The 112,041-nt window shown below is 39.0% G+C and overlaps 6 protein-coding genes, 1 long non-coding RNA gene, 5 other non-coding genes and 1 pseudogene across 15 annotated transcripts in view; 12 read left to right on the forward strand and 1 right to left on the reverse strand.

The window, feature by feature from the left end:
* The window catches only part of LOC103701744 (ethylene-responsive transcription factor RAP2-4 pseudogene), a 1,891-nt pseudogene extending 98 nt beyond the window's left edge, over positions 1-1,793 (forward strand). The window contains exon 1 of the transcript XR_015972130.1: positions 1-1,793. This exon is cut by the window's left edge and continues 98 nt beyond it. The product of XR_015972130.1 is annotated as an ethylene-responsive transcription factor RAP2-4 pseudogene (transcript).
* Positions 1,794-24,675: 22,882 nt separating this feature from the next.
* LOC103701745 (putative trehalose-phosphate phosphatase 6) lies at positions 24,676-27,784 on the forward strand. 2 transcript variants are annotated; one of them, XM_088708892.1, is made up of 12 exons: positions 24,679-24,806; positions 24,918-25,242; positions 25,403-25,543; positions 25,716-25,787; positions 25,898-25,996; positions 26,114-26,167; positions 26,450-26,551; positions 26,663-26,740; positions 26,868-26,937; positions 27,074-27,144; positions 27,256-27,348; positions 27,442-27,784. In XM_088708892.1, the coding sequence occupies exons 2-12, from the start codon at positions 24,943-24,945 to the stop codon at positions 27,511-27,513; spliced, it is 1,152 nt and encodes a 383-aa protein (XP_088565018.1). In that variant the 5' UTR covers positions 24,679-24,806; positions 24,918-24,942; the 3' UTR covers positions 27,514-27,784. The 2 variants fall into 2 exon arrangements, with proteins under 2 accessions (XP_008782128.2, XP_088565018.1); XM_008783906.4 differs by having other exon boundaries at positions 24,676-25,242.
* Positions 27,785-38,393: 10,609 nt separating this feature from the next.
* Positions 38,394-39,833, forward strand: LOC120111156 (uncharacterized). Its single transcript, XM_088708846.2, has one exon. The coding sequence runs from the start codon at positions 38,394-38,396 to the stop codon at positions 39,831-39,833; it is 1,440 nt and encodes a 479-aa protein (XP_088564972.1).
* Positions 39,834-51,076: 11,243 nt separating this feature from the next.
* Positions 51,077-51,907, reverse strand: LOC103701746 (NDR1/HIN1-like protein 13). The gene has a single exon (XM_008783907.4). It carries the CDS (start codon positions 51,905-51,907, stop codon positions 51,077-51,079), a length of 831 nt encoding a protein of 276 aa, XP_008782129.3.
* A 1,446-nt stretch (positions 51,908-53,353) lies between these two features.
* LOC103701747 (uncharacterized) lies at positions 53,354-65,464 on the forward strand. The gene is made up of 4 exons (XR_603213.6): positions 53,354-54,001; positions 60,239-60,331; positions 60,427-60,703; positions 61,460-65,464. It is a non-coding gene; the product is annotated as an uncharacterized LOC103701747 (long non-coding RNA).
* A 3,385-nt stretch (positions 65,465-68,849) lies between these two features.
* LOC103701748 (uncharacterized) lies at positions 68,850-71,207 on the forward strand. Its single transcript, XM_088708893.1, has 2 exons — positions 68,850-70,769; positions 70,881-71,207. The coding sequence occupies exon 1, from the start codon at positions 69,394-69,396 to the stop codon at positions 70,639-70,641; it is 1,248 nt and encodes a 415-aa protein (XP_088565019.1). The 5' UTR covers positions 68,850-69,393; the 3' UTR covers positions 70,642-70,769; positions 70,881-71,207.
* A 10,063-nt stretch (positions 71,208-81,270) lies between these two features.
* Positions 81,271-92,789, forward strand: LOC103701749 (eukaryotic translation initiation factor 3 subunit I-like). 2 transcript variants are annotated; one of them, XM_008783909.5, is made up of 9 exons: positions 81,272-81,544; positions 82,644-82,859; positions 83,254-83,381; positions 84,082-84,201; positions 84,311-84,400; positions 85,702-85,788; positions 85,885-85,964; positions 92,180-92,278; positions 92,383-92,789. In XM_008783909.5, the coding sequence occupies exons 1-8, from the start codon at positions 81,361-81,363 to the stop codon at positions 92,253-92,255; spliced, it is 981 nt and encodes a 326-aa protein (XP_008782131.1). In that variant the 5' UTR covers positions 81,272-81,360; the 3' UTR covers positions 92,256-92,278; positions 92,383-92,789. The 2 variants fall into 2 exon arrangements, with proteins under 2 accessions (XP_088565020.1, XP_008782131.1); XM_088708894.1 differs by lacking the exon at positions 84,311-84,400 and having other exon boundaries at positions 81,271-81,544.
* LOC113462389 (small nucleolar RNA U54) lies at positions 87,807-87,896 on the forward strand. The gene has a single exon (XR_003384650.1). It is a non-coding gene; the product is annotated as a small nucleolar RNA U54 (small nucleolar RNA).
* On the forward strand, positions 90,267-90,360 carry LOC113462392 (small nucleolar RNA U54). The gene has a single exon (XR_003384653.3). It is a non-coding gene; the product is annotated as a small nucleolar RNA U54 (small nucleolar RNA).
* LOC113462390 (small nucleolar RNA U54) lies at positions 90,940-91,025 on the forward strand. Its single transcript, XR_003384651.3, has one exon. It is a non-coding gene; the product is annotated as a small nucleolar RNA U54 (small nucleolar RNA).
* On the forward strand, positions 91,147-91,230 carry LOC113462391 (small nucleolar RNA U54). The gene has a single exon (XR_003384652.2). It is a non-coding gene; the product is annotated as a small nucleolar RNA U54 (small nucleolar RNA).
* LOC113462393 (small nucleolar RNA U54) lies at positions 91,407-91,484 on the forward strand. The gene has a single exon (XR_003384654.3). It is a non-coding gene; the product is annotated as a small nucleolar RNA U54 (small nucleolar RNA).
* Positions 92,790-97,291: 4,502 nt separating the features above from the next.
* On the forward strand, positions 97,292-103,021 carry LOC103701750 (uncharacterized). Its single transcript, XM_039130028.2, has 5 exons — positions 97,292-97,494; positions 97,591-97,664; positions 99,878-100,013; positions 100,756-101,061; positions 102,513-103,021. Exons 1-5 carry the CDS (start codon positions 97,375-97,377, stop codon positions 102,783-102,785), a joined length of 909 nt encoding a protein of 302 aa, XP_038985956.2. The 5' UTR covers positions 97,292-97,374; the 3' UTR covers positions 102,786-103,021.
* Positions 103,022-112,041: the final 9,020 nt, after the last annotated feature.

Consider the following 112,041-nt stretch of genomic DNA (forward strand, 5'->3'; position numbering starts at 1 on the left):
GTTTCTTTTTCTTCCTTTTCTTCTTCTTTGTAAAATCTTTCTCAGGATCCCTTTCTGTGATCTTCTGCCTTCTTTGGAAGGAAAAAAAAACAGAAAAAAGACTGCTTTTTGAGCCTTTTCTTTGATTTCTGAGGCCCAGAAAAGGTGTTCTGCTTTTTGTCTAGAGAAGCAGAGGTTTCAGAACAGAGATCCAGACCCCCTCTTTTACGCCTGGGCTTATGATCTCATTTTTTTTTTTTAATTCTTTGGCTTTTCTCTTCTTAGATTTGCCTAGACCAGGAGGGTTTGTTTTTCTATACCCTCAGATTGGTTTTCTGTTCTCTTTTTCTTTTTCTTTTTGATCTCAGTATGTTTGATTCAAAGAGGCCATCTTTTCAGCACAAGCTCCTTCTTTAGGTCCTTCTCTGAAGACCCTCTTGCCTGTTCTTTGGTTTTGTTGGAGAACCAGAAGGGTTTTCCCCTCCTCTCCTTGTTCTACTTTAGTTAAAGCTCTGGTTTTGCTTCGAAGGCAAGGCATGGCTACAGCTATAGATATATTTAATAGTTCATCGGACCCTCTAAGGGAGGAGCTCTTGCAGGCACTTGAGCCTTTTATTAGAGGTGCTTCCGTTCCCTTCTCTTCTTATATTGCCTCCTCAAATACCACCACCCCGGAGCCCCTTTCGCCCTCTTCTTTCCCTTCCCCTCCTCCTTTGCCTTGGTCCTACTCGCCCCTGTTCTCATCCTCTTCTTGGACCTCGACATTGAGCTCCGACATGATCCCCCAAGGCTATTCCCAGAACTTCATCCGGCTGAGCCACCTCAGCCCTGCCCAAATCCAGCAGATCCAAGCCAAACTGCTGCTCCAGCAGCAGCAGCAGCAGGCCACGGCAGCGTCGACGCAGCAGCAAAGCAGCCTCCTTGGCATGAGGCCCCAGCTGATGAAGCGCAGCGGCTCGCCGCGCCCTCCGCCGAAGCCCAGCAAGCTCTACCGCGGGGTTCGGCAGCGCCACTGGGGGAAGTGGGTCGCCGAGATCCGGCTACCCAGGAACCGGAGCCGCCTCTGGCTTGGGACCTTCGACACCGCGGAGGAGGCCGCGCTGGCCTACGACCGCGCCGCCTACAAGCTCCGGGGCGATGCAGCCAAGCTCAATTTCCCTCAACTCCGGCACAGCGGGGCTCATTCGAGTCTTTCCCTCGACTCCTCCATTGATGCCAAGCTCCAAGCCATCAGCCCGAGCTTGGTCACTTCAAAGAGACAGGGGAGTGACTCACCCGATTCGGTGATCCCGGAGGGGGCTGGCACAAAGGGTGAATTGGGTTGCTCAGGCTCGGAGGACAACAAGTCGGAGAGCTCTTCATCTGTGGAAGGGGACGAATCCTCGTCGGCGGTCTCCGAGATGCAGTCCTTGGACTTCACGGAGGCGCCATGGGATGAATCGGAGAGCTTTATGCTGCGCAAGTATCCTTCTTGGGAGATCGATTGGGACTCGATTCTCTCCTCGGGTCAATAGTCTGTAATCCTTAGTTTCTGGTTTGGTGATTGGTGGCTCCAGGGGCTGTCGCAAGTGAGATTTTAGACATTTGCACTTCTCCTGTTGAGGCTTCTGGTTTTTTGGTTGGGGATTATTATTGGGTTGGTTGGTAGGGAAGTCAGTGGATGTGTATTTGCTTGGTCCAGTATTCCTGGTTTGCTGGGTTTTTTTTTCTTCTAGCCATTACCAGGGAGGCAGGGACGATGTTGATGTTGTGAATCTACTTCTGAATGTTTTGTTAGCTTTGTAATTATTAATATATCTTGGTATTTTGGTGTACATTTTCAGATGTGATGATGAATTATCAAGGTCAAGAATTTCTGAAAAGCTTCAGTAGTTCTAATGATTTATCCTTTTTTTTCATTTTTCTGGTGTGTGATCTAATGATTTATCTCGATGGGAGAAACTATCAAATCAGTATCTTGTGACAAATTATGATGGAAAATCGTAGCCATTAAGATCCTTGGGGGGCATGCGCATATTATTCTGGTCATCATCTGAACTCATCTTAAATCATAGCCATAAGGATTCCGAGGTCTAATATGTGAAAACAAGGATTAGCAATATAGCGGGGATTAAGCTAAAGTTTCATGGTTCCTCAAAAAATTTTGAGTTACATAACTTCTGTTAGAGAAGCCTAAACAGAAATTTAAACTTATCGCAATAACAAAATCATCTCTTGCTTCCAAAATAGTATCATAGTCCATCACATGGCCTGTAGGTATAGCATTAATCGTGCTATTTAGAGTTGCATGTATGAGAAGTAATTTGACATGGGTTCACAATGTTCTCTTTCAGATAAACGAACTTCAAAGGTGTCAAAACCTATATTTATATGAAGAGAGTAGAAAAACTGCATGCCTTGGCTGCTAATGTTAAGAGGGGGAGGCTTAGGTAAATGGCAGAGAAAGAATCAGAAAGGAGAAGTATGAAACAGTTCTCCTCTAGGTCTCTCTCTTGCTGTCTTGATCTCCATGTAGGTCGCCAGCGAACATTAGCAAGGTCTCAAAACCTCCATGCGATGCCTACCTGAAACAAAGTACTTTGAACAGACTTCTCAAGTCTGTCAGGGTAAACTTATCAGTATCTGATGGCTGTGTTTGTTGGTGGGCAGAAGCTGACCAACCAGTGGAGGTAATCTATAATAACCATAGGTGGCATAGGATACTGTACTAGTTCGAATCGGACGATATAAAATATACCATACCGTATTAGTTTGGTATCAGTATCCAGTATGAAGGCATACCAACACTCAGTATGCCAGAGAAAATCCATACCGTACCATACCAATACTGTGCTAGCGTGGTACTGGGATGGGATCCAGTACCGAAATGGCGAGGTGGAGTATGAGCTTTATGTGGTACTCTTCAACACTATACGTCAATGCTACATTCGGCATATACTTTTGATACTGAGGGAAGCAAGCATCTGGATCCCTCTTTTCTTATGCCAGGAAAAGGATCTCATTGTCATGTGGAACAAGCTGGACCTCATGTTATCCCACTTTGCAGTGGTTTTATTTTTATTCCAGTCACCAAAGCTTAGGGAACTATGGTTTGGAGCCCAATCCAAAACTACCAACCAGCCAACCCCATTCCATCTCTTTGTTCTTAGTCTTCCTCAAAAACTTCTTTAGAATCCTTATTGCTTAATGAGTTGCCTGGGCCATGAGGAATTACAAGAAGGGGATAAAAAAAAATCTCATCACCAGTGTTTTCTGAAATCATCCAATCATAATCCCATAGGAAATTAGTGGTATGCTTCCTTGACAAGCTCAAAGGTAAATGGTGGGAAAATAAGTCAGCAGAATATATTCATTTCTTACATGAAGTGGGCTTTGAATGACCTGACCTTTCATGAGACTCAGTGCATGCACACAGGGCAAGGGACTCCTCTAAATTAAGGCCTATTAGCCAATACTCTGCCAAGTCAAACTCAGTGCAAGGGCCCTTGAATGCAATGCACAGGATGCCCATTATGGTGCCACATGGATATATGTTAAAGCAGACATAATCTAATCTACGATAAGGGTTGACCTTCTGTTTAGATGATAGTGCCTGGAAAATAGTCATAATCTAATCTTCGATAAGGGTTGACTTTCTGCTTAAATGATAGTGCTTGGATAAGAAAGAGCATTAAGATTGCAAAATTATTATTTAGGGCACAGAGACTAACAATGCCAAGTATGTGCAAGTGAAAGGAGGCCAATACAATGTAAAATATGAGAGGCCAATTGATTGGAGGAGCACTCTGATAATGATTTACAAGAACAAGTCAACTTTAGAAAAATTTGCATCACCTAATTTGTGGCTTATATAGTCCTTTGAATATACATGGATAAATTGTTTCTTTTTTGGAGCACCAATCATAGAGGCTGTTTTTTTGACTTGGCAGCTAATGAAAAGAATGTGGGAAATAAAAATATCTTCACACACTTGTTATCGACTTAAAGAAAATACTGTAGAGAACCATAGGAAGTAAATTCATTGGCAGTGAGAAAGAAAGAGTCAAAGGCACAAAGAGATCATTATAGACAGATTAACTAATAGAGGTGGATACTAGAACATAGATATTATCTTTGCTAGTTATGTTCCAACTGGGGATGTCAATCGGGTTGGGTCAGGCCAGACAAAGATTGGGTCAAATGTCTATCAACGCGAACCTAATTTATCTATTAAAGCACTCAAAAATTCCAATCCAAACTTGGCTTTTTTATGAACAGGTAACCCAACCTATTTTATAACCTATTCATTAATAGGTTGAATCAAGTTAAACATGTTAAATAGGTTTTAAATGTGCCATAAATGAGTTAAAAAGGTCTTAAATGGGTTCTGTCATGAATCAACCTAACTATTAAATAGGTTAAAATAGGTTAAATAGGTAAGGATTCTAAACCTGGACTCTACCATTTCAATAAATAGGTTAGTTCAAGTCAACCTATATACGGCCCAAGCCCATTTATAGCAAACCCAAACCCACTTAAACAGGGTCAGCTTTGAGTCAAGTTGGCGGATGGATCATAAATTGCCACCCCTAGCTCCGATCAACAATAAAGTCATAGAAGTAGGACATACAAAATATATGTATGTATATATGCATAATATGCATGTGTAGGACATGCATCAGAAATTTGATGAGCCAAAATTAGCCCTTGATCGCTAATTTGGAATCGTAAAGTAACTAAAAGAGGATGCCTCTACATACGGTTACTAAAACATAAATGCTATCCTTGCTCGTTATGTTCCTATCAACAATGAATCCTGGAAGTATGATTATCTTGCTATTTTGCTATTACGTGCATGCATATGTATGTATAATATGTGCGTGTATCTGGAGGAAAGGAAGAATCAGAAATGAACTCTGATGCGGCAGGGAGGAGCTTTTGTGGAATTAAAGGTCAGCATAAGGAGTAGGTTATTTTGAAGGCTATGTATGCTTTCTGATTTGGAATACAGTTGCTTCTGGGGTAAATCTTGGGACGCTTTGTCTTGTCATTGATGTTTGCAACCTTAGTTGGGTCATTCCTTCCCCTTTCATTAGTGTAGAATTTAGATTTACTTCTGGATTGTTAGTGACCAGTAAAATAACAAGAATTACGAAATAAATTTTGTCCAAGTAAATAAGCAATTTTAGACTTGAGAATGCTTAGTTAAATGCATAGGAGAAGTTTTTTTTTTTTGGTAAACCGGCTTTTCACTACATACGACGATGAGAGAGCCCAGAACTGTCACAAAGCAAAACACGATCAAATGCCTGCGGCACATGGTCGGAGGAACCCCAAAAAACAAACCAGAATGGTGGGCTGCATAGGAGGCGACCCAGTCTGCAGCCCTGTTCGCCTTCCAAAACACATGTGAAATCCGGAGTAAGTCTAGCTCCTCCCCCATGCTCCGGATGTCCCGGAGTAATGGGTGCAAGTCGGACCTGGCATGTCGGCAGCGAATCCAGTCCACTACTGTGGTCGAGTCACCCTCTAGAAGAATCCGTCGGGCACCCAGGTGTACTCTAGCATATACAAGACCCTCCCATGCCGCGTGCAACTCCGTCACATGGACGGATCCCTCAAAAGTGCGCCGGCCTCCGGCCACAATCAGTCTGGAGTCATGGTCTCTGATAACAAAGCCCACTCCACATCTGCTCCCGCCCTCCGCTATGCTGCCATCGAAATTTACCTTGAGAGAACCAGGGGGTGGGGGCGCCCAGGATACCAGTGGTATCATCGCATATCTATGCGGGGAAGAAAAGGCGCCCCAGGTATCCCTATCCTCTCCAGATGAAGAGTCAGCTGCAGCGCTCACCAACTCAGCTGCATGTGCGAAAGCTCTAGTAACCACCGATCGCGGATAGAAACCTCTACCCTCAAATATCCTCGCATTCCTATCCAGCCAGATGTGATATGCCACATGAGCCCATACTACTCCCCTGTCTGCCATGCCGACTCTCCGAGCTGAGTCCCTCACCTGACTCAAAAAGGCCTCAGTAGAGATGAAGGACTGGCGACGAGTCGCTACGAGGCCCCACACCTGACGCGCCTGCGGGCATGTAAACAGAACATGACCGATGGTCTCCTCCTCCCCCGGGCATCCCTCACAATCAGCTGGTATCGGCACCCCCCTCCCCGCCAAGGTCCCTCGGGTAGGTAGAATGCCCCATGCCACCCTCCACAGAAATAGGGCAACCCGTGGGTGCACACGTAATCGCCAAATCCAGCGACCCTCCAGCCGGCGTACAGAACCTATGTCCACTGTCGCCTGGAGATCACTAACTGTAGCTCTCGCCCTCCCAGTCGAGCTCCATACCCTCCTATCTGTCATCCCCTCAAGGGGTATAGGTGTGGCCAGTACCCTCTCGACTAGGTCGTCTCCGAAGAGGAGATGGATCCGATCAACATCCCATTTGGGCTCCCCGGACACTAGAAGATCGCTCACTCTGCTCCCGGCTATAGCTCCCGGATCGAACATAGTGGGCCATCTGGATAGCGATAATCCGGCCAACCATCTATCCTCGACCACATCAATACTGCGGCACTACAGACTTCTTGATGTGTTGTCAAAGGTCTTGATCAAGTTTAGTTATGACATGCTGAATATATTGAAGTTTACAGCAGTCAATACGTAGAAAGGATAATCTCAAACTGTTGACAGGACTTCCATTGATCTATGCATAGTTATTAGTGGTTTTTCTCATGAACTCCAGTTAGTATATTTCCAAAGCAGTTAGCCGGTTGATAAGCTTAACCTCTTGGAATCAGCAAAGATTCTTGTTACATGATAAAGAGTTTATGCCCAAGAAATGTCTCTTTTTTTATTCCCTTTCCAGTCCGATGAAGTATGCCTGAACTCTTAATGTTTTTTTTCATTTAATAAATGTCCTGCATCTTACACTTCAATCAGAACTCTCTTTATTTTTTCCTATTTCTTTTAACATGTAGCAATCAATTACAGGAATGCACCAATTCTCTTCGCATGGTACATATTACCATTAAATTGTAGACTGCCCTTAATATCAGAAATCCAAATTCCCTGTATTAGTCATTCATCGCTGAATGTACTAGATGCAGTTCTTCAGCTTCCGATAATGCATTCTCCAATTCCTCCTCGAATGAATTGATTAGTGTAAGCCTTTCCATCAAAAAGAATTACCAGATATCCAATTTCTCTTTGACTCTCTGCCAAAGAATTCAGCTAGAGAACTTTTAAAAGTTTTCACCCATCACCACATTTCTTGAAGCAATACAAATATAGATTTGCAGTGTTAGCACAATTTTAGAGATCATATAACAACTTGTATCAGTCCATAATATTTTTTTTGTTAGCGTGATTCTGTATCGATCAATATTATTTTTTTTGTTAGCATTATCTTGTTAGGATGATTTTAGAAATCGCATAACTTATATCAACGAATAATATTTTTCTTTATTAGTATGATCCTATATTGGCCTATATTATTTTTCTTGTATGGAGTGTATATGAATATATATATAAACCATGAGATGTACTGAATGTGATGAAATAAAAGATAAAATCACTTTTCTCTTTCTCTTTTTCTCTTGTTTTTTTCTTCTTCTGTAAATATTTTAACAACAGAAAAATTAATGTGCTCGAATCAATATCATCCTGTGCACATGCCTTCAGTGTTCCAAAAAACTTTTAAATATGAGAGCCTTCTATGAACTAACAATGCAAAGGAATCTATATTGTTTCTGGATGTGTACTCAGGGTCTGCTGATGCTAATTTTGTGTCATTTTGTTGATTATATTTTTTTCGAAACAGCATGCGACGGCATTTTTTTTTTCCGCTTTTGACTTAAAAATCCTACATAGACGATGAGACTAAAGTTCCTATTCGAGAATTTATAGCTTCTATATGACAAAACAATAATCCAATCATAGTAGTCCGGATGCTAAGAAATCACTTTCGCCGGGGTATTGCAGTGTTCTTCTAATGTTAACCCCACCAAGCGTCCACATGAGACATTATAATGTAAGTACTAAAGCTGCCATTGGCAAGAACAGGGCAAGATGGATGAATCTTTGATCCTCGTCAACTAACATTCAACTACAGATGCAAAGCCTTGGTTCACTGACCACCATATATGTGTCACAGAACTGGGGGGCATTTGCGCAGAAACCAGTAGTTCTATCAATGTAATGGAAGCCAACTCGATCGAATGACAATAACTACGTCGAGAGCAAACTCTGGCCATCCAGGTGAAATCATGATACCTAATATCCATTGTGTTTATTTTGCCTACAAAGCATGAGTATCCTTTGCATGCCAGAAATCCGTGTGATTATTTAATCAGCGTGCTGATTTGATTAAAACAAAGTAGGCCAGGATTCCTTCTCCTCCAACTCTCATTTTTTATTCAGTCATTGCCAGGAAGAATACGTTGTCAACTGTGAAGCACACACTGAAACAATCAAAAGAACAAAAGCAAAATGAAGACTCCAAGATACATATATATGGAGGAAACCATGCAAGGGGATGAAGCGTGACTTGCTGGGTTCAGAGATGAAGGGAAAGGACGCTACGATGGAGGAAAAGCTGGTAATGTAGCGGTCAAGATAGCATCTGGACGAAGAAATCCTCGTTTTTCTTCAGAAGGAAAGAGGAGGAGGAGAGAGGTAGAGGACATATGGGGATAATATTGGATCGCTGATAGAAGAACAGATCAGAGCTTTGCGTTTATGGTGTCTGAATGATCCTTGGCGGCCTTCGCCCTCCTTCCTCCTTGTCTTCCTCGATGTTCCTCAGGTTCGATTTCCTTTATCCGCGGTCGTTCCTAACTCTCAAATTTGGCGATTTTGCTAAAACTTTAATTGATTTTATTATTATCAGGTTATGGACTTTTTCCGACTTTTAAAGCTTCACTTATATTGAAGATCTATTATAATTTCTAAATTTTAAAATACAAATTATAGATATGAATCGGACTACATATTTTATATTAAGTCCTTTTTAACAATCCAAGTCAATAATAAGTTATCCAAATTCAAAATCTAAACCATTGAATATATGATACACAATAAAAAAATAGTTGCCAACCAAAATTTATATGTTTTAATAATTTCTAACCTAATTATCGAGTAGATGTCCAAATAGATAGTTTTAGTGACATAAATGATATTTTGATATGAATTAATAATCAAAACTAGTAAATTTAAATGTTATGTAGATCAAGATTTATAAAATACATTTTTAATGTATATACTCCATTATATATTTTATTGTACTAGTGTAATTGATATCATCTTCTTTTTTTTTTGTACCAACTTGATATATATATATATTAGGGACGACCAAAATAGGTGATAAATTATGATTTGTAGGCAATTTTATAGTGTGTAAATCATATTTAATGATATGGATTTACAATTTGCATGGTCTCTCGTTTATTTGAAATTATTGATTTTTAAGTTGGGTCGCAGTTTTAAAAATGAGTTTATTTGAAATTATCGGCTCCATTGCTTGCTCTGCATGCAACATCAGGTGGTGATTTCAATTCGACACAGCCATGGCTACTGCAATAACATGTAAGTATAAGGAAAAGGGGAAAGAAATTAACCTATCTTTTACTTATTTCTTTTCAAGAGAAGAATGGTGTCTGATTCCACCCACTTCATCAAGAAGAGTCAATAGAAGGCCTGTGTGAGGATCTCAGACAAGAACAAAATGGAAAGGTACAAGGGCTATTTTTGCGTCCTCCGTGGAACACTTGATTTTAGTGCTACCAAACTGATGAGAGCAATACTTCATTTATAAATTGCAGCGGAAACATCCCTGTTGTTTGAGTTTGGACAACAAAGTTTGGGCTAATTATGATGGCAACATGAGATCCCTCCTACTCTTAAGCCTCTTTAAGCTATCTAATCTCAAGGCACATTTGGTTGAAAGGACTTGGACAATAGAACAGAGAACTCATATTCTAACTATTTGGTTAGGAGGAGTTTCATTTTCATTTTAATTTCAGAGAAGAATAGGAATGCTCCAATCTCCTAAAACTCAATCTCTAGTCTTTCTTAGTATTCATTTTTTTTTTTTCGATTCCGAGCACGAACCAAACATATCAAAGGATACGACAATTCCAATTTTTATTCTAATTCCGATTCTAGTTGCGAACCAAATGCGCGAAGGTGAGCTAGGTGCCAGACTAGGTCACCTCCCTCCTCGAGGAGCTTCCAAGTGAAAACTTTGGTACTTGGGAATTGGGGCAGTCCTGCACGACATTTTGAGCGACATCACTTTCGGTCTGCCCCTTTTCGTATCTCTAATGGCAGGTGTTTCTCAAGTTCTTTGGATCTGGACCAAATCTACACGACTATAGATGGGCTGCATTTAAAAATTCTGGCACAATCAAGCTCGATCCATATTTGAATTGTTTGATACCCAATCATCTGGTCTTCCACTCAAGCCATCTACTGTTCCATATTTATATTGGGCTTTTGGAGCCGCCACTAAAGCAGAAATAGACCATAAGGAAGGTGTACCAACAATATGTTACACAAAAAATGCAACGATTTTAGTAATACATCGGCTTCATCAAGAACACATCCCGCATAAGATAAATTAAGATCCATATGTATCGTCACAATTAATAATGCAAATAAATAGTTGCCTGAGCAAACATGATCACAATAATTTTCAAAAATATGAACTAGGTCAGGAAAACCATATGGTATTAGTTTTGGTTCATTCTAAAAATTTGGAATAGTCTTATATATTGACCAATCTATAAATGAAATGACTCGTATTTTTCCAAACAAGCGTGGCCCAAGTGCTGTCACTTCAAATTTTTGTGGTTGGGTCCAAAATTAAAACAGCTGTAGGCCTAAGGGTTTCAATTTCTTTTCGAGAGACGGGAAGAGCAACCCGGAGGTCTAAGTTTTTAACTGGTGGCCCAAACTTGCCTCTTTGCAGCCCTTCACTAAGGCATGCGAAAAGTACCACTTTTGGAGACGCAAAGGCGGTGGCCCATGTGATAAATTTTATATATATATATATATATTTTATCATAACGATATTTCATTTTATATACTTCTAACATGAATATAGTCCGACATATCAAAAGAAAGTAAACAAAATAAAGAGTATGGAATTCAATCTAGGCTAGATAAATTATATCTTTTACTACATGCATCACATGACCATGCATACCACCAAGCCTCATTCATCAAGCACAGTGCACCATTACAGAAACTAGTAGTTGTGATTGGTGGCATGCACGGCCACATAATGCATACAGTATAGGGTATAAATTCTCCATGCATGCACTGTGAGGACTCGTGTGGACGTGTGTTTAGTTCCACATTGGTTATTCGCTGGGTAGATCTTGGGTACTTATATAGGATCAAAGAACCCAAATAATACCTTCTGGCTAGCCATTTTGGGTGAGGTCCTGGGTTGTTACAAATGGTATCAGAGCGGACCTGGCCCATAACTTATGCGGACTAGGATTGACCATGGACCGATCGTGGTGCTTGTGATTAGATTTGAATGGATTTGAACCCTTAGCTTGACGAGGACGTCAGGGCTTGAACCGGAGGAGCATGTGAGAACCGTGCAGGCGTGTGTTTAGTCCCACATCGGTTATTCGCTGGGTAGATTTTGGGTACTTATACATGATCAAGGAACCCAAACAATAACTTCCGGCTAGTCATTTTGGGTGAGGTCCTGGGTTGTTACTAATGATATCAGAGCGGATTCGGTCCATAACCTATATGGACTAGAGAACACTGCAACATGGATCCATTGGGGCTGACCACGGGCCAATCGTGGTGTTTATGATTATATTTGAATCCTTAGCCGGACGAGAACGTCAGGGCTTGAACGGGGGAAGTATGTGAGGATCCGTGCAGGCGTGTGTTTAGTCCCACATCGGTTATTCGCTGGGTAGATCTTGGGTACTTATATAGGATCAAGGAACCCAAATAATAACTTCCGGCAAGCTATTTTGGGTGAGGTTCTGGGTTGTTACATGCACACGTCTCGGCTGAAATGTAGGCGGTTAAAGAGTCAATATAAGTTTTTCTATAGTAAGCCTAGAGGAAGTCAATATAAGTTTTTCTGGATGTAAGCCTAGAGGAAGTCAATGGTCAATATAAGTTTTTCTAGATGTCAAGCTACCACAACACCTACTTTTTAGGGAAGTTGCTCGGCGACAGTGGACACCATGCTAGATTCTAAACTTAAGCACCAAGCAGCCGAAAGGCTAGCCTCCTTTTCCAATCTCCCTGCAAGTCAATGTGCCATGACATCAAAATTTAGTTGTGACACGAGGTACACATGCCAAGGATCTCCCTTCAAACCTTTCCATGTCTTAGCTGTTCTTGATATGAAACGAACCTTATATATTTTTTCCAACTCAAAATTAAGTTCCATACGCCACAAAGAAATTTCCCATCGTCAAAGATGGCTTCTCTTTCGAACTTGGAATAGGAATAAAGTACGGCCAAACCTCGTGTGATTCCATGTTAGTTCTTGGCGTTCAAATCATCAGCAGGAGCCTAACTTAGATGCAAATAAAAAAGAAGGGTAGAGGAAGCAAAGAGCATAAAGAAATAGAACCAGATTTGATGTTTGAATAGACTTCCAAAGTATGGCAACGAGGAACTTGCATTTATGTGGCCTGTGGCGTTTGAATTCAAGGTTGGAAAAATTTTTTTGGGGGAAACCTAACTTCGCACTAGTTGCGTGATTCCATTAATGCTGTCAAACAAAAGTAGGAAGGTTGTGAGGTGGAGGATCCTCCATGAGCCAAGGTTGGAGTGGAATTTGAATGCACTTTCTTAAGGAACCAATGACTCTTTCTAGGCCGTTGCTTTGTCAGTTCTTGGACCTAGGAGATACTGAAATAAGGGGCGAAGAATGCTTATGCCGATGCTCTCATAATCTTACCATTGATTAATTTAGGTGATATTTTGGGGAGCCTTAACATATATTACTCAAATGCATATTGAAAAATATTTGGGAAATGTAGCTAAAAATGAATTGGAATACGTATTCCATTATGGAGAACCTTGGACTTGTTTTAATGAAATTCAAAGGTAAAGTAGGGCCTATATTTTTTTTAAGATAGGTGGTGGTAAGTTACTTCCGCTTGAACAGTCAATTTATACTGCCTTAGAGAGACTAAGTTAAACAATTTGTTCATATGACTGCCTTCTAGAGAGAATAGTACAGGGGAAAATGTGGATGCAGAATAGACTCTTACTAGAATTGAATGGCAGCCAAAGTTAATTGCTTTGATGTCATGCCATGCGTAACTGCTTACAAAAATAAGTTTGGGCATGTATTTCAACAATCATAGCAAATATGACCGTGTGACCATGAAATATATTCTTTTTGCTTATAGGCAAAGGCTTGGACTGAAAAGCACAATGGTGTGGTTCATCTTGGAGCACCCACTTTATATAAAAAAGAAAAAAAAACAAAAATTAGTTCAGTCTCCAATTTATCACTACCGAGATTACAGCTAGATAATATCTTTTTCATATTTTTTGCATTAAAAATATTGTTCTTGAAAGTAAATTGCATCGAATATGTAGTAACGTTGGCAAAAATATTATGCAATGGTTGTTATAATATTTAAAAACAGCAGATTAGTTATATGTAAATATAATTCATGCTGGGGACTAATCTGTAAAAAATTATTAATTTAAAAGGAAAGTTTAGGCTCACCAGCCCCTTTGCTTTCACCTCCGCTTTATGTTCAAGGTCTGTTGACTTTGAATCTTAAACGGGCGTGCTTGTCTGATTTTCTTCAACCTACTACACCAGCGACATTTCCAAATTATTGATCATCGGTCAATGACTTTTCTAGATATTAATAATTAGTAATTGGAACTGTTATATTTTGTGATTTATTCATTAACCCATGTCTTATTTAAGATTCTCTCCATCATGAATCAATGATACTTTATGGTGTTGGTGATACATGTTGGTGGTACAAGTTAGTCTCGTTGCTACTTTTTTATGAGCATTTTCTCTCCCATGTTTACTTTCCAACTAATAATAAATGAAGTTTTCTTTTCTATTTGATGTATGATTCAAGGAACTGGCCTATATAGTTCAATTTATCATGATCATGTGATTGATCTCCTTCCACTTTAATAAACCCATCCTATAAGAATTGTAAGGTGAGTTTCGACGGCAGCGTCAGGAAGGGCGGTTACGCTGGTGCGGGATTTGTTATCAGAGATCAGGAGGCTCGATTTGTGGCGGGTGGGGGTCGACGGATCTTCGATCAGAGTATGGTCGGCGTTAAGATCAGAGCTGTGTAGGAGGGCATCTCCTATGCAAGGCATGTGCTGGGCACAGACTTATTGTCTTGGAGGGAGACTCGGCCTCGGTGATTGAGTAGATCCAGGACTCAAGTCATGCGGATAGTGGGTTGCAACTAATACATGACATTCGCAGCCTCTTGGGGAAGTGCGCCTCCCATCGAATTACTCATATCTACCGAGAGGCAAATAGCGCGACGGACTGGGTGGCTTCCTTTGCGCCTCATAATTTTGGAGATTTTATTTAGGACAATCATGTCTCGATCCTGTCTTCCTTGTATTCTCTTCTTCTTTCTGACTTTATGAACTGCACTCACACTCATTGCGTGTGACGAGCCGATGTACCAAAAAAAAAAAAACTGTCAATAGACTTTGCTGATTAGATGAGATTCTCTGCTAGTTGCTGCTAATGATAGCAATTAGGAATAGAACTTTGCTTATTGGCTGAGATGCTTTGCTAATTGCCAGGTATTCCGGAGGATAGCAAATGGGGATAGAATAGTGACACGAGATTCCTACTTTATTTGTTCTCTCTTTTGCGGAGGACGAAAATATTAGAACCTTACGATGCAGGCCCCTTGAGTTATTCCTTCCATACCACTTTCACGTGCACCATCCAGAAATTCTTGCTCCATCTTCCTCCGGGCTGCCAATTAAACTTATTCTCCGATAACTTATTCCGATCATCGTTACTTAAACCTTCATGTTATCCCAGCATGTTAGTCCGTTCCCCGAGCCATCTTCGAGGGAAGTAAACAAAACTTGGGGAATCCAAAGACTCCTTACGTACGCGCTGACATCCATCCCTTTGGATTTGTTTACTTTGTTTTATTTGTCTTTAGAGAGAGGGAGAGGTAGGAATGGATTTTATTCCACCAGATTTTGTTCCCGAGTTGGCTCTTCGCACTGAAGTGAATCTAATCAATTGCCGACCGCATGGAATTGCACGTGAAATGATATCTTGCTTAATATAATCCTTAGGAAGAATCGAAGAAAACCCGAGATGAAGAACCTTTGAGAGCATTTGTTCCATGAAATCAAAAATTGTACCAACTCAATACCTTACTCAAAATGACTAGCCAAAAGGTATTATTTAAATTCTTTTATCTTATATAAGTACCTAAAATTTATCCAGTAAATAACCGACGTAGGACTAAATACACACTACACAAGTCCTTACAGAAATATGGACCGTGTAAAGATTTTTAAGAGCTCCTCCAAGTAGTAGTTATATTCGAGGAAATGGATGGTGTATAACATATTTTAGTAGGTCAAATTAAAATAAGGTGATGACATTAGTCTTGTTCATTTAAAATCATCCACTCCTAGCTATATCAAATGAAAACCATAAAGTTATGATCTAAAGACCTCCATTAAGCATTGTTGTGGGATGGGGTTCCCAGTTTAGTCCCACATCGGCTAATCAGCGGAAAGGTCTGTGCCTTATAATGAGGAGGCCTAAAACCTTTCCTCACGAGGCGCCTTTTATAGGACAAAACCGTGAGGGTAGGGGGCAACCTCCGCGGACCCCCGCGCCGTCAGGGCTCGGGACTGTCATTGGGACTGTCATTGGGCTCCGGCCCTGGGCGACCTCCCGCAGACCCGAAGCGGCAATCCCAGAGCGGACAATACCTCGGGAGGGACGCAGATGCTTTCCCTGCTCGGCCGGTGTGTGGGCTGGTGTCGGGGTTCCGACCCCACATCAAGCATTCTGCATGCACATAAGAAAATCATTGGAGACATATATTTGATTTAATCGTTATCCATGTCTTGCCATTAAGCACGGACAGATGTGGTTGCATGGGCCCCCTTTTTTTTTTTTCAGTTTTTGTCCCCACTCATCATGTTTCCTCTTGAGATTTTGTCCTTTCCACCCTTCCCTACTCTTTTACTTTTCTGTGACGTTGGATTTATGTGTCGATGCAAACTTTCCATTAACATATTCTCATGAGGCAGTTGAATGCCACAAAAGAGATCGAGAATCCACATGGGAGCTGAGTGCGTGCTGCTATGTAGTTTCTTGGTAGTTTCTTCATAGGATTTTAAAGTTCCAACAATGAGGATTGCGTAAAATAATGGATTTTGGAGGCTGCCCCTATAGCATACCACCTCCATTAGTAAACACCCATAGCTTATGAACAAGGTTTTCTTCCCAAGTATTAATAGGGAGCAAAATTTTATAAAAAATATATAATGTACATTACTATCCATAAACTTATTTAGTCATTTCCCAAAGGACAATTACATTGGTTTTTGAAAGGAATTATGCAAACAAATCAAGAGAACAGAGAAACAAGGCTGAAACAAATAATATTATTTCATGAACAAATGACAACTGTAAAGGCTAATATCACAATGTACAAAAATCTAGTTGCATTTTATAGTTGTTTAGATCTGTACGGTTGCTATGAGCCTGACTTATTCCAAGTCATTAAGCTGTGGGCGAAACAAATATAAAATACGAGGATTAGAGAAAACAGAGAGCATTGGTACTACTATTGAAGGGGAGAGAATATATTAATTGCCACCCTGAGCCTAAGTGCATGAATCTGACCTGATGAATAGGAAAAGAGAAGGTACGACACAAAAAGCATGATATCTGATAAGATGCAGAGGATATATGATTCATTTGATAAGACTCATAATGTGGAGAGAAGGATTTGGTGCAGCTCCTTTTGATCATATCATATGTGAAATAAGAGAGGAACCTCAGGGATTTGGCTTCAAAGCCGTTTGTTCCGGATTGGGTGGGTCATGACTTGGAAGTACTTCCTGAGATTAGGTAGGTCCACTGAGCTCCAGCAAAAAATAATTAATGCACTCCCAACGTAATCTCGCCCACGCCCGTGGTTTCGAGAAATTATACTCCAAATTACATAATGGTACACCACACCAATTGTCTTACCTTATTTTTATAAGCTCTATTCATTATGTGCTCATCTTAAATTACTGCCTCTCCTCATTTTGTCTCGAATTGTGCTTGCGGTATACTATTGATATGGTGCACATAGTATAAGATATAATCTTTTGGTATTGTTCGACCTTCGGTGTCAAAACTGTGTGCGTAGGCTGGAACTACTAATAGGTCACATAGGATGCTACATCATAGTCAAATCAATTTAGGTGTAATTCAAAGACAAAGCTTTTAAAATTACAGCCAGAGCGTCTTTTTTATTTTGTTGTTATTTTTTATATTTTTATTTCTCTACAAATTAGTAGAGAATATCACATAGAGATTAATTTTAAAAGTAATAAATATTTGCTACTAAAAAATCTAAAGATTTTACAAAAAAAAGCCGAATGAGAATATAGAGGCATCAATGATCTCATGATATATTTATAAACAAAAGGATTTCCATGCATGTTCGGTCTAGGGCAATTTCTTATTGAATTTTCTTCTCAACTATAGGTTCTTTAAAACTATATGGGTCATATTAAGAAAAAAAAATAATTTAATAAACTTGTGTTGCAGCTTAGGTAGGATTGTTCCCCTGAGAGCTACGTCAGGTACATGTCGTCAACTTTTTCTTTAAGTTTTTCTAATGTAATGGCTAGTTGGTACGATGACAAATCTGAACCTGTCAGATCCCGTGAGTTCAAGTTTTCCAAGTTAATTATTTTAACTTATTTTCCAATAATGTAAAAACTTGACTTATGGTACTTCACCATATCTTGATGCAAAATTACACCTAAGTGATCATGAATTCAACTTCTAAAACCAAAGTCAATTATGGGATCTCTGTCGTGTTGAGTTTAGATTCTACCAGATACACCCGTGTTACTTGCGTTAATGCCATGCACCAACATGGACTTAGCCAGCAAAACAAACAAACTGGTCATTGGCATTCAAGGTGGCTACATCCCAATGTCTAAAGTTACAAGGACAACTAATATTAATGTCCTTATTAGTTTTGGACACCCATCACTTGTTGAAGGTGACATTACCCTACTTTTCCACTCTATCAACCACCTAACTTGTAAAGAAACTTCCATGAATCTCACCTAACCTTAAGATAACAAAAAGAAATTTTAACAAAGATAAAAAAAGGATAAAAAAGTTTACCAAATTTTAACCTGTTATGCTTAACACGTATCAGGAAAGATGGATCCAGCCCATGATGGCCTGGATGATTGCTACCTTTATTTAAATCACATCATTTGCCATGGCAGTTAACGTCGGTTGAGGCACCCAAGAAATCTGCGTGCAGCTTCTCCGGCCACTCTGTGGGCTCCTGAAAGCTGTTTAATTTGTTTTTTGGTTTTATTGGATGCACCTATATTCATTCAGATATGATCCACAGATATGATCCACTGACCTCAGCAGCAGCAGCAGAAAAAAAAAAAAAAAAAAAAAGATGGGCCCACTCCCTACTAGTCATTCTTTTCATAAGACTTTTTGCAAATTATTTTTTTTCTAAAATATGATAATGAGCATTGTTGAGCAACTAAGCCAATTTCTGTAAACTTAAAATGGAAAAAAATTACTAATGATAGCTGATTCATCGAATCTTTGTTCTAACTATTTAAATATATATTTGATTTTTCAATAATTTTTTGCTTTTATTTTGTGTTAGACTTTTCTTACAAAATATATATTGAGAATTTTTTTTTGATTTATATGAAAAATAGCCAGCATCGTGCAATGCTCTCAATAAAAATAATGCATCTTGATACCAAAAAAAGAAAAGAATGCATGCACCTTATCAAAATCAATCAATATGAGTTGCTATCTCGCGTCATTTTTTTCCAGCTCAATGTACTATTTCTCTATAATAATCAAGATTGATGTAATAGATGCGATTAATCAGGGTGCTGCATACCAAACATCCAATTCAAATAGAATATATTACATAGTAAATCATTTTTGAGACTATAGACAAGCAAGCTATCACAACTCAAAATAAAGACTCTTGTAGCAAACATATGGGGTTCATTTGGTTCGCGGAAAAAAAAGAAGAAAAAGTGTGGTTAACGGGAAACTAATAAGATGCCTCTTGTTTGGTTGAAGTTTTCAAAAAAGAAAGTTGGAAAAGCTGTATTTCCATTGGAATATGATTTCCATGTTTCATGGAAAAGACTTTTCCATGAAAAACATGGGCAAATTACTTTTCCGTGAGCTGAAAATTACTCAATGTTTATTTTTTCTCAAAAAAGCCCTTCAGCATTAAAGATGCATTAAAGACCTAATTTTTATTAAGTGTATAATAGAAATTACACATAACTTTTTCAGAAAAGTGCATGATCAACCAAATATAAGAAATCTGTCACTTTTCTATTGTTAACCAAACATGCCAAAAATACTTTTTCAGGCATCCTCTTCCTAGGAATTTACTTTGTAGGAATCATAATTCTACGAGGAAAAATACTTTCTGCGAACCAAACGAGCTCATGGTTTCTCCCTCTTTTTTTTTTCTTTGAAAACTAGAATATATGGAAGCCTGCTCAAAGATTAAAGAATCCTAATCTATTGCATCAAAGCCAGAGTTCGCTGGCTTAACCAGTTATCATTTTTTTAAATACATCCCTGGAAAACTTTTGTTAAACCCTGGACTGACGTTAGAATTCAACACGCGTTAGCGGTGGCTGTGGGCCGACAGCGGGGCCCGCGACGCACACCGCCATCGAGGACCACATATTTGGGTTCACACGCTCGGGCCCCACAGGATCCGTCGAGTCTTCATCACGTGGCCTTCGCCATCTCAACCTTAGGGTTTGTTTCTGGGTGAGATTCTCGTGTCGATAGCGTTGGCTCCTTTCTCAGTTCCCCTTCTAGCTGCTTGTTGGGAAACTGCCAGCATGCTGCCTTGTCGCGGTGCACTGGTCCTGCGGAACCAAATTAAATCAAGCATGGAAATCCACGGAACCAGTAAGAGACCGAAACGTGTTCCCAAGGTTTCGTTTCCAAGTGGATCCGGAGGAACACTATAAATTATAAAATTATATAGTTTAGAAAGAAGCAAGCATGCTCATTCCGCAACCTCACTTTCAGCTTGATTAAAGCGTTATATGCGAATCATTGATTTCGACTCCATCGTTTAAAGAATTGATTAAAATAATAATGAGGTGGTTGATTAGTTAAAATAAGATGGACATACCAATGCAAGTGAATAACTACGAAGGTGATGAGGGGGCATTGGTGTAACATTCATATCTTTCTCAAGATTGCTCATGGAAAGCAAAAAAAAGAGAAATGTCAAAAAAGAGAAATAAAAAATAAATTTTACATATTTTATATAAAAAAATCTATATGAGATATGGAAAGCAACTTTTCGAAGGTTGAAAATTGTAGCAATTATTTTACTAAAAATACCCTTAAGCCATCATGATTTTTTTTTAATAACTATTTTTAATAGTTAATCTTGAATTACTAAAATATACTATCAAAAATTACTATAATATAAAAAAGTTATCTTACTATTAAACATCGTTAGAACTCTAAAAACTCAAGCTACTAAATATTTTAATACCTATTTTTTATTTTTTATTTTTAAAAAATATTTTTTGATTTAAAAATATTTAAAATAGCTATTAAAATTTATGCATGTGATGTTCCATAGGTGGCACGAATTTTGCACAATTTTTTGAGGAAAGTAAATGGTTAGCTAAATATAAGTTAAGTGTATTTTTTATGTCACTTTTCTATAGTTAACCAAATATGAAAAAATTACTTTCGTAGGTATCAATAGCTAGGTATGAGCTTTCCAAAAAAAAATATTTCAGAAAGGTAAAAATTTTCTGCGAACCAAATGCATCCTTAAAGTTAGTATTTTCTAAGGAGACAAAGCTATTAAACTAGCAAGTAGTTTATCTTCTGGCCACAATGAAGAAGAGAGTTTTTTTTAAAAAAAAGCAAAATTAAAAATTTACGTAGTCAAAAGGTTTATTTTGGTAAAATGGTTCATTTCCTTCTTAGGGGCATAATTTAGGTCTGCGTCGTATGTATAAATTTTATTTGATAGGAGACGTAGCCCCCATAATTTAATTTGATTATACATGGTATTGATTATTTGTTATACAATAGATGGTTGAATGAATATCAATAAGAACCTGTGTCTCTTGTGAGTTACACTCTGCTGTCAAATTTCTTAGCAAGATGTGTAATTCATCGGAGATTAGTTTTCAATCGTGATGAAGTAGAGCTCATTGGTAATACATTGTGGTTTGCAATATATTGCAACTTAAGGGAGTACAATTTTTAATATTTTTTTAACATTTTTTTCGGGTCGTATTAGAGGATTGCATGATTTAAGGAGCATGTACTAGCAAATGTGGTATTTTAGTTGTATGGAGTGTACCTATACATATTATACAAGTACGAGAACCAGGCTATTTCATTATGGATATTTTGATGATGCCATTTATTTGAGCAATTCTCTTTTGCCAATTAGGCTCTAAATAAATTACCGATATTTAATCTAAATTTCAGTAGTCAACTTGATAATATTCAGGTGTGACTTACTTAAGTTATGAATTTATCATAAACTTATTATTACCCCCTACTGCCTCCATAATCCATACAGGAAACAATTTCTTTTAGATTGGTGCTAGCTACTTTGTGCATGGAAGGGTCTTTTTAATTTTGGCCTATGCCTCAACTTCAATCAGAGTTTTTTTTTTTCTTCCCAATGAGTTTGCTGTAAAATGAATCCAAGATTGTGTTAGTTGCATTTTAAGTATTTTTTGTCTTCTAGTAGCCTAAGAGCACTTATGTTTGCTAACTTTTAATTACATATAGTTCAAGTAGTGACATTTTGCCACAAAAATGAATGTGCTAGAAGTGCTGCATTATTTCACAAGACCATGATGCATTTCATCATGCATGCTAAAAGGTTAAGACTCTCTGTTGCATCTTGCGTCGTGAGCATAGATACAAGACCAAAATATAACTAAAAGGAAAATGATAGAAGATAATTTAACTATTTGATGCCTGGTACCAGGATAGCCATTATCTTTTTAACAGCTAACTTAGTTCACAGGTGTCATTAATGGTTTTCACAGCTGGTAAATCATGTCACCTTGCGTGCTGCCATGCACAATTATTGCTACGAATATAATGATATTCTTTAGAAAATGTATCTAACTTCTACCCAAAAAAAAGGAAAAAAAAGGTAATGTATCTAATTTTTTGAAGTTTTCAAGAGATCCGCACAAACATCCATGAAGATGGATGCCTTTGAAACTTTCCTGTACGAGCTTGGAGAGGATGAAAGTATTATTTAACAAAACATCGAGAAAGATAAGTTTTAGAATCATTATCAACGAAACATAAATCACAATCGCTTGTTCTTAGACACCATTCATCTTAGTACATCTTGGTACATCATTACAGGAACGAATAATTATGATTAATGGCATGCATGGCCATTTAGTGGATGTAGTGCTGGAAATAATTTCTTGGGGCATGCCAGGACCATGGAAGTCACAAAGCACGACAACGAGGCAAAAGACCAAGACCACTCACAACACAGTGACATGAAGATACGCATCTTCAGAGAGTCATGAGACGGAGAAATATGTCCTAGGCTTGACAAAGGCGATAGAGATTGCGTAACAACTCAGGACTTTCACCCCAAAACTCTAGATAGAAATTCATATTTCAGAGCCCGTGCAGGTGAATAAGTTTAGTACGATATCGCTGAAAAGTATCTTGAATAAGGTTCTAGAGTGTTACAGTTCGGCAGGCCAATGAGGCTCCACGATAGCAAACTTAGGAGCGTCAAAAGGCATGTGCCAAAGATAGACAGAGAACCTTTCTTTTCTTTACTTTTCTTTGTCTTGGTTCATGCACAGCCCAAAGACTTTTGACACACAGGAAAGCACAGTCTGTCATTATGAAAGGAAGGATCTGAGAAGAGGTGGAGTGGTCGGTTCCCCATTTGCTTCTTGCAAGTGTCTTCATGTTGGACTCGTAATTGCCATAAAAACTACTTTTTAATACTAACAAGGATCTATTGTTTCAAGGATGTACTTTTGCCCCCCAAAAAAAAAACTTTTTAGATGGATCTTAATTTGTTTACAACATACATATTTCGCATTGTGCTTTGAGTCTTTGACACATCCAAACGAGCATGGAATTGTGACAATTTTCATGCGGAAATTTCAGCAGCTCGTGCATGCCGGAAGTATTCATATGACGACTTATAATCTCGAGGGCCTGAATTCATTGAGGATATGTATCCAAGGTGGATTGCTTTGGATGTAGTGTTTATTTAAACGAGAGATCTGAAACACAGGATCTAATAATATAGTTTATGACATATTCAAACTATAGGAAATTCCTACATTTATGTTTCATAGGATCTAACGTACAAAAGAAAGTTAGAAACTCGGATTTATGTCTGAATGTCATCATCTCTGCCAAGATTTTTTAACACCTATTTGCTTTGAATCCATCAGCATATATATATGATGCTAAGAAAAAGCTTGTGCAGCAGACAAACTACAACCACCAATGCAGAAACCAGGCAACAGCGTTGGAAGTAGGAATGAGAAGTTTTACAAACCATCAAACAACTAAAAATCGACAACCAATACTTCTCCTATTTTGCGTCATGTTGCTCGCAACATCTTGATTCCCCTTGGAATTCTATGGGCCTTTCCCATGTCTTTCGCTCTATAGGACCAACCAGAGCTACCAAATCCCACCCCTCATCGATCGGCTACTTTTACCAACGAGTTAAGAAATAGTAATCACCAGCCTCATCGCATGAAGAGAACTGGTTAACTTCCAAGAAATATTTATGGTATATTGAAGAACCCTTCCATATCGGGCAGCCGGTTTTTGGGTGGCCGGGCAGCCCACAGGTGCAGTTTCCTGGGGGCCTCACTTTAGTTTCAGAAACTTTTTGAGAAGACGACACCCCAAAAAATATAAAAAAACTTATGGCAAATAAAGCTGGTGGTAGAGGCGGAGAAAGTGGAGTCACGGACGTGACCGCTCCTTGCAATTAGCTGGTTTGGAGAAAATAGCCCACGAATCCGTGGGTGCTTGACGCGGCAAAACGGACGGGGGGGTTGTATTCTTTCGCGCGAAAAAAGGATTCACCTTCCTTCCCGCGAATCCACCATTGGATCGCGCAACGGCCACTCGCTTCAGTTCTTTGCGATCTGTGCGTGGAGCGATCCAATGGTTGATGCTTTGAAAGAATATCAATCATTCTTTAACGGGAAAGATGAAACCCGAATCCCGCGGCAAACACGTGTGCGTCGAGTGCCGGGCCACCTGGCGCCTCATCATGCCCGCGCTCCCACGCTAAAAGACGGCGGGAAAGTTTGGTGCCTGCGTCGGGCCCACAGGGCCCGGTGACTCGGTCGCACCGTTTTGTCCGTCTCGGGGCTGCCCGCCTCTTATAAATCCCGGGCAACTCCGCCTCTCCCTCCACAGCTCTCAACTAAACAAAATCGAGCTAGTCTTCCTCGCTTCCTTCCATTGCTCTCCTTCTTTCTTTGCTACAAGAAGAGGAGCAGAGAAAAGGATTCTTTTTTTTCTTCTTCTTCTTTTTCTTTGAGGGTAAGGGAGGCAGAAGCCATCCAAATCAAAAAAGACTTATCATATTGCAATTTCAATCTTTATATTGGAAGTTTTGTCGTACCGAAAATTGTTTAAAAGTGTTATAAGCAGAGGAGAACAAATCTTGGTGTCGAAGATGACGAAGCAGAATGTGATGATGCCGGAGGAGATGGCCATCACGGCGGCGACGGCCGCAGGGAAGGTGGCGAACTCGTCCACACACTTGTTGTTCCCGCCGCCGCGTGGGAATAGCGGCAACGTCAATTATGCGAGTTATAAGAGGCTGCTAAGCCAGCTTGAGCTTAACGGTGGCAGTGGGAGGCTCAATGCGTGGGTAGACTCGATGAGGGCGTCATCTCCCACACATATCAAGTCGGATTCTCCGCTCGCATCCCCGGTCGTAGCCTCTGATGATGAAGAGTATGAGAATTGGAAGGTAAGTGCTTTTTTTTTTTTTTTGTATCTCCCTCTTGTTGGAGTTTTTAGCTGAAACATTTCGATACTGGAGTTTACTTGTTTCCACCATTTTGCTTAAAAAAATAATATTAGAATTTGCTTTTGGATTGGTTATTGAAGAATGTTGCTACTGTGGTTAGAAACAACATCCATCGGCGTTAGACATGTTCGACGAGATCACGGCTGCGTCGAAGGGGAAGCAGATCGTGATGTTCCTCGACTACGACGGGACCCTATCTCCGATCGTCGATGACCCTGATCGTGCGTTTATGTCTGATAACGTTAGTTCGATCACCATTGAATATTTTCTTTAGCATGATAGTCTCCTCTCCTCTCCTCTCCTCTATATGCTCTGTTTCTCCTCTGCTTTTCTGCATCTTCCCAGAATTGCAGGTAGTATCATATGGTACAGTAAAGGTGAGATTTTGACATTTGGTTTCTTCTTGGTATCAGATGAGGTCAGCTGTTAGGGAAGTGGCAAGAAGTTTCCCAACTGCTATTGTAAGCGGAAGATGCAGAGACAAGGTGTGTATATATATATATATATATTCCCATTTCTTCCCACCATTTGAGGAGAGATGGAACTCCTTCTACCCTTTCTAACTCATTTCCTGCTCTTCTTTGCTTATGGACAGGTGTATAGCTTTGTACAATTAAGGGAGTTGTACTACGCCGGTAGCCATGGCATGGACATCAAAGGACCTGCCAAACAGCCCAAACACACGAAAGCTAAGGTGGCCTTCCCCATTCCTTCTCTTCTGATAAAAGACGATGACTTTTTCCACATGTTCTTCCATTCTTTTAGCTTATTATTTACTCATCTGTTATTTTATTCTATACGGTTGGTTTAGGCAAACGCACTTCTCTTTCAACCGGCAAGTGAGTTCCTGCCCATGATAGATGCGGTGAGGTTTGCTTCCCTGAAACTTCCTGCGTAGATTCAGTCAAAAAAGAGAAACTTCCAATGTAGTTTTTGTTTCTTTATTTATTTACTTTTTATTTATAAAGCTATATTTCCAGTACTCTACCCCCAGTAGAACGCCGTATCAATTCATTGCTCTTTCCTAATCTAATTAAAATATGAATAGAGTGCTTGGATTTAGTCAGTCATCGCACTCATGCTCTATCCTCCAGAGACCACTCCATATGTCTAGTTTTAACTAATATATCATTTTTTTTGTTTGAAGGTTTACGAGGCATTGGTCGAGAAAACTGAATCCACTCCGGGGGCCAAGGTGGAGAATAATAAGTTCTGTGTATCAGTCCACTTCCGCTGTGTGGATGAGAAGGTTAAGAGAGCTCGTTTTATATATTGGAAGTGCTAGCTGCAGCCTTATTTTTCACCATAGATGGAATGGTGTCATTTATTTAAAGACCATTTTCTGCCAACTTTTAAACAGAAATGGAGTGCATTAGCCGAGCAGGTTAGATTAGTGCTCAAGGACTACCCCAGACTCCGGCTCACCCAAGGAAGAAAGGTGCGGACATAGCTCAAAACCATGGCCATAGTTTTGAAGCTCTGCTTGTATAGAAGTATACCATTTCAGCTTTGTATCTACTTGCATGAATGTGACTCGATCGGGTTGTTTGCTTCTTGACCTCTAGGTGTTGGAGATTCGTCCTACTATCAAATGGGACAAGGGGAAGGCCCTCGAGTTTCTATTAGAGTCTCTTGGTAAGCCTTCACACGCATTACATCACATCCTTTTTTATCACTTTCAGAATATTAGTTTGCATGTTGCTCTTCTAGTTGCGTCGGTCATCAACCTTCAACCACGACCGGCCACTTTTAATACTCTTTTGCTCTCTAGGATTTGCCGACTGCAACGACGTGTTCCCGATATATATCGGAGATGATCGCACCGATGAAGATGCTTTCAAGGTACTCAATCATTGGTATCTTCTGAGTTAGATGAACATCAACTATATGAACTCCATGGTGAACAGAAGAAGTTTTAAGACTCTGTATTTGTTAAATGGATATATGTTTTAGGTATTGCGTGATAGAGGACAGGGCATAGGCATTCTTGTTTCCAAATTTCCAAAGGAGACCAGTGCCTCCTATTCTCTCCGAGAGCCTGCCGAGGTGATACTAGCTAATTGCCAATTTCATGCCAAACTTTTGATAAAAATATTGAGATATCATGCTGATATCATTATTTTTTAAATGTTTGCATAGGTTATGGACTTCTTACATCGCCTGGTGAACTGGAAGCGTCTCTCCCTCAAGGAACGTGAGAAAGTACTGTAAATAACATAGGATGCAACCCATCATCCCCAGGAAAAGTCCTGGGTTGGGACTAGATGGGAAGAGTTGTTTTCTTGCTCGAGGAAAAGTAGTCGTTATAAATAGTACTGCCGTTTCTCTTTTATTCTAGTTGCCTTTTTCTTTTCTTCTAGTAGGCCTTTTCTCGCCTCCTCCTATTGGGCCAGCTAGAAAGCATATCAAATTGTCTTCCTGGCCAGTCTTGTAATGATAAATTTTATGTACAATGAAAGAAAAAATAGCAATTGTTTTTGCCCATACAAGAAATATCCTATTATTCGATCTCATGTCATCACATGATTTCGGATATATAGGGTTTAAGAATGTATTTGTAAGCGAGCTGATCAAGCCCAATGACTCTAAGGTGATCTAAGATCCTAAAAGATATGTTTCTTAGGAAGAATATATATATGTGTGATTTTGATCACAAGAGTATTAATCTTGCAGTTTACTGCATATAAACAAATGGACAACTGCGATATGGGTGGATGGATCTTTTCATTTCACATTTGCATCCTAAAAGATCCCAAGGAAATGGATGTTCTCATCAACATTATGGAAAGTTTCTTACTATGGGATGCAAACTACTTAAAAAACTAACTGCTGATATATATGTCACCTCAAAGAGCCTATTAACATCAATGAAGAGTGTCACAAATTGGAATTCCTCTTGGACCTAACAAAAAAAGGAGGAAACAATAATAACTCAAAGTGACATTGAGAGCGAAATATTTACTTTAGAGCACCTGCACTAGTTGAGTCAGATTCAGCAGAAAAAAGGTTAAAAGACAAAACCTGAAAGCTAGACACGTGCCACATTAAACACGTGTAAGGATCAGTACATTAAATCATTGTCCTCTCTTAATCATATGAAGCTGTGCTTGGCTTTGACATAGGCTGCATGCTCTTGAAGCAACATGGTGTATTAAATTTTTTCACTCTCCTGCTTGTTTTGGCTCAAAAAGTTTGCTGCTTCAATAGGAAATATTCACTTCGGTTACCGTATCGTCTGAATTTTAACAGCGCAGCGCAGGCATAACTTCAATAGTGCACTTTATAAAAAGAAAATGGAAACCATTTAGGAGAAAATTTCTACTAGCTGAACTAGTTTTGTTGGAGTTTTAACTAAAAAAAAATATTTAAATTTTTTTATCTCCTAAACTTTAGCTTCTTTAAACGCTTTAAAATACTTTTTTGTGAGACGGCCCTTTCAGAAAAGTTATAACTCTTGTAAAGATAATATTGGTTTATGAAAAGATATATATCTTCGGAACCATTGTGTCACTTCGATTTTCTGAATAGAGTATATAAATTGCCTCTTCTATGATTGATTCTAATCAAATCCAATCTCTCTCTTTCTCACGGGTATTCTGTTTTCCAAAAATTTCTTCCACAGATAGTTAATTCTTTCACTCTTCAACCTTTTTTTTTATCTTTTTTTCTTTTCTGGATATTTGAAGGAGTCGGTCGGATCAAGCCTCTCCAGTAATCATGCTCGTTAGAGGAGAATCAAGCTGAGCCGAGTTTTATACCTTAGGGACGAGATTACTGCAAACCCGCATATATGGGACGAATCACGTTCTTAGGTAGTGTATATCACACACCTCGTTCCAGATAAGCTATTTTCAATCTTCTGATTTTATTCTAGTAAATTATTTTTTTATAATACTTCTATAAAATAAAGATACAGCAGTTTCTAGGCAAAATATATTTGCAACAAGTTTTGCAGTAGAAATAGCTGGTTTGACCCATAAGTTGAGGTATATATCACCATTTTGGGATGCTGTTCATCTGCTTTGGCTTATATTTAATACCAAAGATTGTCGAAGTTAAAGTGTTTGGAACTACTCAAGTTGGTCATCCTTTAATCTCCATATCTCATAGGAATCATTTGCAGATGAAAAAGGTTGTAGTTGCTTCAAAGAATCTCACAAGAGTCTGGTTCCAATCATATTAACGTGCTGCTTTAAAATTTCGCTTCTGGCACGCACTGAGGGAGGTTAGAAAGGGGGAAAAAAAATCAGAACCATACTTTTCAGGCTAGTCCAGAATTTGTGAGTTGTACTTTAATCTCCATTTGTCGTAGGTATCATTTTCAGACGCAAAAGTGCTCGTTTCTCCAAAAAGAGTTTGGTAACAATCACACTAGTGCGCTTTTCTGTTAATGAAAGATATTTGTTTGCAGATAGTTCCAGAATGAAACCATATCAGATGATCAGAAAGATACCTCACGGACTCCCCTATTTTCAGTTTTATATCATCACTTCCTGGTATCACAAAGCCTCTCGTTTTGCAGTGAGTTTACAGAATTTCGAAAGAAGAAGAGGAAAATAAATTCTAGCTCTTTTTTAATTTTAATTGAATCAACTTATCTAATTTCAGAACTTTGTTATAAAAAAGAAGAAGAAGAAGAAGACATGTAAGCTACTAGTTGATATTTTCAATATTAGAAACGACCCTTCATTTTAGACACACAACCCAAGTTAAAATGTTGTGATAAAAGTATAGGTTGGGCCCCATTCAAATGAAATGGCTTGGAGTTGACAAGCTCTATGCTCCTAATTTTTGTAAATACAAGCCTAGGTTTATTATAAGCAACTTAATTGTTTGGCCACATTGGTCTAATTTCATTTCAAAAGGACTAAGAAACCATAAATGCATTTTGATATTTTTAATATCAAAATCAGCTATAAGAAAATTCAAGATTATCTAAGAGGAGAAGTGCTTGAACTTTACAGATTTGGCGTTTTCTTTTGTTCCAATTTCTGTGTCATTTAAATTGGCAGGTTTGCTTTTAGTATATTCTTTTGGGAAGCAAATGCTTCAAGTAAAATATGAAAGCTGTATTCCTTCACTGAGGTCAAGGATAATACCACAATTTTGTAGTGAAATCTAAGTGATGGTGGTAGACTTATTCCTTTTAGAAGCTCAGTTTTTCTTCGTTATTCCTCTCTCTCCCCTTCTCTCTGGGATCTCAGGCTGCAAGAAGAAAAAGAAAGCTAGTGTCAACTAGAGAAATGAGAAAGCTAATAAATTCAAAATCTGACCTCTTTCTTTTTCATTTTAAGAACACCCATCTGATAGTTCACTGCATTAATTCCATGGTGCTATATGCCACATATCCATGCTTCGCACTCTTAAAACATGCGTGATGCTGTCGTTACCACAAATGCAACACTCTATTATCAGAAAAATACATGTATGATCTCTGCTCCCTTCTTCCTTATAAAACCCCTTCACCCTCTTTCTAGATCCAAAATATAATATCATAATCAGAATGCAGCTCTTTATGCTTCTTTGCAGTATCAAAAAATGGTCCTAGAGATCCCCAACTCAATATGCTGGAAAAGTTCCTTCAGAACTAGATTATGCGATGCAACCACTATAGGATGCATGAGCTGACATAGATGTATATGAAACACTGATTCCTGTTGGTTGTCTAAAGAACCTGAATAAAGTTTCTGATTAAATCAAACTTGAGTTGCTACAACAGAGCTCATAAATCAGATGTGCAGAGAGTAACAGACGCAACATACTGAAGGAATTTTTCTTATGTCTTTAAGACTACCTTCTAAGACAGCAGGGCTTACAAATTTTCTTAAAACACATTGGACAGTTCTGGAACATTAAAGAGAGCAGACATGATCATAGAGAAATGAAGAGACACATTGACCATATAACTTGGACTGCATAGAAAAGACGACAGTAATCAAAACAGGTTCTAAGTGCATTAACTTCCAACAATTTCTAGCTCACTATCTTACACCAAAATATGAGGTAGCCCATTCTTCCAACTAAACTAAAGACAGAGACAAAACTCCTTGGGCACAAATCCCACATGAGAATCTAGAGTTTCAATTACTTTCTCTAGAAAACTGGGCACCCACCATGCCTCCAAAACATAGCATCATGCACCCCCAGCATTGGCCGCCTTTGATCTCAAACAGCCCCACATGAAAACAAGTGGAGTCTCCCCATTATTTAGAAGCTTTTTTAATGTATAAGGGAGTTGGGAGATCCTTTTAACTAGTTAGGCCACGAAAGGGACTCAGAGCTTGCACGCTCAGCGGCGTAAAGGAACATGGTTGAGGGAGGATCGAGTTGGATTCCACTTAGAGCTCCTTTTCCTGAGCAGCACCTGAACCTCTAGTGGGGACACTGCCATGCCTCGAAACCTCTTTGACAGACGCTTCATGCGTGGAAAGATGATGTCCACTGAACTCGGGCCATTATAATTGATGGCTAGGCTGAAATAATCCAAGTGATGGAAGCTCAGATTACTGGTGGCAGCGGCCCTCTCAGGACAGCGACCCATCTTCAATTAATGACACACCGAGCATGAATCTTTTAGGATACGTTTGGTTCGCCAAAATTTTTGCCTAAAATATTTTTTTAAAAAAATAATATATAAAAAAAATAATTTTTGTATATTTAGTTGGAGGCACATTCTGCTTATATTTAGCTGAATATTTACTTTCCTAAAAAAGTTGTTTAAAATGCCTAATATACTCTTAGTAAAAGAAAGGGTTATTACCTCATCCTATCTAAAAATTATTTCAATTAGGTGGGAATTAGACTTTCCTACGTCCATTATAATATTTTTTTAGGAAGTTAATACTTCAGTATATAATGTCTGAAGAAGTAGTTTTTGCATATTTAGTTGACCATGGAAAAGTGCACATTCTATATATAGTTGCCTATGTTTGATCTAGCATATTTAGAAAAAAAATTACCTCAATTTCAAAATCATAAAATATGAAAATCTTATTTCTATGTGAAAGTTATTATTTTTATCTCCCTACTTTGAAGATTTCAACCAAGCAAGCGGTCTTTCTCTATTTTTTCCGTCGATCATACTTTTTTCCTTGTCCTTATGCGAACTACATGAGTCCAAAATATATGGTTCTTATTCTCCTAGAAAAACTATTTTTCTATTTCTCTTTTTTAAAAACTCCAACAAAATATGTGGCTTTTTTTTGTTTTTTTGTTGGCCACATTTTCCTAGCTCCTCTTCCCATGAGCAAAATGAGCCCTGAAAACCAAAAAACATTGCTTGAAGAAAAGAAACATTGGATTTAATATAATGATCAAAGCGATTGGGATATGGTTTAGATGAATCTTGCTATAGAGAACATGCTCGTCTTTGGGATTGAAACATGTCATCCATGAAGTCTAGACTAGCTCGCATGCCAGTTCTATGTCGCTGATAGGATGGGAGAGAAGATTGCCGAGTAACAACGACAGGTACATGATTGAAGGAGTTGGCTAGAGAAGAGCCTTGCAGCTTACGTGTCCGTGGAGCGGTTCTGGGCTACGTGCGTTGCAGGGAGAGGATGAGGACTACTTTGGTTCAAAAATAAAATAAAATAAAATAAAATATTTTTTGAAAAAATAATTTTTAAAAATATAATATCTGAAAAAATATTTTTAGCATATTTGATTGATTATAAAAAAGTGATGTATTTTAGAATGGCTTATGTTTGGTTAAGCCTATCCTTTTCTAAAAAAATTATATAAAATACTATTCTATTTTTAATAAAGAAAGAGATCTTTTTCATGAATTTTGATGACTTAAGAATACTTTTGAGAAAAAAATCATAATTTTCAAAATAGAAAAGTAGTTTTTTTTTCATTTCTATCATGAGTTTTTTTTATAAAATATAGAAATATTATTCTTATAGAAATACTATTTTTTCACTTTTTTTTAAAAAAAATCTAACTAAACTTTTTTTTTTGTGAACTAGAGTCCTGACGAAATGATTAGTCCAGTGGTGTGTGGATGATTGATTGAGATGTGCATGCATTTGCATCAATTTGGTAAATTAGGCTGTTTATGACATCGAGTGATGCCCCCCTCCTCACGAAATCGAACGATTGATGCTTGCAGTTGAGTCATCATCTCTCAAAATGATTGAGTACTAGACGTGGTATGCAAATTGGTAGTGAAAAATCTTTGGCCATTTTAGATTCTGGTGTTTTTTGTTAAAATCTTTGTAAAATTGCTTGGAATATTCAGCAACAAATGCTTCTGCTTATTAGTCTGGATGAGGTTCTTTTCTCTACTGATCATCAGATACTTAGTTTGGAACCATTTAGCCTCTTTTTCTTTTATTTGTTCATCTTCTCTCTTGACAATGTAACTCATCTATGTTGTAAATATGATTAATCTTCAATAAAAGTCGGATAGCTTCTTTCTGCCTTCCCTTTACATCAAAAAAAAAGGATCGTCCTTACTCTGCAGCAGGCATAGAAAGGATGAAGTGTATTATGACTATTTTGTCATTTAATACATGCAAAAATAATAAGAAATATATAAAAATAAGTTGAGGTGCATTTATCCATGATATGAGTAAAAACTTACAAACAAATGCAAAAGGGTTCTGGTTATGGTAAGCAACACTATAACATAGTAGTTGCATCAAAGGGTGGGCAAAAAATTAGTCAAACCATAAATTTGATCTGAACATGTCTCTTCGGTTTGGTTTATATTATTTTTTTTTAAATTCAGTTTGGTGTTGATTTGAGAAAGTATTGAATAAAAAAATTGATTCAATTTTGATTTGAATTTTCAAAAAACTAATTAACCGACCCGACCTAACCCGACCCATGTGCATAAATATACATATATTTCACTTTTATTTTTTATTATATTTTATCTTATATATAAAATGAATTTTTTATGTTTAGATTTAGTGCAGCCTATTGAGTCCAATCTATTAAACATCAACCCCATATAAAATAAAATATTTATATTTAGACGTAGCCTAATCTATTTAACCCAATTCAGCGAACATCAACCTGATAAATCGAATTCCAACGATTTTTGTAGATGTTGTTTTAGTTTCAATTTTGGTTTTAGAGAATAGGTTTAATCAGTTCGGTTTTGGGTATATCTCCAAACCGGCTCGACTCAACTTGTGCGTACACCTAGTTCCACCCCTCATCAACTCATTAGGAGAAGATGTATTTTGAGTCAACCCGACCCACTTAGACCTAAACCGACTTGTGCTAAAGAACTCATAGGGCCGGGTCGGGTTCTAATATTGGACCTATTTTATTTTTTGAACCGGATTTGAATTTATTAAATACTGATCCGATCTGACTGATCTGATTCATTTGATTTTTAGAGCAATTTTGGATTTCCAATCCTACAATTTAATTCGAACCCGTAAGTGAGAGGAGGCAAAAGAGGCGAAGAGGGCACTGGCCGAAGCTTTCAAGATGGCAAGGCGGGTGGAGTTGCACGATGTTCACTTGAAGCAGTTGTAGAGCAAGTCTCAAGTCGATGGCTTGGGTTGGGTAGTTGTTGATGCTGCCAAGTTCAAACTGGCAATTGAGAAGACTACTGACAGAAAATATGTGGCTGAATGCTCTTTGGATTTGAGAGATACTGAAGACAACCAAACTTGGCCACTGTGATGTAGCTCTTTGCAAGAAAGAGATGGAGTAAACTGAGATTCCAGTCTCTTATGATGGGATAGGGTGCCACATATGTACCTGCAACAAATGCTGTACTAAGTGCCTATAGAATTGTTTTAGACAGGTTTATTTACTTCTATTAGAGAAAAACCCACGAATGTGCTTTTGAATTAGGCTTTGTTTTCTTCTATTTATAGGTTTGCTTCAGTCTCATCATAATGCTCATTAAGAATATTTGCAGTGACAACTTAAGTTGTATCCTTGTCTAATATTTTTGTTCTTTACAAAATTACTTTGCATGTTGAGAATCTAATTCTTTATTAACTAATACAGTTTTGCTAGTGTAAAACCCCCAAAATTAAAAAAAAAAAAAAAAAAAAGGAAAGGGGCGGATGGGCCGGCCCGAAAAGACCGGGCCCATCCCCCTTATTACGATCGTGCCTAGGGCACGATCGTGGAAGAAGAGGGAGAGTGCGAAGGGGAGGTGGCGGCGGCGCTGGGTTGATCGCCGGAGGGAAGATCGAACGCCGAGATCCGGCCGGCCGTGACGGAAGGCCACTCTCCTTCGGTGAAGATCCCCACGGGCGAAGAGAACTCGGGCCGTGCGCGTAGATCCGGGTTGCTCACGGATTTTCTCCTCCGATTTCTCGCCGGAAAGATCGCCGGAACACCCCGTCGGACCGAGGTAAGTGTGGCTCCTCTCCTTGCATGTCATTTGCTAGATTTAGGGCTGATGTGGTTAGGGATTTGGCCGGTGAATCGTCGGAGAAGAGCCCGAAACAGGGTACCCCTGTTTCGGCCTCTTCTTTCCGATTTTTGGCCGCCGCCGGCCGCCGGGATTGGTCGGGATCCATGGTTTTGGGCGTCGATCGGGTTTTATGGAGATGGGTGAGGGATTTCTAGGGTTTTATTGGGGATGGGGATGGTGGACCGAGGGCATACCGCACGGTTCCACCTCCTTCTTCTCTCCCTCTCGCGTCGGCTGGCCACCGGCGGCGACAGTGGCGGCGGTCGGGGGCCACTGGGGCTGCCGTCGGGTGGGGGGAGCCGAGCCACTCTCAGGGTGGTCTTCCATGAATGAAGGGGGAGGAGGAAGGGAGGAAAGCATGCAGGTTCTTGGGGGAAGAAGAAGAAGAAGAAGAAATCTCTTCTTCCCTCCTCTTGGCCGACGATGATATGGCTAGTGGTGGATGTGGTGTTGTCGGGTTAGGGAAGGAAAAGGGCACAGCCACTATGGCTATTACCCTTGGACCCAAGTAAATAGAAGGAGGGAGGTGTACTCCCAACCATGAAGGACTTTCTTCCTTTCTTTTGATCTTTTCACCGAGACCGGCCATCGTCGCCGGCATGGCAGCGGCCCCGGCTGGCGACGACACAGGCCGGTGGTACGGAGTGGGAGTCGGGCCACCCCGATTGCCCTAGATCTGGAGGGATTGAGATGTTTGGGGACCTGGTGATGGACCCCATAGCAGATGTGAATTATAGTTTTGAATATTTAAATATTAAATGATTTAGTTGTGAATTATAATTGATGATTGTAGAGGAAGAGTCGGCGGTGCCAGGAGACTCTGATCAGGGGACTCAGCACCCCAGCGCGTAGGTTGTGATTCGGACCATGTTTGAGTCAGTCTACAATCTCTGTAAGAATCCCTACATCTGAGCACTTCTATGCATATATTGATTTATCGTTGGATTTATTTACGGTTTTGATGTTATTGCTTGTGAGTTGATATGATACATATGAGACGAATTTTTATCAACATATTTTCATTATTATGTTGTTATTGTTTATGAGTTGATGCAGCACCTATGAGGCGTGCATGTTGTTTATAATGAAAATATTGAGATAAATTCATTTGGGAAGAAATAACATATTTTTGAAAATTTATGAAAATATGTGATGTGATGGGAATGTGATTGAACATGTAAAACTAGACATGTAATATGGGTTGGACTAACCTTGTCATAAGATAGCGGCCACGAGCTGATGCGTGGGATAGCCTCCACGGGCTTACGCGTGGGATAGCCTCCACGGGCTTACGGATAGCGGCCACGAGCTGATGCGTGGGATAGCCTCCACGGGCTTACGGATAGCGGCCACGAGCTGATGCGTGGGATAGCCTCTACGGGCTTACGCGTGGGATAGCCTCCACGGGCTTACGGATAGCGGCCACGAGCTAATGCGTGGGATAGCCTCCACGGGCTTACGCGTGGGATAGCCTCCACGGGCTTACGGATAGCGGCCACGAGCTGATGCGTGGGATAGCCTCCACGGGCTTACGCGTGGGATAGCCTCTACGAGCTTATGCGTAGGATAGCGGCCACGAGCTGATGCGTGGGATTTGTGCAGTCTTGGACTGGGACATGATCTTGGTTAGTCCAACGCCAGAAATGAAAAGTTTGAAAACTTTGGAATTTGAGTAATATGGGAATGGATCACATAATGTGAAAACAACAAAGGATTTGTGTATATGTACTGATTACATATATTTGTTGTTTGTTGAGCTTTTGAAATGATGAAATGCTATATATATTTTGATACTTGATTATTTTATGATTTTGTTGTGTGTGGCTGTTGGAATTCTTACTGGGCTGGAAAAGCTCATACTACACTTCCATTTTTTTTCAGAGGCACTGGATTCGTAGAATCTGTCGGATGGGACAAGAAGTGAGCTCGATCTGGAGTCAGACTGCTAGATAGTTAGAAGTCAATTTATCTTTTATTTATGGACATTTGAAATTATGTAATAAATCAGTACATTGTAGCTGGATTTGATTGAATTACATCAATCTTTGGTTTTGGCATATATGTGAATGTTGTACCTTTTAGGCCTTGCATGATCTTTAGGGCACCGCTCTAGGGCTCATGCGGCCGGTCGCGTGCCGGACCTGGGTGATGGGTTCGGGGCGTGACAGAGTGGTATCAGAGCTTAAGGTTAAGGTATCCTAAGGTTTAGGAATCATAGGGTTTAGGCTCGAGTAAGCCTGAGTGGGGAAAATCACTAAATACGTAAGATATTAAATGGTGTGATTAGCATATGAAGGATGCGAAATTTTCTTAATCTGATGATCTTGATGCTGGAAAAATTGTGTAGGTTGATATGGCGCGAGGGCGTGGTCGGGGGCGTGCCAGGAGGCCGACCCGATTTGCAGATGGCTCCACGGCTTGGGCACCCTCTGGACAGCAGGAAGATACCTCATCCACGCCGACTCGGAGTGTGCCACAGCAGGAGCACACTATGGATCCTACTGGTAGTACTCCAGAGATGGGAGCTCCGGAGATTGGGACATCCGAAGGACCAAGTATTCAGCTTGAGGAGACGATAAGTGCTTCACAGTTGATGCAAATGATGGTGCAACAGCAAGCTGCTGCCAGGGAAGATATGATGAGGATGGTAGAGGTGCAGCAACAGTTCTTGCAGCAATAGTTGCAGCAGCAGCAAGCTATGTATCAACAACAGCAGCAACAACAGTTCCAAGGCACTACAGCTCAGCCGGAGCACCGAGTCAGTCTGTTGGATTTTCAGAGGTATGCACCCCCAGCATTTAAAGGTACAGCTGACCCGATGGAGGCTGTGAGCTGGCTGAAACAGATGGAGAAAGTCTTTCAAGCTCTGAGGTGCCCTGATGAGGAGAAAGTTCTTTTTGCCACATTTATGTTACAGGGTGAGGCAGCTGACTGGTGGGAGATGGAGAAAGGGAAGCTTGGTCCGGATGATGCCCCCTTCATTTGGGAAGAATTTAAAAAGGTTTTTCATGAGAAGTATTTTTCCCAGGGTATCCGATTCCAAAAATATAGGGAGTTTGACCGACTGGAGCAGGGTGATATGACAGTTGCTCAGTATGCAGCAAAGTTTGAAGAGATGTCCCGATATGCTCCGACTTTGATATCAGAGGAAAGTGATCGAGCAAGGAAATTTGAAAATGGGCTCAGGGGAAGGATTCAACAACAAGTCGCTGCTTTTGAACTATCTAGTTACAAAGATGTGGTTAACAAAGCCCTAGTGATAGAAAAAGGGCTTGACAACGCCCAGGCTGCTAGAGAAAAGAATATGAAGAAAAGGTTTCGATCTACTGATTCTCCGAGCCAAAATAGTAGACCTTTCAAGTCGAAGGATCAGAGACCGAACCAAGTTGTCACCAGAGATAAAGGACAAGCTCGAAGTGCTATTAGATGCTACCGCTGTGGAGGACCTCATCTTAAGCGAGACTGCACCTGGATTGGAGGGCCATGTTTTTCTTGTGGTCAAGAAGGGCATAAGGCTGTTGTTTGTCCTAGTGGGAAGGAACAGCAGAGGCGACAGGCACCTCAGTCTTCTCAGAGAGCCCCTGGAAATCGAGCACCTCAGGAGGGACAACAACAAGAAGGAGGGCAGGAGAGGCCTAGGACCCAGGGTCGGATTTATGCACTCACAGAGCAAGATGCCAAGGCTTCTAATTCAGTGGTGACAGGCATGATTAGGTTAATGTCATATGATGCAAATGTTTTATTTGACTCTGGTGCTACCCACTCATTCATATCGGCCAATTTTGTTAGAAAGAATACTGAAATATCACCAGTGCCATTAGAATTTGATCTTTGTGTCTCAACGCCAAGTGGAGATGTTATATTAGTTAATTCAGTTTGCAAGAACTGTATATTGGGCGTTGAGGACAGGGAAATGAATGCAGACTTGTTGGTCTTAGAGATGAATGACTTTGATTTGATTCTTGGAATGGACTGGTTGGCAGCATACCATGCTACTGTTGATTGTTTTGAGAAAACGATCAAGTTTCAGATCCCTGGTCAGCCAGTGTTTGGGTTGGTGGGTAGCAAGTCACCTCATCAAATGAAATTAATCTCAGCTCTACAGGCTAAGAAGCTTCTCGCAAAAGGTTGTGAATGATTCTTAGCTGCTGTGTTAGATACCCAGAAAGAGGAGCCCAAGTTAGAGAATATCCCTGTGGTGGCAGAATTTCCAGATGTGTTTCCAGATGAATTGCCAGAATTACCCCCTGATAGAGAGATTGAATTCTCCATCGACTTGATTCCTGGCACTGGTCCAATTTCAAAGGCTCCATATCGAATGGCTCCAGCTGAATTGAAAGAGCTGAAGGAACAACTACAGGAGTTACTGGATAAGGGTTTTATCAGGCCTAGTGTATCCCCTTGGGGCGCTCCTGTATTATTTGTGAAAAAGAAAGACGGTAGCCTCCGACTCTGTATAGACTACCGGGAACTAAACAGGGTGACAGTACGGAATAAATACCCACTACCAAGAATTGATGACTTGTTTGATCAGTTGCAAGGGGCTCAGATTTTCTCAAAGATTGATCTTCGTTCTGGCTATCACCAATTGAAAATAAAGGCAGAGGATGTACCTAAGACAGCTTTCAGGACCAGATACGGGCATTATGAATTTTTGGTCATGCCTTTTGGTTTGACAAATGCACCGGCTGCCTTCATGGATCTTATGAATCGGATATTTAAACCTTATTTGGATCAGTTTGTAGTGGTGTTCATTGATGATATTTTGGTGTATTCAAAGAGCTCACAGGAACATGAAGAACATCTAAGGGTAGTATTGCAAATTCTTAAAGAAAAGAAGTTGTATGCAAAGCTATCAAAGTGTGAGTTTTGGTTGGATAGTATTTCTTTTCTTGGGCATGTGATCTCCAAAGAAGGTGTCTCTGTTGATCCAATGAAAGTGGAGGCAGTGGTTGGGTGGTGTAGACCTACCAATGTAACTGAAGTGCGCAGCTTCTTGGGATTGGCTGGATATTACAGAAGATTTGTTGAGGGGTTCTCCCGTATTGCCATGCCTCTAAGTCGCTTGACTCAGAAGCGAGTAAAGTTTGAATGGACAGATGACTGTGAACAGAGTTTTCAAGAGCTGAAAAAGCGTCTGGTGACAGCCCCAGTACTAGCTATTCCATCTGGAACAGAAAGCTTCACCATCTACAGTGATGCATCTCGTAAAGGACTTGGGTGTGTACTGATGCAGAATGGGAAGGTGATAGCTTATGCCTCTAGACAGTTAAAGTCATATGAACAGAATTACCCTACACATGATTTGGAGTTGGCAGCGGTAGTTTTTGCTCTGAAGATATGGAGGCATTATTTGTATGGGGAACACTGTGAGGTTTTCACAGACCATAAGAGTTTGAAGTATATCTTCACACAGAAGGAGCTAAATTTGAGGCAAAGAAGATGGCTAGAACTACTGAAGGATTATGACTTGACTATTAGTTACCATCCGGGAAAAGCAAATGTAGTGGCTGATGCTTTGAGCAGAAAATCCTCAAGTGGGCTGGCAGCATTAATCACTACACAGAAGCATATTTTATTAGATTTGGAGAGATCAGGGATTGAGATACGGCTACATGATCCTAAGGTACATTTGGCTACCCTCGCAGTGCAGCCTACTCTGATTGAAAAGATCAAGATGTCTCAAAGAGAGGATCCAGAGTTACAGAAGATCAGAGAAACAGTAGAGTCAGGTGTGCAGTCAGAATTCCGAGTGCATGAAGATGGCTCTTTAAGATTCGGGAACAGGGTATGTGTGCCAAAAGTACCAGAAATGAAGAAAGAGATTCTTGATGAGGCCCATAACTCAGCTTATACAGTGCACCCAAGAGGTACTAAAATGTACCGGGACTTGAAGGAAAATTTTTGGTGGAGTGGCATGAAGCGAGATATAGCTCAATATGTTGCACAGTGCTTAGTGTGTCAGCAAGTGAAAGCTGAGCATCAGAGGCCTGCTGGACCACTACAGTCTCTTCTCATTCCTCAGTGGAAGTGGGAACATATCACCATGGATTTTGTGACTGCTTTGCCTAAGACTCCTCGGGGTAATGATGCAGTGTGGGTGATTGTTGACCGACTGACCAAGTCAGCACATTTCTTGCCTTTTAGAGTTGGTTTTTCTTTGGAAAAATTGGCAAGTATGTACATAGAGCAAATTGTAAGGCTGCACGGGATTCCAGTTTCAATTGTATCTGACAGAGATACTAGATATGTGTCACAATTTTGGAAGAGCCTTCATAAAGCACTTGGTACAAGACTGGACTTCAGTACAGCTTTTCATCCACAAACTGATGGACAGTCGGAGCGCACTATCCAGATCTTGGAGGATATGTTGAGGGCTTGTGTCATGGATTTGGGTGGAGCATGGGATAGTCATTTATCGCTGGTCGAGTTTGCCTACAACAATAGTTATCAGGCCAGTATTCAGATGGCTCCTTTTGAGGCACTGTATGGCAGGAAATGCCGATCTCCAATTTGTTGGGATGATGTGGGAGAAAGAAAAGTATTGGGTCCAGAGATAGTACAACAAACAGTGGATAAGATACAGGTGATTAGAGAACGGCTCCTTATAGCTCAGAGTAGACAAAAGAGTTATGCTGACAATAGGAGAAGAGAACTGGAGTTTCAGGTTGGCGATCATGTTTTCTTGAGAGTATCTCCTACTAAAGGTGTGATGAGGTTCGGGGTTCGTGGCAAATTGAGCCCTAGGTATGTTGGTCCGTTCGAGATCTTGGACAGGGTTGGAGAAGTGGCATATCGTTTGGCTTTACCACCAGCTTTATCAAGTGTGCATAATGTATTTCATGTTTCAATGCTAAGGAAATATATTCCGGACCCGAACCATGTGGTAGATTTTGAGCCTATAAGTCTGCATGAGGATCTGACTTATGATGAGTACCCGGTACGGATTGTGGATAGAAAGGATCAAGTGTTGCGACGTCGGACCATTCCTTATGTGAAGGTGCAATGGAGCAATCACCCAGAAAGAGAGGCCACTTGGGAGCTCGAGGAAGAAATAAAAGCCAAACACCCTCAACTCTTTGGTAATCCAGGTACGTTAATTTCGCGGACGAAATTTTTTTTTTAGGAGGGGAGAATGTAAAACCCCCAAAATTAAAAAAAAAAAAAGGAAAGGGGCGGATGGGCCGGCCCGAAAAGACCGGGCCCATCCCCCTTATTACGATCGTGCCTAGGGCACGATCGTGGAAGAAGAGGGAGAGTGCGAAGGGGAGGCGGCGGCGGCGCTGGGTTGATCGCCGGAGGGAAGATCGAACGCCGAGATCCGGCCGGCCGTGACAGAAGGCCACTCTCCTTCGGTGAAGATCCTCACGGGCGAAGAGAACTCGGGCCGTGCGCGTAGATCCGGGTTGCTCACGGATTTTCTCCTCCGATTTCTCGCCGGAAAGATCGCCGGAACACCCCGTCGGACCGAGGTAAGTGTGGCTCCTCTCCTTGCATGTCATTTGCTAGATTTAGGGCTGATGTGGTTAGGGATTTGGCCGGTGAATCGTCGGAGAAGAGCCCGAAACAGGGTACCCCTGTTTCGGCCTCTTCTTTCCGATTTTTGGCCGCCGCCGGCCGCCGGGATTGGTCGGGATCCATGGTTTTGGGCGTCGATCGGGTTTTATGGAGATGGGTGAGGGATTTCTAGGGTTTTATTGGGGATGGGGATGGTGGACCGAGGGCATACCGCACGGTTCCACCTCCTTCTTCTCTCCCTCTCGCGTCGGCTGGCCACCGGCGGCGACAGTGGCGGCGGTCGGGGGCCACTGGGGCTGCCGTCGGGTGGGGGGAGCCGAGCCACTCTCAGGGTGGTCTTCCATGAATGAAGGGGGAGGAGGAAGGGAGGAAAGCATGCAGGTTCTTGGGGGAAGAAGAAGAAGAAGAAGAAATCTCTTCTTCCCTCCTCTTGGCCGGCGATGATATGGCTAGTGGTGGATGTGGTTAGGTGGATGTGGTTAGCCCGGGCCCAAATTCTAAGCGGGCCGTGCCTGGCACGGCCCGTGAGGCACGGAAGGCCAGCCCGGCCCGGCCCCCGGCCCCTCTATTGGTGGGCCGGGCTGGGCACGGCACGGCACGGGCCGTGCCAGGCACGGCCCGCAACGTCTCTAAACGGGTCGTGCCTGGCACGGCCACACCAAACCTCTCATTCTCTCCTTCTCTACTGCTATTATTTCTCTCTTCAAAGTGCTCTTCTAGCAATTTAATTTTTAGTTTGTTCAAGTGCTACACAAGAGGAGGTTCCTGTTGAGAAGAGAAGGTCGCTTCTGTTGAGAGCACAAGAGGAAGCTCGGAATCTCGGCTCTGCCTCTGCCCTCCGACCCTCTACTCAATTCCTCCTTGCGGTTAGTTTTTATTTTTTGAATTAATCATAGATATGTCATCTTTTGAGGAAAGTCAGTTTGGCATTCCTGTTTCTGAGGGAGAAGAAACTAATCCCCAACCCCCTGTTCCTAGTTCCTCTAGAACTGGTGAACCGAGTGAAGGTCAAACCTCTTCTCGTATGAGGACTAGTACTGTATGGAATGAATTTGATAGAGTTATGGTTGAGGGAGTCTGGAAAGCTAAATGTAAAAAATGTGCCAAACTTTATAGTTGTAGTAGTAGTGGGGGAATAGGGCATTTAAAAAGACATCAAGAGAGTCATAGGATGCATGATTCTCATGCTCAAACTCAAAGTAGCCTTAATATACAAGGGGGATTACTTGTAGGTAATTTTGCATATAATCATGAAAATCAAAAAAAGCACTTGTAAAATGGATAGTTATGGATGAATTACCTTTTAGTTTATGTGAATCTTTTAATTTTGAAGAATATGTTCAATTAAACCTACAACCTGCTTACAAAAGAACTAGTAGGCGTACATTTAGAAGAGTAGCTATGACCAATTTTTTAGCAATGAAACAAAATTTAATTGAAACACTTTCTACTTTAAATGTAAAAATTTCATTAACTTCTGATATTTGGTCAGCATCTGTAGGTAGTAATTGTTTTATTGCCATTACTGCTCATTATATTGATAATGATTGGCAATTAAATAAACGTATTCTTGCTTTTCGTGCTTTTGATTTTCCACATTCTGGGCAACAAATTTCAAATATAATTTATCAAACTGCATGTTCATATAATATTAATGATAAAATTATGTCTATTACTTTTGATAATGCATCTAATAATAATTCTGCTGTTGTATTATTAAAAGACTCATTGCATCCCATATTAGATGGAAATTTACTGCATATTAGATGTGCATGTCATATCTTAAATCTTTCTGTTCAAGCTGGCATGGGCATGATTCAAGATGTGATTTCAAAAATTAGAAATGCAGTTTCTTTTATTCATGCTTCTAGATCAAGACTTCAAGAATTTAAGGAATTATGCATAAATCATGGTAAACGTTTTAAAAAATTTAAACTTGATGTAATTACTCGTTGGAACTCCACATATAGCATGATACATGATGCATACCCATATAAAAATTTATTAAGTGCATATATTAATGATCGTGGATTAGGATTTACATTGACTGAAACTGATTGGAATAAAGGAAAAATTTTGGAAGATTTTTTGCTTAGTTTTTATAATGCTACCAATGTTCTTTCTGGTATTTATTACCCTACTTCATGTTCATTTTTACAACAAGCATATATAATTAGTCAAAAATTTGCAGAACATAGATATGATGATGTTTTAATGCCTATTATTCACCTAATGGAATCTAAATGGAATGAGTATTGGGACAGGATATGTCCTATGCATAACTTAGCTGCTGTATTTGATCCTAGAGTTAAATTAAATGGCGTGCTAATTTTACTTGATGCATACGCTGAAAATATGAATCAAGATGCTGAATCGGCTAAAGATGAGGTAAGACAACTTCTTTATGATATTTATGCTATATATGATGAAAAAATTCGTGGATCTAGAACACAAATACAAACCTCTATTCCTCCTTCTAGTAGTTCTCGTTCGTCATCTATTTTTTCATTCATTGCACAGAGAAGACACACACATGCTTCAAGTTCCTCTTCATCTTCTTCATCTTTAAGTAGTGAACTAGAATTTTATTTACGAAATGATCTTCAGTCTGCATATGATGAAAATCAAATAGAGAATCTAGATGTATTATCTTGGTGGAAGAGTGTTAGAAATCAATATCCTGTTATGTCTGCAATTGCACGCGATATTTTAGCTGTGCCGATGTCCACGGTAGCATCGGAATCCGCTTTTAGTGCAGGTCGGCGTGTTCTTGACGAAAAGAGAAGTAGGATGACGGGCGAAACGGTGGAGATGCTTCTCTGCTTCAAGGATTGGCTGGATGCTGAGGCAAGACTTCAAGATAAAGGTGGACATAATACAACATCCTCTGATGATGATGATACAAACACTACTGAAGACTGAAGACTGAAGACTGAATACTGATTCACTGAATCACTGATGATTAGTAAGATTTCTTAATTTTTTATAATTGTACATTTTTATTGTATTCTGGAGGTCAGACCAAGGTCCAAACCTCGGCCCTTTCTTAGTTTCTTATTGTATTCTAGAATCTAGAGGTCAGACCAAGGTCCAAACCTCCCTTCATGTACCATTTTGATTTAAATTAATAAACTGGTAGGGGTCTATGCCAAACCCCCCACCATTAAGGTGGCTTTATATTCATAAATCAAGATTTCTTAGTGTTCAATATTTATTAATTTATTAAAAAAAATTTATCGGGCCGAGCCGGGCCCAGGCCCGGACCGTGCCAGGCTCGCGTGCCAGCCCGGCCCAGGCCCTTATGGGTCGTGCCGTGCTGGCCCGCGGGCCGTGCCGTGCTTGGCCCGCGGGCCTAGACCGGGCCGTGCCGGCCCAGGCCCGAAGCGGGCCGTGCCTGGCACGGCCCGCTGGCCAGGAACCTCTAGCCCAGCACGACCCTATCAAAGGGGCCGTGCCAGGCACGGCCCGGCACTGTAGCTGGCGGGCCGTGCCAGGCACGGCCCGCTTCGTGCCGTGTCGTGCCGGGCCGTGGGCGGCCCGGCCCAGTGCCCATCTCTAGATGTGGTGTTGTCGGGTTAGGGAAGGAAAAGGGCACAGCCACCATGGCTATTACCCTTGGACCCAAGTAAATAGAAGGAGGGAGGTGTACTCCCAACCATGAAGGACTTTCTTCCTTTCTTTTGATCTTTTCACCGAGACCGGCCATCGTCGCCGGCATGGCAGCGGCCCCGGCTGGCGACGACACAGGCCGGTGGTACGGAGTGGGAGTCGGGCCACCCCGATTGCCCTAGATCTGGAGGGATTGAGATGTTTGGGGACCTGGTGATGGACCCCATAGCAGATGTGAATTATAGTTTTGAATATTTAAATATTAAATGATTTAGTTGTGAATTATAATTGATGATTGTAGAGGAAGAGTCGGCGGTGCCAGGAGACTCTGATCAGGGGACTCAGCACCCCAGCGCGTAGGTTGTGATTCGGACCGTGTTTGAGTCAGTCTACAATCTCTGTAAGAATCCCTACATCTGAGCACTTCTATGCATATATTGATTTATCGTTGGATTTATTTACGGTTTTGATGTTATTGCTTGTGAGTTGATATGATACATATGAGACGAATTTTTATCAACATATTTTCATTATTATGTTGTTATTGTTTATGAGTTGATGCGGCACCTATGAGGCGTGCATGTTGTTTATAATGAAAATATTGAGATAAATTCATTTGGGAAGAAATAACATATTTTTGAAAATTTATGAAAATATGTGATGTGATGGGAATGTGATTGAACATGTAAAACTAGACATGTAATATGAGTTGGACTAACCTTGTCATAAGATAGCGGCCACGAGCTGATGCGTGGGATAGCCTCCACGGGCTTACGCGTGGGATAGCCTCCACGGGCTTACGGATAGCGGCCACGAGCTGATGCGTGGGATAGCCTCCACGGGCTTACGCGTGGGATAGCCTCCACGAGCTTACGGATAGCGGCCACGAGCTGATGCGTGGGATAGCCTCCACGGGCTTACGCGTGGGATAGCCTCCACGGGCTTACGGATAGCGGCCACGAGCTGATGCGTGGGATAGCCTCCACGGGCTTACGCGTGGGATAGCCTCTACGAGCTTATGCGTAGGATAGCGGCCACGAGCTGATGCGTGGGATTTGTGCAGTCTTGGACTGGGACATGATCTTGGTTAGTCCAACGCCAGAAATGAAAAGTTTGAAAACTTTGGAATTTGAGTAATATGGGAATGGATCACATAATGTGAAAACAACAAAGGATTTGTGTATATGTACTGATTACATATATTTGTTGTTTGTTGAGCTTTTGAAATGATGAAATGCTATATATATTTTGATACTTGATTATTTTATGATTTTATTGTGTGTGGCTGTTGGGATTCTTACTGGGCTGGAAAAGCTCATACTACACTTCCATTTTTTTTCAGAGGCACTGGATTCGTAGAATCTGTCGGATGGGACAAGAAGTGAGCTCGATCTGGAGTCAGACTGCTAGATAGTTAGAAGTCAATTTATCTTTTATTTATGGACATTTGAAATTATGTAATAAATCAGTACATTGTAGCTGGATTTGATTGAATTACATCAATCTTTGGTTTTGGCATATATGTGAATGTTGTACCTTTTAGGCCTTGCATGATCTTTAGGGCACCGCTCTAGGGCTCATGCGGCCGGTCGCGTGCCGGACCTGGGTGATGGGTTCGGGGCGTGACAGCTAGCATGAAAAAGACTACTCCAGTTTCTTTGAAATTCTAAGATTGGTATTTACTTTTTGATCTAGCATTGCATTGTGTTCCAATATGCGAGTTTCCAAGAATGGGGCATAAATGCAAATGCCTGAAGATGCGAAACCTGTCCATAGCTAAGCTGATCCTTACCATGAAAAGCCGTCTGAATGGATCAGATTTTGAAAACTAAAATGTATGAAATAAATAAAACAATGCAATGAATCTTGACCACCAAACTCTTTTAATGTAGTGTGGTGACTAAAAGATCATCTCAATGGAGAGCCATTATATGTGATTATATACGACCTATACACAATTTTAATTCTGAGCCGGACCTGAACCCAACCCAACCCAGACCTGAATTTTTGGGGTTAGGACTGGGTTATACATGGATCTGACCCAACCTAAATGATCTGTTGAGTTAGAAATTTTAGCCGTGTATCTGATTTGACCCGATCCGATCTTCCATTGGGTTAGGTCTGGTTCCAACATTAGAACCCAAACAAGGAATCAGGTTGGGCCGAGATCACTCATGATCCGGCCTGGCTGACCCATTTGCACTCCTATCATAACATAATTTAGAGAATCATCAAACTCGCTATGGACCATATTGGCCACTTCAGGAAGATTTGGACAAAATCCTGAGCATGATCCACCACATCCAAGGGCTATTCAATCATTAAAGCATCTAGAGGCCATAAATTTCCCGTCAAACATCATCCGAAGGGGTTCCCACTAATATGAGGCTTTAAAAATATTTAGTTCAAGAGACGGGCTGATCAAAGTAGAAGTTTTATTTTTTAAATAAGATTTTTAGTAAGTATATATTTCAATCTAAGAGAGATTAGATGATATAATAAAAAATAAAAGTTGATGTAGAATGTAAGATCTATGTTTAATAAAATTTTAGAATTTTTCGTCATTATATTTATTGGTTACTTATAATCTCTTTTAACTAGAAAAAAAAAAATTTGTCCCAGATTTTGAAACGGCGAATCTCTCTAGTATAAATAGATAAATGTGTAGTAGTTTTAATCATCTTTAATAAAAGTAAAGGACTGAGAACCTGCTCTTAAAATTTTTAATATTTTTTATTATTTTGCTCTAAGAGATGGTAGTTGAGTTGATCAAAGAAATTAATCCTTTCTTTTTCTCGGACAAATTACAAGGTGTTTTCCCAAATATATGTTCCATCATGACCACAAAATGTTTGGTGACACTTCCACCATTTTTCTCAAAGAAAACCGAAGGGAGAGAGATAGAGAGCTTGGTAAGCCATCAAATGTGGCTTTGCCCATAAGGAGCTAGATTTGCTCCTTCCAAGAAAAATAACAATCAAATTTTTATGCAAACATACTTATTAAGACTTTTCTGGCTCAACTGCATCCAAATCATAACTGAGATTAGACATAGGTGTAAAGTCCGTTAGACCTAACTTATCAAATTTTGAGATACACCTGAATATGCCTTAGCAATTAGGTCAAGCGACCAAGGATTTGGGTTGACAAATAACACGGGTAAACCTAATGGGCTTTCAAGTGGCCTTGGCCTATGCTCTGGAGTACTATAAATGTTGGCTTAAACTATATTAAATGTTGGCTCTGGATGAGAAAGACTACTAAATAGATCATGATGGAACTAGAGAACATGAGGATTAAGCTCGTACCTGAAAATTTGGCCCATTCCAATCCCCAGCAGGCATAGCCTGATATCAGATGGTCAACTTCACCATCATCTTTGTCATCCAGGCCTTTTGATTTCCAACAAATAGAATGTCAATTTTAATGAAGCAAATGTATCAAGTTTACAGCTGCAAAAGAATAAATCAAGTATAGGTGCACTTTTGTTATTATTTTAGGGGAAAAAGTTGTTATTTTAAAATTGTTAGAACTACCTGCATTCTATCCTTGAAAAGTGGATGAATCAATATACTGAGCATTGTGGAACGTTCAAACAAGCATGAATTAAGCATCCATTATGATTGATTTTGGCTTATATTTTTACCAAATAGTAATTAGTCAGTCAGGATGACAAAGATCTACGACAATTAGTTGTGCGAGATTAGCTAACAACGAACTCTGAAGAGAAGATTTGCCAATTCTAATTAAGAAAAAGGAAAACTAGAGAAAGAACAGGCTGCAGAACAACCACTAATGAGTTATTCTAACCCTACGACCCTATGCAACAAAATTTAACAAAGCATCAAGGTTTGGAGGATCAACATGTGACTAAAGTCTACAACAATATATTGCACGAATTTGCCATCGATCGCTTTAAGGATCTCTATACAAAAGCTTCCTATAAAGAAGCCATATTACCTTAGAGAGAGAAGAAAGCTATGCAGCTTTCTCAGAATAGTTTGAAGAGTTTATTATTTCAATAGTAGATATCGTTGACGGAGAGTAACCCACTTATTCAATTATCTCTATCCCGTGTACATTGTTATCAAACTCATAATTCTTTGAATTGGTACAGCCCTAAAAGATTTATGAGGAGGAGGAAGAACAAGCAGCAGCAGCGGCAGCGGCACTTAAAAGAACGAATTAGACAAAAGACATAAGGAGATCGAGAAGATCTTCTTCCACTGTTCGAGCTTTCCACTACCACCCTCGTCAGGTGAACTTGGTCTCGCACTCCTGCGACACGACACGGGCCTCCTTCGCCAGTCCACTGACCTCAATGTCACACGCTACATCCATGCTTTTGCTTCCCATAACCATCCCGCCAATCGTCTTCCCCACCGAGAATTCAATCATCAAGGACATGGGGATGACGTCCTTCGACCCTTGTAGACTACTTTGGATCTGTTTTGGTAGCACAATGTGCGATCCCTGGAGGACAAGATGGAAGGTGGTTGTGTTCTCGTACCCTTGATCTAAGGCCTGCGTCTTTCCCACTGCGATGTTTGCACCCTGGTGGGCAAGGATGGCCTTCCCGCCAGCCCCGTAGGAGTACCCCATGCGCAAGCTCGGGTTCTCGACCCTCATCGTGAGATCGTACTCGGGCTTCGGGATGAGGGAGCCGGCTCGAGGATTTGGATTCTTCAGCACCAGTCGGATGACGGAGAAGGAGGGGTCCGCAGGTCGCACGACCAAGAGGTAGATAATGGCGATGATGGCGGCGAGGATGCCAAGGACGAGGGCGATGCCGATGGCCCACTTAAGACACGGGACGATGGGCCGCCGCTGGCGGCGGTCGATGTGGTTGTTGCGGTACTGCTCGACGATCTTGGCATTCTCCGGAGGCGGCACGCGGTAGATTTGCTCCTTGGGGACTTGGACGACGTAGGTCTCGGTGGGGCGGGGCGGGGGATTCGGGTTGGCCGGGGCAGCCGGTGGGAGGCAGGGCCTGCCGTCGGTGGTGTCGGTGGGGGTGGTGGTGGTGGTCGGCTCGGGCCCAGGTGGAGGTGGTCGCGGCGGCGTGGCGGCGACCCGCTCCGCCATGGCGGGACGGCGGGGAGGGGGGGTTGAGGGGGAGGGCAAGAGGGGTAATGGCGAGGGGGAGAGAGAAAAGGGGAGGGGTTTGCATGGCGGGCGAGTGGAGGGAGTTGGAGAGCAGAGGGGGAGAAACAAGCGGACGCATGCAAGGCCGCATGGTTACCGCGTTGCCCATCATTGGAGAATAAGCAATGCTTGACTCGGTCAACGAGGTATCATAGACCGAATGTTTTCGGGGGTATCCGAACCCACTGCAAACTAGCCTGGACCGGCCTAACCGTTTTGGACCGGCACTTGGGTTTGCTATATCATACTATTTTACCCAACTGACCCCTCTCGCTAATCACTATAGTACTTCTTCCTTTCCAACTTTTAATTTATTGCAGCGGATGGGACTCAACCTTTTGGTCCATATATGCTGCACTCTTCCTAAACGTTACTCATATTCTATTTGAAGGCAATTCAGTTACAGTGGTGGGTTGAATAATGAAGGGTGTAATTGATTGATGTCAAATAAAAGGGTGTAGACCCAGGTCCCAGCGGGCCGCCCAACCAAGCTCGAGGTTAGCCATGCCCGTTGAAGCTCATGCATGGTGTTTTATGTGGCTAACTGCTCTGAAAAAATCTTGTGGCTAGGGGAGAGGAGATTATTCAGTGCATAACGAAACTTTTTTTTTTTTTTTTTTGACTGTTTTAGATGTATTCGTACTTAATATATATGATATATCCATTTTGGCAGCAGAAAAAAAAAAAAAAAGAAAAGAAGAAGAAGAAGCAGCTCACGCATCATGGTGAGGTTGAAGGTGCTGATGCCAATGATGAAAATATTTTATGGGTCATTTGCCCGCCGAGATAGGTTTCTTGGTTTGAAGGTAGCCAGGGGCACAGATCATCATTTGCCATCTATAATTATTTTAACCCGGGTCCATTGTTAATTGAAGAGACGGGTTTGTTTGCAAATTAAATTAACATCATCTGCGTCAATTTATAAATAGAAAAAACAAGAGGTGCTATATACAATTTCAATAAAGTCTTGGACGCGATATACAAAAACTAGAGGAGGAGTTGCGTTCGGTCTGAGCTAGTTCCGGCTTTCGGTTGCCGAGACTGGTTCAGACTAATTGACTAAACACAAGCACTTTTACGTATCACCCCTTATATTACATAAGTATAAAAATTCCATAACACTGAAAGGGGAGTCTCCACTCCTACATGGGTTCGGTTCTATTAAAAATAAGGTGACACCCATATATACCTATCAGAGCACGCATCTCTACGCCTCCGGACGGAGAGTCACGCTTCGCCACATGATCACACATGAGAGTTTCCGAAGATCGGTCACAACTCTTGGACCTTTGCTCTGATACCACTGAAAGTGGAGAGTCTCCACTCCTACATGGGTTCGGTTCTATTAAAACTTACAGATTTACCTTTTCGCGGATTCGGATCCCCAATAGTAGTTGACCCGTTACCACGCTTCCTCAAGTTGCAGCAGATGAGGAAAGGCGGTTTCCCGGGCGGCGCCCTTTCCACCTTCGTCGCGCAAGGGTTTATCGGCGGTTATCCCGCACCCTACTCCCGGCCGTGAAACCCTTATAAAACCCTCACCCACCCTTCTCTTCCTCCAATCAGACCCTCCCAAAACCCTCTCCGCCCCTTGAATCGATTCACTCCCGGATCCGGCCGCCATGCCGAAGGTCTACGGCACCGGGACCTACGACTTCTTCCGTCGAGCCCGGCCAGTGGCCGGCGGCGGAGACGCTTCCGGAGAACCCGCCGGAGCAGCGGCCGGGAGGGAACCTCTCGAACACCATCACCCTGCTTGAGATCCAGCGGGACCGGCTCACCAAGATCGCGGCGGCCAACTGGCTGAAGACCGCCGGGGCGGATGCCTCGGCCCGGAAGTTCGATCCAGAGATGGTGAGGGAGATCTACGAGACGGAGCTTTTGGTCTCCGGGGGCCGGAAGATGGTCCCCCTCCAGAGGGTCATGATTCTGGAGGTGAGCCAGTAATTGGAGAACTATCTGTGGCCTAATTTCGATCCGGAGACTGCTACATTTTAGCATGTCATGTCGATGATCCTCATGGTTAATGAGAAGGTATAGGCTGTTTATTTAGAAGTTACGAGCCTTAAAAGAAGAAAATATTGGCACAATTAGGTTTTCTATTAACTCTATTGATTTTCAAGTTCCGGGAGAATGTACGGTATACACAACATTTCAGTTTTTTTGTTTTTTTTAAATCTCTTTCTTGTAAAACCTATATGTTTATGATACACTCTACTCAAATTAGTACAATTAGCAAGGTTTAAGGCATTTTGACATACCAGTCCATATCGTACCATTTCAAGACAGACATGGTACATTGGCCTGTGCTCTTGTATCATTTATGTTGGTTCATGCTAACCAACACAACTGATATTAACACTATTTGCGGAAATGGGTTTTTGACACGTGAGTGGCATGGCTTAATCGAGGAAGCGGAAGGGGGAGGAAGCGGAAAGGAGAAGAACTCAAGCTCAAATATGGAGAAAAGAAATTCAATTACTCCAAAGGTCTGAAAAGTTCTGCTTTTGCAAGTGCGAGGGCATCTCCTCTTATAGAACGGATTACAAAGGTGGATTCCAATTCATTTTGGAGTCCGAAAGTTAGTTTATCGCTTATGGCCGACAGATAAAGCAATGACTCGACTTAAAGAAAGAAAATGAAGGACCGAAAAGACTCAAAGCAAAATAAAGTAAGGCATCTTGCTTTTTACAAAGTAGCCTTTCGAAAAGCATCTTCCTCTTTCTCTGGTCAGGAGCGATTCCTTCCGCCTGAAGAAAAGGTGAGGTTGACTTGATATGACTAAAGCTTCTTTTACAAAAGTAGCTTTTTCAAAAAGTAGATTCTTTTTGCTTGCTGGAGAAGATATTGCTTCATCCGCATTGATGTACTGCATGATGTGCTGGCAAAGCTGATTTGGCATTAAGCAGCTTTAATAAAGACGATTCTCTTTGTTGAATGGAGGAGATATCTTCTGCAGAAAGCTATGTGCTGATGTAGACTTCATGGACATTGTCCTATTTGGCTCTGCTTCAAATGTGGAGTAGAATTGCTGTTTCATGTGGTCCAAACATTTGGCCATGCTTGTGTCTACATCAGCACATAGCTTTCGGCGGAAGATATCTCCTCCAGCCAACAAAGAGAATCATCTTTATTAAAGCTGCTTAATGCCAAATCAGCTTTGCTAGCACATCAATGCGGATGAAGCAATATCTTCTCCAGCAAGCAAAAAGAATTTACTTTTTGAAAAAGCTACTTTTGTAAAAGAAGCTTTAGTCATATCAAGTCAACCTCACATTTTCTTTAGGCGGAAGGAATCGCTCCCAACCAGAGAAAGAGGAAGATGCTTTTCGAAAAGCTACTTTGTAAAAAGCAAGATGCCTTGCTTTATTTTACTTTAAGTCTTTTCGGTCCTTTCTTTTCTTTCTTTAAGTCGAATCATTGATTTATCAATCGGCCATAAGCGACAGACTAACTTTCGGACTCCAAAATGAATTGGAATCCACTTTTGTAACCCGGTCTATAAGAGGAGATGCCCTCGCACTTGTTAAGACAGAATCTTTCAGACCTTTGGAGTAATTGAATTTCTTTTCTCCACATCTGAGCTTGCGTTCTTCCCTACTATCCTCCCCACTATTTACAATCATGACGCTTGTTGTGCCAGTCCTTGAGCAGCACAAGGTGGCATATGATACTTAAACCCTATGAATCAAGGTGAGAGTTGATTAATTCAAAAGTTTTAAAAGATGGCATCCTTGGCTTCCTAAACAAGTGGGGGTTGCCCAGATGTCCACCTTAACATTTTTTTTATCATGTTCAAGGCTTCGAGCATGGAAAGTAGGGTTGAATTTCAAATTACTATTGGGTGTTGGCAAGTTTGTAGTTTTCATTGACCTATTACATCTTATCTGATAAGTTATGTTTTATCTATTAGATTGTAATTATATTTTTAGTTTTCTCTGTATATTTTTTGTTTGTTTTTAGTTTATTATTTTTGGGAAGCTTGATCTTTGGACGCTTACCTAGGTACCCACGTAACACCTAGTCATTAGGCAGCCCTGTGGTCTCCCGTCGTTCACCACTATCTTTAAGACATTGATCCATTCCAAGTCCAAGTAGAATAACCTAAACCTGTGTAGATCATTGACTTTAATTATTTGATGTTGCATTGTTTAATGCTGCAACTCGTGCCACTATATGGCTACCTATTGAGATTCAAGACCATAGAGTATTAAAGTGTGAGACTGACAATAAACCTCATCATCCTTTAAGGGGCATATATTTAAGGTCCATGTGCAACTTGCCTGCAGACCCTTAAATGGATAAAGATAATGAAAAGGAAATGAGAAAACAAAGAGATGGGGAGATCATTACAAGAAAGTGAAGGGGAGAAAGAGAGAGAGTATGGGAGAGAATAGACTGCAGAAACTAGTTCTTGCTAAAAGATAAGGTGGTCAATTTGAGGGAAAGCATAACTAAGATGTGCCTCTCAGCTCCCAATGCTCTCTTTCCTGCCCGGTGCTGGAAGGTCGGAAGGAGAAGTGTAATAATGCTTTAGAGATATTATTGCAACAGTGCTTCCATTTAGCATTTTGTGCTTCTCAATGGCCTTTGTGGATAAGTTAGCAGCCTGACGATCTATCCTGATAAATGGAATACTATTACTTGTTTACTTTTCACTTTCCCTCAATAAAAATGATAGTCTACTTTAATGTGATTTTCTCCCTTGTGGCATATGTAATCATAAGTTGTGAATAACAGAATAGCTATGAGCCTATGACGATGTACCTTTTGCTAAAGTTTTTATTATATTCATCTCAACACAAAGTGCTCATAACCATATATTCTATGTCATGAGTTTAACATCCTAATATTCTTGACTACGATTGGTGGTTGATGCCTTATCAGCGAACATGTCATGTCTGCATCTTGTGTGCCTTGAGCTTGTAAATGATGATCAATACGAGATAAATCTCGATGGATGCATATTAGAACATCGAGGGTGACATTCTACAGCTTAGCAAGAATAAGCTAATGGTCTGCATCATATGAAAAGTTAGAATGTATAATTCTTAGATACATTGTCTCCTCTTTCACCACATTGGCTCATCCATTAGGTCTCCCTGCCCTGGTCTAATTATGAAACTGTGATCAATCAAAGGAAGAAGGTGATCCCATATTATTTAGGATAGGAACCTATTCTTCATATGATGATTGACTAAAAGCAATTACTTTTGCAGTCATGAGGTTTCTATATGCTTCTAAACTTATACATCATTGGTGAAGGGTTGACGAGCACTCAAATCCTTGTACTAACTTGTGAGTGCAATGCAATAAGAGAGTTGTTTCTCCCTTTTTGAATGAAAAGTATACTAGACCTTGATGCAGACAGTCTGGTCGTACATTAGGCGACACTTTCCCAATGATGTCTGTTTCTTCTATGATGCCTTAAGGAGACATTAAAGCTGTGTTTTTAGCTATAAATTGTCCCATAACAAAGTTAAAGTTGGTCATCTTCATGGTTCCATTCTGCTAACTGGATATCATCCCCAATATGAGAAGCAACATGCGTCTCCTTGCTTTTTGTTTATAGATTGAACATTTATTTTTCTATATCAATGTAGGTGTTCTTTTTCTATCATCAAATTTATCAAAGATAAATGGCACTTGTACACAGTTAACTGTCATTTTAAAACCATTTTAAAGGGTAATGATCTAATGTAGTGATGACGATCCACACATGCATAACAATCAGCTCTCTATTGGGTGGCACTCATTGAATTTGTTGCATAAGGTGAACACTATAATGTCTTCAAAAACTTTCACTTGAAAGGGGAAGCTTTTTGCAATATCTGTGATTACTTGCTCTACACTCATTATGGCTCCAAATGAAACATGTTTGTTGGCCCTAAGAGACAACATGGTACAATATTGAATTCATGTGATTGTACAACAGATGGGCAAAAAAGGGAAACGTAGGGATATGCCCTTAAATCGTATCTGTACTTGTTTTATGAAGAAAAAAGGAACTAACACAAAAATAGTGAAATAGGAAGGTGGAATTGAGATCAATCTTAGGCTTTTCTTGTACCATTGTAGAACTCAGAAGTGCTAGAATATCGTATCAAGATCAAATTGTAGCAAATACATAGAGGGACATGTGATAAAGGTGATAGGATAGGACTAAAGTTTTGAAGTGATGCATAATATTGCAGGGAAAAGTTTTTCTAGCCATGCATAAGTTTAATGCCCATAGCTGTGCGACCAACCATCTCTATCATTCAAGTGCTCTAGGTAAACATGCATAGAACACTTTACCTTTGATCAAGGTTTGAAAACTTGGTTTTGGTTTTGGTTTTAGCCAAGTTTTTGGAGTTTCGGTTTTGGCAATTCCAACAGTATTTGAAGTTCCGCTCAAAGTTTTGGAGTTATGGTAAAAAAGAATAAAAAAGTTGAAGAATAAAAAGAAAGTAAAAGGAATAAAGGATGCCAATAAAAGGTATTGTACATCTTAGAGTATTTTGTGCTATATAGTTTCTTTATATGTGTAATTTTGACAATTTAGTCTGAAGTAACTGTTTCATATCAGTTAAATTTGGTATAATGATAATTATTCTTCTGAACATATTGAATTTTAGTTTTTCAAAAAAAAAAAAGATACTATAGAGTTATCTTATTATCTATCTCCTTTTTTAACCAAAGAAAAAAAACAAAAACATTGAAAGTTGATATTGTAGAGCCTATTATTTAAATAATTAAAGTTATTATCCTATACAATTATAAACACCAAAAAATACTCAATTTTTTATGACTAATTTCAATCAATTTTGATCGGCACCACCAAAACCGACCTAAATTGCAGAAACTACCCAAAACTGGAAATTTGGCCAATTAGCTTTGGTACAGTCTTGGATGAAATTGTTCTGTTCTGCTCAAAAGTTGAAGCCTCGCCTTTGATCATCCATTTAATCATTTACAATTTGTTCAAAGCATTTTAAGTTAGTTTTTGCTCAATATTGGGATCCCACAAAGATGAGGTTTGAGTTATATACATGAAATGTATATGTAGATAGCTTCAATAAAGAGTTAGGGAAATAAGAACAAGAAGATTCTAATTATTTAAGAGGAGGAAGGAAAAAAAAAGTCTTCTCTAGATATACCTCAAAAGTGAAGACATGAATAAGATGAGAAAAAAAGAGGTAAAGGAAATTTACTTTCCAAACATTTAGACAAGTGCTCCAGCTGTTTGAAATCCATTTAAATGCCATAGATGGTTTACTTCTATAGCTGTTTGGCGGCCTTGGAAATTGGCAACCCTGTTGTTGAGTGATTGCTTTTTGATTTTTTTTTCTACTAGTGCTGTTGCTAATTGTCAAGAGGCCATAGCTTGCTTTCTGGTGTGAGAAAACGGGGTTAGGCCTTGTTTTTTGATGCAAGGAAAAGGATTTGGGCCTTAGGGTTTGTTATTCTTATTTCAGTAAACCACCAAATTGGCAAAGGTGAAGACATGGTTATTCGTTTTATTCTGGTGAATCTTATAGGAAGAATAAAATTGTTTTGGAGATGGGAGGTGCAGGAATCTTTTACTTTTGGACCCTTCTATAGCTTTTTTGTCCTTCAATTTTGGACTGTGGTTTTAACAGTGTAGTCTAGAATCCAACAGATTTTGAAGTTTCAGGATATTGTGTCAAAAATTATGAGAGAAAACAATCATCTTTAATGATCATATTGCTTTGGGAGATAAGACATACAAACAAGAAATCCTTTTCATGCTTAAGAAGAAACCATCAACTATCTACTTCTTCTTAGTTATTCTCTAAGAATAGCATTATGAAGAATCAAAAGTCTGGATAATGGTTGGTTGTCATATGATGACAAGTAGAGAGCTTGGAGGACCATATCTCAAGCTTTCAGTGGAAAATCTGAAATGAAAGATCTAGGAGAATTAGTTGAAACAAAATCTGAGGTATATATGGATGATTCCTGTGTTTTCTATTTGCATGTGCAATGGAGGAGGGATCTGTTTTGTCATGTTGGGCTGATGCAAAAGTTTACCCTATTAGAGTCATTCCTTTTTGAGTTTATCCATGTCACTAAACTGTATCTTTTTGAGGTGGTTATTTTGCCTGCATGCTAGGTTATTTAATTCCTCTTTTAATGAGAACAAAATCTAAAGAGAATGATTTTAAAGCAATTTTGGAGTCCATACAGCACCTTATGAATGAATCATGTATAGTTCCTGATTGGTTGCATAATATATTTTTGGGTTATGGAAACCCCTCTGCTGTGCAGCGGACAAACATGCCTGACCTCCTGGAAGTGGTGGATTTCAAAGACACATTTCTTGATGCAAACCATTTGAGAGACAGCTTTCCAGATTTTCTGGTTAGTCTTGTTATATTTTAATTTTCCTTATTCAGATTGCATATATAATGTCTATTTGTGTTGCATTTTGTGTTTCTAACCTTTTCTTTTTTCAGCATGTTTAGGTTTTGCTTTGTTAATCCAGATGGTACAGAGGAGTCGAATCCTAGTCCTCCCTTCCGGGTTAAGCTTCTCAAAACAATGAAGGGCAACAATCATGCTCTTCCAGGCAATAAGGAGTCTAGCAATATGTCTGGCTTGAATGATGAAAATATGGCCAACCAAGGTTCTGAAAAGGAAAAGATTTTTGTTGCGGCATATGTTCCTGCCGATCGTGGGACTTATCCCCAAGATCAACCAAAGCAAAATTCAGTTAGATTTACACCAATGCAGGTACTTTTTTGTTCTCTTCGTTTTCACTGGTAGTGATAACTAGATTAGTTTTGGAGAAATAGTTTATTTTGAGTATATGGTTAAGACTTAAGAGTATCATTTATTTTCAGTTGTTTTCTGGTCACTGCCTAGTATAGCAGCAATGTACCATCTCCACCTTAATCTATTAAAGTTCTGTTGTTACAGAGTATTGTATAGCAATATAATTGTTGCTTATCAAGCATCTATGATGTAAAATCATTTCCTACGTATGTTCACCAAAACAAGTGTGGATTGGCAATCTTCTATATGATTTATTTTATTTTTTGATATATATTTATAATTACAGAATTATAAGATAACTGGATTATTATACTGGATCATTTAATAGCTCTACATGGGTCTGTAAAACAAATGAGCCGTTTGTGATTAACTTGTGTTTGCCTTGAGATATGAGTGGGAATTCGCTCAACTATCTATCTGTATATGTATATATATGTATGGAAGCCATGAGGGTCCTTTGGCTCTCACTTGATCTCTCAAAAACAAGATGTTCATGAGCAGCTTGAGTTTGGCTCGAAACTACATGAGCTGGTTCAAGCTCAACTTGATAACAGAAACAAACTGAACAGCTTGCTTGATTTTTCATTTACACTCCTAGTCTATTTAACCTACTTTTTAAATTATATAAAGTGATAGATACTGGTTGCATCTCAGGGCGTCAACCTAACCTTTCAACTTAACACTTCATGGTGATTGTGTCTATCTATTTTGCAGATTGGAGCAATTATTTCAGGTATGCAGCCTGGGTTGACAATGGTTGTTGGTCCACCTGATACAGGAAAGACAGATACAGCTGTGCAAATTTTGAATGTTCTTTATCATAATTGCCCTTCACAGAGAATGTTAATTATCACCCATTCCAATCAGGCTTTAAATGATCTTTTCGAGAAAATAATGCAGGTATACCTATCATGTCTCTTTGGAGATTATTGTTGTATGGGACGGTAGTTTCTCTTTGAAAAAGATAGTGAAATTTGAGGTTCTGATGGTTACAACACATAGTTGATGGTCAAAGAAGGCATTGTTGTAACTAAGAACTTTTTCTCTATTGATTCATATGTATTTTAGGTAATAAACAAACACTATATGTCTGAATCATTTAAGGACAAGTTTATATTAAAATACATATTTAGTCTGGGTAAGCTGAAGTTGTTTCTGAACCTTCTTTTGGGTCGTTTTAGATCAGCTAAGGTGTCATATTCTATGCCCATTTCCAAATTTACATGTTTGATGTATTTTTACTACATGTTTGATGTATTTTTACTACATTGTTTGATGGATTTTAGCTGTTCTATTTCTATTTATGTTCTGCCTCAAGGTTTTTAAATTTTTTTTTTTAACTATTCGGAAATCTTTGCAATGTTTTATTATAATAATAACAAGCCTTTTCTTTCTGATATGTTGTCATGTTGCTCTTTTTTTTAAAAAATTTAGTTCCATCAACAAAATTGCAGTAACAAACTAGACATGTTTGAGTTCGATGACTAAATTTGTTCTTTGTTTATTTTGGTCTGATGCAGTAAATCCTGTTTTTCCTCAGACAGATAAGTAACTAGACAAATGTATTCTCATTGGCATATGCCACTTGCGCTACTAGGTTATGTCAAATGCACATATTAGTCCAAACTTTTGGACAGACCTGGAAGTTAGACATTGATGCAATAAAACATATTATGTCTTATTTAAAAACAATAATATAATTACAATGTCTTAATGATAATGCACAAATGCTACTTAATGGACAAACCTTTTTTTTTGTGAAGTGTGCAAGTCAATCTAAGAAATTAAATTTATGGACTTGATCCAAAGAACTAGCTATAAAAATTTAGATTTGGATGAAGCAAATCCTATGTCTCGCCATATAAACAGAAGCATGGAATAAAGCCATAGAACTGCTACTTAACCTGCCTACATCTTTGAGTATAAAAATTTAAAGCCATGACTTTTGTCAAAATTAGATTATATTAACCAAAAACTTCATATGAACCATTGGATTTAGAACTATTATGTTGGAGCATAATGTAAAACTGTTTATAACCATATTCAAAAGACTGACGGTCACTCTGAACACAATGGCTTGTGATTGACACAATGTAGAAAATTAGAGATACATGCTTGCAGATGAGGTAATAGGTAATATCTCTGTTACTGCACTCTTTCCTTAAAATAAGCCCTCGTGATTTCCATTATTACTGTGGAACAACCTGGTGATGGAAGAAAAGATCAGAGAGCATGGCGGTCACTTTTACAGGTATAACCAACAGAAACAAGTATCAAATTACGAGTTACTTCTCAAATAATCGGTTCCTGTTTTAATGGGAATGTTGTGACTCTAGTCATGAATATGTTTTTGAAATAAATGGTGGCTTTTCCTGTAGTTGCCTAGGTTGCTAAATTGAACCGACTTGCAATATAGTTCAGTCTAACATGAAAAAAAAAATGAATTAGGAATTCTATGTAAAAATTTAAGCCTAATTCACTCAATCTCCTTTTATCTTTCAGCGTCTTACTCTCTATAAAAGTGACTGCATATTACCTATCTCACGTTATTTCAGTATTCTGAATCATTTTATGAAAAGACTTTCGATAAATCAAAATAAAAATTGGCATCGAATTTTGCTACTCTAAATTAAAAAAAGAAACAAAAAGTACTTGTGCAGATGTTAAATATGGATAATATTAGCGGGCACCAGCTAGTGCAGCTGGTAAAGTCACTGGGTTGTGGTACAACCGGGCGACCGGGTAAAGGTGACGCACTCTACTTTCTAAAATGGACAAATATAGACAATCAGGATATTCTTGTAAAAGACTTGTTAATTTTTTCTTATAACTAATGTTAGAATAAGGTTAAAAGCACATCTGATTTGATACAGGTTGGACATCAGAAATCCATATATGTACATTTAGTCGATGAATATGGATATAAATATTGATATATTCATATTTGTTTTAAAAGAATACAAATACATATATAGATTGTCAATGTGGATATAAACGTGAATATAAATTGGACTGAAACTTTATGAAAACCAAATCAAAGATATCTATAGAATCAAAATTAAATTGAAAATAAGTTAATATTGTCTCTTATTAAATTGAAAGTCTATGAAAGTTATATAGAACTTAAATTGTATTGCAAATAGAGGTAGATATTCAAATATGAATTGGATAGTTGTACATTCATATCTGTATTTGCTTTTTGTTTGATAAATGTGGATATGGATACGACTACAAATATTAGTCGGATGTTAAAATTTGTATCCACATCTGAATAGATTTAGATATGAAAATGGATATGTATGAATATTATCTAGGTCATAGTTTTACTCTTATGTTATGCCTCATGTAGAAAGGGCCTATGCTTCCTTAGTTGCAAGGTGCTATAATCCTTGACTCTAGGCTCCTCAAATTCCTGCACCATAGACATGGTGTCATTGACTTCCAACAGGAGAACTATACGATATGTAGCACATAGGTCAACTGGCTCTTAATCGAACATAATGTGAGCTAATGCTCTCAATACCTGAATCTACGGAGGAAAGTATGTTGGTGGTACAAGACATGGACCTATAGATTAGGTGTATACCCATTGAGCATAGTGCTGTCACTCCGACTTGTAAACCTCTCTGGAGCTCGGTTGGATATAGGTCCAAAGTCAAACCTACTGAAAATTTCAGGCAAGATCTCGATTTAAGGTTTTGAGACCCAACCTGACCCAATCCCAGCTAGCCACCTGGTTTATTTGTACATAATATTAATTTTATATATATGCACTTCAATCTCTAAACTTTGATATATGAAATTTTGTTCTATAACTTAGCGGGGTAAAAGAAAAAAATAATTACATGTTAGAATATATTTGGATACTTATACTTGACTTTAGATTAAGCATATCTTTTCAATTTTAAATCAATCATTATTCTATGGTTAATTATCAAATAATTGTATTCATGATTTAAATTTTATAGATTTAACTGGATATTTAATTGATATAGATGGCTTTGGTTTGATTAATTGTTTAAATATAATTTTTGGACTCAGTGGGTACAGAATTCGATCCACAATGATCTAAACTTGATCGGAAAGTAGGTATGATATAGATCTTAGCATTCGTTCGAATCTAACCTGAGAAATTGATCTTTTTTTTATTACCCAAACTTGCGCCTTACTTGATCCTTTAATGGCCAGGGTATAGATCAAAATTTTGACGCAACACCCCAATAAGTCGACGTCTAGACCAGATCCGACCCAAACCTAATAGCACCCTTAATGTAACCCCTATCTTGGCCCATTCCAAGTGTTCACCATTAACAAGAATACGTAAGAAATCTAACATAACTTTTTTTTTTTTTTTGGTACATCGGTAGCTCATATACGACGGGTGTGGGTGCAGCTAACATATTATTTTTCAATAGTTAAGGAAACAGAATATCTAAGTGAGTTAATCAGCAATTTAGCTGATCTAATCTAATGACTGCATAAGATAAGGATAGTTCACAAGCATCTAGAAACAGGTGAGCTAATATCATACGCAAAAGGTTCCAAGCTTTAAGCATCAAGGCCTCTAGTATCATTTGACCAAAATGTTTCGTAGGCTAGACTTAGGGCTAAGATAAACTAGCATGGTGACAATTCCACAGACCCAATACTTTATGGTATCCAACTTGAAGTGGTCATTAGCTGTTATCCTGTTAATAAATAATGATTTTAATTTTTAATCTCGTATCATCTCAGGAACAGGATTTTATTCTTCAAAAAATGGCATTGTCATGCAATAAATTATTGCTCTGGTCCATTATTTCCTTCCATGACATCGAATTCCGGTGGCTATAAGCTAACATCTTTCTTCAAGTAAAAGAAGAAGGAGGAGAAGACACACTAGTTAAGGAAAATATCAACTATTATTTCTGTTTGATGGTCAATAACATTATTGGGGGAATATCACTTAAAACCTCCGTTAGGCTTCAAGTGGTGAGATATCAAATAGCCTAGTCAAGGTCACGCAGCCCGGACAGGGACTGGAAACAACATCAAGTTCTCGTGTTAAGAAACTCCATCTTTCCTCAGGCGTCACGAGCCCACTATCAGCCATTGTTCTCCGTCGACCAAACGGAGCTGCGAACTGGTTGAAACCTTCCACGTACATGAACTTTAGGTAGGCCCAGGTGGTGCTCTTTTTGAAGTTATACGCGTCAGTTTACGGTTTGCTTGCTGTCTTCTGCTGCTGTAGGAGCTCATCTTGTGATGGGAACAAGGCCAATCTATTGACCAGTCAACCCTGACTCACTTGTGAAACAGATGGGGACATGAACGGCATCTGGTTGGGGCCCATTGATTGGGATACGTGGACCATTGAATAAACCAAACATTGGGCAGGTCCACTGTAGCATTGCAGAAGGGAGGTCCCAGGGCAGGTTGGATAGCAGGTCTTCCAACCCAACCCTAATGCATGACATGTGTTTTTGGTAGTCACAAAGGAGGCTGTTGCCCAAATACAAAAAGGAGAACAATAATACACCATTACACTCAATACCGACCATAAGATCACACCTTAAGCATCAGTCGTAGGTAGAAGATTCAATTGTTCTCGAATGGTAGAGCTTTCCTCTCAGCAGATATTTCTCACTCTTAAGTATCAGCCATAGATAGAAGATTCCACTGTTCTCGAATAGTAGAGCTTTTTTGTCAACAGACATCTCTCATTCTTTCTTTTCAAGCCAGCCAATTCGCTGCCCGATTTCCTTTATAGTTAACTATGGGTAGCCTTAAACGTAGTTAACGCGGCTTTTATCTATATAATATCTTTCAATAAAGAGCGAAAAATAAGGACATTTTAGACGCTTCATTAATCCAAGCTATTGTATTAATAGAGTCCCCCTCTATCCATACCTGGGTCGCTCTGAATTTAAAAATGGCCACCATAAATCCTCCTCGAGATGCTGCTAACTCTGCATAAAATCAATGTTTGAACGCATGGTGCATTCTTTGCATAATAATAGTGACTGATTTTATCGTTGATAGATGAAATTTCATCGGCATAGTCTCTTATGATTTGAGACACCTTGCTTTGGATGAGAGCGTGATTAATTTAATGTGGGTCATGTTGTTAATAGTCGCAACAAACTTTGTGCATGGTTCAACTAATTTGAACTTCCAAAACAAGGGAAGATGAGAAAAGAGGCAATTGGGGAAAAACATCTCGCTATCTTTGTACAAGTCAAGAGATGAGATGTTAAATAGAAGGGTAGGAAATGAGCATGAATGGAAGCTGATGGCTTAAGTGAGAAGAAATTGTGAATGCTTATACTAAATAGCTTGTGACTAGGTCAAAAAAGGTCCGGAGGTTGGAGCAAAGCGGTAGGAATAGCTCCACCAAACAAACCCACCATTTGTGTGAAGGGATGGCTCGAAAACCTAAAAAGGACCAAAAAAAAAAATGGATAACATAGCAATACAGACTCCAGAGTATGTTTTTTTGGGGTTTGATTCCACCAAACAAGAGCCTTCTTTAAAACATAAATCCAAGCCATAGGCCACGAGTTACTAATTTAACCAATGATCTCTCTCTCTCTCTCTCTCTCTCTCTCTCTCTCTCTCTCTCTCTCTCTCTCTCCGCTTGCGCGCTGAGATGGTATCCAAACAAAGATAAGGTGATAAGAGAAGAAGGATGAAATTTGGGGAGTGGTCTTTCAGGCTAAGCATATGTTCAGAAAGGCAAACGAGGCATGGATTGGGTGGCTTCGTATATGGTCAGTCGCTCCGGAGGCACCTTATGGGTTGGAAAAGGAGAGTTGTCTAAAGCACTCCGAAACTTATTGTTTTCTGACTTCATTAGATGTACTTATACTCGAACTGTATGAATCATCCGTCTAGCGCGCGTGCAAAAAAAAAAAAAAAAAAAAAAAGAAGGATGGAGGGATGGGATGGCCCTTCCTCTCTTCTTCAATTATTAAATGATACTTCTCCTAAAATTATTATTTAAAAAAAAACAACAGAGAAGCTTGAAAAATTTTACTCAATAAGCCTTGTCAATGTTAGAAATATCCACTAATTCTTATAGTAAATTTAAAAAATTAAGTCATATATCAGGTCAATAATTAAATACAATATCATAGTACCACACTACCAAGCGAATCGAGTTTGCAAACATGCACTTAGTGATATAAATGCTATGTTCTCTTGTTTCTTCCAAATTTATTTATTATAAAGTACTAATATAATAATTTTATTATCTAAAAAATCAACCTTACATCACCTTGATTCTTTTGTCCAACTCCGTTCCCTTTTTTCTTTCTAAATACCGAACCTTTGGTATCTTCAAGACTTTTATTTTGGATGAGATATCAGAGTTTATATTGGTATAAGGCACCAACTAATATAAATGTATTTAAAATCTCCTCTCTTATGTTGTTAACTGCTATCTCGGCCATCTTCGAGATCAATAAATTGACCAAGATCTATTTGATCTTTTATCGTAGTGAAATAAAGTTTTTTATTGAATAAATAGTAATATGTCTAGTATAAACTAATTGCTTATTTTAATTTAGATTTTTTTGCATGAATACCCTTCTAAATATCGAATTTTGCATGAATATCCTTCCAAAATTGATATTTGCATGTATACCCTCGTAAAACTCTGTTATTGTACAAATGTCCGTACGGTTGTTCTAACGGTATTAAAAAAATCGTATTTATATTAATTAGAAATAAAATAAAATTTTAAAATTACGCTATTGTCCCTATTTTCTTTTTCTGCTTTTAGGATCGCGATCTATTTGTATGTCTATCCAATAAGAGTATTTTAGTCATTTTAAATTGAAACCGTTAATTTTTTAACGTCGTTAGATAGATAGCATGAGTACATATGCAAAAGCAAAAATAAAAAAAAAGGTAGAATGACAAAACAAGTGTTTTATAAGGGTATACGTACAAATATCAATTTTGGAAGGTATTCATGCAAAATCCAATATTTAAGAGAATATTCAGGCAAAAAATTCTTTTAAGAGGTTGAGATATCCATGTCTTGGTTCCTATTTATATCAATGGAGATCTTGAAATGTCATAGGTTTCCAAAATTTTGTCATCGTTTATTTGGAATAAAATGGGATTTTGGTGCACCTCTGCACCAATCACGCATCCTGGCTTTGCGCCTGGCAACCATTCACAGGGACCCCTGGCCCACCTCCTTGCGAGCTCCGGAGGATATTCCAAGTGGAAACATGAGCTCAATCCGTCCCCTCTTCTAGATGGAAGCTCTTAAAGCAGATCCCCTCCCTCTCTCTCTCTCCCCCATCTTCTCCTCTGCACCCACCAAAGAAAAATCATTTTAACTTTTTTCCAACCCGTCAGAGATCTGTGGGCTGCGCTCTTAGAAGAGAAAAGTAAGCATCAAAGAAGGCAAACGCCTCTTTCTCTCTCTCTCTCTCTCTCTCCCCTCTTCCCCCTTTTTCCAGCCCCTATATTCTCTGATCCACTCCCTTGTAAGCTTGGGCACTTGCTAAAAACTCTTTCCTAGCATCATTACCCATCTCCCTTCATGGGTTCAAACTCTTGATCCCTCTGACCACCAAATATATATCCATCTTCTTAATTTTCTCCATCTTTCTCTCTTTCCTCACCTTTTTCTTTCCCTTAATTCCTCATCATCCATGGATTCTAGCAACAGTGGAAGCATCCAATCCTCGAGCAGCGGCGGCGACGATGACTACGACTCCCGGACGGAGGCCATCTCCTCCTTCTTAAACCTCCCACCACCAGCAGCACCACCACCTCTTTCCCCTTCTCACCACCTCCACCAGCACCCTTCTCCTTCCTCCTTTATCTCTCTATCACCCTACCTCAACACCTTCCCTTCCACTCCGTCCGACCCCTACCCTCTCAGCCTCGACATGGCATGGGCTAAATCTCTTCCTTCATCATCGCTATCGGAACCGGGTTGCACCATCCTTGGTGGCTTGACCACCGCTACCTCATCATCATCGACAACAACAACAACATCATCATCATCGAAAACCATGGCAGTCGGTGCACCCAGTCACTGTCTACATTCAGGCAACACTAGCCTCAACCCCTCATCGGTGCAACTACAGACCCAGCCCGCTCAACCGGCCGCCGCTCCCCGAGGCTCCAAGAAGCGGTCACGGGCGTCACGGCGGGCACCGACCACCGTCCTCACAACCGACACATCCAACTTCCGTGCCATGGTGCAGGAGTTCACCGGATTCCCTGCAGCACCCTTCATCTCCTCCCCGTTCTCCCGCCCTCGCCTCGACCTCTTCCCTGCAGCCGCCGCCGCCGCCGCCGCCCCACCTTACCTACTAAGGCCCTTTCCTCAAAAGGGTCAAGCTCCCCTCTTTGCTCCCCTCTCTTCTTCTTCCTCCTCCTCCCCCTCCTCCAGTGTTGCTGCTTCTATTGCAAGAAGTAGTACTGCCAATGCAAACACTGGTGCTCCATCTGCAACTTGTTCTAACTCAAGTTCAAGCAGTACTACTTCATCTAGTAACTATCAATGGCCTTCTATTGGTCTCCGACACCCAAATCTACTAAATACGCAAAGCCCAAACTTCACCTTCCAATCCCCCCTCCAACCTCCACCTACTCCCGATCACAACTCATCCACCATGCCCGCCTTTGGAGGCGCTTCAGACTTCGCCGCCGGGGGTCTAGGGAGCCTCCTCGCCATGGAGGGAACGAAACTGAGCAGCCGAGATGACGGATTCTCGGGCTGGGCTGGTGGCTCAGCATCGGAGGGCAGGGATCGATCCCAGCTAAGGTCGGTCATCGGAAATTACGGCGGTTTGCAGCTGGTTAGCAGCCATGCAGAGAAGGAGTCTGGGAGCATGACAGCGGCTAGGGGTGAAGGTAGAGTGGATTCATGGATTCTTTCTTCAGATTAGAAGATCCGTATTGTAGGCAAAGTGGAAGGGATGGAAGGAAAAGGGGGTTTCTGTGGAGAAGTAGATCATTGCTTCCGTTACGCTATCACCAGTATAGCTGCTGTACGCATCACGCTCTCTTTCTATTAGTACGTGTATATGATTTATCCTGTGCTTTTCTTTTTAATCACTATGCATCTAAAAGCGTACAGGCTTTTAAAAGTTTTTATCTGGGTTTCTCATGTCTTTATCAAACTAAGCTCGGCCAAATCCTTGCTTGGATTCTTACAAAATCTGACCTCCTAAGGCATTGGCCACAGAGCCACGAGCAGACAACGAAGGGACTTCACTTGTGTACCGTATCCAACAAAAGTTTGGTGCTGCAATGGTAGAGACTATGGGATGCTGGGGAGTTTATTACCATGTGTTTCCTTTTGTATCAGTGCTTATGTTTCAAGATAGTAGTAGTATCTCTATTTCTGCTTTTGACTTGTGTGGTCAGGAGTGATTGGCGGAGTGATATGGGGTCGGTTAATTAGCCACCAAAGTAATAAATGATAACAGCAGAAGCTCCTGATGTGCTCTTACTTTGAAGCTTTTTTTAAGGTTGCTAATTGAAGCACGTACGAGATTTTCCCTGATCCATTTATGGCATGCCAAATATAACTCTGGAGCTTTGCCTATAGATTTACACTTATCATGTCTCCCAATCTTCTAAGTTCCACAACTATAGCATACTCGTTGTGAATGATCTGTTATCTATTAAGCGGATCGAGAGACTCAATTTAAGTTATTCGTACAGTGTAATCGATGTTTGTATGCATGGTGTGTTATTTTTGAAGGTATTTACACAAGTATATTCTTGCACATAAGGTTTTGACTTAGATTTCCTTGCTGCTCAGATCATCGAACGATCTTGTTAATCTTGAGGGCAAATGCATGAATTACATAAGCACATAATATATACATAAAAACATGCATATATACTTACGTACAAATACATAATATAGAGAGGGCGAGTAGTGTAGGTTTTGGGGGAGATAGTTTCTGTTTCCTTTCCTTTCCTTTCCTTTCCCTCTCTAAAAGCCACACAGATTAACCATCTGATCACCTCCTCCAATCTTAGAGGATTATTACTTGGAGATAGATGCCTTCATGCCTAGCCATGGGGTTTTTGGTATATTACTCGGATCGGCCAATGATAAAGTCTGAATTATTATGTTACTGCCTCTTCATAAATTTGGTTGCTACCTCAAAAATTAATAGCTATGGAGAAGGGCTGGAGGGGCCTTTTAGGTGTGGCTTGTGACGCTGAAATCATGGTGGCCCATACCACAAGGAATAATTTGTTCAATCGTAATGATGGCATTCCCTCCCATTTGAGGGTCATGTGAAGGAGAGGATTGGTTGGGGTTCTCATCCAAACCTCCTCTGCCCTCTCCCTCCACAGTACTAAGGACCTACAATTTTGGCCGGCCTTCAAAAGGCATCAAGCTTTCTATCTCAGAATGTCGACAATGATGCAATCAGCTGCCATGACAACCATCTATCATATGCCGGAACTCATGATAACCATATGGTTAATTATGAACTGTGTCAAAACATTTGTTTAACACATAGAGCTAAACAAGATTGTAAAATAGTAATTTTGTTGTAATATAAGTAGCAGCAGTACTAATCATAGTAGCATTGATGGTAAAAATAAGGATATCAATACTTGTGACAATTTCTCCAAAAAAAATTGATACTTATAGCATTATTAACATGATATTAAGAAGTAGTTTGGCAAAAAATAATAATAGTAAGATCATGGTCGTGCTATACCGTACCACTATCCAGTATAAATGGCGTACCGACATTCAGTATACTAAAAAAATTTCATACCATACCATATCGATATTGTGCTAGTGTGGCACTGGTACCGAGATGGCGAACTTTGAGTAAGATTGTTCTTGTTGTTTCTAGAACTAGTACTTTTGCTTGTTTATGATGAGATTGCTATCTTTTTGAGTTGAAATCTATTGTCAAATTTTTGATTCCTTATTTATACCTTCTAGCATCAAAGAAAATGATGACAAATTTGTCGTCCACCAAACAAAATTGACATGCGATATCGATGGCACTTCCTTAATTTGTTTTTGTTGTGAAAATGAATGAAGTGAAACTTGCTCACTCGCCACAATGATCTTGCACTCATAGCAGTTGAGGTAATTAAGCTGTGAGCCACCTAGATATTAAATGGGAGCTTGGCATTACCAGTATATATCAGCAAATCCATGTGGAGTTCTTTGCTTGTTAATCTGACCTGATGTTTCACATTACGCAATAAAGATGTTCATGTGGAATTTTGCTAGCAAAATTTTCACCAATAACAGTAGCATGATGTCTTGCAAATGGCTCCCTTATAGAACACCTCATGATTTCTTTCTCTGAAAAAAAAAAGAATGCCTGATAATTTAGTTATATACATTATAATTTTTTTTCTATAGAAAATTTAGTTATATACATTATTAAGGAACACGATAAACAGATGTAATTATGTATTCAGTACCGGGTCGGTGTTGCCACTTTTTTTCTTTTCTTTTTCTTTTTTTTTTTGCTCTTCTTTTTAACAAAAAGAGCAATCATGGCTTTTACTCTCTGCTGGTACAAAACGTTTTTACACATGCAATCCGCTCCTAAATGCATCTACGTCCAACCCCGGCCTGCATGGCTTTTGTAGTTAGTTTCATAAATGGTTTGCTAGGTTCCGTCCGTACGTCAACTTTGCATGTAGTTCTCCCATCCATAAAATTGCTTCATATTTTTGTGGGGCTCCCTTTAAACCATCAAGGACCTATGAAGCAAAAAGCTGCTTAATAAAATTTACATCACCGGGGAGGTCTTCCGACTAGCTTTTTTTGGATGAGGACTTGAATTATTGATTGTTGCAAATGGGATTAGAGCAAACTCAGTTGTTTAATAAATTTATCCTTCATTCTAAATTATATAAATACTCTTTGGGCAGTTACATATTTAGGAGTGTATTTCGAGAATATACACATACTTTCTTTTTCTGCACTACTCCTCTTAAAAGATTTGAATAAAAGGATAAATGTCTTTCAAAGAAAAAAAAAAGTGTTTACCAATATATGGGGAATGGAAGGACCGAAAAAAAATTTTAAAGATCTTCTAAGGGGCGGAAAATGGTTTTTTTCACAAAAAACAAAAAATCGCATTAGAGTTCGACATATGTAATGCATGCAAAAGGTGCTATAGATGATTAATTGTATCCTAAATTCATTATTTATTTAATTTGACGTACTTTGAGAAAAAAAATAATTTGATATATGCACATCCAATTCTAGCATATTTATGCACTTCTCCTACATCTCTTCTTACTAAATCGACATATTAATTTAAAACTAAAAAGGTTTTTGTAATGTGGCGATCGACGAAGAATGAAATTGAACAAGGTATAGTCTAACACAATAAAATAGAACACTAACCAATGAGTTAGAATGGCAGTTCCGATTTCTTAGGAAGTATCAAATAAATGACTATTCGAATTAGGGTTTTGAGTATAAAGGAAGAAAAAAAAGATAGGCATTGCGAAGGGAGAGTTCGGCTTGCTCGGTGATCCCATGACATGAAGCCCTCGTGGATGACTATCTCGAGTTTTGAGTTTAATATGAGAATAGATAATGATATAGATTTTGACTAGGTTACTGGTCCAAACCTCTTCAAAAGAACCGACCCTGTTTAGTCTGGAGCAGGAGTGTTGGCATTAAGCGTTTTAATCATTAAGATAATCATCAGATGGTAAGCATTGTAAAGACCCAAATTTATTGGTCGAAAACTTAATTCGTAGGTTCGCCATTCACCACCTCAATCTACGTGGACTTGGTCGGAGATGATATCACTGTTAGTGTACAATAACAAGGATGGAATGAAATAGTTATGTATAAGAGATTGCTTAGCTTGGAAAAGCAGCCTTTAGAAAGTGGTCTTGACCTAGTGATCAATACCGACTTCAATATATAATTGACCAAACCCAAAATAACCATTCAATTAAATAAAATAACAAAAAAACTTAAAGGTTTTATTTGGTCATTTATCATGAAACATCTGAGGCCTGACTCCATCATGTTATCATTGATTTTAAATCAGAGGATAAGAATAATATATTCTTAATAAATCATGTTTTGTTACCCTTCTTTGGAGGGGTAAAAAATAGTGTCATGCTTCTATAGTTTCTTGTTTTTTTTTTTTTTATAACAAACAAACTTGAAAACATTTTTTTTTTTTTTGTTGATTATCAAAAAAAAAAAACTCAGGTAGCTTTTAGCCTTGGTTTAGAGTTTAGACAGTAGGATCCTGGAACATCGAATTCAACGATGGAAATCAAAAGCGATAAAGAAGGACCGTCCTGGCCAAGGAAAGGTGGATGCCTTCGGCGAGAGAAACACCAGCTAAAGACAATAGAATATTAGCAGCACCAGGTTTAAAGGGCCTTCATATATCTCTCCTCATGATGGCCTGCTCCAAAACCCACCTCTGTCCCTCAACATCATGCCTTCTTCCATCGCAACCATGTCATATTTCTTCAATCATGGCAACAGCTGCAGATGGCATCATTCAAGGTCTAATTATTTGATGGACCAGGTCTAGTGGACCGGTCCAATAGTCACTTGCCACATTGTCTCCTTGTATTTAAACAACCCAAGATCAAATGAGGGATGCCTGTTATCTCCGTACCTATGCTCCGAGATTTAGACTGATTTACTGAACCTGATCTATGTAGTAATTTCTCCTATTTAAAGAATCCTAATCATACATTTAGCGACCACACACCCTAGCATCAGAGTAATAGTCTTAAAATTTATCAAAAAAAAACTTTCCATGATTCACCATGCTATCATACTCTCCCTTGTTTACCTTCAAATAATGTTCGTCTACAGTTATAAATTGGACACTTTACACATTAAATGACTCATTGCTTGACAGAAGACAAATTTGGCCAAATAGAATGTTGAACCGAGAAATATCCTTGTAATGTTTCAGGGCTTGCTTCAAGTAGTTGAAGGGTAGAAGCTTTAGGATGCATTCAGTGATAATATAAATCAAACACCTATAAGTGCATGTTATAGGACAATTATTATCTTGAGATTCATGCAAAATCAAAAAGAGTAGTGTGAGGACCCACGTGGGCATGTCTTTAGTCCAACATCGGTTATTCACTAGGTAAATCTTGGGTATTTATACAGGATCAAGAAATTCAAATAATACTTTCTGGCTAGCCATTTTGGGTGAGGTCCTGGATTGTTACGAGCAGCACCCACAAAGCACTATGGATAGCCATCTGAGAGCCTAAATTGATAAATGCATTAAGGTGATTAACTCAGAGGTACGGAGGTACCCGATGAGCTCAAGATTTTGCAGTGTTAGGATATATATTGTAGGTAGCAGCAATTTAAAAAGATATATATATAAAAATAGCATAGCAGAACTGCACCTTTGACTAACCATCAAAATAATTTGGACAACAAAAACTTGCCATCAGTTGGTTATTTCAAAATTGGACCAACTTGGAGGCCATTGGACGATAACTAATATGCCATCCAATCATACATGGTGGCATTTAGGGCATTATTGGATGTTTTTAGTATTTAGAAGCCTTTTGCTTTTTAGAATTTTAATTAAGCTATTTTTTGAGTCTCAGTCGAAATCCAGAGGCATTTGTAAGTTCTAGTGCATATAAAGGGCCTTGGAGTATTATCTAAATACCCCATTTGACCTCCTCTTTTGCATCATAGAGAATTGTATTAAAAGTTTTAAAGCTCTCTTATGAGTGTCATTGGTGTGACTCCATCTCACTGTAGTACTAATCGATAGCATCCTTCATATGATTTTAAGACCCTTTTTTTGGTGTGAATCCAGGAGATCCTACATGAAATCGGTGCAATATTGTTGGACATGAAGAAAGCACAAGCAAAGGCTTATGCAATTTTGGTCAAATTACAGGATTTGGTTTGTGAGAAACTAACTAGTTATCCTAGCTTAATTTACCTTTTAATTCTTTATTGTTCTTATTTTCTAATCGCAATTTAGGTTCGGGCTTTCAAGTTGAGATTATTAGTTTTCTTACTTCAATAATGATTGTAAAGTTTTTTTTTTTTTTTGCAATTCTAGAAAGTCTCAGTTCCTTCCAATATAGGGAGGTTTTGTTCAGATTTTACCGTATTTATCCCAACAGTATTAGGCACAGTATGTTATCTCCTACTCATCGGTATTATTAACCTAATACTTTCATAACCAAATTAGATTATATTTTTGCTTTCACGAGCACATCTGACTTCCCATAACCAGACCCATGGTCCTCTTGGACTTGGCCTACATCAAAGTGGGAGGATCATATCATAACCTTTGAAAAAACATAATCCCTCCTCATTATATCCACATAAAGGAACCAAGAGAAATAAGTTAATAGATGTTATGAGTAGGATGCCATTAAGTCAATCTAGACAAGACATAAGTAAAATCTTTATGTTTGACATGATGTCTCCACCGATAACAATATAAAGTTTGACAAGCGAGGCAACTCTTTCATACCTTTGATTGTGAACGAGCCAACTAAATTTTCAAAAGAGCAATCTCAATCTTGAAGGGACTCTATGCCTCTGTTCACTCTATTCCTTCACCTATCTATCCAAAAAAACATTCAAACAAACCAAAAGGGTAGGAAGAAAAACTACCATGCCCTTGCAAAGAAGCAGATAGGTGGGCCAGTGGGTCTGATTTAGATTGAATGTATGCAACGTTTTTAATTGGACTGCCTTGATAACTTGTTCTAAACAATATGAATTTAGATATACATGTTAGCTAATTGATATCCCTAAATTTGATTTATCTCTATGTGTTTTTCCTTCCTACGAGCACCTCGTGTTTTATGTCTACATCTTGATTTTATTTTTCTTCACTCATAGAAGGGTTATCTACATATTTGCTTGTAAAATATTTGTATTTATATACTAGTTTCCATCTTTTTCATAATTATTTTTTAATCTTTGAAATCTTGCTTCTCATTGATTATATGTTCCAATTAATTAGATAAAAATGAAAATGATGCTAATTTCATATCTTTTAGATAGTTCTATCTCTAACTCTTATCATTCCATCAGTGGATCCGTTAACCCATACCCTTTCACCCTTGATTGCTCTGTCCCCTAGCTTTCACCTCTCCACCCCATGCCCTTTGGGTGGCTCTGATTGGGGGCTATGCGACACTAAGCACTTCTAAGTCTTCACCAATATTTCATTTTTCAGAGAGAGCTAACATCAATCAAATGGTCTTAATTGACAGTCCAAGCATGATTTGTGACTACACTGGGTCCAAGCTGGTAGAGGGGTGACCCCTTATTAGGTAGGGTTGTATCTTTCACACTTCCACATGAAAGAATTATTCACTTTGCTTTGCGCGGATTCACTATAGGGCGCGCTCTAAGGGACGATGTTGCAAAAAAAGATCAATCATTTATTCACACAAAAGATACAACTCGAAACCTCCTCACCGCTCTGGCAATTCTTGGGCCAGACCAAAATATTTTCTGTCTGATATCTAGATATCTCAGTCGAGTCGATCAAAAGATATTGAAGACCTTTTTGTAGACTTTGTGGCTAGGGCATAGAGGGAGGACAATATGTGATACAATGTCCCAGGAAAAGTGTAAGGATTGGGACATATATTTAATTTCACATTGGTTATTCATTGAAAAAATCTTGTGTATTTATACAAGGCCAAGGAATCTAAATATTTTTTGGCCAGTCTTTTTAGATGATATACTAGGTCATTACAAATAATATTAGAATGGACGCAATCTCTGATCTATGTGAATTAGGGGACACTGCACTCAAGCTTTTTTGAAGCTGGCCACAACTGGTTGTAGTATTTGTAATTGAATTTGACTGAATTTAGATCCTTAGATGCCATGATTCAAAACAACAGCTAAGAGAGATGCAAGTGGAGAGATCGACCACATTGATAGGGAAGTCGATGTGGTGGGGGATGGTAAAGAAGAAGAGAAGTTCGCGAGAAAAGAGTCATGAGAAGTATAATACTATGGTTACTCTTAATTAAAATCTGATAAAAAAAAAGAGTTTGCATAAACAAAAAAAAAACAAAGAATATATAACTATAAAATTTGAAAATTTCTTTATTTAAAATAATCAGCCATCTCTATCTCGATCTCTAAACCTATCGTATGGATAGGAGAGAGAAAGTTCTACCCCCTCCAAAATTAGGAAAAATTCTAAACCACCCAAACACGAGACATCATTAATTTGAATTTGTATGCACTCTTCTTAATAGATTCCTTATTCAAACAAACCTACTTTCCTTAATCTTGAAAGGTAAGAAATCTTTTTCCACTAAGACTTGTCAGAAGTCTAAGGAGAAGAGGTTGGAAGATGGAAAAAGAGGTATGGCATTGCCTATAAAGTCAGATCTTGGTGTCAAACACTGAAGTAAGGATATTATGCTGTCCGAGGGCGAAGGAGTGTTTGGAGGCCAATGGTCGTTGCCTCTTGAGGAATGCTTGAAGAAGTTGCAAGGAGTTACTACTGAATGCTTCATCCCAAATCCGAAGGTGCTAGAAAGGAGTCAAAAGTTGTGGCAACTATTTCTACTTGGGCGATTGACTACCTTAGGCTTGAGCTTAGCAAACTTTGACCCCTTAAGGGTCACTTTATGACCTTAGATACAGAAGATTGCTTTTAAATTTAGATTAGAATCTGATATGGTTAAAGGTGGTAACAGAGGGACAATGGATTCTTAATGGATAGGTCCTCACTTAATTCAGTTGAAGGATGATTTTAAACCATCGATGAAAGCTTTCGAGGTGGCTCCTAGTTGAATCAGGATTCAGTTGCTTCTAATGGAGTATGACAGCCCGGAGCTTTTGATCCTTATGCCTATGACTGTGGTGGGTAAGCCGAAACAGTATCTGGAGAATGATGTAATTATATACTAAGATTTGTGTTGAAATTAACAACAAACAACTTGTTAAGAGAGGTTTTCGGGTAGGTCATTAGGAGAAATCTATATATTTGGAGGTTAAATATGAATAACTTCCAATATTGTGCTCTTGATGTAGCATTATTAAGCATAGACACTAAGAGTCAACAATGGAGGGGGTCCAATCTAGTGAAAGTAAAGAGGTAAATCCTAATTGATTGGGAGCCGACTTAGGCCTTTCTGATCGTCATCAAAAACTACATCTTTCTTAATAAATTTTCTATTCGAACAAACCTTCTTTCTCCAGTCCCTGACCATTTTTTTGTAATCAGGGCCAACTTGGGCCTCTTCGATCGTCATAAAAAATTCTTACTTTCTCCTAGTTCTCTCTCAGGGCTCGTTTGGTTCGCGGGAAAAGAAGGGGGGAAAGTGTGGTCAACGGGAAAGTAATGAGATGCCTCTTGTTTGGTTGGAGTTTTCAAAGGAGAGAGAAGGGAAAGTTATATTCCCATGGGAATGTGATTCCCACATTTCGGGCTCGTTTGGTTCGCGGAAAGCATTTCCCTTCCTAGGAATATGATTCCTGGGAAACAAATTCCTAGGAAGAGGATGCCTAGGAAAGTACTTTTGGCATGTTTGGTTGACCATGGGAAAGTGACAAATTTTCAAGGTGCTTATGTTTGGTTGGCCATCCACTTTCCTAGGAAAGTTATATATAATTCCTATTATGCCCTTAATAAAAATTAGGTTTTTAATGCCTTTTTAATGCTTCTTTAATGCTGAAAGGACTTTTTGGGAAAAAGTAAAAATGGAGTGATTCCCGCCTCATGGGAAAGTAACTTTCCCATGTTTCTCATGGGAAAGACTTTCCCATAAAATGTGGGAATCACATTCCCATGGGAATATAACTTTCCCTTCTCTCTCCTTTGAAAACTCCAACCAAACAAGAGGCATTTCATTACTTTCCCGTTGACCACACTTTCCCCCCTTCTTTTCCCGCGAACCAAACGAGCCCTCAAAGAATTCTTTTGACCAAGAGATTCATTATGAGGATCCATAATGAGCACCCAGAGATAGATTTCCAATCTATCACATATGACAGTTTTATTCATATTATTTACGTTGGAGCTCAACCAAATATGGGATACAATGATAAGAGATACCAAATATAATCACGTCTAATTTGGTGAGGCCCTTTTTTTTCTTTCATTTATCCATTAAATTAGCCATTGGCTCTTCTTCTACAAATTTTATGATATTTTCGGATCAATTAATTATTGAATATATTTTATTTTCAATTTATTTATATCAATTTTAATATAAATTTTTATTTGATGAATTAGTTTAGAATTTTACTATTTCTCCGAGCATCATGCTGGTGTCACACTTCTATGCACCATGCCTGCCGGCATCCTTGTATGCATGACCTCTGCATCGCACGTGGCAAGTGGCACGTACCTTACCGCAACTACTGCCCTCCCTTTAGATGAGTCACATGCATCGCACGTGGAGATCCGATTTCACCTACTAATGCTCATTCCCTTACATGAGTCACATGCATCGCACATGCTCATCCTAATATCTCGAGCCACACTAAAGTCGGTAGTCTAGATCCAACGGACGAAATTGAAGGGAAGAACATAAATATATATGTATCATCAGAGCAAAGCTCGAGGGCAGAAAACTAGGGTTTCGCTTCTTTCTTTCGTGAAAAGAAGGGCGAGCGAGAGAGCGAGGCGGAGAAGGAGATGCGGCCGATATTGATGAAGGGGCACGAGCGGCCCCTGACGTTCTTGAAGTACAACCGGGAGGGGGACCTGCTCTTCTCGTGCGCCAAGGACCACACTCCCACCGTCTGGTTCGCCGACAACGGCGAACGCCTCGGCACCTACCGCGGCCACAACGGCGCCGTCTGGTGCTGCGACGTCTCCCGTAAATCTACCACCAATTCCTTCTTCTCCCCCTTTCCATGTCCTTGTTTGGTTTTTATCATTATTTGCGACGTCTCTTCGAAATTTTCCGCATTTTTTCTTTTTTTGGCTATTTATTTGGGCTATTCTTCTCTCATTTCTTGAATCTCAATGTTATCGCTCGGTTTGGTTGCAGTCAGTCGTCCCGCTTCTCCTCCTGGGTTTTTAAAGATTCTTTTCCTGACGTTTTTTAGGTTTTGTTTTGACTTTGGTTTTAGTAGAATCTATTTGTAATTGTGATGTCGGTGGGTACCAATCTCAGCTTACTAATCTCTATCAGTTCTATCTACGTAGGTCGCCATTCGCATATTCTCTACTTTGCTTTAATATAAATCAGCCTTGATGATTCTATAATATTCGACTCATCCATGGTTTTATCAATTTGCCTATAGGATTCAAAACATCATTGATTATTTCATCTGTAACAAAACTGAAAAATTTGTGTTTGAAGCTGCCCCTAGAAAATGCTGTTTGATGTGATTCTGGAGAAGAATCTTGTAGTGGAGCCGAAAGAGGAAGGCTAGAAGGGACATATATGTCTTTGTTGCTAGTGGGTTATCTCTGTATTTAGCGGCGATCAGTAGTAGTTAGGTAGATGGTTATTTTGATTTGTCCGGTTCCTTAATTTCCAGTAGGCAACGGCTAAAATATTGGGGTTAACTTGACCTTTGAATCTCTCACTACTTGTAAGGTAGTGTAAAAAGGCCTGGGATGCCCATTTTACAAGAAGAGTGAGAATAGTGTGTCTTGGGCACTCAAGATGGGTGCAGCCCTTGTGGGGAGCGAGGGCAACATCAATTGGCCCAACATCATTTATGGCTCTCTTCTTTTCCCGTACAATATATATTGAAAGTATTTTGCTTACTGTTCTGGTTTTTTGATGTCATTTTCAGTATTTCTATTTAATGCAATATGTAAAATTCTCTAGATGATCATGTCAAATCTATCTGACAGGACGAGTCTTGAAACATTCATTTACTCCGTATTATATTTGCCATCATTTAGATTAGCCCATAATTTTAGTCAATATGCTATAACTTTTTTTTAAAATAATGATGCAGATGATTCTGGACTCCTCATTACGGGCAGTGCAGACCAGAGCGTGAAGCTGTGGAATGTTCAGACAGGAGCGCAACTCTATACCTTTAACTTTGGTTCTCCAGCTAGGGCTGTGGATTTTTCTGTTGGGGATAAGCTTGCTGTAATCACTACCGACCCATTTATGGGGCTTCCATCCACCATTCAAGTGAAACAAATTGCCAGAGATCCTAGTGAACGTATGGATTGTTATATATTATCTTCATCCTAATGTAACTGATACACATGCCCTTATTGAATCTTTACTTTTCTTGTTTTATAAATGAACTACCTTTCATTTAAAAGTTATTATTGTTAAATGCTCTATTTCTTGACCTCCATCAACAATTGGATGGAATGTGATAAAATAGCTTACACTGAGGTGTCCCTGTTCTGTTATCTTGGTTAAGTAACAATAGATAATATTGGAATTAGCGGACAGGTACAATTATGAATCCGAATTTTTACCCACATTACTACAAATTCATTTGAATCTGTAGTTATGTATGGCTATTTTATCATATGAAGTCATAGCACCGTATAGATTTCAAAATCGTGGTAAAGTTTGTTTACTCAGAAATTTATTTCTTGCAGAGACTAGTGAATCGGTGCTTACAATCAAGGGGCCTCAAGGAAGAATAAATAGGGCTGTTTGGGGACCTTTAAACAAGACTATAATAAGTGCTGGTGAAGATGCAGTAGTTCGAATATGGGATTCTGAGGTGGGACCAGCATCCTCATATATGTTTTCATTGTCCAAGTGTATCTATTTTTAGGGGCTCATGAGTTACATGATCATATATTTACCTCTTTACCATTTTATTGATTATTAACTTTGCATATCTTGTCCTACATATATAAGGATTAATGATTTTAGAATATCTTTCTTTATTATATGGTGTCATGACTAGAATTGCATGGCTAGTTGCACTACATTCAAGTGCATGCACAAGGAAATAAGAATCCATAAAATGATAGGAAGCAGAAATCCATAGTCTCCTTCAAAATGATAAAATTACAGCTTGCATAAACTTTAATGGAAACCATCATTTACGTCAGATATTTGCACAAATTAATTTGTGCCATGGAGATGAATTTAGATTTTTATATGAAATCTTGCCTTTGACTGCCTTCGACTCTCTTCATTTAGACACCTTCAGTTTCCAGGTGATTTGTTCCCCTTAGATCAGGCATTTACTAGGGAAATTGGGTGTCCTGAAGAAGGTGGAAACTATACATGCTTTTGAAATAATACAAAATAAACATAAAAGAGAGAAAATTAAGAAATAAGTGAAAGATATATTATTTTTCTAACTGAAAAGTATTTTTTGGTATGCACGTAAGTCAGTACCTTGCAACCCTCGTTTTTGACTCAATTTACTTGTTTGCTTGGTGCTGGATTTTTTATTTTGAAATTTGCAGACTGGACAGCTGCTGAAGGAGTCAGATAAAGAAACTGGTCATCAGAAAACAGTAACTTCACTATCAAAATCCGCAGATGGTTCCCATTTCCTCACAGGTTCATTGGATAAATCTGCTAAGGTGATAATCTGTCTTGATCATATAGCTTGTTATAAGCTTTATCTTTACACTCCGAGACTGGTTGGTCTGTGATTGTGCTTTTACCTGTTGTTGTATGATATTGGTTTAGCTTTGGGATATAAGGACACTGACTCTTATCAAGACGTACGTGACAGAACGTCCCGTCAATGCTTGTGCGATATCTCCTCTTCTTGACCATGTATGTATCTAACTTCTCATCTATATCTGCATCTGCTTGTGAGCTTTGTGGTATAGCTTTATTCTATATTGTCATTATTATTATCTTGTGGGTCTTCCAGGCAAAATATCTAACTAATCATCATCATCATCATCTTGAGGGTCTTGCAGGCAAAATATATGCACAAAACCTTTATGCCAGAAAATGTCAAGAATATGCTTTAACATCAGGGACTTCTATAGGAATATTTGATGATGCTAGAATTTGAAAATGGAACAAGGATGCATGTATTTTCAGGGTTGGATAGGGGGCTTATGTTATTGGCAAGGACCAAAGTCTGGTATCATTTAGTAGTTCCTTCAGTGATCCATACTCTTTATGGACTATTGTCAGAGGATTCTTATGAAATATTGACTTAGTATACTCCTTTTTTGGCGGAAGATTAGACAGGAACTGCGTTTTACCCTACGATAACACAGCTATAAAGCATGGACATGGTTGTGAGATGCAGATATGCAATACACTAATACATTATTATCTTGAAAAAATAGGATATGATGTGGCTGAGATACAACAGTAGATATTTATATATCTTTTACATAAAACATAGTGGATTATCACAATATCATAGTTCATGCTTCGTATAGTAATTTCATCATCCACAAATTCTATCATTTTAGTCATTATTCATATTCACAAGAACATCAACTTTACAAACTTTAAGCTATCAAAGTCAACTTTCATTCAGGAAAAAAAGGAGAAGGAAATATCTGTTTCGTTTGGCCTAATAAGCAAGTATCCGAGGTGTAGGTGGGAAGCATTTGGAACACTTTTAATTTTAAATAATAGGATATCCTAACCCTTAAGGATATGCATTTGGCATGTATCCTAATTATATTAAACAAATAATGTATCTGATACATTATCAGATATAGACACAGCATGCATATTGAAGTATCTCTGCTTCCTTGTTACACAGTGTATCTCGTTTCCTTTCTAAAGATAAAATAAGTTTGGACCCAGTTGGGCTGGTGACGTGGAGGCTTGGTCCTTGGATTAGTTCAAGTGTGTGAGTGCAAGATTAAAACTTGTGATTTTTGGGAGATGGAGAAATAGAGAAACTTGAAAGTTTTTTGGGGTAGCATTTTAATATTGAGGGATGCTGTAAATCATTACATGTTTTATATTCAATGTGTATGTACCTACTGCTAGTGCTAGGCACATGTGGAACTAATAGCAAGGTTATTACTGGGTTTTTGCTTTTGTGCTGGTTCAGAGTTTCAGCTTATTTTTGAGTTAAAATGTGTCTTGTTTTCGTATAGGTGGTGATGGGAGGTGGCCAGGAAGCATCACACGTCACAACAACTGATCGTCGTGCTGGAAAGTTTGAGGCTAAATTTTTTCACAAGGTGGCCCTTTGTCATTTTTATGTCAATAAGAAGAACTTTAGAATTTTAAATTATAACTCATATGCTTATTCTTCAAGTTTTCTACTTCCTAAACAGATTCTTCAAGAAGAGATTGGGGGTGTGAAAGGGCATTTTGGACCAATAAATGCTCTAGCATTTAATCCTGATGGAAGAAGGTTCTCTTACTGCCTTTGGAAGCTATAATTTTTGAAAACAAAGAGAATGACATCAACTTCATGTGCTTATTATACACCTTTTTGTATTTGCATGTATTTTCATATTTATGATGCTTTTGCATTTGCTGTTGTATGCATGATTGCATAATTTATGCATCTTATTCATTGTTTACAACTTTTGGATGGTTTTGATTTTGTCCTTGCTCAATTCTTCGTTTTGTCTTCTGTAATATGTTGTTTGTGTATTGCATGCATGCCTGCATGTTCCTATGTGAATGTACGCATGTGCAAGGCTGGGGTTCTTGTCTAATATGAAAACTAATGGACTCGAGAATTATCCTTTTTTCCCAAATATTATACTCTTTTGTTATCTTTTGCTGATTTTCACCTGGAAACCCTGAAGATTTATTCGCCTAATCATATAGTCGTCAATTTTTTATTTGTAATGGAATAATTTGTGGTGTTAACTTTTTTTTCCTATTATTTCCAGTTCCCTTCTGTGGCAATTTTGGGGGTGATGTGATTAAGCTATTTAGATTTTATGTCTATATCTATTGGCTGATAGTATCATCATAGAAAAGAGGATATTGGATCTCTGCTGGAAATTTATGTTTTTATTTAGATTTTTGCTTCTTTTTTTGTTGCTCTACTGAACTTTGGATATTATAGTCATCACTGGACTCCAGAGATATGCAATGTTGGATAATTATTTCCTGTTTTGGAGCTAAGTTTTTTTTGGGCTCTAGGTTGTGTGAAAGGTCAAACATAGAAGAGATATATAACTTGAGAAGCAAGGTAGATAAATTGGCTGACCAAATGAGGAGGGAGATGTTATTAGTTCATCTTAGGGTTTCCAGTACATGTTTATAGTATTTTAAAACTTGAAAGGATTTTTTTTGTAAGGATCTTTGTTTGGAAATAATAGAAAGTTATATTATGTGAGCCATTAAGGAGTGAAATTGTGGTGTTGAAATGATACTAAGGGTTTAGTTCGTGGGATTAAGTACTCTGATGGGTGAAGTTACTTTAAGTGGATCTAAGTTCAATATTTGAGAAAAAATGCCTCATGAATGAGGAATGGTGAAGTTGATGCCAAATGATTGAGACAATGCTTAATGGTTACATGTATAGTGATTTAATCATGCTCAAAGTACTCGTGAAAAAAATGGATGGACCGTATTTTTGTCGGTTGCAAAAACTTTTTTCATCCTTTGTCTTTTGAAGGACGTGATTTAGCAAAAGGCTATAAAATAAAATCTGATTACCTATTTCTTTATAACTTTACAATCCTGTTACTAGAATTTTCTCCCTAATTTGATATTTTTGTGGGAAGAAGAAAAATAGAATTGAGCATTTATTAATTTAAGGAGTTTCATGATTTTGCGTTGCCTGCAATTGGTTAGAAGGAAATGGATGAGCTATGGAGTTTGTGTTTCATGACTTCGGAAAAGTTTGGGGAAAAGGATGAGGTGTGGGTGCAATGAATATCAAGGTTTTTGTTATCAGGGTACTTAGAATACTTAGTTGTTATGGTAATTTCAGTATTAGGGCTTTCCATGGTCGTATGCATGCTGGAAACTATGTTTCAGTATGCAGGAAACTTTGAACACATCATGCTTTGGATATCTGTTTCAGTTCTGCTTCTGTACTTCATATTTGGTTAAGGTCCATATGTCTTTTTCTTGACAGGTTCAATTTTTGTATTTTCTTGTTCTTTAAACATAGAAAATCACAGAATTGATTTAGTTCACCAATTTTCAACCAATTCATTATTTTTATCTTGATAAGTTTTTTTTAACACTCCCATTTATTTTTGTTTTGCTTTCTGCTATTGTTTTGTTCAGCTCTATGATTGCAGCCAGTTAAGTTGGCAATATACGCTATTCTGAGAAATTTCTACTTAAAGAGATGACAATGGATGATATGAGAGCTTCTAGTGCTGTTTATGCCTTATTATTCAACTTTCTTATTGTTTGTTTCCTTACCTTTTCACTCTTATTTGACAAATAGTTTTGTGAAGTCATTTTGGGAATTTTGTTAAAATTTTGAGTGAGGTATAATTGAATCGAAAAGGTAATTTATGGAGCTAGTCAGTTATTTTTGGGAGCTAATGGTACTGTTATTCAACGTTTTTGATCTTTTTGCTGGTATTGCCAATTTATGAAGGAAGATCTGTTAATGCACCAAAAAAAGGGCTTTGTTTTGATGATATTTTGATTTATGAAGTTTGAGGAAATGTAGTATCCATGTTCGTCGTCTCGGTACCGGACCTCGTATCAATACCATCCTATTACTGTGTCGGTATGTGGTATAGGGGGGCGATTCGGCGTACCAACACTTGGTACATCCTCCGTATTATATATCAGTTCAGTACTAGTATCGTACCGTACGGTTGGTACGTATCTGTACCGACTTGTACGGCAAACCGTACATAGTATAATAACTGATTTCCACACTGAACAGCTCTAAATAATTATCTTCTTGCAAGCATATTTGTTCTGTCTGTTTGGATTAAATATCTTCCATTTTTTTTTGCCCTGCATGATTTTCTATGTACCTGATAGTTTTCCTTTTACTAGTTGCTGCCTGGAAGTTCTTAAAAATGATCTTGTGGATCAGTACTCCTTGCATTTTATTCTGTCCAAAACTTTCTAAGATAACTTTTCACTCTCCCCTCAATTTTTGTCTTTTTTCTTAAAGTATTGTTGTTCGATTTTTTCTTTTAATTCTCTCTTTTTTTCTTGTTCTGACGAGGCATTTTGGGTTTTGAGAAAGTGATTTGTAATTGTTGGAAATGGCCATAGGATCATTCTTGACTTCTTATCCTTACATGGTATGTTAGATGGAGTGGCTTGTCCTACATTCTCTTATGGGACTGAAAAATTAGGTTTTTGCTAGGATATTAAGATTTAGGATAAATCTAGAAAACATATTTTGTCAATTTGGTTCCAGTTTGGCTTCTTTAAGTGGTTTTTTTATTGTTTGTTCCAATGTTAGTTATTGGTTTAATCGCCTGTCGAATTTTCCTTTTTTTTTTCTTCTCCCTCCGAATTTTGTATTAATTAGCAGTTAAAACATGGAAGCTCATGAAATTAGTCGAGTGGATTGAATTTTCATGCAATCTGTTACTTTTTTTATCTTGTTATGTTGTCTCATTTCTTATCCTTTCCATTTTACTTTTCTTTTTCTGGCTCATGCTGCTCCATGTAGCAGCCAATCATTATTTTGGCATTATAGACTATTCTGAGAAAGTTCAATTTTTCATTCTGGATATTGGAGGATATGGAAGCTGCTGCTGCAGCTGCTTTTGCTTTTGCTTTTGCTTTCTTTACATTAGATATCTATTTTCTGATGTTGCAGAGGTTGTTTCTAGATACATCTTAAAAATTTTGGTTGGCCTTTGAGGGTGGCTAATGGCAATAATCAGTTTTTTGTGGGAAAAAAGTAAGATTTATGCTTAAAGCTTTGATCCTCTCAAGAAAAGGGGCTTTCTTTGGTTCTTGTGAGATGAATGCTCGACATTAAGATATTCAAGATTTTTAAAATGCATATTTTTAATTTTATTATTTTCTTATAACTCTACTACTTTACGATGGGTTTCTTATCTTGATGAATTTTAACTGTGTTTTCTCCTTTGCATGATTTTTTATTTCATACTAATTTCCTTTTTCTGACTTGGAGATTCTCATAGTTGATCTAATAGATGAGATTTCTATGCAATTCATTCTGGTCATATCTTGTTTTCATATTACATTTCCATTCTCTTTTCATTCTTCTTTTTCTGGGCTCATTTAGCTCAATGATAGTGGCCAATTATTATTTGCGCAATATACACTTAATTCTAGAATGTTCATGTTAAGTGCTGTCGTGGGAGTTCATTAGAGCTGCTGCTTTGACTTGCTCTCTTCACTTTATTTCTTTGGTTTCTTATGGTTTAGCGTGATTTGTAAATATGCCTTGAAAAATTTGTGATTTTTGAGGCATATAGGCAGTTTTTTGAATCATGCTTAAAGTCTTGATCCTGTTTCTTAGAAAGTCTTTTTGGATGTCAAGATATGTCAGGAATTAGAGATTTTTGTTTTTTTTAAAAAAATTACTGCTTCAAAAACCTGATACTTCCCCTTGATACAATTTTGTGATCTCATGCCCAACCCAACCACCCCCGTCCTTTTTCTTGCTTTTGCCTATTTATTATGGCATGGAGGCCTTTCATACTTGAACTACCAGATCGGATATCTGTGCAATTTATTCTGTCTGAACTCATTTTCTTTTTTTCTTCCTCTTTTGGCTTATGGTTTCCTTAACTCAATGATAGCAACCAATTATTATTTTGGCGATATATGCTATTCTGATAGAGTTTGTTGTTAAGTGCTGACATTGGTATATACTGAGAGCTTCTGCAACTTTGCTTTCTTAAACTATATTTAAGTAATTTTGGATGCCATAAAGAAATTCGTAAAGATCTTTTAGTGTTTGCTGCAGGAAATATCAGAAGATCCATGCTTGAAATTTCAATCTTGTTGCTAAGGGCATTTTTATTGGTTTTCTTGAAACAAATGTTTTTGAAATCAAGACATCTGAGAGGTTTAAAAACATACTGTTCTGCTTCTTCCTCTTCCACTTCCATTTTTTCATTGACATACTTTCCTCATTTCATTCAATTCCTCATTGACGTAAATTTCTGATCTTATTTTAGTTTTATCTCTTTACCTCTATGGTTTGGAGTTTTTTATAGCGGATATGGCGGATCAGAATTTCATACAACTTATTCTGTCCGTTTTTTTATAACCTAAACGATTTTCTATCTTGCCATTTCATTCAGCTCCATTCAGCTTGATTCCAGCCAATAATTTTTTGCCAATATATGCCATTGTGAGAAAAGGCTGCTGCTGTAATGTATGAGGCTGCTGCTTCTCCATACAATTTTTCTTGTTTTTATAACCTTCACCATTTTCTTTCTTGCATCGGTCCATTCAGCTCAATGATTACAGCAAATTATTTTTGGCAATATACGCTATTCTGAGCAAGTTTGACGGGCTGACATTGGAATATATGAGAGCTGCTTGTTCTGCTTTTTCATTGAAATAACTTCCTCATGTCATTTTAGTTTTATCTTCATATTATTATGTCATGGAGGTTTTTATAGTTGATCTAGCAGATTAGATTTCCATCATCAGTTCCCAGCTCGATGATTACAGCCAATTATTTTTGGCAATATACGCTATTCTGAGAAATTAAATGGCTGACACTGGAATACATGAGAGCTGCTGATTCTGCTTTTTGTTTGACAAACTTAGTGATCTCATTTTAGTTTTATATTCATATTGTTATGGCATGGAGGATTTTACAGTTGATCTAGCAGATTAGATTTACATACAGTTTATTCTGTCTGTATCTTGTTTTTATAACCTTAACCATTTTCTTTCTTACATGGGCTCATTCTGTTCAAGGATTACAGCCAATTACTTTTGGCGATATATGCTATTCTGAGAAAGTTAAATATATGCTATTCTGAGAAAGTTAAAGAGCCGACATTGGAATATATGAGAGTTTTTTATTCTGCTTCTTTTGTTTGTTAGACAGCTCTGATTTATCGGATGAGCTTGTCCCTTAATTAGAATTTATGCTGATGAAGGATTCGCAGGCCATTTTCTTGTGAACCCTGAATTCAGCATTACCAGTTAACTCTATTTCTGTTCCAGTTTCGCTTTTATCTCCATTGAATTCTATGCGGAAACACTATAATTTTCTGTCTTTTCTCAACTGAACGATAAAAAATGTGCCAAATCTTCCAAATTTGGAATGATTACTTTTTCCTTGTGGTAGAAAATTAGAAATTAAATTTTTAGTGTCATGAAATATGCAACTCATGGATGCTCCATAAAGGACCTAGAAGTTATATGCAAACATGAGATTCTGAAAACATTTCCGATACTTATTTTTTTAACATAATTAATCATTTTGTCACTCAATTGTCATAAAATAATAAAATAATATGTTTGTTTTCCAGAACTTAAAGTTGTTTGATGCCTTTCTAATGGATCATTATACCTAAATTTTTATTAGATATTATTTATTATCTTTACTAGCTTGATTTCTAATGTTTGCTATGCTTGCTGTGCTCGTGATGTGTGCCAGAGATCCTTTAAGTTCAATCAATTTAGTTTTCTCAGTGGTTCTATGCTTATTCCCTTTTACACTGTTACTCTGGATAGCTTCTCGAGTGGTGGTGAAGATGGTTATGTAAGGCTGCATCACTTCGACCCTGAGTACTTCAATATCAAGATGTGATTTCTGGCATATGAAATTGGGAGGTACTTTTTTTATGCTTTCCCCTTAGTTTTGATTGCTCTTGAGACCAAAGACTGCGTTATATGCAGCTTAATTAAAATTTTCCACTTTATTTTTGTGAAATTAGTGTCGCGGTCAAATGGGCGGTGAAATAGAGCAGTCTCAACTTTTGCGCAATCTTGTATCACCAAGCCGAGGATATTGGAAGATCTTACACCGAGGACACTTCGTTGGTTGATAGGTGGCTCATGACGCCTCAGAAGTCGGGACATCTAACCTTGCGGTTATGGTTGCAGTACTGGTTGTTGTGCTGAGAGGCAGGCCTCTTGTTTCTGGAGACATTTCAGGCTGAACTCGTCGCTTGTTGTCCTTTTTTAGCAGTTGTTTTTTTAAGATTGCTCCCTTCTCTCAGGCACCGAATACAGTTATGTATATATAACAAATAGTGCTTCTTGATTTTGGAGTTTATTGTCAAAAATCCCTGGCTGCATGCAGCTCTTGTTTTCAATGGAGACTTCGATTTGTTTTTTCAAATGCCATCTGCTTTCGCAACGATGATGAGTTCTGCGGACTTTTTCAGAAAGCTGAGACCTATGATGCTGCGCTCGGGTAAGTCATTTGGCTCTTCAGGTGCAGCGTTGCACGCTAGCCTCAATTGACAGACTAAGATTTTTTTTTTTTTTTTTTTTTTGAGGCTTATTTTTGACCCATTCAAGTTGTTTACTTATGGCACCGCGTATACTTGGTTTTTTCCCTAATCTTGGCAGTATCTAAAAATGTCATATGGGATCAATCATTCTTCCTCTCACCCCAGCAGTAATCGACCGCGTCAATCAGCGATGTTGCTAATTTAAGGGAAATTTAAGGGGCCATGACTCCGGTTACCGTAACCATCTAACCTCTACTGTATGTCTTAGATTATGACTTGATGTCTTTAAGATTGCAGGTAGATTGAGTTCTTGAGTGTTTGAACCGTTGTAGAAAGAACCTGTTAATGTCCTAACTTTATCATTTTTGAATTGTAGTTTTTGATAATAATTCTCTGTTAGCAAGATAAAGCTGCAATTCTACATTTTACCTTCTGCAAGATGTTAAACTCTCGTAATTGTAGTAGCTGAAGTATTTTGCATCGACGGGGCAGTTAATTGTCTAGCGGCTTACCAAATTTTAATTTTATAAAGATGCAAATTAGTTTGTCCTAGGTAATTAACTTCTACTCAAACTGGAACAGCGAGATAAACAAGAAGTAAACTGGAGCAATAAGATTAGGATTGGAGATAAAAGCCACCTGATTGGCTTCCCTATATACATGAGAGATTACAACATATGGGAAGCAAGTAACAGGATTCTATAAATAAGAGGATTAACAAAAGAGTTCTGATGCTCAATCTGTCATGAGGCACATACCGAATGATCACATGATAGTTCTCCACTCTTAAACAGGCGACGTATTTCGAGACACTGGGCATTCATCTCAAAGCAAATTGAGTGGATTTGCAACCAGCATAAGCTCACTCTTCTGTTGGCTTAGAAAACCAACTTTCATGCTTTTAGTTTATGGCCTAACGTCTTTACCAAGCCCTTTTAACGATGGAGTTTGGAGCGCTTTCAGATCCATGGGGTGGGCGGATCGTTCTATTGCTGTAGCACAATTTACACCCGCTCATGGGCTCCATAGGAATCTACTAGAGTGATCTGCTATGAAGAAGGCCACCGAGTCAGCTACACTATTTGCCTTTTAATACATATGGATGGCCTGAAAGAAGTCACAACCCTCCGCAATCCATCTGAAGGGAACGACAAAACAAACAAAAACTCTCTATTCACGTACGGTGAATGCTTCTTTCTGTACGTGTGTCAGAGTTTATAACATGGATTCTATCTATGCATATCTGTCGGTTCTCCATCGGGTTAACCCTTGCACCCATCCAAGACCCTGTAGTTTCCTGGGAGCCACTTCATGCACGTGTGATGGATCCAGCAATTTCAGACGAAAATTCAAATATGATCAACATCAGTGGCATTAATATTCAATATGTTCTATCGTAATTTGTAACTCTCTTCTGGATGCATGCATGCTTCCCATCCGTCAGCCTCCAGGTTGCTCGGTTTCATCTCTTTTTCCCCCGAAATAACACCCTCGACGTGCCTCTTTGATTCCATGCTTGAACACCACCTCCATCCGCCTAAAATCTAGTAACAACTGTTGAGACCCTAGCTTGAGTAACTTTAACATCTTGAGGACTCGCCACAATATCAGACTTGGAGACGTTCTAACGTGACCAACTCGGTTGACGTGCAACTACTTCCCTCATGCAACACTCATCGCTTGAATGATCGAGGAGTTATGGATTGTCGGGCTACAGAAGTGTCTGGCTATCCAGGTTAGGCACGTCCTTCAAGAGGCGAACCAAGCTGCTGATTAGGTCGCCTCTTTCACTGCTCAGCATTTCAGAGAGTTTAGACCTAGCAGTCTTTAGTTTCTTTTGCTTTCTGTAGTCTTCTTGATAGTGATATAGCTGGCTGTGCTCATGTAAGAGCAGTTAGCCCTGAAAGAAGTTCATGGTGCATAGATAATTATTGACAAAAAATAGTTATTGATGGATGATTAGGATCCCATGAATCAATATTACTTTTATTATATCGCATGCAATGGGATCTGACTTTGTGCTATATGTCTTATACTTTTTTTTCTAGAAAAAGGGAGTGAAGAAAGCACTTGATTAATATAGGTGAGCTAAAAGCTGCTAGATTACTTCTCCTGGTGGTTATAACAAAGTATTGGATTGGCATTTTTCTAAGACAAAAAATCAAAATCTATTTCTAATCCATCATTCATATACTATATCTCTGCATGAGATGCAATAGCTAGGAAAGTGATAATTCACATGCACTAAGTTGGTAACAAGTGAACGATGGATCAGCGGCACTACTTGCATGCTTTACAAGAATTGTTTGAATACAATACACACACACACACACACACACACACACACACACAGATATATATATATATATATATATATATATATATATATATATATATATATATATATATATATATATATATATATATATATAAGCGAGAGTATTAATTGGGGGTTGAGATGGTGAGTTAATGTGGGATTGTAAAAAAACATAAAATACCCTTAAGAGTTATAAAAAGTAAAGATATTTGTTGTTCAATAAAAAATGGGTAGATTGATAACCTACCATAATAGAGAGTAGGTTATCAATCCCCATATATATATATATATATATATATATATATATATATATATATATATATATATATATATATATATATATATATATATATGTATGTATGTATATGCATCTACATACATGTACATACATACATCATACATACATATATACATCATACATATACATATACATATACATATATATATATATGTATATATATATATGTATGTATATGTATATGTATATATGTATATATATATATACCGATGAGAGAGAGAGAGTATTAATTGGAGGATTGAGAGCGTGAGCTAATGTGGAATTATAAAAATACATAAAATACCCTTATGAGTTATAAAAAGTAAGAATATTTTTTATCCAGTGAAAAATGGGTAGATTGATAACCTACCACAACAGAGAGTAGGTTATTAATCCCCATATATATATATATATATATATATTTGTTTAATCTTTAATATTGGTCGAATGCAATAACTGCGCCAATGACACATATATAATACACATGATGTATGATGTATGGTGGTAGATTCTCTCCAAGTAGATCCATATAATACGTACAAATAATTTTTGCCTTCTGTAATACATGATTTCTCAGCAACTATGGCTTAATCTGGCATGAAAATGAAGCATGTCGGCCAACGTTAAGTGTATATTTACAGCACAGCCATAGTTAGTCTCTGAGGAATGGTGCCCACTAACTATATGTTGGTGGTGGAATATGATATCTGACATTGAGACCCTAGTAATAGTATGACAAATTCAGTGCTCTGGGTGGCAAGCTAATTCTGACGCTGAACAGTTGTTACATCATTCAGAAACACTGGTTATATAACATAGCTTGCATGGGTTAGGATTCAGAAAATTAAACTGAATTAACTTGAATAAACTAGCCAAACTTAACATAATTCAAATACTTGCAGGTTTATGAATTCTCAGAGTCAGAGCCAAGTACAATTGTTACCCAAATTAAAGTCCTAAACTTAATTTGGCATAATATATAGTGGATACAGAAAACAAATCCATAAAAGAGATTCATCACTTACATGAATACAAATAATTCTGCACAAGCTTAGCCTACGACTGTCGGCATTAATATTAGTCTAAAATGGTACATGTGATATATCTTTTTTTTACATTATTTAATTACTTTTAAAATATAATATAATAATATAATAAATTATAAGAAATAAAAGGCTTCAATAAATAAATTTTTGTAAAGATTAAATAATAAACTTTAATGATAGTGGAGTAAAAACTTACGTAATAAAGCTTCAATAATTAATTTTAATAATAAATAAATTTTTATCTCGTCATAAATAAAAAAACTCTGATACCTAAATTTTTATTAGATATTAAGTAATAAATATTAATGATTAGTTGAAAAATGCTAGCGTAATTAATACCAGCATTTATCAAAAGCTCTGCGAAAACGCGGGATTCTTAGCGTAATTAATATTTCAGCCACCCAGATACCAAGAGAAACTGTTTCGTACGGACGGTTACGTTACTCTTGCCGTCAACGAACGTTACCGCTCCTATCGCATTCGAAGCCATAAATGTGGATATCAAAGCCTAGATACCATCACCTTCCATGTAAGCTAACCGCCAATCCCATCTCGTTACACCGGGTGACCGACGGAGCAAGCAATCAAGCAAATCCAGGCGAGTGCACAGACTCGCTCGTGAGGGAGGTGACGGAATCTAGAGAGAGGAGAGGCTGCAGGGCGTCGCCACGTCATCCACGGTGTCGCCCTCTTTCCCCCGCCCCTTTAGAGAGATATATAAGGAAACCTCAGGAAAATGAAGACCCACCTTTCTTTCCTTGTATTCTACTCTTCTCTTCAAGTGAGGGGATTGGAGAGCGAGAGAGAGAGAGAGAGAGAGGGAGGAAGCGATGGAGAGGACCACGCCGGTGAGGAAGTCGCACACCTCGACGGCGGATCTATTGACGTGGACGGAGGCGCCGCCGGTGGCTCCGCCGACGGCGGACTGGGGATCGCGCCGGCCGCACCAGGTAGGGCCGCCTCCGGCGGGAAATGCTGTGGTTTTTCCTTGAGTTGTGCCTTTTCACCGGCAGCTGACGGCAAGTTTTTCCGGTGGGCCCTTGCAGCCCTCGGGAGGGATCAGCAAGGTGCTGTTCGGAGGGCAGATGACAGAGGAGGAGGCCGAGAGCGTGCTCAAGAGGTGAGATCTGGTTAATTTCAGGCTTCGGTTTCGGATTCTTTTAGTTTTGGGATCGTAATGTTCTTTGATTCTGACTACTAGAATGTTCTCTTCTGAGAAGCGCTCTGTTTTTAGTCTCCTCGTGATTCGAGGGCGGTGATTTCATGTAGCTAGGATTTTCTTAAAAATTTTTTTTTTAAGAAATGTGCTACCGATGAATCAAAAAAAAAAAAAAACTTCTTTTGTGTATCTGAAGTGCTTTTGTGCTGATTTTTCTTCTTTTTTTTTTTTTGGAGAGAAAAAATAACAGGATTTTCTTATGTTTTTATTTATTATGTCGGATCACTTCTTGTTTTTTAGGGGACATGTTATTAGGCCAAAGTCCTGAGCAACAAAGCATTCTTATCAATCTGATTCTGAGATCTGCATTATAGTAAGAGTTCAATTGAATACTTTATAGAGTATATTCAAGTAGAGCTAGAAATTATGTTTTAACGGACTTTAAATAAATGATTGCGGCTGGATAACATAAAAGAGATATTGTAGTTTAAGATGTATTGTAGACATATGGATATGATCTCAAAAACGTATGGTTTTCAGCAATCCAATTAAACATGACTTTTCTTGACTGCAAACATGTGCTTAAGAACAAGAGCTTTCCCTGTTTCCGCACCTACAATTCTACTAATTTAAGATATCAAGCAAATGATGAGACAATGAAGTAAGCATGTTAATTCTCGAAAAATTAATTATACAGTGTTTCACCAAGAATATCATTGTCAAATTTGTTCAAGGAATCAAGTTTATAGAAATAGTAAAAGAAAAAAGAAATCAGATAAGCTCATGAACGAGGTGTATATATATATATATATATATATATATATATATAATTACAAAACAAAGTTAGTCTTGACAATTACAATAAAGATTTATCCACAAATAACAAGGACGAAGAGAAAGAGTTGTGATAATAGCATAGATTTATGATGGATGGAGAATGGGTTATAAGTATGTTTGCTTGAACATGGCTGAAGAATATTGAACCAAAACACTTGCAAACTGGATCAGGATGGATTCAGAATTTGTATAAGGACCCAAAAAGGAAAATCAAGGTGCCTAGGATGATTTGTAGATGACCACAATAATCATGCTTTGATTGGATTGAGAAGAATTTGCAGTCCAAGATTTCTATTATTGATATTTTAAGGGTGACGGTGGTCATGAGTGATTATTGTTGGGATGGAAGATAAGAGACTGTGCAGGACAAAGAGAAAAATGGTCATACCAGAAGGACTAGCTTCATGGATGAGATCAACTCTGCATTATTTTACCTACATAGTTCTCATGTCACTCTTTCTTCTTAGTATTACAATTTACAATGTGTTCACCTTGATATACTCAATTTATACCCTCAACTTAAGAGTGTACTTATAACTCTGAATGTGCATCATCATTCCCACATTCCTCTATTTATTTCAAAATGCCTGAATCTAGTCCCATCTATGTAAAGTAGGGGATGCATGGTAACAAGTCCAGTCCACTTCACTGGATGTTCAGCTTTCTATTTAACCACCAAAACTATATCAACGCCGATCCACCTTCTTAAAATTTCATTATAATTCCATTTGAACAGCATTTACCATTCTTTGGTTTCCTAGTAAAATATGTACTGTCTGCAAGAAACCATTAATCATCCTGCTTTATGTGTGTGTGTGTGTGTAAATGAAAGAAGAGACTGCTAAGCCTCACTATAAATTGGTTATCAATATATGTATAGAACATATGAAGAGGGCTTAAGGCCATTCCTTTGTACAGTGCATCTCGATTGATGAACACGTACTCTGAGCTAAATACTTCTCGCTCCTGATATGTAGTTGGTTAACAAGAGTGCCTATATCTGTTGCATTCTGGCTGTTTTGATTTAAAGTTATAACCTTTGTGAAAACAATTACCACCTTGGTTTCCCTTGTAGCTTCGACAAGTGGTGCTGATAAGAGAAATTGGCTTAAATGCTAAAAAATTTAGAGAGTAGATTGTATACCAATAAACTTTGATTAATTTGATATATGTTTTGCTTGCTTTTGTACGCATATACATAAATTCGTCCATATGCACACATGCATTCATACACATGCACATGCATGCGTTTGTAACTATGCATGCACGTATGCATATATGTGCACATACATACATATTGCCTTAGCATGTTGTAACATTCTGTACTACCATTTCAGGAAACCTTGTTCAGGTCCAAAGTTAAAAGAAATGACTGGTAGTGGCATATTTGCTGCTGACAGTGAAGATGGTGAAGCAGAAGCTGGCAGTGCTTTCTCAACCCCTAATAGTCGAACCGGTTCACGAATTTATCAGGTCTCTCTTCCAGATTAACAAGGAAATTTTTTTCAAACAGATTGATTCACGAATATATTGCATTACAAAAACATGTATTTTATACCGGTGCTTGGAATCCAACTCTACATTATAGTGCCCATGTGGGCTTGTCTTTAGTCTCACATAGATTATGCACTAGACATATCTTGGGTACTTATACAGAGCCAAGGAATCCAAATAATACCACCTAGCTAGTCTTTTTAGATAAGATCCTTGGTTGTTACAATATCCATCCAAAAGTTAGATCAAACTGGTCCATGAGATTGCTTTATATATCTGAAGATTCTAACTAACTTCACAAAAATAGTATGCGTCCACACCCACATACACACACTCATTGAAGATGCTACTAATTTTACTTCATAGAAATAGCATGCACACGTGCTCTCCTACTAATTTTCCATCATAAAAATAGTGCATATGCTTTTATGCACACATGGAGGAAACAGTGCACACCTGCCCCGCACGCACACATGCATACACACTGGAATGGGAGTTGAACTGTTTAAACATCATCATTAGCTGCACTATGCATTGCATATTTTCTTTGAGTAAATCCCTTTGCGAAGATAAAAGCAGATTTATTTTAAATTTAAATGTTATAAATCATTGCTTACTAATGACGTATTTGCTTCATCTGGGATCCTGGTTTCATTTTAATTGCATATAAATATCTAATGCTACTTTACTGTGAGACTGAGAGAATTTGTTCATGTATCAGCAAATGGTTAGTGCAATTAGCCAGATCTCATTCAGTGCTGATGAGAGTGTTACTCCCAAGAAGCCAACCTCGATAGCAGAGGTGGCAAAGCAGCGAGAGCTAAGTGGAACTCTGCAGAGTGAATCAGAAGCTAAGATGAAGAAACAATTATCTGATGCTAAGTGCAAGGAACTTAGTGGGCATGACATCTTTGCTCCTCTGCCTGAAATTTCACCCAAGCCACTTGCAGCACAGGATTTGGAGATGAAGGGCAAAGACATTGGAGAATCCACTCCAAGGAACTCACACCCCTCCACAGTCTCCAATGTGAGTGAGATGATGCACAAACTTTGCAATTTCTTTTCTGTAAATATTTCTTTTCCTTTCATAAAATTGTTAGTTATTGTTATGTGGCTTTCACGTGGAAACTAGATTCATCATTTCATTACACATTATTGTTCCTCTTTTAGAACCAAAACAGTGTTACTAATATCTTCTCCAGCATAATTTTGATAGGTTTTGGGTAATATCTTGATTTTGAAAATACTTGCCAGGATATTCCCAATTATCTCAGCTATTTCCCATGAATATGTTTGAGAAAATGTGTCAGTTCTGTTTCCTGAACATTGTTTGACACATAGGAATCCCTCAAAGGACATGAGAAGTCCCTCATAAATGATTTGGGACTGGGATGTGTTCATTGTGTTTCACATGTTATTTAAAGGGTTTCTCCATTCTCTGTTTATGAGCATTTTCTAATTTTTGTTTATATAATATATGGAAGGACCCTTCTCTTCAATAGGTTGCTTTTGGTTTTCTTTGTTGAATAAACTGCAGGTGGAGTCATATTGGATCACAACCACCTCTTGAACTTTGGTCCTGTAAAAAAAATGGTGGAATTGCTTTATTTGACTTATTGAATATATTAAGCCTTTGAATTAATAGTTTGCAAAGTGTAAAATTTACTCAAATACCCAGGGTAGGTCTTTCAGTGGACCCCTGGCAAATATGCACCAAGTACCAACCTTTCAGTGTACATGGCTGATCAAACTTGTGTGCGTGCATGCTGACACACATACATGCAGACTGGAAGAGGGTTTTATGTTCACTGCTTAATTCAAAGATGAGGATTTTTTAAATGAAATCCAAAACTTTGGATATGATCTGCAAGGTTTCAAATGCTTATAAACAATATTTTCCCATGCATCAGATTGTCCCAAATTAGTAGTTTTAATAGCAAGATACAATGTTTTGATCCTTAAATGACCTGATGCATAGACACGGTTCTCTAAAACATATGATCATTTTGCAAGTCTCATCTCTTAAACTGGCAATGGGTGTCAAATCCTTTCTATCCACCCAAAAATATATTAAATATACATAATGCATTTATTTATTTTGTGGCACTTCATTTTCGATTTTTTTTTCCATCTTTTTGCCAAAAATCTATACTTCCTTCTCGATCAATCGTGTGTATTTCTCTATGCAATGTTATTTCTGATTGTTGTCTTCTACATACAGTTGTATGCTAAAATAATATATTTTCACTAGCTTATTTGTTAAGATGCTTTTGATAGGATATCCAACATAAATTCCATTTATGAAATGCAACTTTGAGACACCAATTTTTATGTATTCATTTCACTCTTAAACCGTACACATACATGTTCATGCATTTTCTCTCCTGGCATTGTATCTAGATCCATATGAGTGGGCACGTAATATGTGCTCGCATCTTGGATATCTAACTTGCTTATTGTTTTCCTTCATCCTGTTAGTCTGCAGGGAATCCTAGCAGTTTCTTGTTTGGTGAGGAGCCTGTGCTCAAAACAGCCAAAAAGATTTACACTCAGAAGGTAGCAGAACTGACAGGCAATGACATCTTCGTGGGAGATGCACCACCAGGATCTGTCGAAAAACCACTGAGCGTGGCAAAGATGAAGGAGATGAGTGGCAGTAATATCTTTGCAGATGAAAAGACCACATCTCGAGATTACTTCGGTGGCGTCCGCAAGCCTCCTGGTGGTGAAAGCAGCATCACACTGGTTTGACTTATCTAACAAGTCAAATTACTGTGCTGGATTTCTGCTTCTAGTGGAAAGAGTGTTTGTATGGACTGGTGAAGTAGTGGTTTCTGCATCTGCTTGATGGCATGCATGTTTGATCTTACCCTGATTTGATGAGATGTGGCAGTGATAATCTAATTTAACATTTCAAATTGCAGAGTGGTTGCGAAGAATCTAATGCAACAACCAATCTAAGGAGCAATTTCTGCTTTATTTTACAATGTATCATGTGTGAAAATTTTTCTAGCTGAATCGGTATTGGTCACTCGAATCCAACCATGCATCATGATGATACAAGGGGAAATGGGGTTGTTTCTGAGAATTAGAACATGACGGTTCTTCTCAAATTTCCAGATATGCACGAGTTTGCTGCATTGTTGAAGCCATCATCACCCACCTATGGATGTGCTGCGATGGCGGGTTGCATATTCTAGTCTAGAATGTCCATTATAGATGCTTGAGCAGGATTATCCATGTTCTACATTTTCTGCCTCAATTTGGTAAAATGAGTTCTGCGTCATTACCAGAATTCTCATGGTCTACTGATGCTAACAGTCCATGGAAGTTCCATGAGCATTATTGGATAATGCCATTGAAAACAAGGTATTACGGGCTAGTTTCATTGTCCTGGAAAGAGACTCGGCCACTGTTATCAATTGGATCCGGAGGATCCTAGGGGCAATGCTTGCATCTATCTTTTGCTGCGAGATATTTGAGCTATGGTGAGGGATGGCGGGATCTTTCAAGCTAAGCATGTGTTTCGTGAAGCTAATGAGGCTGCGGATTGGGTAGCTGCTTATGTAGTCAGCTATTTCGGTAACATCCCATGAGCTGGTGATGGAAAATTGCCATGGGCACTCCGAGGCATTCTGTTTTTCGATTTTATTGGGTGCATCCATACTCGTTTGGTATGATCCATCCGTCTTAGCACAAAAATAAATAATAATAATAATAATAATAATAATAATAAAATAAGCAAGGCTATGCAATGCAGTACATTTTCATCTAACGTGACCAAGGGGGTTGGTGTGGTGGTTCACAGCATTGGGCTATTCACTGGGAGCCATATCAGCACCATGTTGGATGGTGAATGGAGTGGCATGAGGTGGTGCTGCCATGACAGAGAGAAGTAACATGCACATCTGTGGCTACGGATTCATCACACAGAAGTTTTCAAATGATCTGTGGCACCGGTCTTATAATGATCTTGGAAGAAGAATTATTATCATCCTGATTAAGATAAAAAGACTCCATGTAGCTTACAGTACATGTTTCAGTGAGCAGGAGCACAAGGCTTTCCTGGATTTGCTTTGCGTCTGCAAAACATTTGCATAGCGAACCAATCGTTGGGCGATATGTTGAATTGGGTCATCAGTTTGCCAGGGCCCTAGTGTGGATCTAGTTTGACAATAGTGGCCTAGCTGTAGTTAAGGCTATGAACGGGTTAGATTCTGGCCTGATCCATGATATATCTACATCCGAACTTGATAAGAAAATTGACTTCGGATTCGGTTTGGATCTATCAAAATAAGTAAGTTCCGGACTCTTATCCAAACTTGATTCATAGTTGGACTTGAGTTTGGATACAGTTTTTCCTGAGATTCAATTAAGCACACGAGTTTGGTGGGATAACTAGCAAAGGGTTAACAACTTTCAAAATTACGATAACTCTTAACACAATAGTGTGTGGCAGATTGTAACATGAAAGGAGCACGACATGGGAAGAGAATAATGGGGTTTGAAAAAAATTTAATCCCTTTTGGAACAGATTTAAATTTTTATTTATATTTAATTTGATCATAATCAAAATCTAAATATCGGTTGGGATTTTGGAACTAAAATAGCGATAGGTGAGAGTTATGGATAGCATGCATGATAAAAAAAAAAAGGTGTAAATCCAAATATGAAGAAAAGGAAATAACAAAAATCACGTAGCCATTTTTTTTTTATTTTTATTTTTATATATACTACATACATAGTTTTTCAGTATTCCAATTTTCCAGTTTTCAGATTTGAGCATAGCTAGATTTGAGTTTAATCTGATAAGATCTTATATATAGAATCCAAATATGATCTAGTAAGATTATTAAAATTTTAATTTAGATCCATACCCAATTATTACAATAATCAGGTCAGATTATTAAGTTTTCGAGCATCAGTTACACTCATAGCTGCAGTTCTTGCAAGCTGAAGGTAACAAACTTACAAACATTATAGATGATGGCATTTTTTGGTAGATCAAATCCATGCTCTTATGTGTCTCTAGACAAGCTATCATTTTACTTTCTTTCACTCTTCTGATTATAATCTATTTGCTTTTGGAGCAACCTTCTTGAAGAATAAATTTATGCACTAATTCCTTTGATCATCTCCTCACTGCAAAGTTGTGACCTGATAATTATTAATTGAATTATATCACAATAGCAGCATCACACATAGTATTCATAGTTGCTTGCAAATATATCTTTAGGGCATATCAAAATGTCTTGCTGATTAAAATAAAAATGTTTGGGCGCTCTTGCAAGAATGAAGTACCTTTTGGTAAGTTAGCTGATGAAAAATTTTGATGGATAGAACCTATTAATGAAGAATTGATATTTGTAGCGAGACATGGAACTTAGACGTTATGGATCTTTTGAGGTCCTGAGAGTTCAGAAAATGAAGTCACAACTCGTCGAGCGTATATATAATCAATCTCATCTTTCAGGCATTCACGAAACCAATCACTTGTTTTTTGTCGGAGAAAAGCCTCTTCACTTGTTGATTCATGTCTCGAGCTCTGAATCTGCTAAGCTACACAGGAACAAACAATAGAGAAACACGCTTTCCTTGAAATGAAGTAGTATATGAAAAGATACTATATAGTTCTCTCGCATCAACGCATGTCATTCTTGCTTCTTGAGATTAAAGAAGAGAGTTATACTTGCCTCACTTTTTTCCCCAAAATTTATTGAGGAAAATCTTGAAGCAAAAATTGCATAAACTGATCTAGACAAATGTGTACAATAAACGAGTGAAAAAGATAAATAAGCATCATCCTAAAATCAGATACGTACATTACTTTCATTGTAACATCATAAGACATGGCAAAATTGTTCCATTCTTATGTTAATTACAGCCTGCATGTGCATGGTCATAATACACATATCAGTATATAAACATACATGCATTCCATAATCACGAATCCTATTAGAAGATTTTTTTAATAAATCAAATGTATCGATGACGATGAATTTGTTTGACTTTGCATGGTTATTTCTTAATATAAATGTTCATGCATATATGACCGATGAAAAAAAATCTCAATTAGAGATATTAAGTATGCAAACTTTGGGGCGGTGGTCTAAGCAAGCCGAACATGAAAAAGCTATATCAAGCTCAATCTCCAATTATTTTTATAATGAAGCCGATCTCAAATCATATTTAATCTCTAGTTGGCTATCTTTCTTGTTATTTGCAGTCACTGGGCTCCAATAAAAATATAAAATTTCAATTACATGAGTGATTTTTAATTAAATACCTCCATGAGCGATGGCAGGGAGAAAAGTACCTAGATGCTAGACTAAGCCCCCCTATTATCAAAAAATTATTCAAAAAGCCCCCCCGCATTTGTTAATTGCGTTGCACCAATAGGGCGTTAGTTATTTTCAGTTACACCCGTAGGCCGACCATGCTGTCAACGTGTTTCGAAACCATTGGCTGCCCGGTCATTATAAACGTCACGCCGCTGCCCGTAAAGCCTGGGACGCGCGTGTCGCGATCGGGACCCACAAGGTGGAATGCTCCATGGACCACTGAACGGACCATCATTCGACCGTCTGATCATCCCAATCACAACCCCACCTGTCATCACCTGGGGTTGGACGGTGCGATCGGACGGCTGTGAGAAATTACATCTATAATTCGTTTGTTAATGGATGCCCTGATACTATCATGGTCACCCACGGGAGTGAAGTTTAAGTCTATTTGATAAATTTAGTTCTGCCCCTTCGATTGGTAGTTGGTTTACATTTTAGTCCCTGTTTACGGATTACAGGACGTCTGATTTCTAGTTTTGGATTTTAATTTCTATGTGCAGTCCCTGCATAAAATATGCTCAATTGTTGTAAAGATAGGTCTGATTGTCTTTCAAAAGTATCTTAACTGTGTAAAGGATTAAGCATAAAATGATTGATAGTTGAGCAAATAATTGGGTATCATTAGAGGTGTTAGCTGGTTCGCGCCAAGGTTTGATCATATTGACTTCTAAACTCAAAATATATCTACGGACCCATACCGAATTAAAGTTCTATATATCCATCGGGATAAAAACAAAATATTTCAAGTATTTAATAAATTATTTTGCTATACTTTTAGATTATTTTTTAAAATTATTTAATAATCCAAAATACGAACTATGAAATAAAAAAATATACATAATAATATAAAACTCCTACAGTAATCACTCTTAGTACAAATATTAAATTATAACAAATATACTATAAAAGATTAATCTATTAGTAATAATTGCTAACTACAAACATGCATTAAATATAGAAATTTTGAGGAACAAGATAAGTTATAATTTGATTACCATCTATTTGATTTTTCTTCTTCTGCAATTGCATACATACATATAATTATGTATGCACGTAATTGATTTCAGATTGGGTTAGCGAGTTATCGACCACCTTTGATACCTTTAGGTGTTTTGTTTTCTTTTTAACTTTATTTATGTAATAACAATTGATTAATGGCTTTGGAGGTGGTCAATTGGGAGAAAACTCTAATAGTGGAATATGTATGGAATTTACTATTTATTTTACTTCTTTTTTTTTGTCTCTAATGAAATTTCTTTTTCTGTACGAGATTACTCCTAACCAACCAAACTCTGTGGTAGGAGTACTATTTGGTTGCACTCAGAAAAAGCTTTGAGGTGTTTCGGCGCACATGAAAACATGGGCATTTTAAGATCAACGCTTGCTATGTATCACGCTGAATCCAGGAACGAGAGCAACAAATCGATTTGGCAACAAATCGATTTGGCAACAAATCTGGCAAGATTTTTATAGATTTTTTTATTCCATCCCTTGAAAGGTGCGTTCAAATTGGTCTTCTTGGTCATCTCATATTTATGGATTTGCAAGGTGTTGCTGGAAATTGGACCCGGGGGCCGCCGTGAAGCCGGGAAAGGAGGAGCTCCGCTGCTGCAGGGGGCGGACGGCGGTGCGCCGGCTGGCTGCGTCCTCCGCTGCGGGGGGTGTGCAAGTCCTGCAAAGAAAACCGGTGGCCGGGCTCCCCGGCGCCGGCCCTCCGATGCCTAAGTCAGAGGGGGCAAGTATGTGGAGAGAGCAGGGGAGAGAGTATGTGGAAAAGACAAAGAGAATCTTGTGTTCAATTGTGTCTGTGCTGTTTTCTTCCTTTTTCCCCCGGTCTAGGAGGGTTCACTCCAGCTCCGGGTTTTTTTCTGCTTTTTTGGTCCTCTCTCCCTTTTCCCTCCAGGTTTCCTTTTATAGGAGGATTTTTGTTACCTGGGAGGTGACAGGAGGTTTGTCTTGTTTTGTAATAATTGGGCACGATTTGGCCCATTAATGGCGTAATGGGGAACGGGACCGGATCAGACCGGAATCAGGGAGTTGTCACGGTCGATCGGACCTGTTGGAGTGGTTGAACCGCCGGCTGTGGTGGGCCTGGGGTCCGTGGATGGTAAGTGCATTTATTACCGAATGAACCGGCGGTCAGGGAGAGCCATACGTTCTGATGGTTCAGTGATCCGGAGATCGTCTTGGGCCGTGTTCATTAAATGCCTGAGTGCATCGGAGACTTGAGGGAGTCTCATGCATTAATGGCAGGTCGTGCCGAACGCCTGAGGAGATCTTATGCCTTGATAGCTTGGAGATAGTGGCAGGTCGCAAGCCGTAGGAGTTGTCAAGTCCCTTGGACTTTAGGCGGAGGTCGAACATTTGGTTAAGGCATCGGCTCGGCAAGGGTGCCGAGCCGAGCTGATCGCCCAATGGGGCGCCCTGTGGCGGGGCTGCTTTGAGTACTCCTGGTCGGCGCCCTTTAGGCGAGCACCTTCTAGCAGAGCGCCTCGGCGCTGTCTTTGGTCGGCACTTTCTAACCGAGCAGCTTATTTTGGTCGGCACTTTCTAACCGAGCAGCTTATTTTGGTTGGGCACCTCTTGGCGCGCACTCTGGTCGGCGCCTTCTAGTCGAGCGCCTTCCTGGTCGGCATCCTTTGGCCGAGCAGCTTTCTGGTCGGCGATCTTTGGCCGAGCAGCTCTCTGGTCGGCACTCTCTGACCGAGCAGCTTTCCGGTCGGCGCTCTTTGGCTGAGCGCCTCCGTGGATGTATGACTTGGGGTTTTTCCCCCAACACTACCCTCCGACTTCCGAGTTCCAGTTGGCTACCAGCTGGAGCGCGGGAAGTAGCTTTAGTTGGGTCATTACGAATTCCGAAAATTTCGATTTACTGCGCGTTTTGAATTATCGGAAGCTTCGAGGTGCCTTTAATAGGCGGCGTCTCTTCCTTCCCGAAAAGCCTCATTATTGGGACACTTTTTGCGAAGCGTCCTCGCGTCGTGGGCTCATGATGGGGCCGCACGATCTTCGATTGCGGACGCCTTTCCGCACGATCCGATGGGGCGCTTCGATGTTCGAAGCGCTAGCCCTAATTAAATGCGTCGTTCTGTCTTTTAGACCGACACGTGTTATCATCTAACCGGGACGCAGCGTTTTCTTCGCTGATCCGGGCCGTTGGGGAGGTCTATATAAACTCTCCCCCGGCCCCCTATCCTCTTTCTATTGCTTTCTGCTTCCAGCTTCCTATTCTTCCAGTCTTCCTCAGACCGAAGTCCCTTTTTTCCGGCATCTTCCCCAGGTCCTCCTTCTTTTTGACTTCTCTCTCTTGCAATGGGTTCTTTGCCTAGTGAAGTAGTGTCCACCATGAGTGTCCTGGAGGTCGAGATGACCGAAGAGTGGTTTTTTCCTCTTCACAGGTTCCGTTTGGAACCCGCCAGGCGAAGGGATCGGGTAACCGATCCTCCGGTAGGCTGGATCGGAGTGCACTCGGAGTCACTCCTAGACCCGGAGCTGGAGTGAACCCTCCTAGACCGGGGGAAAAAGGAAGAAAACAGCACAAACACAATTGAACACAAGATTCTCTTTGTCTTTTCCACATACTCTCTCCCCTGCTCTCTCCACATACTTGCCCCCTCTGACTTAGGCATCGGAGGGCCGGCGCCGGGGAGCCCGGCCACCGGTTTTCTTTGCAGGACTTGCACACCCCCCCGCAGCGGAGGACGCAGCCAGCTGGCGCGCCGCCGTCCGCCCCTTGCAGCAGCGGAGCTCCTCCTTCCCCGGCTTCACGGCGGCCCCCGGGTCCAATTTCCAGCAACAGTTGGCGCTAGAGGAAGGGCCCCGGCCACGCACAGACCTTCCCACTGAGGGGGCTGTGTTGTGGGATGGGGTTCCCAGTTTAGTCCCACATCGGCTAATCAGCGGAAAGGTCCGTGCCTTATAATGAGGAGGCCTAAAACCTTTCCTCACGAGGCGCTCCCCCAAGGGGGACAAAACCGTGCGGGGTGGAACGGGCTACGGCCCTGGGCGACTGTCATTGGGCTACGGCCCTGGGCGACCTCGACCCCGATCCCCAAAGCGGACAATACCTTGCTCTACCGAGCTGAGCTGCTCCAGCACTCTCTCGTTTAGACGAGGCGCCTTTTATAGGACAAAACCGTGAGGGTAGGGGGCAACCTCCGCGGACCCCCGCGCCGTCAGGGCTCGGGACTGTCATTGGGACTGTCATTGGGCTCCGGCCCTGGGCGACCTCCCGCAGACCCGAAGCGGCAATCCCAGAGCGGACAATACCTCGGGAGGGACGCAGATGCTTTCCCTGCTCGGCCGGTGTGTGGGCTGGTGTCGGGGTTCTGACCCCACATCACAAGGTTTGATACAGGACTGAGACGCGTGGGGCTCCATCTACCTAATAATTTTTTCGAAGAAATGGTGCAAAATAAAAATCATGTGAGATGTTCACCGTAGGATATCTTATGGAGCAAAATTTTTGTTTTGTCATATTTTCTTTGGCACCCATCTTAAAGAAAAAAAATTAAAAGTTAAATGAGAATAAAACTTCTACTACTAGCAGAGTCTATCAATTTCGTAACTTAAAAAATAAAATAAATACGAGATGAATAATTGCTCCATATGTATCATTTGGTCGTGTAGTGTGTATTGATAAAAAGTATGTTCTAAAAACTGTGTATTGATTTATCTGAAAGTGTGTATTAGATAAGCTTGTTAGTATGCATTAGAAAGCCGATGAGTATATATCACTGACCATATAGTGTGTATAGATATTATAGAAACTATATATTAATTTGTTAACAAGTGTGTATTGGGTTGATAGATGACTAATTTGCTAAATGTATATCATCTGACCGTGTACTATGTGTACCGTTGAATATAATGTTATAGAAATTGTATCAATTTACCTAAATTTATGTATTAACTTGCTAAATAAATAATTTATTTGATGTGTATTATTTGGCCATATAGTACGTACTGTAATTTTTGTTTAATTTTTTAATCACGGAACCGACTGCTTTATTAATTAAAAAAATCTATAACTTTTGGAATTATACGCACCGAAGAAAATATGGCAAAATAAGAAAATTGATTCATTTTTTTTTTCTCTTCTAATGCTCGCCCTATATGATTTTAGCTTATGAAATTGGTACGTGGACCCCCCACCCAAAAAATGCTTGCTTTTCAAGCAAGCATACAACGGGAGATAATTGTCTCAAGCCTCAGCAAATTGTCATTTTAATCTTCTGTTCTTATTAAAAGACGAGAACACTCTTTACTTGATTCTTCCCCATGCGTCTCCATGGACTATAGTCTATAAACCATTTCTATGAAATAAAAAACTTTGAGATCAAAGCAAGGACTTAAATGCATACAAGTAGAGCCCGTTGGAAATTTTTATTTGATGAGATTTAAATTTTAAATAAAAACTTATTCATATCAACCATCCATCAAGTTGACTTAATTTACTACCCTTCTTCATTCTCCTCAAAAACGAAGACATCTTTTCGCCACCTAGACCTCCATCACGCACGAAAAAAAATCCAAGCATTAGCACCTATCTATTACCCCATCTTAATACAAAAATAAATAAAAGAGAACTCAATAAATCTAAAACCCGCACGTACCATATGAATCCTACCTCTCTACTCTTCTAGGCTCGTTTGTAGAAAAAG

Source organism: Phoenix dactylifera, chromosome 12, assembly GCF_051530095.1.
Source record: "Phoenix dactylifera cultivar Ajwa chromosome 12, Ajwa_hap1_PhDact_Kaust_v1.1, whole genome shotgun sequence".
Lineage (NCBI taxonomy): Eukaryota > Viridiplantae > Streptophyta > Magnoliopsida > Arecales > Arecaceae > Phoenix > Phoenix dactylifera.

Coding starts and splice junctions, on each gene's coding strand:
- LOC103701750 (XM_039130028.2), top strand. CDS start 97,375: ATGGAGAGGACCACGCCGGTGAGGAAGTCGCACACCTCGACGGCGGAT. Junction 97,665..99,877: donor GCCGAGAGCGTGCTCAAGAG/GTGAGATCTGGT, acceptor CTACCATTTCAG/GAAACCTTGTTCAGGTCCAA. Junction 101,062..102,512: donor ACCCCTCCACAGTCTCCAAT/GTGAGTGAGATG, acceptor TCATCCTGTTAG/TCTGCAGGGAATCCTAGCAG.
- LOC103701745 (XM_008783906.4), top strand. CDS start 24,943: ATGACGAAGCAGAATGTGATGATGCCGGAGGAGATGGCCATCACGGCG. Junction 26,552..26,662: donor TCCGCTGTGTGGATGAGAAG/GTTAAGAGAGCT, acceptor ACTTTTAAACAG/AAATGGAGTGCATTAGCCGA. Junction 27,349..27,441: donor CTCTCCGAGAGCCTGCCGAG/GTGATACTAGCT, acceptor ATGTTTGCATAG/GTTATGGACTTCTTACATCG.
- LOC103701749 (XM_008783909.5), top strand. CDS start 81,361: ATGCGGCCGATATTGATGAAGGGGCACGAGCGGCCCCTGACGTTCTTG. Junction 84,202..84,310: donor CATTGGATAAATCTGCTAAG/GTGATAATCTGT, acceptor ATATTGGTTTAG/CTTTGGGATATAAGGACACT. Junction 85,789..85,884: donor AGGCTAAATTTTTTCACAAG/GTGGCCCTTTGT, acceptor CTTCCTAAACAG/ATTCTTCAAGAAGAGATTGG.
- LOC103701748 (XM_088708893.1), top strand. CDS start 69,394: ATGGATTCTAGCAACAGTGGAAGCATCCAATCCTCGAGCAGCGGCGGC.
- LOC103701746 (XM_008783907.4), bottom strand. CDS start 51,907: ATGGCGGAGCGGGTCGCCGCCACGCCGCCGCGACCACCTCCACCTGGG.
- LOC120111156 (XM_088708846.2), top strand. CDS start 38,394: ATGTATCAACAACAGCAGCAACAACAGTTCCAAGGCACTACAGCTCAG.